Source organism: Microtus oregoni, unplaced genomic scaffold, assembly GCF_018167655.1.
Source record: "Microtus oregoni isolate MIOR12 unplaced genomic scaffold, Mior012 000112F_000, whole genome shotgun sequence".
Taxonomy (NCBI): Eukaryota; Metazoa; Chordata; class Mammalia; order Rodentia; family Cricetidae; genus Microtus; species Microtus oregoni.
Window position 1 is genome coordinate 267,607 of NW_024544730.1, and position 138,721 is coordinate 406,327.

The 138,721-nt window shown below is 38.4% G+C and overlaps 1 protein-coding gene across 1 annotated transcript; it reads right to left on the reverse strand.

Annotated features, from left to right (window-relative positions):
• Nucleotides 1-14,945: 14,945 nt before the first annotated feature.
• On the reverse strand, nucleotides 14,946-114,979 carry LOC121443688 (protein Jade-3). The gene is made up of 14 exons (XM_041645493.1): nucleotides 114,752-114,979; nucleotides 113,988-114,059; nucleotides 112,040-112,148; nucleotides 108,318-108,425; nucleotides 70,237-70,293; nucleotides 69,022-69,101; nucleotides 61,415-61,572; nucleotides 45,052-45,242; nucleotides 39,813-40,024; nucleotides 37,233-37,400; nucleotides 34,005-34,121; nucleotides 20,279-20,749; nucleotides 19,478-19,595; nucleotides 14,946-17,183 (listed from the first exon to the last, which is right to left on the reverse strand). Exons 5-14 carry the CDS (start codon nucleotides 70,283-70,285, stop codon nucleotides 16,273-16,275), a joined length of 2,475 nt encoding a protein of 824 aa, XP_041501427.1. The 5' UTR covers nucleotides 70,286-70,293; nucleotides 108,318-108,425; nucleotides 112,040-112,148; nucleotides 113,988-114,059; nucleotides 114,752-114,979; the 3' UTR covers nucleotides 14,946-16,272.
• Between the last annotated feature and the right edge of the window lie 23,742 nt (nucleotides 114,980-138,721).

Here is a 138,721-nt window from a genome sequence, read left to right on the forward strand (position 1 = left end):
CATCATATTCTTCTCAGAATTATGAGTTCCTGGAACTACAGGAATGTTAATCTGGGTATTCCATTGCTGTAGCAGGTCACGGCCCCACAAATTTATGGCAATATTGGCTATATATGGCCTTAGTCTTCCTATTTGCCCTTCGGGCCCTATGCATTCAACCCATCTTGTGCTTTGTTTTACACGAGATAGGGTTCTAATTCCCAGGAACTGAACATCTACCTCTTAAAGAGGCCAATTTGGATGCCAAGATTCTGGGGTAATGATACTTACATCCGCACCTGTGTCTAATAAGCCTTCAATAAAAGTGCCATTTATACAGACTCTAAGCTTTGGTCTTTGATCGTTAATAGAAGTCTGCCAAAATATATGTTTACTCTGTCCTACTGGGTTTTTTGACTCATCCTTCACACGTAATTCATCATTTAGACCAGTATTACTTTTTACAGCAGAAATTGGAGCTTTTAATTTTCTTGGTGAGGCACGTTCTCCACTGTGACTGGGAATGACTCGGCCACTGTTGGCTTGGGGGCCTGCGAGAGGCCCCCCAAGGAGTTTCCCGATGGTATCGGATTGCCCCGTCTGTCTGTTGTTGACCTACATTCGTTGGACCAATGCCGGCCTTTACCGCATCTCCTACACATACCTGAAGGCCGAGGTCTCCTATTTTTGTCATTCCCAGAAGAGATATTATTCCTAGAAATTCTGTGCCTGCAATCCCTTTGCAAATGTCCTAATTTACCACAATTAAAACACCTGGCAGTTTGATGTCTCCTCATTGCTTTGGAAATTGCTTCTCCTACCCAAGATTCATCGTTATAGCTAAACGTCTCAACATTCATCGTATGCTGAATCCATTCATCCATAGGTGCTGATCTAGACTTTAAAGGCCCAATTATCTTTTTGCATTCTATGTTTGCATTCTCAAAAGCAAGAGATTCAAGAAGTATTCGTCTAGCTTCTGGGTCTGTTACCCCTATGTCCAGAGCCTTAATTAATCTTTGCAAAAAGTCAATAAAGGGTTCTCTCTGTCCCTGCCTAATTCTGGTATATGATTCAACCCTTTTTGCTGGATCTTGTATCCTATTCCAAGCATTTAAAGCTGCTTGGTGACATAGACACAGTACTTCATCGTCATAAAGAGCTTGGACCTGTGGATCAGCATATTCTCCTGCACCAAGAATTTGATCTTGGGAAACCTCGAAACCTTTTGCTCTTCCTTGCTGTTCCATATGTTTGGATTCTTCTCTGAAATAAATTCCGAACATCAAGGAAGGTCCATTATCTAAAACTGCAGACACTAACTGATGGAAATCATGGGGGGTAGCTCTAGCATTAGAAGCCCAAGTCCTTATCATTTCCTTTACATATGCATTGTGCAAGCCAAAATTAACAACAGCTTGCTCAATTTCTTTCAGATCATTCATGGCTATTGGCATCCATCTAGCTTCTCTGACTCCCTTTGAGCCTTTAGAAGTTGACGCTTTGTCAGAATTAAGTATAGGGTATGTTGCTAGAACCCTGGGTAAGCCAGTTCTAATAGCTGGTGGGGAGGCATTGTATCCTGTCCTTGTGCCTCCTTCCTCTGTTCACCAGCTGCAATAATTTCTCCAATCTTTTCAAATCTTTTTATCATTGCCTCTCTTAAATCCTGAATCTCCTGACCTGTATATATTTCCAGTGATTTCACTGAGGCATCAATTTTTTGGTCCCCATTCTGCACCTGTGATTCCAAAGCTTTAATTTTTTCCTTCAAAGATAACATGTCCTCCTTAAACTTTTCTTGTATACCATGTAGATTCCCATCTTGGAGGTACATTCTGTCTGTTACCTTATCAAAACTTTGTGATAAAGTCTGAACGTCAAATTCAACAGCCTGAACCCTTTCAGGTAACTTTCTAGTACTCTTGGATATGGAGTCTATTTTGTCTGTCATAGTATCCACTTGTTCAAATAACCTCTGATTTTCAATAATTTTAATCCTGTCAATTAGTTGTTCATTATTAGTTCGTAAAGATTCTATCATTCTTAGGAGTGCCATATTCTTCCTTAATGATAGAATATGGAAAAGAAAACTGAAACCTAGTAACAAGCAAATTAAGGTATCCCCATAATCATATAAACCTTGTATGACATAATCCATTGTATTAGTAAATATAAATTTACTAATCCATTGTATTAGTGAAAACAAAGCAGTAAAATTTGTGTTAGAAATGAAAACTGCCATATTACCTATTATCTAGCAGGTGGCGCTGTTGCAGAGTCGCCGTGAAAACATGGTCCTGTTTCAGTGCCTTAGTAGATGTTAAAAACTGGAAAATGCGAGTTTCTCAACAAAGTAAATGTAATTAAATCAATTCCAGAGACGGAACCAGAAACCCAGAATCCAGGGGTAGAGAAGAGCAACCTGGAAGCCACTTATGCCTCCACGTGACAGAGTCACCCTGAGGGGTTGCAGCTTTCAGGAACCACGTGCTCTGGTTCATGCCACTTAAGAGCTGTGCTTGCAAGGGAGATTTAAAAACGACTCAGAAAAGAGCAAACCACACGGGCAGAGACTACACCGGGCCTGTGGAGTTTAGGCCTGTGGAGTTTAAATCCACGTGGGGAGGCCAAGGCCACTGCTGCAAGGCACAGGCAGCGGCTGAGGAAGGGAGGGCTCCCGCCAAGCCGAAATCGCGGCCGGCAGCCGAGCGGGGAAAGGAGAGGTTCTAAAACCAAACGTTGGGCGCCAACTGAAGGCGTAAGTCATAAACAATGCCACACCAGTTTGGAATTATGATTAATATGGTGGTATTTATTTAAAGGGGAAAAAACTTACAGGTCACTGTCCCAGACAACAGCCCTCTGCGCAACCAGGAAGGGAGTTTAGTCAACGGCGGAGCAGGAAGTGAAAAGAGAGAGGAGAGGGAAGTGGCCGCTTTTTTAAAGGGAGAGAGACCACGCCCCAATGGGCTGGTATCTCAGCAGCTATAGGCTGGAGGAGTGGGAGGACCTCCCGCAACACCAAAGTCTTTTTTTCTCTACATGATGATGTTTAATTAATTCTTTTTTCCCCTCCGTTTATTTATTTATTAAAGATTTCTGTCTCTTCCCCACTGTCACCTCCTATATCCCTCCCCCTCCCCCAATCAAGTTTCCCTCCCTCGTCAGCCCGAAGAGCAATCAGGGTTCCCTGCCCTGTGGGAAGTCCAAGGAACCCCCACCTCCATCCAGGTCTAGTAAGGTGAGCATCCAAACTGCCTAAGCTTCCACAAAGCCAGTACGTGTCGTAGGATCAGAAACCCATTGCCATTGTTCTTGAGTTCTCAGTAGTCCTCATTGTCCGCTATGTTCAGTGAGTCCGGTTTTATCCCAGGCTTTTTCAGACCCAAGCCAGCTGGCCTTGGTGAGTTCCCAATAGAACATCCCCATTGTCTCAGTGTGTGGGTGCACTGCACCCCTCGCGGTCCTGAGTTCCTTGCTTGTGCTCTCTCTCCTTCTGCTCCTGATTTGGACCTTGAGATTTCTGTCCGGTGCTCCAATGTGGGTTTTTGTCTCTGTCTCCTTTCATTGCCTGATGAAGGTTAATATTCAGGAGGATGCCTATATGTTTTTCTTTGGGTTCTCCTTATTTAGCTTCTTTAGAATCACTAATTATAGGCTCAATGTCCTTTGTTTATGGCTAGAAACCAAATATGAGTGAGTACATCCCATGTTCCTCTTTTTGGGTCTGGCTTACCTCACTCAGGATAGTGTTTTCTATTTCCATCCATTTGCATGCAAAATTCAAGAAGTCCTCGTTTTTTACTGCGGAGTAGTACTCTAATATGTATATATTCCACACTTTCTTCATCCATTCTTCCATTGAAGGGCATCTAGGTTGTTTCCAGGTTCTGGCTATTACAAACAATGCTGCTATGAACATAGTTGAACAAATGCTTTTGTCATACGATAGGGCATCTCTTGGGTATATTCCCAAGAGTGGTATTGCTGGGTCCAGGGGTAGGTTGATCCCGAATTTCCTGAGAAACCGAAACACTGCTTTCCAAAATGGTTGCACAAGATTGCATTCCCACCAGCAATGGATGAGGGTACCCCTTCCTCCACAGCCTCTCCAGCAAAGGCTATCATTGGTGTTTTTGATTTTAGCCATTCTGACAGGTGTAAGATGGTATCTCAAAGTTGTCTTGATTTGCATTTCCCTGATCGCTAAGGAAGTTGAGCATGACCTTAAGTGTCTTTTGGCCATTTGAAGTTCTTCTGTTTAGAATTCTCCGTTCAGCTCAGTGCCTCATTTTATAATTGGGTTGATTAGATTTTTACGGTCTAGTTTCTTGAGTTCTTTATATATTTTGGAGATCAGACCTTTGTCAGTTGTGGGGTTGGTGAAGATCTTCTCCCAGTCAGTGAGTTGCCTTTTTGTCTTAGTGACAGTGTCCTTTGCTTTACAGAAGCTTCTCAGTCTCAGGAGGTCCCATTTATTCAATGTTGCCCTTAATGTCTGTGCTGCTGGGGTTATAAGGAGGAAGTGGTCTCCTGTGCCCATGTGTTGTAGAGTACTTCCCACTTTCTCTTCTATCAGGTTCAGTGTGTTCGGACTGATATTGAGGTCTTTAATCCATGAGCCCGAAGTCTTGTACCTAATTTACTTTATAACAGAACTTGCTTTCTGTGTCAGGTACACAAGGAAAGCTATATCTATCTAGTCTTCAACTCCCTCAGAGACCCAAGAAGGAAATAATATTAACTGAGTAAGCAGGAAGTGCAAGCAAGTGACTCTCAAAAATTGTGAGAAATGGCAGAAACATCTGGCTGCCTGGATAGTGACCCAAAGTTCCTATGCAACATGAGGGCATCCATCTTTGGCCTACTGGCCTAGCATATAAAACAGACTTTTCCATGAAGCAGGATATTCTGTCCCTCCTTGTCTTGACAATGTTTGGCAGCCACATTCTTTTGTGTCCTGCTTGGCCAATAGGACAACTTTACTGTCAGCAGTGAAGGCAAGGGCATTTTCATGCCCAGTGGCTTACTTTTGTCACAAAGAAAGAAAACTACATGTGGAGTTTCTTCAATGCCCATTATCTACTCTAAAGTAGATTGGTGCTGCCAAGAACAGACATGTCTCACTGTCATAAAAAAGAAGAACCTAGGTTATTAAAACCTTTCATATACCATATTCTATAGATATTCGAAGTATTTGAAGAGGAACTGTCTAAAATATATCTTTGACCTTGAAAACATATCTAATGTGAATACAAGTTTGATTATCTTAGGTTATTAACTACTAACCTATATTTCCTTATTATTGTAAACAGCTGGTAATAATAATTTTCAAGAACTAGAAATTTGTTACATTGTTAAATGAGTTGTATAGGTGTGATACCTTCAGCAAGAGTAGAAATGTATGTGTAGTATGTTCTAAAAAAATTAATCTCAAATTTGTATCAACATACAAAATTTGTATACAATATACAAAAATCCAATCCACTGTAAAATATTTAAAACTAGTAATCACTTTTTAAAAGTAGACTCAATATTCTAACATTTTATATTATATCTATATCCGTTTTGCTTTTCAGAGTATATTCTACCCTTTTATCTACCTTTTATCTATCCTGTCATATCTATATCCCTATTTTTTCTTTTCAAAACAAGAACACTGGCTCTAATTTCCTTTCAACTTTCCTCCTGGCTGTAACCAATAACAACTTATAATCAATCCCCCTAAGCAATGACAAATATCCATAGTCCATTGAATGACCAAAACCCACCCCACCTCTTGGTAATGTGGGCATTGTATTCTTAAATTTACTTCCTGCTGTCTGGGAGGATTCTTGATGGAGGAAGGTCATTGGTTAAAAAAATAAAGAAACTGCTTGGCTGGCCCTCATAGTTTAGAACATAGGTGGGTGGAGTTAGCAGAACAGAATGCTGGGAGGAAGAGGAAGTGAGCTCATTCTCGACAGCTCTCCTCTCGGGAGCAGACATCTCAGAGAGACGCCATGCTCCCCTCTCCTGGGAGGACGCGAGAGCTCTGCTCTCTGAGGCAGACACGATTCAGCTCCGACCCAGGATGGACGTAGGCTAGAATCTTCCCAGTAAGCGCACCTTGGGGTGCAACACAGATGATTAGAAATGGGCTAAATTAATATGTGAGAATTAGCCTAGAAGAGGCTAGATAGAAATGGGCCAAGCAGTGTTTAAAAGAATACAGTTTCCGTGTAATTATTTCGGGGCATAAGCTAGAGCCAGCCAGGCAGCTGGGGTACTGGGGACACAGCCCCACCGCTCTAATTACAACAGATTCTGAAGAGAAAAATATGTGTTAATTGTCAAGTCCTGTGAGAGGTAGCTATATCATTTGTTGTCCAGTTTATGCATAATGGGAAAATGCAGGAGTTGTCTCAAATCCTGGCTAGAGTAGTCTGTGAGACTGGATCATCTCAGCTAGCCACCTTGAAATTATTCTGAGCAGTTTGTAGTTCAAAGCCAATCTTTAGGTGGTGTTTTTCAGCTTAGTGGTATTATCATAGTCCTGGAGCAGTAGGAGTTGTGGGGCTCCATCCTCCTTATGGAGACTTCAAAGGTTGCTGTTAGGTGTGCTCATGATTCACTGTAGAAAACTGACAGAGACTCAAACCCAAAATGGTGTACAGGAAGGTAGATGAAACCTTTTTCTAGAATTAGTTGGTACTCTATATGACCATTAATATCATAGCAAAGTTTAATATATATATTATATATGATTTATAAACCTAATATATATATATAATCTTATAAATCTTATACCTTAAGAAAAGCTGTTAAAGAATCAATATAAAACTAAAAGTTTATAAGATTAATGGCAATAAAGTAGTCCTTAAATATTTGTTTTTCTGCTGTCTGATATCAGGTGGCTCTTCTGACATGGGACAGAGATCTCAAGGTCCAAATCAGGAGCAGAAGGAGAGAGAGCACGAGCAAGGAACTCAGGACCACGAGGGATGCACCCACACACTGAGACAATGGGGATGTTCTATCGGGAACTCACCATGGCCAGCTGGCCTGGGTCTGAAAAAGCCTGGGATAAAACCGGACTAGCTGAACATAGCGGACAATGAGGACTACTGAGAACTCAAGGACAATGCAATGGGTTTTTGATCCTACTGCACGTACTGGCTTTGTGGGAGCCTAGGCAGTTTGGATGCTCACCTTACTAGACCTGGATGGAGGTGGGAGGACCTTGGACTTCCCACAGGACAGGGAACCCTGATTGCTTTTCGGGCTGGGGGGGGACTTAATTGGTGGAGGGGGAGGGAAATGGGAGGCGGTGGCGGGGAAGAGACAGAAATCTTTAATAAATAAATAATATAAAAATATGATAAAGCTAATAATGTTTACAATTTATATTACACAAATCCCATCTAAGTTAGATATTCTCATTTAATTGCTCCATTTTCAAACATTGTCCAGCATTTTATAATACAGAGATTCAAATTCCTCCAATGCAATGGTGTTTCCCATTTTATTAATGTGGGAAAAACTCTCTCTTTTAACTAATTCCTCCCTTTAATAATTCCATTTTCTTATTAAATCTACTGATGTTTATGAAGACGTGAGGTTTATTGCTGCTGCATAGAAATGTAAAAGCCTGACTGGATTTCAAGGCAGCCACCTAGTTTGGCAACAGCCCGAGAAGGGGGTTCAGGGAGAGCCTGCAACCCACAGTGGAGATAGATAGATAGATAGATAGATAGATAGATAGATAGATAGATAGATAGATAGATGATACATAGATAGATACATAGATAGATAGATAGATAGATAGATAGATAGATAGATAGATAGATAGATAGATAGATAGATGATAGAGACAGCTGTCTGAAAAACACACAGGGGATTGTTTGGAAAAAGTATGTGTGGCAGATGCTGTCTGTACACAGAAGCAGCCAGTCTAGGCTAGGGTGGGTAAGTTCTGTGGCATTTGGAGTCCAGGTGCTTCTGAAATTTGGATGGCAGCTAGAGGCCACAGCAGGAAAATCCCAAACTTGCTCAGAGGCTTGGGAGAAAAAAGAAAAGAAAGACTAACAGGGTGGGGTTGGAACTCCACATGCAGTTCCTGCCTATGCTGGTGGCTAAAAAGCCACAGGCAAATGTTTCTTTTTGTTTGTTTGTTTGTTTTTTTGTTTTTGAATCTGCACTTGAAATGTTGGGTGCCAAATGTTGCATGAATAATAAAAACCCAGAGACAGGATCAACCTGAAGATCAGAAAAGCAAAAGCGTCAAGCCAATAGAGAGCTCTCACCTCTATGAAATCTTCAGACTGAAAGCAAGTGAGTTCCTGTCTCATTCTGCCTTATATTCCTCTCTAGTGCTGGGATTAAAGATATGCACCACCACTGCCTGGCCTTTATGGCTAACTACTGTGGCTGCTGGGATTAAAGGTGTGTGCCACTACTGCCTGGCCTGTATAACTGACTAGTGTTGATGTTTTGTGTTTTGGTCTTCAGGCAAGTTTTATTTATTAAAATACAAATGAAATGTCACTACAGGGTGTAGTTGCAAATGAGACTTTGGGTGACTGCTCAGGTAGCTAATTGTCTCTGTCACATATTGCTTGCTTTGGAAGCTACTTGATTGTACTTCCTGCCTGCTCAAGTAATATTATCTTCCTTCTCAGGCCTTCAATGGGGTTGAAGATTAGATAGTTGTAGTTAGTTACCTTCCTCTTATGATCTAGCCAAGCCATTTTCTATGTAAGACTTAGACTCCAAAGGATATAATGTTTATTAAAATATTTAGCATATGTTCCTTGCTTAATATTATTTATGCTGGTTGTAATTCTAATTATACTTGATATCTGTTCCTAGTATAGTAGTTTTGTATTGGGTTTGGAACTCTCTTATTTAAACAAAAGGGGAAGGTGCTGTGGGAGCACATTCTGCTCCTTCAGCCAATAGCCTTTAAGATACCAGCCCATTTGGGCATGGTCTCTTATATTGTAAAAGCAGCAGTAAACGTGCATCCGCTCTCTTGCTTTCGGCTCCTGATTCCGGCTGCTAGACTGTTACTGTTTGCACAGGGGACTGTTGTCTAGAACAGTGATCTGTAAGTTTTCCCCTTAAATAAATAGCCCTTTTATTAATCTTAATTCTGAACTGGCGAGGGATTGTTTTGTGATTTACGACATCACTGAGTCATCTCACTGGTCCTGTTTAATGTATTTATAGCTGTGACAAGGTATATACACATTTAGGATTGTTTATGTTCTTTTGATGAGTCTGTCTTTGTAGGCTATTCATACAGTGAATCCAGTCTTCTTTCGGTATATTTCTTTCTATTCTTTTATTCTTTTTTAAAAGTTAGGGTTTTAATGTACATCTCAGGCTGGCTTTCCAAGTTGGTATCTTGCTTTAGCTTCCTGAATGTTGGGATTACACTGGTATGTCACTATACCCAACCTCTATTCTCCTAGTTTTTAAACTATTTGTGTCTTTATATTTTAAGATTTCTTATTGGCATCATAGTGTTATTTGATTCCCAAGGTCTGATCAGCTATTTGGGTTCTCCAAGAACTCCCTCTCAAGCTACTTTCTTTCTTGGAGGAGGCTTTGCTAACTAGAGCATCATTCCTCACAATGAACTAGTACTCCCTTCTTCCCTCTCCAATCTGGTTGAACACTCAAGGATTTATTTATACTTTCCAAAAACACTGCTTCAAACAGCATGGGTATACAAACTTATGCCAACCCAACAAGCAGTGTCAGATTGATCATAAGCAGGTTTGTGGATGATTACCCAAGGACAGTTGAGAAGTACTTAGGGCTACACTGGAAAAAGTTGGGAGGGCAAAAATGAAAAAAACTATTTCTACAGGAGATTTTACTGATAGAAAAAGATCATGTGTTTTCTACTTCAAGGAAGTATTTCAGATAAGAGAAAAAGTAAGGCCTGATGATATGTAACCCAGTGGTAGATAGCACTTTCCTATCACGAACAAGGTCCTAGCACTGCACAACCAAAGTGAAAGTACAGGACCAACTTCAGGGTATTTCAGCCCAAATAGGTCTGCTGGAAATGAGAACCTCTCTGAAAGGCTGGGGAGCACTTACTCTATGCTCAATTTATTAGTTTCCTACTTCTAACATAAAAAATTGTCACAAATTCAGTGCCTATTTTTATTCTTCAGAAGTCTAAAATGAGTGCGGGGGAAGGCTGAGTTCCTTCTGGAAACTTCAGGGGAGAATGTTACCTGGCTATACCTGGAACATAGCTCTTCCATTTTTTTTTTAGCTCTTCCATTTTTATATATCCTGCTAGGATATCCTTCCACCTTCCTACTTTGTATAAAATACAAACAGATCTCTGTGAGTTCAAGGTGTAGTAGCATACACCTTTAATCTCAATGTCTGGGAGGCAGAGACAGGCAATCTCTGAGAGTTCAAGGACAGCCTGGTCTACAGAGTTATTCCAGGTCAAAGATATACAGAGAACCTGACTCAAAGCAAAAAATAAAAATAAACAAAATAGAGTTTAAAATAAAACGCACAAAGATGGAAAATACACAGAGAATCTTGATACTGTATGCTATTATGCTCTGTTTGAATTGTTTGAATGCTGAGGAAGGAGCAACAGCTGCTAAAAGATATTTGTTTATAAATGCTGCTGAACTAATCCAACATAGATATTTTGAAAATGCCTTGACTTTGAAATTTGGATCTAAGGACATGATGCTTTGGAAAGGAGTTTCTTATTTTGTTTTCACAGAGGGTGAGAGTCTGTGGATTGCTTCTTGCTCAATGTGGTATGATGGACCACGCCCTCCTGAAGGGTTGGTGTGAACACCTTCAAAAAATTGCTTCACTCAACTGCCGACTGAGATGACCCTGGCACACAGGTCACCCCATGAAAGATATGATTAACAGCACCCCCATTCAGCAGGAAACAGTTTGGAGAGAAAAAACTGCGCCCATGTTCCCAAATATGGTTTATAAACCTTCTTTTACATTTAAAGGGGGATATGATATAGGTATGAATAATTTGCATTGACATGGATTTTGCTTTAGTGATATATTTTTAAGGTCAATATTGTTATATATATATATATGTTTCTGATCTTGATTAAGGTATTGTGATTGTGTAGTTCACTTAAAATGTAATATATATAGCTTGTTAATAGATAATCATAATAGTCAAGCTTGTAGTCATGTTAGTTAAGATTTTCTAGATGTACATAGATATATTTTAGATAGGCATTCTTCATATCTTTCAAAGATTACAGAATAGGACATTTAATGTTTTAATAACTTAGGACTTTTCATGACAATGAGACACTCTGCTCCTGGCAGCACCAATGTACTTCAAGAGGAAGATGGGCATCGAAGAGGCACCTTATGGAGTTTGATAGCCATTTGGGCAAGAAACTGCTCTTGCCTGGACGATTGCATAAACTGGACGCAGAGAACCCACAGAGAGAGGACTACTAAACTTGCCTAAGGTGAGATGATCTTTCGGGGTTCCTGATTCATGAGAGAGTCTGCAAGACATTCTGCAGGACACAACAGATAGTGACTGAACTGACTTTGAAATGTCCTGCTTCATGGAAATGTCTGCTGGATACTATGGGCCTGAAGGCTGAAGACTGATGCCCCAACGGTACAGAGGAACTTTGGGTGATTGTACAGGCAGTGAGATGTCTCTGTCATTTCTAGAGTTTTGAAAATTGCTTACTTTTTGTTTGCTTAGGTAGTATTGTATTCTTCTGGAGTCTTTGATGGAGTTGAAGAATAGATAGTTATAGTTTTCCATTGTTATGATAAAAGATAAAATAGATATAAATATTGTAACTGTAATTCTTGCTTGATAACTGTTTTGTTATATGTAATTTTGCTATGTTAAAGCCTTCCTTTTTCTGTTTAAACAGAAAAGGGGAAGTGATGTGGGAGTGTCATATAGCATTCTCATTGTTTTTAACCCCTCTAGATCCTGTTTGCAGACACAAGAGAAATGGGGAAGAATTTAACCAGAGCTTCTGTTTTCCAAAGTAGAAGAGGAAAAGCTCAGGCAAAAACCAAACAAAACAAAAACAAAAAAACCCAACAACAAAACCAAAAAACCAAAAACCAAACAAACAAAAACCACAAGGATAGGGCACAGGTCAGGCAGGCTTATCAAAGGAAGAAGCATTTAAGGCCCACACTCCCATGAAGCAGTAGAATGATCTAGAATGGGTACTATCCAGCTGTGCTCATTTACATTCATTCACTGTTTTAGGGCTGAAGGCATTATTTCTGTGTAATTTTAAGTTTTAAAGAGTTTAAGGTGATGCTGGGTGGTGGTGGCACACACCTTTAATCAGAGGCAGAGGCAGGCGGATCTCTGTGAGGTCGAAGCCAGCCTGGTCTACAAGAGCTAGTTCCAGGACAGGCTCCAAAGCTACAGAGAAAATGTTTCAAAAAACAAAACAAAAAAAAGTTTAAGTGAGAAATGACTTAAGTAACCCGTGATTTTCATATGTGCTTCAAGAAAGTAACTCCATTACAGCTCAACACTTCAGTAAAAGGTGATTCTGAAGATGCTCTTTTTGTTTTAGCTTTTGGATGTCAGCTTGAGCTGCTCAAGGTTCATCTTTCCAGATTATTTCTAAGCTACTTGCCACTTACTTTTTTATTTTTTTTGGATATTAATCTTTTATTTTTTTCATCTTTTTTTCACTCTTTTTTTAAAATTTATTTAATTATTAAAGATTTCTGTCACTTCCCCGCCACCGCCTCCACTTACTTAACCTAACTGAAACTGAAGGGAACTGAAGAAAACTGAAGGAAAAGTGAAGGGAAGGGAAGGGAAGGGAAGGGAAGGAGCCTGGTGGTCAGGCCTTGCAAAAACGCTCACACCCCAAATCCACCTCAACAAGGTGATGATGTGCTTATTCAGAAGCATAAGGTGGAGGAATTCAGCAGTAACTAGACGCAATGAGTTGTGTAATTACCTGCCCATTTTATTGTAAAGACAAAGTCTTTAGATTGTATAATCTCTACCATTCTGTGATGTAAAACCACTTGAACTCCCAGAAGCCTCCTTTAACAGTGCAAAATGAGTGTTAAAAGTTGGCTGCATAAGGGCCACTCCCAAGGTGGGATTTATTAACTAAACCTTCTTTTAAAACCATTATCACACAATTTCTGATTTTCACAAAACAATCCAACTGAGAAAATCAAGTGTTTATATAATACAGTTTTTGAAATAATACATCAAAGTTAATGGGCGCTAAATATGCTTTTGCTGCTGTGTAAAGGGGCTTGGCAGCTCAGTGTGAGAGTGTTTATTTAGCACGTTCAGTCTTGGTTTCCAGTCTCACTACAGTAAAACAGAAAAACAAAACAAAATATAAAACCCAAATAAACAACCAAACATATTGAGGATTTTGATTTGGCTTGCTCTCTACATTTAAACATTTCTTTAACACAAATATTCACCTACCACTGGATATGTATACATTCTTATAAACCCAACAACCTTTTTTGGATGTAACAGGATATACTTAATAGTTTAAAATCTTCAGAATGAATTACTAGAACAGTCATCTACTAACAAGCACATGAGGTAGGTAGAGGCAGAAACAATCATTTTCATCTGTTTCACTACTGATTTACTTAATGATCCTTGACAACTTGAAAATATTGACCCTCTCAAAGTCCTGCCCAATGAGACCATATAACCTTGATTCCATGACAGACTCCCAGAGTTCTGCATAAAATGAGTATTATAAACAATTGTCTTGTGTATCCTGTCACGTTATGTCACTGACCATTTTAAATGTTGATCCTAAGGTTTTTATCTTACTAGCCTGATGAAATCATGGTTTCTGGGCAAAGTACAAAGGGTTCTCTTTGACTTCTGATATTGACCTGAATTGGGAATATGTGTTTTCTTTCTTTCTTTTTCTTTGAGACAGGGTCTTGTATCCCAGGCTGTCCTAGAAGTTATCTTCATGCCTCAGCCTTAAATGCTGGGAGTCTAGGCGTGCATTGCCATGACCAGATGATTTTGTGCTTTTAAACATTCAATTCCTCATCCTTGAACCTCCCTTCTAACATAAGTAAATTCATAGATTTTTAAAAATCAGTATGTCAAAACAGAAAATTACCACACTAACAGTAGTTTATAGTTTTCATAATTTAATGAAAAAGTATTGATAAAAAGGTGACATTTGAAAAAAGATTGAGCTTATCTTCAAAACTTGAATTATATAAGACAAGACAAAAAACATTAACAAAGGTTAAGAGGTAATACTTCAGAACAAAATGTTGCAGATGCATTTTGGGGTATTTGGAATGTATACAAACTGAAGGCTCATTTGTTACCCAGGAAAATTCTGTAAAAAATATTACCATTTTATTTCCCTGACTTGAATGATTTTTCAGGCAATACTCTCCCAATGGCATTTCATATGGAATTTGGCTAAAGCACTGTTTTCATGTTTGGTCACCCCCCCCCCCCCCCAGAATTCAAAGGCATGAAAGCACACAGGCCAATTTACTGGCCTTTAATATAAGAAATTTAACACTCACCTCCATTATACTCTCATTACCATGAAAGTGTTAAATTTATATGTACCTAGAAGTATTCAAAAACAGAGGCCGAGGGTATTAAGAGGAAATTTTTTCCTCATTTTTCAACTAAAACAAAATTCAGAACACCTACTACACATGTTATAGTATGTTCACACATTTCATACATGTTCATAGGCACACAAACATTTTGAAGATGCAGCCAAAGGAAAGGCAAAATACAGGAGGGAGAGGGGGAGAGAGAGGGGGAGGGAGAGGGGGAGAGAGGGGGAGGGGGAGGGAGGGGGAGGGGGGGAGGGAGAGGGAGAGGGGGAGTGGGAGGGGGAGGGAGAGGGAGAGGGGGAGGGAGAGGGAGAACAAAACCCCAAAGATGCCTTTAACAAGGTTCTAAGAACAAAAGCAGGAGGGGCAAACTGCTCCACTGCATTGGCTAGAGGGCTACTGCCCTCACTGGCACCTACTGCTGCTTTCACCAGCATGAAACTTCAGAAATTGAAAATGGCCTCTTGTTTGAAAACTTTCTCCATATGTTCCCAAACTAGAAGAAAGAGAATATTATTTTAAGGCTAAGAAGAAAAGGGAGCTGAGAATTCCAGTCTGCCTCCCATTTTATAAACTGCTACTTTCCCCTTATCTTAAATGGGAAGCAGACCTATTTCATTCTCTAATTCAGAATTCTCTTCCTCTAGAAATGAATCAAGGCTGATTATTTGGTAATGTGGTATAATCAAGTTCTGAAAAATGGCTCTAACTTTTACACTTGGGAAATTGCCTTGGATTCAAAATTCATACAAAGCTAAATTATATCCATGTGTTAAACACATGCTTTCAAATTTGTCTGACAATAAAAATCTGTTTCAAAATTAAAGCAGGTAAGAATACTTAACCTTCTGCGCATTACACTATATTTTAATTATACCTCAATAAAAATTTTATAAACATTAAAGCAGGTATACAAAAACTGTCAGCCCAACTTTAGTCAAACTTATTTGAAAACAACACAAAAAACCCTGACCTGGTACAAATATCCCAGAAAAGGTCACACTTCAGGAAAGGCTCTGAAGTCTTTGCAAATGCCTTGAGAAGCAGAGCATTTCCTTGGAAGTAGTACTTTTGTAAACACTATCCACAAGTTAGCTTGTTAGCTGGATAAGAGAGTTATGAGTGTGTTCCCAACAAGCAGGTCTAGGAACAGGCACTGGACACTTAGGAGAATTGACTTTATACGATATGATACTGTGAAAGAAACTCAACCTTGCACGAAGCAAGGAAGACAATAGTGACAGTATCTGAGAATGCTGCTCTCCCGGTCTCTCCCTTAAAGAGGTTTATAGATACCAGTGGAATTAGAAACTTTCTACAGACATGAGCTCTAAGGAGTCACATGTTATAGTTTCAAAAGATAAGTAGCTTTAGTGTCTGTCATGTTCTCTCGCAAATCCATTGACAATACAATGATTCTTAATACGTAGTTTAATCAGTGTGTTAAGATAACTGAAAAGCGGTCCTGAAGTACTCACTGAGCAAATACTCTGGGCCCAACTGTTACCAGCAGCCTCCAACAAAGCAACCCCAGTCAATCTGCAACTCTTGTAATGTGCTTATAAAAACTAGACCTGAAACCTTTTCGAAACATCATACCATCATTTTCCCTGCAATTCCTCCTAATATACACTAGAATCCTTTGGGTGTTTAGATTTCCCCTAGAATGTGGGGCAAAGTCTGCTTAGGTATTTCTGATCACCTTTGCATTGAGCTGTGGGAATGAGGATGTGTCTCGCTTTTCCCATGGCATTCCCGAACAGAATCATGAGAAGGATTTTCTCGGTCAGAACTTTCTCTCTTTACCCTTGCTGTTTCTTTACTCCCTTCCCCTTCTGCTTCTGAATCGCTGGGCTCTAAATCAGGGCAATACCCATCAGTTTCCTGATATGGAGCTCTTCCTGCTGACCGCCTGAGAAGCTGTCTACCCCACAACTGCTCCTTAGAACTCACATTCTTAGTTGGTTTAACACAGTACTGGAGGTCCTCAGTGGGCCTCACCCATGTATTGGTGGCCTCCTTAAAGGATCTGCTAAAGTGTTCTATGCCAGATTTTCTAATGTTGCCCTGACTGGGCAAGTGGGGGCTGAGCATTGACTCCTGGTCACAGAAAATCTCATCTAAATTATCTTTCTGGGTGATGTTTCCAGACCAGTTGCCCTCCAGACCATTGGAACCGGCAAGCCTGGAGTTAGGCTGATTCTTCCCATTACCAATAGAAGCCTGTCCGTGGAGGGCAGCCTGAAGGGCCAGAGGCTTTCCTAATGATTGCCCATGATAGAGCTCGGCAGATGGAGCTCTCTGAGCAGGACTGGAACTCTTGGCTTCACTTCGAGAATGACTGCGACTAGCCAGCAAACAGTTACTCTTGATTTCTAGTGGATGTCGTGGATACATTTTCACATTCATGTCCAGCGCCTCCTCAGGCATTTGTGGGCTCCTTTTATTGTGACCAGGGGAGCTGCTGCCAGGCGAGGAGGGTTGGTGTTCTGTTTCTGTGGAGCTGTCTCTGCAGTCTTCTGAGGTTGATTTAGGCATTTTCAACTTTAAGGTGATACGTGGTGGTGGGTAAAACAATGAGTTCTCTAGTGCATTTGTCAAAGAAAGTCCTGAAATCAAAAAGGAAGATTTGCTTAACAACTGATTTAATTATTAAGCATATGTGTATCACAAAGAGAGTTCATGAACCTATTGTTCCAAATGTCTAATAAGCAACTGTCTCTGATGAGCATGTATACCATGGTGAGCAGGTAAAGTGAGCTGCAGTAGAGGATGAACCCAGAGTCCCACAGTATCCATGGCTCTCAACCTTTACACCTAAAAAACAATAGCAACAACTAGTGTGCTCTGTCTTCTGTCCCCATTTCCATGTCTTTCATTTCTTGTCTGTTTATGATTGGGCATATGGGTAATGAGTAGGACTGAAGATGTGCCTCAAACACAAGACATTTCAGATTTTATTGCTCATTCTCTTCAGGCATTCCCAAACAAGCCAAATAGAAAGCCACATAGGTATTTTATTTAATCTGGCATTAGAAGCAGTGGGTGGTTCCTGAATACTTTATGTCCTTACTTTATAATATCCTGATTACAAATTCCCATTGTGGGGTATAGAATAATTTAAAAAATATTATTGGACCCATATATGGGCACATGTGCGATAGCATGCACGTGAAGGTAGATGACAACATTATGGAGTCAGTTCTCTCCATCTTTACATGGGTTCTAAGGATCAAATTCAGGCCACCAGGCTTTTGAAGCAAATGCTGCTGAATCATCTTGCTGGCCCTGGGAGAGGTATAGGATGCCTATGCTAGGATGCATTAATTACCCGGATATATTACTATAAAATTGGTCTTTGCCCATTATCTTCTTATAATATATAGCTTCATAAAAATGAGAAAGGATAGCTTGGAAGTATCCTAAAGGATAGCATGCATTCCCCAAGGGACCATTTCGAACAACTACAGCCTCCATCTCTGCTAGGGCTTGCCACATGTTGATGCTGGAAGCTGCTATATTCTTGTTTTTATTTTCTTTTTTGTAAAAATTAATTTATTTATTATATAGACAGTGTTCTGTCTGTTTGTATGCTTGCTGGACATGAAGAGGGCACCAGATCTCATTACAGATGGTTGTGAGCCACCATGTGGTTGCTGGGAATTGAACTCAGGACCTCTGGAAGAGCAGTCAGTGCTCTTAACCTCTGAGCCATCTCTCCAGCCCAAGCTGCTATATTCTTATAATCAGAAGCCACTTGGCTGAGTCCAATCTTGTTATCACATAGAGGCTCCTCCCTGTTTTCCTTTACTTTTTATTGCTTTGACAGTCATGTTACGGGGTAACCTTGTGGCTGAGTATCCCTGCTACTTCCTGCTATACCAGTATCCTATAATGCAGCCACAAATACCCCAGGGGCTTTTGATGTCTACCTAACATCTTGTTTCTATGTTTTTTCTTATTTTATGGTTGGCTTTTAACAGGTGCTGATTTTATACATTTTGCCTAAGTTACCCTTAGTGATCAGGTTCTCCCACCTATTCTATATTAAAAGACAGATAGGGAAGTGTCCTGTACATGACTGTCATGATTCTAGCCAAGCATCTACTGTATCATCATGTATCTTTCTCATTAAGTGGGTAATGCAGGGATTTCTCTGTTTGACTGCTCTATCTTCTAGTTTAGTTCTTAGTTCCTAGTATAGTGGTATTCAACCTTCCTATTCTGTGACCCTTTAATACAGTTCCTCATGCTTAATGGTTCCCCAACCATCAAATTATTTCATTGCTACTTCATAAGTATAATTTTGCAACTGTTATGAATTGTAATGTAAATACCTATATTTTCTAATGGTCTTCCATGACCCCTGTGAAAAGGTTATTTGACCCCCAAGGGGTTGCAACCCACAGATTGAGAACCACTACCCTAGTAGGTTCTCAATAAATATTAGTGAATAAATGAAAAGATTAGAACTATATCTTTTAACTTCTAGCCAAAGATCTGTTTTAACAGATTACTTTTAAGATAAGGAACCCTGGAATTAAATGGTTTCTGGAAACTAGAATTTGGTGTTGGCTTCTTGATTTTAAATGAATTTGATAACTACAAAACACTTTCAGGGCTGTAATTAATAGATTATCTGGCTTAGATTTACAACTCTTCTAATCCTATCCTGGAATTTCTTTTCCTTCCTTTCATTTTTTTTTTCCTGGAAGGGAATTTCTACCCAGGAATTAATTTCTCATTGGAAGTTGACAGTGAAATAGGTCACATAATTATCAGAATTAGACTGAAGCATACAAAACAATTTTTAAGTGGCACAATAGATATAAAACCAAATTGTAAAAATGGATATAATCAGTCTCTATATTTGCTAGTACAATTTTAACACACAGGTTGTTACCTTCTGTAACTTCTTGGTTAATAAGCTGGACTTGCAAACCGAAGATCTGTTCTTGCACTTTGGTGTGTGAAAGTTTCAGCTTCTCTCGCCTGCTTATCATGTAGCATAGATTTCGAACCTGCAAGCCCAATCCCCAGTGAATAAAGATGTTTGTTATAATAAGCAAATTTACAGTTGAAATTGTTCAGTTACACTGAAGGTCACTGAGTTCCGGTGCCTGTGGGAGTGAGGAGTGAAGACAAGACCCAAGGGTCACAGACCATGACCCAAATCAAAGGAATTACTATAGCATGACAATCATCGGGACATGGTTCCCATGTCAATGGGCTTTAAGAGCAAGTGCTCCAAGATTCTCTCTGAAACCTATTCTCTAGTCTACAATTTAAGAGGATCAGTATTTATGTACACAGTCCAGCTGAGAAGATAATGGCATAATACGTTAGCCTCTCCTTTTTATCCCTGAGTATGAATGATAGCACTTGACATCTGTACCACCAAGCCTGGTTAATTTCCAGAATTAGACAATTATGAAATTTCCTAGGATAAACACAGTACCTAACTTTTCTCTCAATTCTTATAGCACTAAATTTACCTGGAAATCATAAATTAAAAAGTTCATAGAGCAAGTACTTATGAAGCCTTTCCAATCCCAGTCAAAGTTTAAACAGAACCCAATGTATGGGACCACAATGAACTCACATGATAAGGAAAGACACAGAAGCTCACACTATATAATGGGGTGGTCATTTTAAAAATATCTTCTATCTCTATGTAGACAATAGTAAGAGCTGGTCATCTTACCCTCTCTAGGTCCTGCCGCAGGTGCATAAACATTCTCATGCGAGTATGGATGTTTTCTTCTTTTGGCTGTACCAAGCCATTTTCTTCATCCTCTTTGGGAGGAATTAATGGTTTGTTGAAGTTGCTTTTGCGCTTCAGTTTCCAGTAGTTATAGATAAAGTCAACAGTTAATGCAGATAGCCCCAGCTCTTTGGCAACATCTTCCACCTGGACCAAGGTGTAGAATTCTTCCTCTAGTTCACGAAGTTTCTGTGTCCGCAGGCTGGTTTTCTCACTTTTTGCCTGGCTCTGCTCAGCAACTCTATGGTGGTGGTACTCGGCCTCCCCAATTTTTGGCTTGTTTTGGCCATGCTTGAGGCAAAATGACTTGAATTTTACTTCATCACCGTCATCTAGGATAGTCTTCATTTCCAAGCCGTGCTCAAAGGCACAGGTGACATGAAAGGCAGTGAGACAGCTTTTCACAGAGCACTGAAGGAGAAAAAAATGTGTTAAGGCAGTAGATGGGAAGAGGATAGGGAACACCTATGTCTCTGGCCCCAACTGTGAGCTTATAGAAAGCAAAAAAGACAGGGGAAGGCTTGACCATGACAAATATTTTACAAATAAAAAAAGGAGAAACATATTTTACAAGTAAGAATTTTTTAAAAAATTATTATATGCTTCCCCCCCCTTTTTTTAAAAAAAGATTTATTTATTTATTATGCATACAGTGTTCTGCCTGCATGTATGCCTGCAGACCAGAAGAGAGCACCAGATCTCGCTAGGGAGGTTGTGAGCCACCATGTGGTTGCTGGGAATTGAACTCAGGACCTCTGGAAGACCAGCCAGTGCTCTTAACCTCTGAGCCATCTCTCCAGCCCAAGAATTTTTTTATGTTACCCAGGAAACTTGGTCATATAGAAAAGAGCAAAAATATGAAATTCCCATTTTAAGGTTTCAATTTAAGCTGCAAGTATTGAGTTGCTTTTTTTGAGAAGTCTCTTAATTTATGTAAAGTTTTATATGGTTTCTTCTCTGCGTCTTCCACATTGCCTATATATGCTTTTATTGTAATACTTTTCACACACTACCTACTAATAGCTGAAAAATTCCTGGACATAAAGCTTAAGACAGAACCTACATCAGCTACCTATGTACCAGGATGTCATGAATTCAGGCAATACCATAAACTACTGAGAAAGCAGTTGCTCAGAATAAATGAAAGAAAAGACATAGTTAATATTATTGCTAGGACAGCCATGGCTCTAAAAGGTCACAATAAATCCAGTATCTAAGTAACCTTACTTCCTGAAATTGTTCTAATACACCTGAACTATGCATTAGACCACAGTCATGAATGGCTACTTAAATTTATACTAACTTAAATGGGGCCAAGATGTTGAGCCATGTTAGAACCCTTCTGTTGCATGTGTGAGGCCCTGGGTTTCATCTCCAAAATTACAAAAAAGGCTAATTAAAATTACATACTATGAGGAACAATGGCTCAGCAGATAAGGGGTTTTGCCACCAAAACTGATGATGAATTAGATCCCTAGGACCTACATGGTAGGAGAGAGCTGACTCTTGCAAGTTATTCCCTAATCTCCACGTGTGCGCTCCCTCAATAAATACGTGTTATTTTAAAAAATGACATACATTGAAAAATTTAACTCCTCAGTTCCAAGAACCACATTTCAGCCAAACTAGACAACACACACACACACACACACACACACACACACACACACACACACACACACACTCCATCACTGTAGTAAGTTACTGGAGGATTTTGTCACAGACATTTTAAAATAAGTTTGTACTACTCTGTCATTCACATTACCATGGAACACACTGACTATTCACAGGGAGAAAGAGCAGGAAGAATCTAGCCCATAAATTCCTGTGCCTAAGCTAAATTACCATTTGTTATGATTAAAATGTTATAGCTTTTGAGTTGGGTGGTGGTGCATGCCTTTAATCCTAGCACTCACAGAGATCTCCGTGAGTTCAAGGCCAGTCTGGTCTACAAGAGCAAGTTCCAGGACAGGCTCCAAAGCTACAAAGAAACCCTTTATCAAAAAACTAAAAAAAGTTGTTACAGATTTCCTTTTAAGAGATCTTAAAATACATTGGTACACATATATGCTAACATGAGATTTTTTTTCTAAGAAAATAGAATGAGACCACATATACTGTCAAAACCTTTATGAATTAAATCAAATGTCCTTAATTTTCTGAATGAAAAGTTAAGAGCAAATATTATTTATTTATTTTATTTACTTATATACTTTTTCAAGACAGAATTTCTCTGTGTAGTCCTGGTTGTCTTGGAACTCACTTTGTAGACCAGGTTGGCCTCAAACTTACAGAGACCCACCTGCCTCTACCTCCTGAGTGCTGAGATTAAAGGTATGAGCCACCATGCCTGGCAAGAGTAAATATTTTTTAAAAGTAAAAATAAAAAAGAAAGAAAAAAGAATATGGCAGGACTTTTCATAGTTCAAGATACCCAATAAAAATGAAAACAAAATAACAGCAGCATTATTTTCTAATAGCTGGCTTTCCTCTTTACCACCAAAATGTACAAACTTTTAATTATAATATCACATGACTTTAAAAATATTCATGTGAATGTGTATGCATGTTTACTATGTATATGGAAGTCAGAAGAGGTGTCAGATCACCTGGAACTGGAGTTACAGAGTTGTGAGCAGGTCTATGTGGGTGTTGGGAATTGAACTTGGGTCCTTTGCAAGAATATCGAACTCTTTTAACTACTGAGCCATTTTTTCAGTTCCCAGAATGATCTTTTCTAAAAACTAGATGGGTTTTATAGCAGTTTGCTTAAGAGACATTCCTAATTATCACTTATGTATTTTTTTTTATCTGGTGCAGTTTATATTTCTACATTCTATAACTTTGATCTGGGAGATGATCTGTTTTTAATACCCCACTGATAGTTGCTGAAGACTGTCTCATATTATTTGTTGTATAATTATTTCATTTTTCTTGAATACTCAATCCTCTTCTTCTAAGACAATACTGTCAACTAGTAAAGGAATTTTTCAAGACAGGTTTTCTCTGTGTATCCCTGGCTATCCTGGAACTCACTATGTAGACCAGGCTGGACTTGAACTCACAAAGATAGTCTGCCTCTGCCTCCCGAGTGCTAGGATCAAGGTGTGTAGCACCACTCCTGGCAGGAGGTTTATCTTTAAACAACTTCAAAGGATAAAAAAAAATCAGGAATGGGATATAACTCTAATATCATCTAATCCAGCCTTTACACTTACTGTTAATTAAACTTATCCTAAATTATGTGATTTAGACATGTCCATTTCCAATGAAGTGGTAATCTAGATACCTACTAGATTCTTTCACTGACAAAAGCACATTCTCACAAAACAGCCCTTCTTAGCTTTGGATAGTTCTTTTGGAAAATTTGGTTATATTACATAGAAATATGTATCCTTAAAATTTCCACATATTTGACAAACCTTATGAAAATGAGGATGATGTTAAGCTCAAGATGCATTTTTATCTGAGTATTTTTATTATCAATTGGCTTAAATCTATATACAGATACTTATAAACCAAATAGTAAAAGGCATATTTTAGCAACAACCAATAAAATGTTAAAAACGAATAAATGTCTTCCAGGATAAATTTATAGAATGTAGAGAGAGAAATTACACAAAAAAGACAAATACATGGATGATAATAAGGAATGTCTCTTAGCAAACTCTGCCGTAAAATCATCTAGTTTTATTTTTATTTTTTTTTTCTGATAGCAATAGAAGACCAATTAGGAGAGGAGTTGAGACGCTTCAGGTGGCTCTATATAACTAGGATGTGTCTTAAAGATGATGTGGTTAATTAGGTAGAAGAGAAATTATTTAATACATGCAGAGAATGGTAGAACAAAGTGAAGGTTATGTCTGGATTTTGAGTTGGACAATTACTTCAAGTTGTTTTTCATTATATTAGATGTTTTCTATTGCCATAGCTTCAATGTAATCTCCAGTTATGGTTTTTTTTCTTTTATTAATTTTTCTATTTATTTTTAATATTTTTTACAAATTTCCTCCTCCTCCCAGCCTCCCATTTCCCTCCCCCTCCTCCCACCCTTCTCCCCCTCCCCCCACTCCTCTCCCCCTCCCTCTCCAGCCCAAAGAGCAGTCAGATTTCCCTGCCCTGTGGTAAGTCCTAGGTCCTCCCCCCTCCGTGCATTTCTAGGAAGGTGAACATCCAAACTGGCTAGGCTCCCACAAAGCCAGCACATTAGGTAGGTTCAAAACCCCGTGCCATTAGAGTACTATGCTGCGTTAAAAAACAATGACTTCTCAAATTTTGCATGCAAATGGATGGAAATAGAAAACACTATCCTGAGTGAGGTGTCCCAGACCCAAAAAGATGAATATGGGATGTACTCACTCATAATTGGTTTCTAGCCATAAACAAGGGTCACGGAGTCTACACTTGGTGATCCCAAAGAAGCTAAGTAAGAAGAACCTTCATCTGGTGATGGATGGAGACAGAGACAGAGACCCACACTGGAGCACTGGACTGAGCTCCCAAGGTCCCGATGAGGAGCAGAAGGAGGGAGAACATGAGCAAAGAAGTCGGGACCACGAGGGGAGCACCCACCCACTGAGACAGTGGAGCTGATCTATTGGGAGCTCACCAAGGCCAGCTGAACTGTGACTGAAAAAGCATGGGATAAAACTGGACTCTCTGAGCATGGCGAACAATGAGGGCTGATGAGAACCCAAGGATCATCTAGTTTTAGAAAAGGTTATTCTGTGGTATTTATAATTGGAAGTCTGTGTACACTTTGGGGCTAAAAGAAGAAAGCACAGCCAACTTTTGGAGTCAAATATTTATTTATTGCTATTATAAAATAATGTTGCTATGAAAATTTATGCAGAAGTTTTTATTTATGTTTTCCTTTCTTTTGAATACCGTGTGGCAAAGGATTAACCTTGCCCAAAGAAGGGTTTGACCCTTTGCCTCTATTACCTGAGAAGTAGCAAGTAAGCCTTTGGAATGTTCTAATATGTAGTTTATGCTAACTGTGTGACTATGGTAGAGGCTTTGGGTTACATGATATCAACCTGACTTCCAGAAGGACCCAAGAACAAGGTGTCAGACAAATGGAATATTACCTCTGGCCTCCAAGGCTATGAGTGGAGAAATAAACACGGAATGCATGGTTTTGGGGGTGATATAGTGAGGAGCATAAGATATACACCTCCTTGGACAAGCTGTGGTATTTAGGCAGGGAATGGAGGGCATGGTGGTCACTGACCCTGACTACTCTAATGAGTCATAAACCCAGTTATCTTCAGGTTACTGTGGAGACTGAGAGCACAGAGTGGCCTTTGAGCTGATACTTTATAACTGGTACTTGGTCATTAGGTAGGCCTACTCTTGGGTTATCAATTTATTTCTGCAGCCTCCTTTGGGGTTATTAATTCCTGGGTAGGGTCTGGTAGGCAGAGTACTAGGTTTCCTTGATTCTTTCTGTCCAGTGCAGAACGTGGCATTTTTTTGCCTCCCCATTCTTTGATGCATTTGCAGAATACCCCTTAGCTTATGCATTAACTGGCCATGTAAGCCTTAAATCAAGTATGAGGATTTGGTGTGAATCTTGCCATATCCCCACTAGAGGGGGGAGAGGGAGGAAGAGAGGGAGGGAGGGAGGGAGGGAGTTAGAGACGGTAAGTGGCAACCTGCTTGGCTCCTATGGCCAGCACTGGCTTTTAGTAGCTAAACAGAGAAACTTCTAGAGCAATAACATAACGGATAACATATCCTGAGTAGGTCCAGCCCTATAGGAGCAGCAGCATGTAGCAGCAACTTGTACTGTGGGAAAAGAGAGGTATTAAGATAGATCCAGTTCTCTCCCTCTCCCAGACCTGGTACATTCTAGTATTTAAAGACTGGGAGCCAGGCGGTGGTGGCGTACGCCTTGAATCCCAGCACTCGGGAGGCAGAGGCAGGCGGATCTCTGTGAGTTCGAGACCAGCCTGGTCTACAAGAGCTAGTTCCAGGACAGGCTCCAAAGCCACAGAGAAACCCTGTCTCAAAAAACAAACAAACAAACAAACAAAAAGACTGGGAAAGGATGTTGTGTCAATTATATATTTAAAAAATTCAGCCTATTTATCTTTTTACTATAGTTTTAGGTTTTTCAAAATTTTGTTATTTATAGTTTTATTCATATTTTATTTATATCTATTCACTTTTACCTGACTTTATTTACATCTTCTATATCTGTATTTTAAAACAGCTTACTCTTTTCCTCAGCTTCATTTTTTGTTTATTTTTTTCCTTTTTCCTACACCATCTTTATTTCATTTATTACCTTTATTCATTTTTTAGTTTAGGCTTAGCCTTGAACTTCCAGTCCTCCTGCCTCCCTGTCCCATGTGCTGGGCTTACAGGTGTGTACCACCTTTACTAATTATTTGAGACACGGTCTCACTATGTAAAACCTGGCTGGTTTAGCGCTTGCTATGGTAGACCAGGTTGGTCTGAAACTCATAGAGATCCACCTGCCTCTGCCTCTTTAGTGCTGGGATTAAAGGTGTGCACCACCACCACCTGGTTCCATCTTAACTTTTAACTCCATAGTTTATTCCACATTTTTGCCACTTTCTTTTCTTTACAAAGATTAAATTTTAATTTCAACTCTGCAGATATGCATGCCTTTATGTGGTTATATGCATAATAGTGCAGTGTCTTGATGATAATGGACTAAACCTCTGAACTATAAACCAGCCCCAATTAAATGTTTTCCTTTACAAGAAAAAAAAATAGTGCAGTGTCTTGGAGCTGGAGTTATAGGCAGCAGCTGTAAGCAACCCAATTCACGCTGGGAACCAAACTTGGGTCTTCTAGAAGAGCATTATATATTACTAACTACTGATATGTCTCTATAGCCTATTTTCTTTTCTACAGCTACTGGTGGTATAGTCGTTTGACTTTTATGTTTCATACTTGCTTTGTTTTGGTGTTATGATGATTAATCACTAATGTCAACTGCCAGGGTTTAGCATCATCATGAAAACACTCTGTGGTGTCTTTGACACTATTTCTAGAAATATTTAGCTGAGTAAGGAAGGTTGACAATGTTGGTGGAACCATCATCATTGGTTAGTGAATTACAAAGGAGAAATTGAGTCGAACATTCATCTCACTTTCTATTTTCTGACTACAGACACAGTATGACTTGCTGACTCATTCTTCTGACACTGTGCTTTCCCTGCCAGGGTGGACTATACCTTCAAAGTGTGAGCCCAAATAAACCTTTCCTTCCTTAAGTTGCTGTTGTCAGGTATTTTGTCACAGGAATACATAAAATTAATTAATAGATATGTTGCTGTTACAGCATTTTCTTCCTGCCTAGCTATTGGCCATTCAGTTTTTTATTATACCAATCACAGCAACACATTTTCACATAGCATACAAATAACTCACAACAGTTTACAGAAACGATGCCATAAATGGTCTACTCTTATACTCTAACATCTACGGTAACGACCAGCTCTTATCTCTCAGCCCTACAATCTGAGAAGAGATGTCACTGAAGTGTTACCTAACTTTTCCCATTTTTTTTGGTTTTAAAATTGGATGGCTTGACTATATAGCCAAAGTTGGCTTTGAAGTCTTCTACCTCCCAAGTGTTGGCTTTACAGGCATGTATCACATCATGTCTAGCCCATGTTTACATTTATCTCCCCTTAAAATGTTTTGAGCTCCCAAAGGCAGAGATTATAACAGTCTTAGAACAAGAACAACTTCCATTAATGAATTGTGAAATATATGAAAAAAAAAAAAACAAAAAAACCAATGACATGCTTCTCTAGGTGGGTGGAGGAGTGCTCTTTTATGTGTGGAGACTAGAGGTTGATGTCCTTAGTTGCTCTCCACTTTATATTTGAAACAAAGTCTGCTTCTGAACGTGGAGCTCACCATTTCAGCTTACTGGCTAGCCAGTTAAGCGATTCCAGGATCTGCCTGCTTCTGCACATCACTCCCAGAGCTGGGATTACAGATGTATGATGCCAAACATTTAGTTTTAAATAGGTGCTGGGGATTCAAATTCAGGTTCTCATGCTTGTGCAGCAAGTACTTAACCACTGAGCTATCTCCTCCACCTTCCTTTTAATCTTAGTATTTCATTTTCCTTATTGTGTCACTTTTAATAGTCACTGGAAAAAAATGTACTTTCTTATTTACTAGTTCTCCACTTGAAGATTTTATCTTTTAGAAGTTAATTTCCATCACAATTGAACTCATATTGGCCTAACAGTAAACTCGTGCTAGTTTACCAATTTAAATTTTGTATACTTGTAAGTGACTTCAAACAGGCCCTTATCTCTCTACCATCAATCCAAACCACAAATGTTGGATGATTCTATTTAGTTTGGCTAGCCAAATACATGTTAGAGATTTTTATCAGATAATCAGATTTACTCTAGGGAATAATAATATGGGCATATACAATTACTAGCTGTCCCATTAACATGTATATTTATCTGTTAGGTACTATGCTATGTTCTCTGCCATCTTAAGTAATTACTATTATTGTCTCCAATTATAGTTGTGGAAACTGAAGCCCAGAGATGTTAGGTAACTTTTCTAAGCTTACATAACCAGCAAGAAGACCAGGTTTCAAATCCTGGGAGGCTGGCGCCAAAGAGTATATCCCTCCTCTTCTCTCCTCTCCCCTCTTTCCACTTTCCTCCATCTTTTTTTTCCCACCTTGTGTTTTAAGACAGGGTCTAACTATATGGCCTAGGCTGGCCCACAACTGGTGGTACTACTGCCCCAGCCTTCCAAATGTTAGGGCTTATAGGTGCATGCTATCATACCCAGCTTCAAAGCCATTTTTTTTTTTCTAGACACAGTCTCAGTTCATAGACTAGGTCAAGCCTCAGGATCTAGATAGAATAGGAACTCCAAAATAAGATACAGAATAGAGAAATTTGGGAAATCTGGCAATTAGAGCAAGTATGTCTAGAAAGCTGGGCAAAATCCAGACTAGTGTCTGCTAAAGGATTATCAGAAGCCTTCATGCTCAAAAAGGCTCTTATTTAAACACTGTCTATGGCCACATTGCAAAGTTGAGTGGCTGTGACAAGAAACTACATGGTCTACAAAGTCTAACATATTTACTATCTTGCTATTTACAGAAAAAATTTAACAGTCCTTCCTCTAACCATTAAAGACCCATATAATTTCTTTGATCTTCTTTCCCAAACATTCCATATTCATCTTGCTGGATTCTTTCTTTTTTATCAAATAGGCCAGGCACACTCCTATCTCATGGCTGTTTCCTCTGCCTGGAACACTTTCATCCTAAACATCTACATAGTTTTTTTGTCTTGCACTGAAGTCTTTGTTCAAATGTTACCTCCATAGTTAGTCCTACCCTAACCCTCAGCTTAAACTTGTAACTCACACTCCCTGCATCACACTTCCAAACTCCTTACTGACCTCCACAGTCTTTTCCACAGCAGGTATCACCTTCTAACATTTTATTTAACATCTATTGCTGTCTACTTTTACAAACTAAAATATAAACTCCACAGTTGTAGACCCAAAGTAAACCCTAGTATACAATTAGGCATATACAGTTGTTGAGCATATTAAATTTCCTTATACTAAAGTTTGTTATAAGGATGCAGTTCAGTGGTAAAGCATTTGCTCAGCATACTTGAGATCTTGAGATTAATCTCCAGCACCACACAAAAATAGAAGTGGGAGGACCTTGGACTTCCCACAGGGCAGAGAATCTGGACTGCTCTTCATTCTCGAGAGGAAGGGGGAATGGAGTGGGGGGGAGAGGGGGAGGGGGCAATGTGTGGGAGGAGGGGGAGGGAAATGGGGAGAAGGCAGAAATTTTATTTTTCAACAACTAAAAAAAAATAAACAAAAAAATAAAGAAAAAAATGCATAATAGCAGCATAGACACCAAGAGAAACAATAAATGGGACCTCCTGAAACTGAAAAACTTCTGTAAAGCAAAAGATGCAGTCAGCAAGACAAAATGGCAGCCTACAGAATGGGAAAAGATCTTCACCAACCTCACATCACACAGAAGACTGATCTCCAAAATATGCACATAAGTCAAGAAATTGGTCATCAAAATAACAAATAATCCTATAAAAAAATGGGACACAGACCTAAACAGATAACTTTCAACAAAGGAATCTAAAATGACTGAAAGACACTTAAGAAATGTTCAACATCCTTAGCCATCAGAGAAATGCAAATCAAAACAACTCTGAGATTCCATCTTACACCTGTAAGAATGGCCAAGATCAAAAACACTGATGACAACTTATGCTGGAGAGGTTGTGGGGAAAGGGAAACACTCCTGCATTGCTGGTGGGAATGCAAGCTGGTACAGTCCCTTTGGATGTCAGTGTGACGATTTCTCAGAAAATTAGGAAACAACCTTCCTCAAGACCCAGCAATATCACTTTTGGGTATATATCCAAAGGATGCTCAATCGTGCCACAAGGACATGTGCTCAACTATGTTCATAGCAGCATTGTTTGTCATAGCCAGAACCTGAAAATAAACTAAATGCCCCTCGACTGAAGAATGGATAAGCAAAATGTGGTACATTTAAAGCAATGGAGTACTGCACAGTAGAAAAAAATAATGACATCTTAAAAATCTGCAGGCAAATGGATGGAGCTAGAAACATCATATTGAGTGAGGCAACTTAGACCCAGAAAAACAATTATCATATGTACTCACTCATAAATGGTTTTTAAACATAAAGTAAAGCAAACCAGCCTGCAAATCACAATCCCAGAGAAACTAGACAACAAAGAGGACCCTAAGAGAGACATACATGGATTTAATCTATACGGGAAGTAGAAAAAGACAAGATCTCCTGAGTAAATTGGGAGCATTGGGACCTTGGGAAAGGGTTGAAGGGGAGGGGAGAGGAAGCAAGGGGAGCAGAGAAAAATGTATAGTTCAATAAAAATCAATAAAATGTGTAATCTTGCCGGGCGATGGTGGCGCACGCCTTTAATCCCAGCACTCGGGAGGCAGAGGCAGGCGGATCTCTGTTAGTTCGAGAGCAGCCTGGTCTACAGAGCTAGTTCCGGGACAGGCTCCAAAGCCAGAGAAACCCTGTCTCGAAAAACCAAAAAAAAAAAAAAGTGTAATCTTTTCTAAAAAAATGCATAATAGCCTCAATTTAGTCAGAGTTCTCTAAAATCAAGAATCTGAACTTTAAGAAATAAAATTAAAAACCGTTGGTCTACAGACAAAAAAACCTCTAGAATGTTCCATCTACTCATCTGTTTATCTATTAGCCACCCATTAATCTAGTATTTACTGTATGTCTAACCATGTCAAGGTGTGGGGAAAGCGTAGAACAAAACTAGGTAAGATAAAACTCATAGATGAACAATATAATAGAACACAGAATGTGTAGCCTAATGCTGCAATGCAAACTCAGATCTGCAAAGGATAAGGCCAATGTTTTTTTTCCTCACTATGTTATTAATTACTGATTGCATAAAAATAATCTTTAACAGCAAAATAGTGGGAAATGTGGGTGCCATAATGAGGAGAATAAGTAATTTTTTGAATACAAAGTCAATCTCCACTGTAAAATTATTAAATAATGCACATGGAAAATATTGTTTTGATGGAATATATGTATTATAAATTAATTTGATACAAGGAAACATATGCATTTATTTAATGAACCCTAAATGAATACTAATGGTGGAATGGTATCATCTTAGCCTTTAAGAGGCTCATATATGGAGAGCAAACAGGAAAGAACTTAAACAAACAGACAATGTGATAGGTTAGTGGCTCAGGGTTTCTACTGCTATGATAAAACACCAATACCAGGCCTGGCACAGTGGTCCATGAACTTAATCCCAGCACTTGGGAGGCAGAAATGTGTGGATCTCTGTGAGTTCGAGGCCAGATTGGTCTACAAAGCGAGTTCCAGGACAGTAAGGGCTGTTACACAGAGAGCGCCTGTCTCAAAAAACCCAAAACCAGGAAAAACAAAGTAACAAACATCCTCACAAAAAAACAAAAATCCACCATAATCAAAAGTATCTTAGGGAGAAAAGGGTTTATTTCATCTTACAATTTGCATAATCCAAGGAAGTCAGGACAGAAACGCAAGGTGGGAAATGATGCAGAGGCCGTGGAAGAGTCTACTGCCTTGCTCCTATGGCTTGTTCAAACTGCTTTCTTATAGTACCCAGGACTAGACTGGGAGTGGCACCCCCCCCCCCACACACACATGGTGGGCTGGAACCTCTCATATCAGTCATCAATCAAGAAAATGCATCACAGGCTTGTCTATTTATGGGCATTTTCTCAATTGAGTCATTTCCAAAATAACCCTAGCTTGTGTTGAATTGACATAATATTAGACAGCAAAGTCCATAAATATTAGGGGGACACTTTTCCTTTATAAATACTAAAATGTTATAGCTAAGATAAATAAAATCAGCCAAAAGAAATTTTTAAAAAACATGACAAGTGCTCATATTTGTTAGATAACAAGTCTGCAACCTGATATGCTAATCAGCAGTGAACACCTAGTGTCATTGTCTTAAGTTATGACATTACAGAGACTCCTTTCTCTGAAGGTGTACAGGAAAATCTAATTTCAACCGTCTGCAGCTTACATACAGTAAGACTATGGAATGGAAGGTCAGTCCTTCCTTCCCACTTACAAGCAGTACCACCTTAGTATGTTTGGAACAGAAAGTGAAGTGATACTGTACCTCAGATATTTTAGAAAACATTACTTGTACTGCCATGTGCAACATAGAAGCCTATGAGAATGATTTTCAAAACTAGTCACCAGACTATCTATTCAAATATACCTTTCCATACTCAAATGTTTATAGAGCCATCTATTCAATCATTCTGGATCTTAAATTGACAATTAATGAATTTACTGAACATGGACTTATAGCTTAGAGTTATAGGCTTATAGCTTTAGAGTTATAGCTTATTCCTACTAAGAATGAAATCACTCAGCTTCAGAGTTCAGTTAATTCATGAGCTCTGACACTAAAAGGTTAAATACCACTATGAGTATTATTTTGAGAAAGGATCTCACTATGTTTTTTCAGGTTGGCCTTGGACTCCTGAACTGAACTGATTCGTCTGTCCCAATTTCCCGAGTAGCTGGGCCTAAGGTGTATATCACTATGCCCACAACCAATATGAATGTTGAAAGGAATAGGCTTAGTAGTAAAACCATTTATTGTTTTTTCAGAGGATCCAAGTTCCCAGCTATGCTGGATGGTTCACAACAACCTGTAAATCCAGTTCCAGGAGATCCAACACCCTCTTCTAGCCTCTGGGGGTACCCACACACATACACATAAATAAAAATAAATCTTTAAAAAAAACCATGAGCCGGGCGGTGGTGGTGCATGCCTTTAACCCCAGCACTCGGGAGGCAGAGGCAGGCAGATCTCTGTGAGTTTGAGGCCAGCCTGGCCTACAAGAGCTAGTTCCAGGACAGGCTCCAAAGCTGCAGAGAAACCCTGTCTCGAAAAACCAATCCCCCCCCCCCCCAAAAAAAAACCAAAAACCAAGCTGAATAGCCTGGAAGCAACATCTGAAAAGATTTCCACACATGCTCTGTGGAATGACACCGTCCTGCACATGAGAGGGGAGACTCTTGGTTTTAGCTCATTCCACTACTTCTCAGGGCACTTACCTGAATACAAGCCCCTGTCTTCAACTTGCACAGGCTGCAAACTAAGGCCCACCGGCTAGGTGGAATATGGGAGATTTTTGTGATGGGTTCCATTCTCTCAGGACAAGCGATGCTGACCTACAAATAAAATATCATAAGGCAGAAGCACCAAGGCATCTCAGAAGTACTTTTCACAAACTATAAATGATGTTATATGAAGCTGAGAACATTAAAACAATGAGGTAAGCCGTATCTTCCAAGGTTAGTATGAAACTAAGAATAAACAAAACAGATCTCTTTTCATTGCTCAGTCCTTCAGTTACTTCTAGCAATGTAAACAATTCATATATGTGATGTGAGTGCACGAGGGTAGACTAGGTAGTCATGGTTACCTTAAAGAATCAAGATATATCCATCTTTACTTAGGAACCAAAGAAAGCTACTAAGGAAAGGAAAGAAAGTTTAGAAATTCTAGTATCTGTTTTATGTTAGAGATGGTACCACATGCCTTGCTATTTCATTTAATCAACTAAATATAAAGACAGGCGGTGACAGATCTTTATATTTGGTTCACAAAGCAGGATAATATTGTTGGAAAGTAGCAGCAAATTTATGTAATGAAGAGACTGCAGCATGTAATTAGAAAGAATGAGGATGATATCACTTCTAAACCCCAATCTTTAAAACTATGTAACTATTATTAGCTTACCCTACTCTCTCAGCCAAAGTAGCTTCAAAGTGAAATTAAGTCTTTGGGGATGCTGAAAGGAAAGGTATACTTTAAAAAAGATGAAAAAATTCTTTTCCATCTGGAAACAAAGGGTCAATCTAATTACTGCTAAAAATGTGTTCTTGTTTCTCTTTTATAACTTTATACATGCCTTTTAAAAGAAAGAAACTGTTTTCTAAATATTTATTCTATTTGTATGCATATTTTGCCTGCATGCATATATATGTGCACCACACGTATGCCTGGTGCCATGGATCCCCTGCAACTGGAGTTACAGATAGTTGTGAGCTGCCATATGCGTGCTGGGACTTGAACCTGGGTCTTCTACAGCCACAGCTAGTGCTCCTAATCACTGAGCCATTTTTCCAGACCCAAGAAATAAATATTTAAAATTATTATTTTTTGTTTTATTTTCTGTGTATGAGTGTTTAGCCTATATGCATGTCTGTACACCATATGCATGGACTGTCTACAAAGGTCTGAAAAAAAAGTATTGAATTCTCTGGGAATGGAGTTACAAATGGTTTTAAGCCACTATATGGGTGCTGGGATTTTGGTCTGGAAAAGTAGCCAATGCTCTTAATCCCTGGACCATCTCTCCAGCACCAGAAAGAAACAGGTTTTAAACAGTGAATAACTATCAAACTAAGATGATTCATCTAGTACAAGTTATATCCAGATCAGGAAAGAGAGATCTTTAATAATTCAAAATCTAGAAATCAAGAATTAGAAGCCCTAAGAGAAGTTTTTTGAAAGTTTTTTTTTTCTTTCAAAACAGGGTTTCTCTGTGTAACAATTCTGGTTGTCCTGGCACTCACTCTGTAGACCAGGCTGGCCTTGAACTCACAGAGATCCACCTGCCTCTGCCTCCCAAGTACTGGGATTAAAGGTGTAAGCCACCACTGCCTGGCTAAAAGTTTTAGTATTTTTATTTTTGAGATAGCATCTATGTAACTCAGGGTGGTCCTTAACTCATGACCTTCTTATTTCAGCCTTCTGAGTGTTAGGATTATAGATGATTTGTTTTACTTTTATGTGTGTGGTACTAGGGATCAAGTCCAGGCCATTGCACATGCTAAGCAAGTGCTCTACCTCTGAGCTATATTCCCTAGCTCTTGTTTTTTTCTCTGAGACAAGGTCTCACTATAGCTTAGGCTACTCTTGAGTTTACTATGCAGCCCAGGCTTTGAACTTTTGACTATCCTGCCTTTCCAACCAAAGATGCAGGTTTACAGGCATATGTACCAGGGCTGGCTTCAACCTTTTTAAATTTAATTTTTTGGTAATGGAGAGCTGCTTTGTTCATATTAGGCAAATACTCTACCACTAGCTACACCCTAGCCCAAATCTGTGGGTTTTGTTTGTAGGTTTACAGGGTCTAAGTATGTAGGTTGGCTTTTAGCTCACTAGACAGTTCCAAGCTGGTTTCTAGATCTTAATCTCCCAAGTATAGGGATTACAGGAATGTACTACTATGCTTAGTTTAGAAGCCATGTTTTAATTAAGTTAATGAACAATAGCAGGATGAATAAACAGTATATCCATAAAATGGCAAACTACTAAGCAATGTAAATTGGTGAACTACTGATACATATTACAACATGGAGTGCTAGCCAGACATAAAATAATACTTACTGTATGAATTCCTTTTACATGAAGCTCAAAAATATATAAAACTTATCTATAGCTGATCAAAATCAAAATGGTTATTATTCCCAGGAAATAAGGAAAGGAGGGGATATAAGGGAGCCTTCCAGGATGCTATTAGTATAGTTCTGTGGTATTTCATGTTTTAGACTAATTTGTGGCTACAGGTGTTTTTTTTTTTGAGACAGGGTTTCTCTGTAGCTTTGGTTCCTGTCCTGGAACTCACTCTGTAGACCAGGCTGGCCTCAAACTCACAGAGATCCGCCTGCCTCTGCCTCCTGAGTGCTGGGATTAAAGGCATGCACCACCACCGCCTGGCTGTGGCTACAGGTATTTTAAAGTAAGGTAAAGTTTACTTTTAAAATGTTTCTCACACTTTGTCTTTTTTTTAAAAAAGTAGTGTGTTTATTTTAAAAATAGTAAATAGTTTTAAAATATTTGTTTATAAAAATATTACTATATGTGTATATGTGTAGAGGTACTTCTGGAGACCAGAGGTCATCAATTCCCTGGGAAGCAGAATTAAAGGCAGTCAGTTGTGAGCTGCCTGACATGGTATTGGAACTGAACTCAGATCCTCTATAAGAGCACTGTGAGCTCCTAAGAGCTATGCCATCTCCATCTCCCACACTCTGGTCTTTTATGCCTCTTCTCTCAAACAAATTTATCAAACACCACTGAAAGTACCATTCACAAATACATAAGTTTGGGCTAAAATGCACACTTGTGTCCAAGAAGACCTGAGGTAGCACAGAAATCTCAGAAATATAGGTGAGCAGGAAGCATTTCCATGACAAGTATCTGTCTGTCTAAACATCATGGGAAGTAGGACACCCTGGAGTAAATGGTCCCAGATTCAGATGGTTTCTTACTTCTGGTATCCACAGGGCACAACTGACATGGGCCCATTTAGTCCCTGTCCTGGTGGTCTTCATAGCTCCACCTTTCTTAGGACACAAAACACACTGTGGATAAATGCCCAGGACACAGGAACGACACAGCCAGCTGCCTTCTGGAATCTTAAGGATGCCATAGCAAGCCTGTAGGCATGAGGAAGAGAGGGAAGAATGGTCAGTGTATCTGTATTAGCACTAACAACAATTTTGACATAGTTAAGAAAATATTCTCTGTTTTGGGGATAAAGACAAATCTAGCTGAAGAAGTTCTTATCTAGGATTTAGCAATTTTTAAACACTAAAAACGAATGTAGCAGCATTTGAACTAAGATTAGCATGCCTATCTAGATAGAAAAAGACAAGGTGGAGATTCATCCCAAAGTTAGCGAATTATTAACAGAGAGTTGGGTTACAGACATTTTTATTTTTAAAAAAATGGATTCTTTTTCCTGTTTTCCAAATTGTCTCCAATGTTTATATATTGTAACAGGTCATCAAATCAGTACTGGAGTAACTTCAACATGTCATGTACTATTGTGATCAAGAAAAAAGGTGATAGAAAATAGTGAACTATATGAATACAAATCAGCTAATGTTTATAAAGAGTCTAATACGACCTGGTACATGAAAAACATTCAGCAAATTGTAGAAATTATTTGTTTAGGTTGAACCAGGAGACTTGTGAATTGAATCACAATAATCCATAATGAGCTCTGAGAGCTTTTTTAATTCTTTATGTAATGATATTAGAAAATAATAAACTCAGGGAGGTGGAAGATACTTGAAATTATTCTAGATCCCCCATCTTCAATTCTGTCCAGTTCCCCTCTTAATTGCTCTAATGTATTTCTGAAAAAAAAAAAATGCTTCCAAAATATTTTGCCCACTTTGACTACTTGCCATGAACATATTCTCTTCTGACTGAAAAGACCTCTGTGGTTTGACATACATTTTGACATTCAGCATGAGTGCCACTTGTTGGAAGTTGTTTTTTAATTTTTATCTCTTCCATGCATTTCCACATGCATTTATAATCTATAAAATCAGCTGGTGGAGAGGTGGTGGTGGCACATGCCTTTACTCCCAGCTCTCAGGAGGCAGAGACAGGCAGATTTCTGTGAATCTGTGGCCAGCCTGGTCTACAGAGTGAGTTCCAGGACAGCCTTCAAAGCTACAGAGAAACCCTGTCTTGAAAAACAAAAACCAAAAAACCGAAACAAAAATCACCTGGCACTCTGGTAAACTGGTAGTTTCTTTTTAATCATTATACTGTGGTTTTCTTGGGGGAAGGGGCAGAAAGTATAAAGTTCTTCATCACTGTGTCACCATAATGCAGCATGGTCCTGGCTCATAGATGGTGCTTAGTGCATTTACAGTATTTGTTACATAAACTAATAATACGAATAAAATATACAATATGTTCAGAAGATTAAAAATTTAGTTAGGTAGAAGTCAAGAATTGAATTGAACTACATCTTGGAAGATATGTACACTTTGATAACCTAAGGTAGGAGACAAGACTGTGTATGGGTATCCTTGTGTGTGTGTGATTGAGTGAGTGTGTGTGCTTGTATGTGTGTAGGAAGATAAGACTGTGTATGGGTATCCTCTTGTGTGTGTGTGTCATAGGTTAAGCTGAATGTCTTCCTCAATTGCCCTCCATATTGTTTCTTGAACCAGGGTCTCTTAAGAATTTGATTCAGCTAGATTGGCTGGGCAGCAAGTACCAGGGATCCTAACGCTGCCTCTCCATGTGTGCCCCTGTAACTTAGTTCTTTATGTGTGTTTTGGAAACTCAGGTTCTCATGCTTTGGCATCAAGTACTTCACCAACTGAACCAACCACCTGTAGCTCTCTCTCAGAAGATATTTTTAAATTCAGACATGGCTGTAAAATGAAGACAGGATAGTGTTAGCAATATTCATCACTGTACCTCAAGTGACTTTGTTTTACCACAGAACAGAGCATAGGATATGGGTAAGAGTTGAAACAAGTGCTGATATCATTAAAGCTAACATTATTAATATGACAGTGTGACAGAACAAGTGTCAACTAACTTGTGTAAAGTCATTTAACCTTTCCTTACATTGTTTGTAATACTAAGATGAGAAAAATCTCCAATGTAGATGATGCAAGAAGCATAGGGACTTCCTGAGTGAATCAAATGAGAAAAATCTCAATGGTCTAGACATGAAATGACACAATAAAGGCCTAGGTTTAGCCTCTTGGGGGAATATTAGTAGGTAAAGCAGCTTAGGGACCACAAGCAATGTTTCTAGAAGTACTGAAGAACAGCAAAGCCTAATTTTGATTTTCACCTTTAAATATAAGACATTGTTCAGATATGAGTGTTAGAAATAATAATCACTGAGCTTCAAAAATGCTGACCATTGGAACAATGAGATATCAGATTAAGGACACTTGGACTAAGCCTGATGATTTTAGTTTAAACTTCTGAACTCCAATACTAGAAGAACCAAATCCCAAAAGTTGTCTTTTGACTTTAACACTAATATGTTGACCTTGTATGAGGGGGCAGTCTCCATTTCCACTAACCTGATGCACACAGACGTTACACTTATCACAGAATACCATATCATTCCCTTCTTCACTGTCTGGAGACCGGCACACGTCACAGATCACATCTTCATCATATTCTATTCCTAGCCCTTCTTCTGTCTCAATAGCATGGTTCATATTTTGATGGCAGTGGCGTTCTAGAACTTCTATTGTTTTTTCCATAAGCGTCTCATCAATTGGCCCATAACCTGCACAAAAATAAAACCAATAACTCTTCTGTCAGCTGTCATTCCCAAATCATCAACTGCAGGGGTAGGCAGGATGCTAAGGGACAAAGCCATCTTTTTTTTTTTTCCTGATCTAAAGCAACCAGATTTCAAGGATTTTTTTTACTAGAGAAATTCTAACATTGAGTAAAATAAAATTAGTGTTTAATACATTAATGAAGAAATACATCACAGCACATTTTCTTAAAAATTTACAGATGCTTACATTTTTTTTTTTTACTAAATCCTAGTCAGGGGGCTAGTGAGATGACTCAGTGGGTAAAGACACTTGCTGCTAAGTCTGATGACTTGATTTTAATTCCTGGAAACCTCATGGTGGCAACAAAGAATCAATTCTCAAAAATTCTCCTCAACACACATATACATAAATAAATATAAAATTAAAAAATAAATCCTAGCCGGGCGGTGGTGGCCCACGCCTGTAATCCCAGCACTCGGGAGGCGGAGACAGGCGGATCTCTGTGAGTTCGAGACCAGCCTGGTATACAAAGGGAGTTCCAGGACAGGCTCCAAAGCTACAGAGAAACCCTGTCTCGAAAAAAATAAAAATAAATCCTAGTCAATCTCCTGCTAAAACCTTAATTAATTTTCTCTTATTCCTACTAATAAGACTTGAACCAAAGGTGTAACTTTGAACACTTTAATTTGTAGCATTTAAATCTTTTACTTGTTTGAGCACAAATAATGTATTAGTAACTTAGCTTCACTAAAAATACTTAGTGGTCATACCAAGAAGTTTTCATTTGATAATGTATTAACCCATAAAAGAAAATCCTAGGTAATATGTATATATGGATATGGATATGAAATACTGTTTTTCAAAACTGATTTAAAAAAATCAAATACCATTTTTCAATAACAAGCAATAATAGAAACCTCTCAACATTCACAAAGATTTAAATGTAATTCTGAAATTACCCCTTTTCTTTCTGATTTGTTTTTCTTTTTATACTTTTATTTTTCTCCTCACCCTCCATATTTAACCCAACTGAAAGATTCATAGGGCTGATATTGGTAAAAACTAAGTATTTTTCTTCTTAAGAGGACCAATGATTTTTGGAACATTATTTAGTTACTTTTAGAAACTAAGGAATAATTTTCAAAATGATTCAAGATAAATTTATCCAACAATATTTTTAATGTAAGACATCTAAAGAATTTAAAAATATGTATGAATTACCTTTTAAAATTTTATCTACTTACAAAGCAAAGATTTTCTCTGGCTTATTTTCAGCCTAGACATACCATATACATATACATATACTTACATACACATATGTATATATCAAATACACATATAGATATGCAGGAACAAAGCATATAGTGTCTAGTCTGGATATATACTCAAAGAATTCTATATCCCATCACACAGATATTTGCATATCCATGTTTTTTACTGTTGCTCTATTGACAATAGCAAGAAAATGGAATCAGCCCAAACAAATGCTCAACTGATAAATGAATAATGCAAATATAGTATAATTTTATCAATTCATAAAGAAAAAATGAAGTTCACAAGAAAGCGGAAATAACTGGAAAATATATTGTGTGTGGTAACATGGTCTCAGAAAGATAAGCACCATGTTTTCACTCCTATGTGGAACCTATAGTCTAATTTTTAATATATTTATATTTGTGTAGGAATGATTATGTAGAGTTCAGGAAAATAGAAAGGGACCTATGACAGGAGAAAAAAAGAGGCCACAATTAACAAAGATGGGTGGGAAAGGTAATAGATTTGAAAACACAAGGGGGAATACCAAATATAAGGGTTTAAGCAGGGATGGGAAGTGGGGAGATGAGGGACTGAAGACTGGATAAACTAAATTTTAGTATGTATGAAAATTTAATAAACTTGCTACTTTATAAGCTAATTTTAAAAAGCAGAGTTATAGAGTCTAGTTATAAAAACTTGGATTCAAATTCCAACTTTATCTCATATTAGCTATGCAAACTTTGTTATCTTACTGTTCTTATCTATAAAATGATAATACTAAATTCATTAACTTGTGAGGATGGGATGTTTGCTCATTGGTTAGTATTGTACCCAGTATATAACCAGCATACACATTTTAAATTCTTTAACTTGAGCAAAAATGCTTAATTTAATATTTTTAAAAGTTTATTTTAAGCTCTAAAACGTGTGACTATAACATCATTCTTCCTAAGGAAAAATCCAACACAAGGCAATCCTCCTCAACAACTCTGGATCACTTGTTCTTCTAGAGGACTTAGGCTCAAGTACCAGTACCTACATGGTGAATTGCAACCATCTGTAACTCCAGTTTTGACGGAGGAAGGTCATTGGTTAATTATAATAAAGAAACTGCTTGGCCCTCATAGGTTAGAACATAGGTGGGTGGAGTAAACAGAACAGAGTGCTGGGAGGAAGAGGAAGTGAGGTAAGACGCCTCAGACAGACACCATGCAGCTCATCGCCAGGGCAGATGCGATGAAGCAAGCCGCCAGGTCAGACATGCTGAATCTTTCCTGGTAAGACTGGTGCTACACAGATTACTAAAAATGGGTTAGGCAAAATGTGAGAATTAGCCCATAAGAGGCTAGAGCTAGTGGGCCAAGCAGTGTTTAAATGAATACAGTTTGTGTGTTGTTATTTCGGGTAAAGCTAGCCGGTGGCGGGAGCTGGGTGGCGGAATGCAACCCACAGCTCTCTCAACACAGTTTCAAGGGATTTGATGCCGACTTCTGGCCTTTACAGATACCAGGCATGTATGTAGTGCATGTACACACATATAGGCAAAACTCTCATATAAATAAAATAAATACATCTAAAATATTTAAAAACTAAAGTTCAATCAAAAACCTATTTTTTATTTTGTTGAGATTATAATATATTCACATCATTTCTCTCTCCAAACCTTTTCATATACCTTTCTCATTTTCCTTTAAACACATGGCTTCTTTATTGCTCCATGAATATATGTCTATAAATATAGGTTCCTAAATATAACCTGGTCAATCTGTATAATGCTACATGTATGTATGTTTTCAGAGTTAAGCATTTGGTACTGGATAACTAGTCACTGTGATCTCTGTTTCTCTTGCTCTCAAACATTCATTGATTGCCCGTAGTTCTTTGTGTAGGGTTGAGTACTGCACAATAACACTAAGAATGCAATAGTGGTATTCACACCTTGCTGGTTAACCAATAGCTCTCTAATTGAACTTAAAACCCACTTAACTTACTTTCATTGGTCAAATAAAAAAAAAACAACCCACTTAACAGAGGGAAACCGTACTGGAAACCTAGCTAATTACTCAATGCAAGCAAAGTCATGGATATTGAAGGAGAACCTAAAAATCACTACTTTATTAAAATCACTACTTTATTAAGCCCATATAATCCCTAACTACATTCTAAACATTTGTCCTTATATCCACAGATAAGTGTAGTCTTCACCCCTCATCAAGGAAACTTGTCTTTGAAACAAATATAGACCACCACAGAAAACCACAACCAATCAAAATGTAGAGTTGTAGAGCCAAGTCTCAATTGATATATCTACAAAACATGTCTGCTCAAGCTAAGGGAACATTTCAGATGAGGGAGCAGTATGATTGTAAAAGCAAGAAGACCAGACCAGGGAGTTTGCTGTGAGATTGTGTCTCCTAGTGATGTCAGAAGCTACACACACAAAATCTCACCAACATGAATACCTATACATGATCTGAACAAGGATGACACAAATAGACATGCTAAAGTAGACAGGGGAAAAAGCCCATGAAGCCTCACCCCTATACACACAAAACATCTCTTCTAAGATTAAATGAAATATATTGTCCTGGATAGGATGGGATCCTAGACAAGAAAAAGATTAGTAGAGAAAAAATAAAAAGCCCAAAATTCTGGAACATTAGTTAATGGTGATGGTTTCTTCATCCTGACAAATGCATCATGGCAAAGAAATATGTTAATATTAGGACACAGAATATACTTTAGGTATACATTTGTATTTTCTGCACTGAATGTCCATTTTTTCTGCAAATCAAACTTTTCCATTATAAAAAAATATAATCCTCATCCAAAGAGAATTAGTTGTAAAACATTGAACTTATAGGGCAGTTTCTTATCAAAAGAAGCACTGTGATGGTTGTGTTATCATGAATTCCATTTGCATGCAAAACCACACACTGTGGTACTTGATTATGTCTTTGTCCTTCTTTTATTCCATTCTCTATGATTTACACTCTAAATTGGCCACACCCTTATTCCTCTTAGAGAACAAATAAAGAAGAAACAAAACATACTAAGATTATAAAACAAAAATTAAGAAGTAGTTGTTGGCAGAATAGCTTCCATCGCCATGCCAAAGAGGATTTAATATAATTTTAACTTTTTCCACATGTATTCATATACTAGCTTTAACATAGAGAACAAACTGAAGGTAGCTAAGAACTACTTTGGAGATATTTTTCCATAGGCCTACCATTCTGGGCAACAAAATTATAAGCCTTATATTAAAGGGCAATGGTCATAGTAACCTGTCACTTGTAGTAGGATAGTGGGTACTGTTAAATACTGATAAACCTTTTTTTCTAACACCTGAGAGACACACCTCTATGGACTTGTCCATTAATAAGAGTGATTTTCAGGACTGATCCACAAACAGGTCTCAGTATCCTTTCTAACTAGAAGTTCAATCAACCATCACTACACTAACATTTAGCATTATGAAGCAACTTCATGAAACTTATGTGCCATCTGTATCTATGCTATTATACTGAATAAATGAAGGATCACTTAAATTTTATTACTCTATCTTAATACTGATTAAAATTAATACTGATAAAATACTGCTATACTTTATACATTTGAATAAATAGCTCATTTCTTCAAAAATAAAAATAAGTGAAAGGGTAGGTAAGAAAGGAAAGCAGATGAAAAAAGTTTTACAGAGTTCTACCAATTTAAAAAAAAATCACTGGTGAAAGTCAAAGCACAATTTACTTTTAAGAAAACAGCTTACCCATTTCTCCAAGGTCTTCATTGAGTTCTTGAAGCCAGAAGGTGTCCATGTCATCTAGGTCATATCGGCATGTAGATGCTGCCAGCTCTAGGGTATTGATATAGCCAGGCTCTGCAGACTCTGGGCTAGAGCAACGGATATATTTCCGCGGCCGGACAAAGAGAACTTCCTTTACCCTTTCAGATATAATCCTAGAAAAGCAATAGAAAGACATCGGCAACTATCAACAAATGACAGATTTCAGGTACTGACAGGATAAGCCAAATGACTCTGGCTACACAAGGGCACATGTCTTGCTATTCCTTCTGGGAGATATGGCAGATCCCTTTCTAGAATCAAATGATTCTGAAAATTCAGTTTCATCATCTGCTGTGAACTTATTGACTGATAATGATATGCTTCATTCACCTACACAGATCTGGGACCCTACTACTATTTATTCTAATAAAATGTTGATGTATTGTGTGTTCTTGACCTAATGGTCACCAAGTATATTTAAAAGGGAAAAATCTGGGATTGAGTGTTAGCTGCACAAAGGTATCATGTTTAAACATACACCTCAGCAAAACCCGTGATTTTTTTCTTCCATGGACAGACTAGGTTTTAGACTTACACAAACCTGTTTCTTTTTCCTGTCATTCATTTGTAAAGTGGTTCTGAAAAATTACTTAATTTAGATAAGGTTCAGTTTTCTTTATGAAAAAGTAGGGACAAGAATAATAAATTATTAAATAACACCAAACTTGTAAGATTATTATGCTTACATGAAATAAAGTATTTGTTATGGCATATAATAAAAACATGTTTCAGTAACATTAGTGTTATATTTCTTACTACTTTCATTATGCAAATGAGTTAAAGTCAAGAGATCATAGAGTTGCATAAACTCAAGATATGAGAGCAGCCATAGGTCTGAGCCAGGGCTACATGATGGAAAAAAATTCCTATTATTCCATCAACTTTTGTAGTGAGCTTGAGCAAATCCATGGCCTTTCTGATACCTAAGAACTCAAGGCAAGAAAACCAATCAGGGAAAGAAATGTCTACAACTTAATCTATAATTGATGGTTTAAGTACCAGATGAGGCATCAGAAAATATAACCAAAAGGAAATCTGGATTATCTTTTCTTTTCTTGGCAATTTTAAAGAACAGTGTGGGTTATCTAAAAAGGGGGGGGGGGGAGAAATACTCGTATTATCATAAAATAATGAAAACCATTCCTCTGGAAGGATTTTAGAGCTAATTTAATTCTAGAGTCATTATATGTGTAGGATAATTAATAAAACAATATCAATACATGTAATATATATAATTGACCATGTAAGTGCAGAAAGTACATATTTTCTTCTAAGCATTCTTCCCAAAGCTTATGATTTCAAATAAAGTATCTTGAATAGTTAACAAATATATATATTTGTACATTAAAATTATTCTATTATATGGAAATCCAAAAGCAATAAATATTGGAAGAAAATGCAGAAATCTTAAGCATTAACTGCAGCTAAATTTTAAAACTTTATTCAGAGGCCTGCTTCTAACTGAAAAGGACAAAATACATGCTCTCCAGAGACTTCAAGATCAAATAAATATATAGTGTGCTTCTTTGGTGCATGGCCTTACAAGGAAATTATAGAATATTAACTAATGGTTTATCTCAAGTGCTTTAAACTGTACAAGAAAAAAAGTTGATTATAAATTTTCTGGAATGAAGCTTTTGTTTATAAGGCTTCTGGAAGAACACAGAGGAGAATACATTTATGACATCAGGATAGGCAAAGATATTTTACATGAAACACAAATGCCACCAAACACAATAGGAAAAGATTGAAGAAACATACACACTAAAACTTTGGTTACAAAAAGAGAGTGAAAAAGCAATTTTTGGGGTAGACGATATTTACAATTAAAGATATACAAAAAATTCAATTAAAAACTAGGCAAAAGATTTAGGCAGACACTTCATAAATAAGGCTACCTCTTGCAGCAGATAAACAAAAGGCTCTCAACCTAACTAGCTATCATAGATATTGAAATCATAATCACTGTTATCTACCAGAACGGCTAATATTTAAAAAATTGACCCCAAACTGGTCTTTGAAGGTCTAAGTGATGGTAAGAAACGGAAGCAAATAGACCTATTGTTACATTGCTGGCTTGGGCATGAATTGATATATGCCACTTTGGGAGCAAATACAGTTATAAGATATGTACAGGATATGAACAGATATATATGTTCTTTGACCTAGCAAATATATTTTTATTATATTTAAATTTTAAATATATTTTTAATAAAAATGTACAGACATTTTATTATTACAGAGGGTAAAAAGGTTCACTTTCTACAATAGCTGGAAACAACCTAAATGTCTTACTAAAGGTGAATGGGTAAATTGTGGCATATTCAAACAATGAGATATGATGCATGAGTGAAAAATGAACTACTACATGCAACAGCATAGATGGATCGCACAAGCATAATGATAAACAAAACAATCCACTCTCAAATGAATACATACTATAGGATTCTATTTATATGAAGTTCGAAAACTGGCAAAACTGTTACCTACGGTGAGGGAGGTCAGTTACTGGCAGGGAGCAGAAGAAAGGCTTCTGGGGTGTTGATAATGTTCTATTTCTTGATCTGAGTGGCAGTTAAATGAATACGTTTAATTCATAAAAATTCATTCAGCTATACAAAAACACATTCTATATTTTCTGGATGTACATAATACTTCAATGCAAAGTTTATCATAATGATAATTAAAATGGTGATGTTACCTTAGTCATTTTTCCATTAAGTATAAGTAACTAAAGTCTGAATCTAAGAACAGAAACAATAACACCAAAATGCAAGAAAACACATAGGTAAAAGGTTAAATTAATGTAAATTTACAAGAGAAGTTACTGAATTTATTACAGAAGAGAAGATCTGTGAAAATGTTATTTTGGGATTTTTATCTTACTTTTGGCTTCTTGAGACAGGATCTCACTATGTAGCCCTGGCTATCCTGGAATTCAACATGTAGTTCAGGCTAGTCTCCAACTCACAAAGAATCCACCTGCCTCTGTTTTCTGAGTACTGTGATTAAAGACATGTGTTACCATGCCTGGAGGATTTTATTTATTTATTTTTTTGAGACAGGCTCTTGCTATGTTCCCTGCTTCAGCCTCCCAGGTGCTGGGATTATAGGTGTGCTATCATTTCCAGCCTGGGACTTTTTAGAAAACAGCTTAAATCATCATCATTTACACATGCACACATGCAGGCTCATGCACGTGTGTACACACACAAACACTTCCAGTTATCAAAAGACATTTTGCTTCATGTGTGTGCCTGTGTGTATGATTGCTGTACCGGTGTAAAAGAATGCAGACAGATTGTAAAAATATATCTATAGCTTTAATGGAAAAAATAGACTTACAGAACCACGGTTCCTGCGGAGACCAGGAAAGCAGAAGTGAGCGGGCGAGCACACTCGCCAGATTTATAGGTAAACATTCGCCCGAGGTGAACTTATCCCTACAGATTGCTATTGCTTTAGAGCAGTGGTTCTCAAGTTTCTTAGTGCTGTGACCGTTTTATATAGTTCCTCATGTGGTTATAAAATTGTTTTCATTGTTACTTCATAACTAATTTTGTTACTGCTATGAAATGTAATATAAATATCTGACATGCAATTCCCAAAGGGGTTGAGACTCACAGGTTGAGAACCACTGCTTTATAGGAAATCCTAGAATACTATGGTTTTCTTTGCCAGTCACTATGGACTAGGTATAGAGACACTATGAATGGCATCAGATCACTGACCATATCAGCAAATGTTCACAAACACAAAGGTTTAAGTAATTTTGTTAGAACAACATAAGCATAGCTTTCAATTTAGATCCTTTAGTATAACAGAATGTCGTAGTAACTTTCTAGGTGACTGGCTTTTGGTAAAGTACCCATATCCACTTCTCTATAGAAAGGTTTATTCACCTGTTCTTCACTAGTAGGTTCGAGTGGCTGGAATATTATTAACTCTGGCCCAAGTAAACACTGCTGTGCCACTGAGGAGTCATTGAAAATGAAATTATTATTACTGTTGTTTGACCTAAAGCTTAACATAGTGTTTTTTTAAAAAATTCTTTTATTCTTTTTTTTTAAAAAAGAGAACTATCTTTTTTCATTTTACACACCAATCCCAGTTCCCACTCCCTCCACCTATCCCACCCCACCCTACCCCCTATCCACTCCTCAGAGAGGGTAAGGCATATGGCTTTGGAGAAGGTCCAATGCCCTCCCTACTATATCTAGGCTGAGCAAGGTATCCATCCAAAAAGAATAGGCTCCCATAAAGCCAGTACAAATAGAAGGGATAAATCCTGGTGTCACTGCCAGTGGCCCCTTAGTCTGCCCCAGTCTTGCAACTGTCACCCACATTCAGAGGGCCTAGTTTGGTCCTATGCTGGTTCCTTCCCTGTATGGAAGTTGGAGTTGGTGAGCTCCCAATAGCTCAGGTAGATTGTTTCAGTGGGTGTCCCCATCATGGTCTTGACCTCTTTGCTCATATTCTCACTCCTCCCACTCTTTAACCGGATTTTGGGAGCTTAGCCCAGTTCTCCACTGTGGGTCTCTGCCTCTGTTTCCATCAGTTGCTGGATGAAGGTTCTATGGTGATATTTAAGATACTCATTAATCTGACTGCAGGGCAAGGCCAGTTCAGGCACCCTCTCCTCTATTGTTTAGGGTCTTAACTGGGATCATCCTTGTGGATTCCTGGGAATTTCTCAAGAGTCAGGTTTCTTGCTAGCCCCATAATGGCTCCCTCAATCAAAATATCTCTTTCCTTGCTCTCACCTCTGTCCTTCCACTATCTCGACTATCCTGTTCCCTCAAGTTCTCCTCCCCCCTTCCCCTTCTTTTTTCCCCTTCCCCTTCCACTCTCCCTTCTCCTTCCATCCCCATGCTCCCAATTTTGTCAGGCAATCTTGTCTATTTCCCCTTTCCAGGTGGATCTATATATGTTTTTCTAAAGGTTCACCTTGTTACTTAGCTTCTCTTGGATCATGAACTATAGGCTCAATGTCCTTTGCTAGCATCCACTTATGAGTACATACCATGTTCATCTTTCATGCTCATCAGGATGTTTTTTCTAGTTCCATCCATTTTTATTGACAGTGACCTTTCAGGGACTTTTCAAATGACTTTCAAATGCTTTGAAAGATAGAGACTATGCTGTTTCCTAATGAGTGCCTAGAATTACTTTTGAATAATACAGAAACTATATAAAAATCACACTATAGATTTTTAAAGGTTTGAGATGAGTATTTTAAAATTAACTAGATAATAGTCTCAAAAATGCCTTTTTAAAAAAGATATGGTCTTAACTTTGTAAACTCACCACAAAATCCAGGCTGTCTTCAAACTCATGCTAACCCTTATGTCTTTGCTTTCCAAGTGCAGGATTTATAGAAGTAAACCACAACCCGTGACTTCATAAATATATGTTTAGGCATAGTCTCCTCCAAATGCCCGTTAATCTTGTTACTTTGTGATGACCTCTTCTTCCCAAATCTGTGACTTAGTGTATGAGACAGTTACCGTTTCTACGACATAATGGCATTTTCCAAATCCCACATATCTTTAACAATGTGACTCTGATATTCTTCCAGTTCTAAAGATTATTTCTCCTCTCTTTGAATAAGGGATGGCTTATGGTGGTTTTGACTAGCAGAAGTACTGCTATGAGCACCGTAAGACTGGGTCATAAAAAGGAATGCAGCCTTCACCTGGCTGTCCGGAAGGAATCATATGACTGTGCTGAGATTGTCAGACTACGAGAGAGCCAAGTTATATGTAATTCTCATGTAATGCCACTTTAAGAAAAAGGCCTTTATAGGTTTCTAAACTTGACCCCCAGCTACTGTGCAGCCTTCAAAATTCAAGTCTAGTTGCTCTGCGCTGCTAAGTTTGGGGTCAATTTACTATTAGCACTGAAACTTATAATGGGAACGAACAATATGGACAGCTTTAAACTTCAAACAACATAAAGATATATGAAATGCTTTATGTATTGTACACACTACTCAACTTTCATAAACAAAAATCAAGAGTGGTAGAATTCTGTAGCCTAAAATTGAATGGGAAAGATATGGGAAGACAGAAGGTAGAGGAAGTAGTTGAAGGTGCAAGAGGCCCAGATGCCCAGCAAAGTTAAAAGACAAGTTTGTGTACTCATGCATCATTAAGGGGTATTTTCCTTCCAACTTCATAAACTTTGCATGCATTTTGAAAGTAGTCAACAGGATCCTACATATGGAAACTGAATATGGGTCATAGGACAATAAACAATAAAGATGATCCCAATGATGTTTATCTCCAAAAAACCTTATCTCTTAGAATATTTACTATTAAAAGCATTCTCTCTCTCTCTCTCTCTCTCTCTCTCTCTCTCTCTCTCTCTCTCTCTCTCTTTCTCTGTCTCTCTCTCTCTCTTTCTATGTATGTGTGTGTATGCTGGGAGGTCCTACTGATTGGAGGCTGCAGTCTACCATGGCCTGGTAGCTCTCTCTGAGGTCAGCAACATGGACGCCTCCCCCATCCCCACTCCCGGCGAAAAGCATCCTGTTCTCTACCAGACCTTATTTGGAGACTGTCTTTAGGCCCTGATGCCTGTCTTATCTCTAGTATGACCCTTGACACAGTTTCCTGCAGAAGTTTTACCCTTGCTGCTGTCCATATGGTAACTAGACATTGTGCTAGGAGCATTACAATAGGACTGTGCTTCCACAGATGGTTCACTGACGTTATCTCCTGAAGAGCTATATCCATTGTGCTCACAGGCCATACAAAGCTCTCTACTGTCACTTCTGCCCCTTGTCCTTGTGGACTGGTGGTGAACAGGATGAGAGGAAAATGCCCCCCCCCCCCCGTGTGTGTGTGTGTGTGTGTGTGTGTGAGAGAGAGAGAGAGAGAGAGAGAGAGAGAGAGAGAGAGAGAGAGAGAGAGAGAGAGAGAGAGACAGACACTGAGGATCGAATTCAGTCTAGTAAGCATTCTAGCACAGAGCTACTCCCACGACCCCTTTTTGGAGTATTCTTGATAAGTCATTTCTTATTGGGAACTAGATATCTGGGGCATTAAAAACCTGGGGCCTTATTTAAACCTTTAGTTTTGGTGGGTTTCCAACCAAACTACTATGGTTGGTCATCAGAGTAGGAGTGGAAGTCATAGTTTACCACTTTTCCTATATGACAGGGATTTTCTGTTACTAATTGGGGTGAGTTCTGGCTCCCAAAAGGCCTTCAATGATACCTCCCTCATTGAGATTAGTAAAAATGACTGAATGGCCTTGACTGATACCACTAGGGAAGGAGGAATTCCCATTATTATCATGTAGAAATGAAAACTGTTTGTCCATTAAGTTTTTTGTCACAACCCTTAGATGGGTTGAATCATTACTGACTGTGGGGTTAAGTTAAAGTCTAGGCTTCTTACTGCATCTGTGCTGCAGGAGAGGGCAGAGTGACAGCCTAAAGTATTTTCATGGTGTTTGACTGGAGATGAACAAACATTATCTGAAAGATTTCTGTTTTGATAGGCTTTCCCTTTCCCAGTCACTAGGAAGAATAGGTTTTTCGTATTTTTTTTTTTTTAAGTTTTTCGAGACAGGGTTTCTTTGTAGCTTTGGAGCCTGTCCTGGAACTAGCTCTTGTCTCGAACTCATAGAGATCCGCCTGCCTCTGCCTCCCGAGTGCTGGGATTAAAGGCGTGTGCCACCACCGCCCGGCTTCTTATATGTTTTTTAAAATCATCACTGGCTGGTTGTTTCTCGGTTGCTACCTTTTCCAGTATTAAGTCTGAGAACAAAAAGAAAATTCAGGGAACACATGTCTGTGTTGTTTCAGAGGTTATGTCTCAAGAACCCTAGATCTTCTGCTATCTTCTTTTGAGCTTTTAAAAGACCAAGATTTGTGTTTTACAAGCTGCTCCGGACTTTTAGTTGTACTTAATGGGGGAGGGGAGTGGTCAAAGGGAAAATTCATCTATTCAATCTTTGTGGGAGTGAAATCTTGGCCAAGACTATCAAATTTAAATATGACAGCAATAGAAAGAACATATGAATATATGCATACACATAACTTTGACAACTTAGATCAAACAAACTAAGTAGTTAAGCACCCAAGTACTAAAAGTCATTCAATATGAACTAGGTAACTATGAAAGATTAAATTTATAGATAAAACACCAAAAAAGCAAATTCAGAGTATTTCACTGGAGAATTCTATCAAACATTTAAGTAAGAATTGGAGTTGGAGAGAGAGAGTTCACCAGTTAATGTCTCTTGCAAAGAACCTGAGTTTGGTTACTAACATCCATCTAGCAGCTTACTACCAGATACTATTCCTGGCTATGAGAAATCTGTAGGTAGCATTCCATGCTTAGCTTTAATGCAGGGGGGAAGGGCTTGTGAAGGCGTAAGTCATAAACAATGCCACACCAGTTTGGAATTATGATTAATAGGGTGGTATTTATTTAAAGGGGAAAAAACTTACAGATCACTGTCCCAGACAATAGCCCTCTACGCAACCAGGAAGGGAGTCTAGTCACCAGCGGAGCAGGAAGTGAGGAGAGAGAGGAGAGGGAAGTGGCCGCTTTTTTTAAAGGGAGAGAGACCACGCCCCAATGGGCTGGTATCTCAGCGATAGGCTGGAGGAGTGGGAGGACCTCCCGTAACAGGCTTGGTCCTGCCCCAACTTATTGTCCCAGACTTTGTTGACTTCCCAGGGGAGCCCTTACCCGCTGGGGGTTTGGACTGGGGGGATAGTGGAGACGGGAGGAGGGATGGGGGGAATTGTGTATAGAATGTAAAATGAAATAAAAAAATCTGATGCCTATGGCCTCTACATACATCTGCATATATGTATACATACCCACACTCCTCTCTAAATGACATAATTAAAAATAAAAATAAATTTACAAAGAATCAATACTAATTTTATACAGTATCTTCTGAAAACAAAAAGGCAGAATATCCCCCAATTAAATTGAAAATTTTAACATAATACTTTTATTAATTTGAAATTTTTAATATATTTCTGATTTATTTTATTACAGTCAGCCTTCACTCTCCTTGTGAATTCCTCCAAGATCCATCTCCTACCTCCCTCCTAACTTCATGCCCTTTATTTTTGTAGCCCACTGAGTTCAATTTGTGTTCCCCATATATTCATGGGTATGGGAGCATGATCAACCTGTCAAGGGACCATATCGTTAAAAAAAATGACTTTTCTCCAATGGCTACCAACTGCCATTAACTCCTCAAATAGAGGTGGAGGACTTAAGAATTCCCTCCTCCTTCCATATCAGGCTGACTGGACCTTGATCTTGTTCAGGCTTCATGTGGATATTTTCTGAATATGACAGACTGTGGCATTCACGAACTCACAGCAGCTTTGGAAGCCTGCACAAGGCCTCCCCAACTTTTTTATTAGGGGTGTATCACCTCCATAATATAACAATAAAAATACCATGAGAAAAGAAAACAGAGCTTTTTTCATGTCAGGAATACAGACAAGAAAATTCTTAACAAAATATCATCAAATTATATCAAGCATTATACCAAAAAAATTCTAAATCCAAATTAACTGGGTGTCATGGACTGAACTGTGCCATTCCAAGCCAAAAAAACCTAACCTCAATGTGACTGTGTTTGGAGACAGGGATAGTTAAAGTTAAATGAGTCTATATAGATAAAGCTCTAATCCAATAGGACTATTGCCCTTATCAAAGAAAGAATTGATTCTCTCTACATGTTCACTAAGAAAAGGTCATAATAGCAGGAAGGACTAACACCCTTATTAGGAGTTAAATCCTACTGGATCTTGATCCTTAGAAGTTCAGCCTTTAGAATTTTGAGAAATAAGTTTCTGCAGTTAAAGGCATCCAACCTATGAGATTTTATTATGCAACCCAAGCTATTATAGGAAGACTTATTTCAACAAAACAAGTCTAGTCAATATTCAAAAACTTCCGTCACAATCTATGATATTAACAGGCTAAAGGTGATAATCCCACGTTTCTATCATTTGATACAGAATGAGTATATGAGATGAAAAAACTTATAATAGATTAGGAGCAAAGGTGAGTTTCTTCAACTTGATAAACAACATCTATAAAAACCGTAAAAATTAATATTATGCTTAATACTGAAAGATTAAATGGTTTCTACCTAAGACTAGAGAGACAGTAAGAGTCTCTGTTCTCAATGTGATACTGGAAATTTTAGCCACTGCAATAGTCAAAGAAAATAAAAGATGAAGAGACTATGAAGGAAGAAGGAAAACAATTTTATTTTCAGGTGACGTGATAGTATATGTAGAAAAATCCCAAGGACCTGAGAATTTAGTGGCTCATGCCTATAATCATAACACTCAGGAAGCTCAGGTAGGAAGACTGCTCATGAGTTCAAGGCCAGGCTGGGCTGTAAGCAAGACCCTATCTCATAGTTTGCTTTTTTTTTAAAGGTTGCTGGAGAGATGGTTTAGGCATTAAGAGCACTGTCTGCTTTTGGAAGACCTTGTTCAATTTCCAGCACCTACATGGATGCCCACACTGTCTCAAACGCCAGTCTCATGGGATCCAAACGTTTTTCTGGCCTCTGTGGACACTGCACCAACATATATGCAGGTAAAACACCCATACATAAAACAAATAAATACAAATTAAAAATAGCTTTAAAAAGACATACAAAGAGGCAAACGCCTATATGCATAAGAAATAAAATAATTGAAAAAAATTTAAAAAGTGAAATTATGAAATTTGCTGAAAATGGATGGAACTGGAAAATATTGAGGTAACCTAGACACCCAAAGACAAATGTTCTGTGTTCTCTTTCATATGTGCATTCTAGCTTTGAAAATGTAGATGCTGTGTTAACCTAGAGTGTCTGTAAAGACCAGAAATCTAGAAAAGTGCCTTAAAGAAGAGGAAATAGTCGGACATAGTAATACAAAAGATAACTCAAACTTAGGAGATACGAAAAATCCATATAGAAACCTAACTACTAAAAGAGCTGGAGAATAGAGAGAAGTGCTGTAAAACTCTTGGACATGATATGGCTACTGCATTCATGAAACCACAGCAACTATGATTAACTTCAGAAGAGCTACAAAATATTTGGTTCTTCAATGTTCCATCATGGACAGGGAGCAGCTTAGGAAGCAGCACTCTTCCCTTGAGTAATGAGCTATTAGCAGTTAATGGCTACTGAGGAAGAAGATCCATTTTCTTCAGTGGTGTAGCCAGTAGATGTTGCCTATGCTCTAGTAAATAACCTTCTACTCATGCTTATATAAGCAACCCTAATTAAGTTTGAAAAATACACACTAAAGCAGGAGGGTTATTTGTTGGGAAGAAGTGCTTTAATAGGAATAGGAGGGGGATTAGAAAGAGAATTAGAAAGTTGTAAATAATCAAAGTATATATGCATAAAATTGACAAAGAGTAAACTTTAAAAATTAACTCAAAAGAGATCATACATTTAAATGTAAAGTATAATAACTATAAAATTGTTAAAAGAAACACATGTGAAACTCTTTGAAATGGATGGAAGGTAGGTGAAAATTCATAGATTTGACACTAAAAACATCCTAAAAGAAAAAAAAATGACCTGGAGTAAAAATACCTTTACTTTCTAAAAGACTATTAAAAGAATGAAAAGACAATTTGCATCCATAGTAAGCTGTAAGAAAGTAAATACAAACCACATTTTTTGAGGCAGAGGCTGTCTATCCTAGAACTAGATAGTAGACCAAGCTGGCCTTGAACTACCAGAGATCTGCCTGCACTGTCTCCCAAGAGATAGGATTAAAGATGTGCACTGTCACACTGGGAGCAAACTATATATCTGACAAATGATTCATACTGTAAATGTAAAAATAGTTCGAAGACTCAATAATATTACTAACTCAATATTAATAATGCTGTCAAGGTGGCTCCATAATTAAGGACACTTGCCACCAAGCCTAATAACCTGAGATTAATTTCTTGATCCTACATGGAGTTGGAGAGAATTGACTTCTGAAAGTTATTCCCTCACCTCCACATACAAGTGTGTGCGACTAAAAAATTAAAAAGCAAAAAAAAAAAAAACCCACAATGAATCAGAAAATTATCAAACATCATGAAGATACATTCCACTAAAGAGAATCAGGTCATATACAGAAGCCAGTCTTGCAGCCATTTGATGTTATGGGATCAAATAAGCCTGATACAATAATATAAAACTTAATTAATTTGATTTTATTTTTTGAGTTAGTGTCTCATTATGTCCAGGTTGGCTTAGAACTTTTGCTTCCTAAATATTGTACACACCAACCTGGTTAAATTTGTCTTTTTTTTTTAATTAAAACTTTCTACCTCCTTTAAATTTGTCTTTGAAAATATAGATGAAGGCATAAAAATGTATTTTTTCAATATTCTAATATCATGTCATAAAGACTTAATTTTTACTTTTTATTGATTTGTTTGTTTATATTTTTAATTTTTTTTGTTTTTCAAGATAGGGTGTCTCTGTAGTTTTGGAGCCTGTCCTGGAACTCGCTTGTAGACTAGCCTGGTCTCAAACTCACAGATATCTGACTGTCTCTGCCTCCTGAGTGCTGAGGTAAGAGACATGTGCTGCCACCATCAGGCAAGACTTAATTTTTGAAGGTGGCCTACAAAGGCCAAAGAAACCATAGAACAGTTTGGCTTCTGAAAAATATGGTTATTAAGAGTAGCAGGTGCAATAAGCAGTTATAACTGAGATCAGGTACTTCAAACATAAAGTTCCAATTCTGTAATTGAGCCTCTAAATATGGTTGATTACTACTTAAAGCCAAAGGGGAATATTCAAAGAATCTTACAAAAGTACAAACTCCAGGGGCTAGGAAGACATGAGGTGGTAAAGTGCATGCTTTACAAACACAAGAACCTGTGTTTGATATATAGGACCCTCATAAAATAAGCAAACAACAAAAAAAGAAGCCTGGCATAGTGGTGTGTTCTTGTAATCTCAACACTGGGAAAATGGAGACAGGCTGATTCCCTGGGGCTTACTGGGAATTCTCCAGTCATCATATTTGGAGAATTTCAGACCAAGGAGACACTGCCTTTAAAAAAGAAAAAAGAACCGGGAAATGGTGGCGCATGCCTTTAATCCCAGCACTCGGGAGGCAGAGGCAGATGAATCTCTGTGAGTTCGAGACCAGCCTGGTCTACAAGAGCTAGTTCCAGGACAGGCTCCAAAGCTACAGAGAAACCATGTCTCGGAAAAAAAAAAAAAAAAAAAAGATTAAGGCTTCTTCCTCTAAGCAGCTTGAGGTGACTTAATTAAATAGTTTACTATTTTCTTGGCCCAGAAAACTCTATAAAACCATACAAATAAAGAGGATCAAATCTTTGTGTTCCCTTGAAGCTGTCTAGGTCATCAAGGGCATGCATATCAGAAAAGATTAACTATGTCACTTTAAAAAAAAGTAATGTGTGCCTTTCTGGTAGTATATTGTGCCCAGGTCAAGCAGTGGGGCTGGACTGGGTCTGTGTTTCAAAAACAACGCTGAATTTTTGCTCCATATACTTAAAAATACACAGAATAATGCTGAACTTAAGGTTTTAGATGTAGAATCTGTAGTCATTGAACACATACAGGTTAACAAAGTATCTAAGAAGGGCTGTTGAACTTAGAGTTCATGGTCTGATTAACCCACACATGAATGGCCTCTGTCACACTGAGATGATCATCACTAAGAATGAACAAATTGTTTTTAAGTCAGAAGTTGCACAGAATGAAAAGGTATCCCTGAAGAAGTACGAACACTTATGGCTTGGGAATAAATTTAGCATAAAATAAATACAAATCAAAATTCATATAAAAAAGATGGATGTCACCTGAAGAATGACATCCAAGGCTGTTTTTGGAACTCCACATGCTTGTACTTAAATGTGCACGTGTGCATACACACACAGACATACACATGCTAAATTCAATTAAGTTCAGCAAATATGATTAACATATTCCATAAAAATTGTTCCCAAAGTGTCATACTCTAGACTATTGGTATAAACACTGTGCGAGAAACTGCTAGACATGTCTGTAATTCCAACACTTGGGAATCCCAGCACAGGAGGTGGCAAGGAGCTACACAGTGATACCCTATGTAGATCAACAAAACAAATCAAACTTAAGCCTCACACTTCAGAGTTACCAAATCAAAAACTCTGAGGATATGATTTAAAAGTCTTCTTTGAGACTAGGTTCACTATGTGTAGCCATGGCTAGTCTGGGAACTTGCTATGTAGTAATAGAGATAAGTTTGTCTGCCTCTGCTTCACAAATACAGGGATAAAAGGCATGTACCACCATGCCTCCAGCAAGAAATCTGCTTTAACAAATCTTTTAGGTACCTTTGCTAAGCAAAGGAAATATATATTACAAAATTACTGATACCTTCTAAGAAACTGAAAATACAATCTACCTATCAAGTTCTGAATTTCGTTAAGGAATTTATATGATCATTAATTAATTTAGTAGCTTACCTTGATCAATTAAAATTAAGGGCTTTATAAGATAGGCAAAGAACTATGGGAAACAGAGGGTATTTACTAAAAATTATAACATATAAAATGATAAATATCCTAAACTCTCAGAAGAAATATTAGAGCAGAGTGCTCATATGACTTAGGGAGTATATGTCTCGGTGAGAGGAAGCTAACTCTCAGTGTCTAAATTTACTCTTATTAAACCATCCTAATTTTGTTGTGCTACTTATCAGATAGATATAATTTTTAAAGTAGTACATTCTCCACTTAACTTGCAAAAATTAAACTCACCCCAATAAAGTATATTTGATATACTGACTTAATATCAAGGCCAAACATTGAGGTGTTTCAATAATCCTTGGAGTGTTAATGGAAAATACAGTACTAGGGCCATTATATTTATGTAAAAAACAGCAAAGGCATGAAAATATGCCCCTCGCTCTTCTTTTTCATTCCTGGTGTTACTCTGTTTAGGAAGTAGGAGACGGTATCAATGATAAACAAGTGAAGCTTGGAACGTGTGTTAAACTAGAAAGGGTTTGGGAGTTTTCCTTAACTGAGTGTGGGGTGCCTGGGCCTGCATTCCTAGAAGTGATTCAATAGGCACTTCTAGAGCATTAGCAGGACGTATAAACATGCTGACAAGAGTAGAGAAATTGGGGATGTTTATCTCTAGCCTTTAAGAACTAACATGTGCTAGGTGGTGGTGGCACACACCCTTAATGCCAGCACTCGGGAAGCAGAGACAGGTAGATCTCTGTGAGTTCAAAACTAGTCTGGTCTACAGAATGAGTTCTAGGACAGGCTCCAAAGCTACATAGAGAAATCCTGTCTTGAAAAACAAAACAAACAAACAAAACAAAATAGAAAGAAACTAACATGTATTAGGCATGATGACATACGCTTGGAATCCCAGTACTCAGAGGGCTAAGGCAGAAGAACAGTAGTTTGAGGCTATTCTGGGCTATACAGTAAGTTCAAGGCCTGCCTAGACTATATAGTGAGACACTACCTCAAATAAAGTACTTTATTAAGTAGTAGAAATAAATGTAGAATGAGATTTATACTTTCTTACAGTAACCAACACGTTCTACCATTCCTTCATCTGGAGCTGTGTGTTCTATTTATTAATTCTTGCATTCACTCAGAATTATACTGAACATTCTACTTCACGTCAGACTTGTGGAGAGCACTGGGAACACCAAAATCAGTAGGATAAAATGGTTTCTAAAACCAGCATTACTTTGAAGAGCTTACAAATTCCTTTGGAATAAAATCTCTTTTCCACAAAATCTGTCTTTCTATCTTAACTGTTTTCAAGTCTTTGAAGTGAAGGTTATGTGCTTACAGTCACCCCAATTATTCTATTACTCCCTTTTCATTTGAGTTCCTGTTTTAGAAGCTATATGCTTTGGTTACTTACTAGTAGTACCATCACTGATGAGACTCCACTTACATTGAAGCAATTTCCTATGAGAAAGTTATCTCTTCAATTAGTCTTCAAAAGAAGACTAATTAGTCTTCAAAAGACTAATAAATGCTACTGATGGCTGAGTCAGATATGTAAATCTTGGGGAAATCTTTTCCTAATTTTAGATTGGACTTCAGAGCATTTCATCTTATAAATTTCTTAGATAAATGAGCTGAAATTTATTGATCAATCACGACCTGGTTTAATAGTTAGGTTAACTTTGTACATTAGAAATGTGTAGCTACTCCTCAGTTTCGCCACAAGAAAACACACAAAAAACTAAAAGAGCTCTTTTCCTAAGTCAAAGTTGTAAACATGCCAATACCTGAGAGAAGGTGTTGGAACAGAGTCTGGACTGGCTGGCACTTGTACTCCCTTTTCCCACTCTTCTTTCCATGTGTCAGTAAAGAGGTAATAGCTGTCAGGACTAACATGGTGAGAGTCAGGGATTTTCATCGCACTGATGAGGTCCTTTCGGAATACCTGGGAAGACACATTGCACATACTTTAAAATCACTATGAAACTGATACTGTTTAATGTTCTTTTAAAAACAATTATCCTAGAGAAAAAAATAAAAATAATTATCCATGCTCAATATCTATTACTTTCTTTTTTTTTAATAAATATTTATTTATTTATTATGTATACAATATTCTGTCTGTGTGTATGTCTGCAGGCCAGAAGAGGACACCAGACCTCATTACAGATGGTTGTGAGCCACCATGTGGTTGCTGGGAATTGAACTCAGGACCTTTGGAAGAGCAGGCAGTGCTCTTAACCACTGAGCCATCTCTCCAGCCCTCAATATCTATTTCTATTAGGAGAAACATCTCCTGATTCCTAAATGGGCATGACAACTTCTGTTTGGGAAGATTTGGCATACTGACTGGATTTAATTTAATGAAGGGTAAAAGGAGTCCTTCCATCATTTTTTTGGCTCCTTGAATTTAAATAAACAATTGTAGGTTATTCCAAAGAAGCCTTTTTATTTTAATAAAAGACTGGATTTAATTTAATGAAGGGTAAAAGGAGTCCTTCCATCATTTTTTGGCTCCTTGAATTTAAAGAAACAATTGTAGGTTATTCCAAAGAAGCCTTTTTATTTTAATAAAAGAAACAATCATTAACTCTCTTAAAGTAACACATATCTCCTGATAATTTACAATTATTTAGGCATTATCTCATTTAAAATTTTACTTAGAAATAATTATACTGAGACCACCATGGCCTACAGTCTTAAATCCTGTACAAAAAATTATAAAAATGGCACAGCATTCTTATGTATTCTTCAGTTAGTTTTGCACAATATTAACATCTTAAATACAGGGTAAATTGCTCATTTTTTTTTGTTTTGCTTTGACACAGGGTCTCATTGCATAGCCCTGACTGACCTCGAACTTGCTAGGTAGACCACCAGTTTGGCCTCAAATTAAGTGATTCTTCTGCCTCTGGATCTTAATGTTGGGACTAAGGGCATATGCCAGGATACCTGGCCTTAGAATAAATTTATCTAAACCATAAATATTCTTATTTAATTTTGAAAAAAGATCACACTAGCTAAGGTTGATCTAGAACTTGCAGGAATCCTCCTACTTCAAGCCTTGTAATTGCTGGGATTACAGGCCCAAGTTGTTACACTGGCTCCTAAACTAATAAATTAACATTACAGTATACTATTGCCTAATCTATAGACTTCAATTTTCACCATTTTTCCTTAGCATCTTTTTGCTTTGGAGTTCAACCCAGGATTCTGCATTACAACATAGTTGTACCTTCCTAGAATCTTCTAATCTGTGACAATGTCTCAATCTTTTCCTGTCTTTCATGACACTTGAAGAGTATTTGTAAGATATTTTGGAGTGTGTTCTGCCAATTGGGATTTGTCTGTTAATATATCAGAGATGTTAAATGTCTTCTTTACTGAAATATGACTACTCAGTTCAGACAGTATCTTGTCAAATTCCTTCAGATGTTGTCTTACTGGTTTTCATTGCTGTTAGGTTAGCATATTTTCCTTTTGTAATGTAAATATCTTAGACTAGACACTTAGAAGCCTAAAAATACCTTGCTTCTCAAATTGCTTGTTTCCTATTTAAAGGAAATTATTGATTTTTTTTTTTTTGTTTTTTCGAGACAGGGTTTCTCTGTGGTTTTGGAGCCTGTCCTGGAACTAGCTCTTGTAGACCAGGCTGGTCTCGAACTCACAGAGATCCGCCTGCCTCTGCCTCCCGAGTGCTGGGATTAAAGGCGTGCGCCACCACCGCCCGGCTGAAATTATTGATGTTTTATAAAAATATTTTATCTTATTCTGGATATGTACTTTCAGGGTACCTGAGGAAGGTATATTCTTTTTTTTAAGATTTATTTATTTATTTATTTATTTATTTATTTATTTATTTATTTATTTATTTATTTATTTATTATTTATGTATACAACATTCCTTCTATGTATGCTTGCATGCCAGAAGAGGGCACCAGATTTCATTATAAATGGCTGTAAGCCACCATGCGGTTGCTGGAATTGAACTCAGGACCTCTGAAGAGCAGTCAGTGCTCTTAACCTCTGAGCCATCTCTCCAGCCCGGAAGGTATATTCTTTACTGTCTATTTTGGTAAAAATGCAATTTGATAGATATTAGTTAGATCTACTTTACTATGTATGTTCTTTAGAACTTCTATTTTCTGATTTGTTTTCATTTACTTAATCTTTACTTTAGTCTGATACTTTAAGATATATTCCGTTTAACTTTTCCGCCTGTGGTGCTGGACATAACCCTGGGCTTCACATCTACCACTGAGCTGCTTTATCTATTCTCCCATTTTGTTGTTTGTTTTTTTTGTAAAGCAGGACTTAATACTGTAGTCCAGGCTGGTCTCAAACTTGAGGCAATCCTCCTGCCTTAGCCTCCTATGTACTAGTATTATAGACATGAACCACCGTGCATAATTCTTCAACTGTATCATATTTTACAATTACATGCATTATAGTTTTCTGTTTCTTTCTTTCTCCATCAGATGCGCATTTTTTTTACTCACATGCAAACACAAGTGCATGTTTGCGCACCTAGAGATACATTACACTTCAGAAAGTTGATAGTTTTATTCTAGTTTTCTTTATACTCAAGACTTTATTTTAGCCAGCTTATCCATGTTTTTCACTATCAGTGAATTACTCAAGGGTAAGAAGGATATGAGTAAGTATGATGTGGCAGGTAAGAGACTCCTAGTGAAGGATTATTGGAGTCAGAGGGGTCAAGGACACCACAAGAAAACCTACAGAATCACTAACCTGGGCTCAGGGGCTCACAGAGTCTGAAACAACAACCAGGGAGTCTGCATGGGACTGACTTAGGCCCTTTGCATATATGTTACATTTGTATAGCTTGGTCTTCTTGTGGGATTCCTAACCGTGGGAGCAGAGGCTGTTTCTGACTTTTTGCTGGCGTTTGGGACCATCATCCTCATACTGGGCTGCCTTGTCCAGATTTCAACTTGATATGTCATATTTGGTTGGTATCTATGGGAGGCCTGCCCTCCTCTTAATAGAAATTGAGGAAGAGTGGATTGGGGGGGGCAGAGGGGATGTGGGAGGGGGACTAGGAGGAGAGGAAGGAGAAGAAAGAGTGACTTGGTTGTAAATAAAGAACTAAAAAATTATGTAGGATCTAAATATATAAATCCAAAATATAAAGTAGGGTGGAGATGTAGTTCAATAATACAGTACTTGTCTAGCATGCACAAGGCATAGGTTCAATATCTAATACTTATGAAAAACCTAAAATATAAAGCAAATACATATAAGCCCATATTAAAAATTATATAATTAAAATTTTTTTCATTTATTTATTGAGTACACATGGTGTGTGTGTGGATGTGCCATAACTCAAGTGTCACGGTCAGAGGACAACTTGCTGGAGTTGGTTCTCTCCTTCTACCATGTGACTTCTGGAGGTAGAATTAGGTTCTCAGACTTGGCACCAAGTGCCTTTACCCACTGAACCATCTTATCAGTCCTATATTTTTTTTTAAGTCAGTGAGAAGATATAAATTTCTACAGAATATCATCAAATGTATTTGTTAACTCCTTCAGCAAGTGAATCTTTGCCTAACATCATTCCTGTCCTGTATTTTAGTATACCAGTCTTAGTGAAAAGAACAAGATAAAGGGAGAAAAAAAGTAATGTTATACTGGAGAAACCTCATGTTAATCAAATAATAATCCTTGATATAATGTTACAAGAAGGGCTCTTCATCCCATTATATCATTCTCCCAAAACTTAATTATAGTCTAATCATAAGACAAATATGGGAAAACCCAAACTAAAGAAAATTCTATTGAACACTCAATATTGTTCTTAAAATGGTTTTTTAAGATTTATTCTCATATGTGTATGAGTGTTTTGTCTGCATATATGTATGTATAATACATGTGTGCCCAGTGCCTGAGAAGGTATCAGATCCCCTGGAAGTGGAATTACAGATGGTTGTGAGCTTTTGAAGAAAAGCCAGTGTTCTTAATTGTGAGAATGAGTGGAACCTATGATTTGCTTCTAACCATAGACTATTGCAAATGTTTTAGAAGATAAAACAATTAAAAAATACTGATGTCATATAAAATTTCAGTCTAGCATATGGGATAGAAAGATTCTCTTTGTTGCCTCTGAGAAAGTGGCCCTGTTGTGAGAGAAGGCCAAATTGCAAGAAACTATAAAATCTTTTAGGTACTGGGTGCTTTCTGTCAAAAGACTGCAAGAAAACAAGGATTTCAAGTCTTTCAGCTTCAAGGAAAGGAATTCTGCCTATAACTTGAAAGTGAATTCTTTTCGAATCTCCAGTGAGAACATCCCAGTGAACACAGAGTTTGCAGCCTTAAAAGACTCTGAACACAGAATCTAGCCACACTTAGTACAGACTACTTACTCACAGAAACTGAGATAATAAATGTATACTATTTTAAGCCATAAATCTTGTGATTATTGCCAATGCAGGAACAGATAACTAATGCACTCTTTTTTCCTTTCTAGCCAAAAATGTTTACTCCTACTAAAACTGAAGGAGCACAGGGTCAATTTTTCATAATTTAATTTCCACTGAGGAAAGTCTGTATGATCCACTAAATGCAAGTACAGTTCTGATAGTTTGATGATCTTGGGGCAGATGACCAGCATCAGAGAAGTGAGCTAGTAGTATTTGAAAAGCTGTCAGGACTCAGTCCTTCCCTCTCCAAATACAACCTCTTTACCTAGCCTCTTCTTGTACTATCTCCCATCCTCTAATGTAACTTTTTTCAACACTAGGCTATAAGAGTTTGAGATACTTCATAGATCTCCAAGTCTAGCTCTCTTTGATTTCCTGGTTCGGGGAGGACAGCTGTAGAGCTGGGAACTAATTCCTCAAATGAAATCAGTGTGAAGAGAGTGTCTGGGTCCCTGGCTAGAGGGCCCTATTCTCTAGGCCCTCGCCCTTGGAGGTACATCTGTGCCCCATCCCCACCCAGAAAAGTTCCAGAGGCCTGAGAGGAGACTCCCCACACCTGCAACCATCCCCTACTGCATCTGAGACCATCAGAGCCTTGGCCCCACTTACACTTTGAGAGGTGAGTGTCTGGATTCCCAGCTGGAAGGCCCTACCCTCTAAGCCCTAGACCTTAATATTAATCTACATATCTATAAATACCTGATGTTTGACAAAGAAGTCAAAAGTATACAATGGAAGAAAGAAAGCATCTTCAACAAATGGTGCTGGCATAACTGGATGTCAACATGTAGAAGAATGCAAATAGACCCATATCTATCTCCATGCACAAAACTCAAGTCCAAATGGATCAAAGACCTCAACATAAATCCAGTTACACTGAACCTAACAGAAGAGAAAGTGGAACGTACACTTAAACGCATTGGCACAAGAGACCACTTCTTAAATATAACCCCAGTAGCACAGACACGGAGAGTAACAATAGGTAAATCGGACCTTCTGAAACTAAGAAGTTTCTGTAAGGCAAAGGACATGGTCAACAAGACAAAACAGCAACTTATAGAATGGAAAAGAATCTTTACCAACTCCACATCTGATAAGAGGGTTGATCTCCAAAATATATATTAAAAAAACCTCCTAAAGAAACTAGATATCAAACTACAAAATAATCCAATTTTAAAAATGGGACACTGAACTGAACAGAGAATTTTCAACAGAGAAATCTCAAATGGCCAAAAGACACTTAAGCAAATGCTGAACATACTTAGCCATCAGGGAAATGCAAATCAAAATGACTCTAAAATACCATCTTACACCTGTCAGAATGGCCAAGATCAAAAACACTAATGAAAGCCTTTGCTGGAGAGGATGTGGAGTAAGGGGAACATTCCTTCATTGCTGGTGGCAGTGCAAACTTGCTCAGTCACTTTGGAAATCAGTATGGCAGTTTCTCAGAAAATTGGGAATCAATCTACCTCAAGACTCAGCAATACCACTTTTGGGTATATACCCAAAGGATGCTCAATCATACTACAAGGACATGTGCTCAATTATGTCCCTAGCATTATTTATAACAGCCAGAACCTGGAAACAACCTAGATGCCCCTCAACCGAAGAATAGATAAAGAAAGTATGATATATATTATAATACACACATACACACACACACACAATGGAGTACTACTCAGTGGTAAAAAACAATAACATCTTGAAATTTGCAGACAAATGGAGGGAATCAGAACAAAAACCATCCTGAGTGAGGTAACCCAGACTCAGAAAGACAAACATGGTATGCACTTACTCCTAAGTGGATATTAAACATAAAGCAAAGGATAATCAGTCTATAGTCCACAACCCCTGAGAAGATAGGAAACAAGGAGAACCCTAAGAGAGACATACACGGATTCCCCAGGAGAGAGGAAGTAGACAAGATCTCCTTCATAAACTGACAGCATGGGGGAGGGTATTACGGGAGTGGGTAGGAAAACATGAGGGTTCGGTAAGGTTGAGCTGGGTGAAGGACAGAGAGGGAGAGCAAGGAAAGAGATACCTTGAAAGAGGGAGCCATAATGGGGTTAGCGAGAAACAAGGCACTACGGAAATTCCCAGGAATCCACAAGGATGACCCCAGCTAAGAATCTAAGCAATAGTGGAGAAGCCACCTTATCTGTCCTTCCCCTGTAATCAGATTGATGACTATCTTAATTGTCATCATAAAACCTTTATCCAGTAACTGATGGAAGCAGATGCAGAGATCCACAGCTAAGCACTGGGCTGAACTCCTGGAGTCCAGTCATAGAGAGGGAGAAAATATTATGAGCAAAGGAGTCAAGACCATGATGGGGAAACCCACAGAAACAGCTGACTCAAGCTAGTGGGAGCTCACTGACTCCAGACTGACAGCTGGGGAACCTGCATAAGACTGTACTAGGCCCTCTGAATATGGGTGACAGTTGAGGGGCTTGAGCAGTCTGTGGGGCCACTAGCAGTGGAATCAGAATCTATCCCTAGTACATGAACTGGCTTTTTGGAGCTCATTCACCTTGTTCAGCCTAGATTGTTCGGCCTCAAGTGATGTGACAGAGTTTGTTGGCTCACCATGGGAGGCCTCACCCTCTCTGAGGAGTGGATAGGGGGTTGTGGGGTGGGGAGAAGGTAGGGGGAGTGAGAGGATGGGAGAGAGGAATTGGGATTGGTATGTAAAATAAAATTGTTTTAAAAATAAAAATAACTCCAGTCAAACAAAAAACAAAAAAAAGAAATCAGTGTAAAAATTACCATCTCATAAAAGAGAAATGAAATATTTCTTAGAAACTAAGTACAATTACCAGAAAATGAGCCTATCTATCCAGTGGTATATATTTTACTTTGCACATTTTCAAATTCTGGGTATTGTAAGTATGTTGGAAGAAGGTAGATATTGGCTTTTAAATGTGAAATTAAATATTTAATCTCACCTCAGCAGACTTCTTATGTTCCTTGGGATTTTTTGACATCTTCCTATACATTAAGCTAGAAGTAAAGGAAGTAGAAGGACCTGCAAAAGATAATTAGAAAAAAATACTGAAACATATTAACCACTACTTTAAATAAATGTTAACTAACTAGATATATGAAAGACAGGAGATCACATAGATATCATACTAATGAAGAAAAAATTCAATTGTGCCCAAGAGAGAGAATCTTAATGGAGTTAAACATTAGTGACTACCCAGACTATAAAAGCTTTAATAATGACTGTGAAGATTCAACTTGGTGTTAATCCTAATTCATGTTCTGCCAGGAGAAAACGATCTATCAACAAACAACCACCACCTCCCCAAAAAATTATAGAAAAAACTAAGAATGTGGTACAAATAATCTTTTAGAAGCATGGGATAAAACTGGACTCTCTGAACATGGCGAACAATGAGGGCTGATGAGACAGACGCAAAGGACAATGGCACGGGGTTTTGATCCTACGTAATGTGATGGCTTTGTGGGAGCCTAGCCAGTTTGGATGTTCACCTTCCTAGATATGGACGGAGGGGGGAGGACCTAGGTCTTACCACAGGGCAGGGAACCCTGACTGCTCTTTGGACTGGAGAGGGAGGGGGAAAGGAGTGGGGGGAGGGGGAGAAGGGTGGGAGGAGGGGGAGAAGGGTGGGAGGAGGGGGAGGGAAATGGGAGGCTGGGAGGAGGTGGAAACTTGTTGTTTTTTTTTCTCCTTTTTTCAATAAAAACAAACAAACAAACAAACAAAAAACAAATAATCTTTTAGCACTTACCTAAGGGTACTGTTAAGATTTTAAACAAATCAATGTTTGACCCACAACCAAATATTTAGCACCATAGTTATAATCAAAATCAGGATCTATAGTTTATATTCCCAATACTTTTTTCTTCCTTTCAGAAGTTCTATTAAAGCATTGGTAGATTTAGCTTTTGTTACACTCATATTTAATGTAAAAAGGTGTTATATTACATATAAACCAATTCTATTTATTTTTTTAATTTTTTTCTATTTAATTTATACATTTCTAATGAAATTAAATAAATAAAAAATGGATCTTGACCTTTCCTTTTCAGAAAGATTTAAATTGTTGAAGGAAGCACGCAACAGTTTATTCTCAAGTCAAAGAAGATATCCTCAGTTGGCAAAGATACACAGGTTACTAGCTAGTTCTACTCACACTCATCTGAACTCTCACTGCTGCTGAAAGGTCTCTGTCGTTTCATCATGGTGCATCCTAGGAAAGAGAACAACACTGAGTGAAATGATCAATATAGACTTGTACTAGATGTCAGCCCACACCGAGAAGCTGACATTAAAGAACTGCTATGAATTCAAAGCCAGCCTAAATTATAATAGTGAGACTATCCCAACAAATTAATTCAAAGAATTCCAAAGGTTGAGTGAGACCATAACATTAGTCCAAACTACAGATGCTGAGTGGTACACTGCTGGCCAGAATCAAATTAGGGGGTGTCAGCTGAGTTATCTCCAGTTAGAGACCCCAATAAGAACATGAAAAGAAAAAGCAGTCATGAAGGCGTAACTTTCAAAGGCCTAGGTTGAAAGGCATAAGAAAATGGCTGAAAGGAAACACACCTCATTTTTTAAGAGAATGACCACACAGTCTTTCTTCCTGCCTCCTTTCCTTTTTCCTTGTTCCTATTTTCCAAACAAGAAGCCTAATCTACGCCAGGCAGTGGTGACTCGTGCCTTTAATTCCAGCACTTGGGAGGCAGAGGCAGGTGGCCTCTGTGAGTTCGAGGCCAACCTGGTCTACAGAACAAGTGCCAGGACAGGAACCAAAGCTACAAAGAAAAACCATGTCTTGAAAAAAATTGGTGTGTTGAAAAAAAATCAAAGGGAAAAAAAGAAACCTATTCTAAAATATCTCTATGTACATAGTAAGTTTTCTTATAAAAAGTTCCAATATTGTGAAGCTTTGGACTACATCTTCCCTGAGTGTTGTTAATAACAGATTGAGTCTATCACCTTTCTGAAAACATACTTACACTAGAGTTAAGGAAGACACAAACACTTAAAATGAGAAAGTGTAACATCTGTCTTCAGGTCATAGTGTTAGTGGTGTTGAACAGCAAGGAACAAATTAAGAATGGGTGATGCTGAGGAAGCCAAAAAGATTTTTGTTCAAAAGTATGAGAGGAAGACAGGTCTGCTGGATTCTCTTCCACAGATGCCAACAAGAACAAAGGTATCACCCAGGGAAAAAATACACTAATGGAGTATTTGGAGAATCCCAAAAAGTACATACCTGAAACAAAAGTGATCTTTGCTGGGATTAAGAAGGGAGATAATAGCTTATCCTAAAAAAGGCTATTAATGAGTAACACCATATATTACAAAACAAACGTCTTGTGGCTTTTAATGTGTACCGTAATTTAATTCATACAACAGAATTTAGATCATGAACATCTAACAATGTTTTTATTGGACCATCGTGATTTAAATAAAATTGACTCGCAGTAAAGTGGATATGATGTTTCTAAAAACAACAATTTCAATTGGCATAAATACTGTTACTGCTTTCTCAAGATAGGGCTGGACAAAAAGAAATCAGCAACTTAGGCCCTTACTTTTAAATTCTTTATTATCTAAAACCAAGATGTAATTCAGAATTGCCTTAAACACCCATTCAGAAACACACAAAACTGGAACTACTATATATGTGATTGGTAGCATTCTTTGCCACTTTATTAAATGGAAATATTAAGAAAAAGGAGATAGTTTGTAAGTCGTCAACAGCAAGAAGTTAATTAAAACAATCACAGATCATGAATAAAAAAACAAACACTTAAAATCATAAAATATTAAAAACACAAAGTAGAATTGACTTTTGTCAGTTAAGGAATGACAGTCACAGAAAAAAAAATGATAGTACACACTACAAAGATACTGACTTCAAGCCACTCACAATCTACCAAGGTGGTAGAAGTTCAAGTCCATGGCCACTACTGTGTAACCATGGGCAACAAGAGACACAAGACTTTACGTTAAAAGGCTTGTCCAGTTCTACTTCTGGCATAATTGTATATGCAGTTCTGGGGACTCATTTCTTAATAAAACTGGTAAAGTTATTTCAATTAAAACCATAATAGCCAAACATCAGAAACCTCTAGAAATGGTCTTAAGGGCATATAGCAAAGGAAGGAACATCTGTTCAAGATAATCTACTAAAACTCAAGGTAAATAAATGTCAATCTATGGCATTTGACCTCAATTCATTCCCTGTCTCTTTAGCATAGACCTCATGCCAGACTGGTGCAGCTAAGAACATAGAGTTTCCTCTTCCTTAAATGCCAGTTGGAAGTCTTTCTTCCTGGGAGATCAGTACCATCAATACTGTTTATTCTGTCACCAGTTATTAAAAAGTTGTGTGGGGCAGACTCCTTTTTTATTAAAGATTTCTGCCTCCTCCCCGCCACCGCCTCCCATCCCCCCCTCCCCCAATCAAGTCTCCCTCCCTCGTCAGCCCGAAGAGCAATCAGGGTTCCCTGCCCTGTGGGAAGTCCAAGGACCACCCACCTCCATCCAGGTCTAGTAAGGTGAGCATCCAAACTGCCTAGGCTCCCACAAAGCCAGTACGTGCAGTAGGATCAGAAACCCATTGCCATTGTTCTTGAGTTCTCAGTAGTCCTCATTGTCCGCTATGTTCAGCGAGTCCGGTTTTATCCCATGCTTTTTCAGACCCAGGCCAGCTGGCCATGGTGAGTTCCCGATAGAACATCCCCATTGTCTCAGTGTGTGGGTGTACCCCTCGCAGTCCTGAGTTCCTTGCTCGTGCTCTCTCTCCTTCTGCTCCTGATTTGGACCTTGGGATTTCAGTCCGGTGCTCCAATGTGGGTCTCTGTCTCTGTCTCCTTTCATGAAGGTTAATATTCAGGAGGATGCCTATGTTTTTCTTTGGGTTCACCTTCTTAGACTCCTTTTTTTCTACCTAGTCCTCAATCATGGGATGGAGACAATGCCTTGGGTGTGGTGCCACTAAAAATACTGAGTCCTTGATTGTCTTAGTCCCAGCTTGAGGGGTTGAGATTCTATAGGAAGGCAAGCTCAAGAGACATGGAGCTACCATTCAGAAGGACATTGCTGTGATTATTCCCCAAAAAGGGAAGTCAGAATAGAGGGCTCTAATTCTTCCCCCAGTGGATATGACTTAATTTTCAAACAAGTTATGGCAAGTTCAAGGATAGGTTGTCAAATACACCAAAGCAAACAAGAAGAAAAGAGGGGAAGGAAGAGTCTCTTGGGAATCAGAAGAAACCTCTCTCTACAGTGTTGGGATTACATCAACGGCCCTGTATATGCTCTGCAAGTACTCTACTACCGAGGTATACTTATTCCACTCCAGAAGAAATCTCAAACACCAATTATCAGGAACTATATCTTCAAAGGAGTGCTAATTTGATCTTACTGGTCTGTGTAGCAATTTATACCCCAAGCAAGATGTATTGAAAATAGCAAAACGGGGGCTCCAGAGACGGATTGGTGGCTAAGAGCATTTCCTGCTCTTGCAGAGAACCTGGTTTCAGTTACCAGCATCCATATGACAGCTCACAAACATATGTAACTCCACTTAAAGGGGTTGTGATGCCTTCTTCTGGTCTCTGTGGGCATCAGGTATGCACATGATGTATATACATATATACAGGCAAACCAATACATCTAAAATAAAAATAAATAACCATTGTTTTAAAAAGCAGCAAAAAAAAAAATAGCTATCAATGAGTGGAGTTTAGAAGTGAAATGTGGGGCAGGGTGACACAAACCTTTAATCCCTGAATTCCAGAAACTGAGGCAGGTTGCTCTCTAGGACTTCGAGGCCAGCCAGGTCTACATAGTAAGTCCTAGGCCAGTCAAAGCTACTTAGTGAGACCCTGCTTCAAACAACAATCATAAAAATAAAAGAAAATGGAGTGTGGTTAGGGAAGGGAAGAGACAAAGGAACACTTCTCAAAAACACCATCTTCCTAGGGTGACTATGGGCATAAACCAAGTTCAAATGGCCAAAAGACACTTAAGATCGTGCTCAACTTCCTTAGCAATCAGGGAAATGCAAATCAAAACAACTTTGAGATATCATCTTACACCTGTCAGAATGGCTAAAGTCAAAAACACCAAGGATAGCCTTTGCTGGAGAGGCTGTGGAGGAAGGGGTACCCTCATCCATTGCTGGTGGGAATGCAATCTTGTGCAACCACTGTGGAAGTCAGTGTTTCGGTTTCTCAGGAAATTCGGGATCAACTTACCCCTGGACCCAGCAATACCACTCTTGGGAATATACCCAAGAGATGCTCTATCATATGACAAAAGCATTTGTTCAACTATGTTCATAGCAGTATTATTTGTAATAGCCAGAACCTGGAAACAACCTAGATGCCCTTCAATGGAAGAATGGATGAAGAAAGTATGGAATATATACACACTAGAGTACTACGCTGTGGTAAAAAACAATGACTTCTCGAATTTTGCATGCAAATGGATGGAAATAGAAAACACTATCCTGAGTGAGGTATCCCAGACCCAAAAAGATGAACATGGGATGTACTCACTCATAATTGGTTTCTAGCCATAAATAAGGGTCACGGAGTCTACAATAGGTGAACCTAAAGAAGCTAAGTAAGAAGGTGAACCCAAGGAAAAACATATAGTTATCCTCTTGGCTAAGAACCTTCATCTGGTGATGGATGGAGATAGAGACAGAGACCTACACTGGAGCACTGGACTGAGCTCCCAAGGTCCCAATGAGGAGCAGGAGGGAGAACATGAGCAAAGAAGTCGGGACCACGAGGGGTGCACCCACCCACTGAGACAGTGGGGCTGATCTATTGGGAGCTCACCAAGGCCAGCTGGACTATGACCGAAAAAGCATGGGATAAAACCGGACTCTTTGAACATGGCGAACAATGAGGGCTGATGAGAAGCCAAGGACAATGGCACGGGGGTTTTGATCCTACGCAATGTGCTGGCTTTGTGGGAGCCTAGCCAGTTTGGATGTTCACCTTCCTAGATATGGACGGAGGGGGGAGGACCTAGGACTTACCACAGGGCAGGGAACCCTGACTGCTCTTTGGACTGGAGAGGGAGGGGGAGAGGAGTGGGGGGAGGAGGAGAAGGGTGGGAGGAGGGGGAGGGAAATGGGAGGCTGGGAGGAGGTAGAAACTTGTTTTTTTTTTTCTTCTCCTTTTCTCAATAAAAAAAAAGAAGTTTGGTGGAGGAAATTTCAGGCCAATTTAACATCTAGGCAATGATATGGTTACTGCTCACTGATCTTAGCACTGTTAAGAGAGCAGTGATCTATGAAAAGCAAGCAATTTAGTGAGAAGCATGAACAAGTTTCAAGTCATAGAGAAGATGTGTTTAGAGAAATGAACCTTTAAAAAGAAACCTCACACTTTCGTATCAGGACTATAGAATAGGTACTCTGAAGTCTTAGGACTCCACCCACCAAATGCTCCAACATGTAGAAATGCAAATTCAATGGAATGAGAGAGGTGAGTTGAAAATGCCACTGAGGTGGGTTCTTGGTTCAAAAACAACTTCCTGTGAAGTGCTTGCCCTATTTCAGCAGCCAAGATTTTGTACAGAGTCCATTACAACTATTGTAGGTAGGGGCCAGACTATATCATGATCTGGCAACAGAATTTGGCAGCATAAACCACATGATACTGATTTTTGCAGTCATACAAAATACAAGAGTGCAGAGGTCATGGAAGTTTCCAAAGCTGATGAGGCTAGGCTGCATGTGAAAGAGATTCCAATCAAGGAGACCCTGAGAAGTCACTGTAGAAAAATACTGAGGCCCAAATTGCAATGCAGACCATAGAATGCTAGAGATGCAAAGATCATGAAACATGCACCAAGGATAGCTGCAGGCAAAAAGTGGAGTTATCCCAATAGATAAATTACATGTGCTACAGGGAGAAGAACTGGAGGGGCAGGGCTTCCCAAGCCCATTGGAGCCCACATGATCACAAGTTCCAGATGTTAGATATGGAGTTACAGGATCTGATGTTGTCCTGATGAGTTTCAGTCTTGCTTTTGGCCAATTTTTCCTTGTTATATCTCAAGTTCTCCCATTTGGAATGGGAGTGGTTTACACATATGCAAAATATAAGATGGAAGGGGCATCGAGGCTTGCACTAAGGTTGTGTCATTGTACACTGAAAGTGATTTGTTTTGCTTGTTTTAGTTAAAACTCTGTACTTATTTGTCTCAACAATGTTTTGTTAAGACTTTTAAGAGGACTTTTGAAGATGGATTAGATATATTTTGCCATATGAGATGAGCCTGAGGCTTTAAGGGCCAAAAGTGAAATATTAGTATTTAAAGTGATAGTTTGGTATCAAGTTGACAAGGAGAGGACTTGTTAATCTTTAATCTTAATGGTTATTAGAATTACCTTAGAACATATACCTCTGGATACATTAGTGAGGGCATTTCCAGGTAAAGATGGAAAGATCACCTTGAACATGAGCCACACCATCCTGTAAACTGGTGTGATTTATCTCTCTCTGTTTCCAGACTGCATATGATCTATTGTTTTATGCTTCTGCTGCTTCAGTCAACAGCTGCTACTGCCACTGCTTCCATGTATTCTTCACTATGACACGAATAAAGTAACTAATACAAATATTTGTATCTGTCTATAGTTCGTTTTTCTATAAATAATACTCAATTGCTTTCTTTCCCTTCACTTGAAAATGTTTGAAAAATAGTCTACAACCTGTCTCTTCTTTTTCACTTATAGTCTGTCTTTGCTTGGCTTCTATGACAGACATCTTAAACAGGTCACCTATTTGCATGTTTCCCAACCCTTGTCTGTGTGTTACATCCCTCTTGAAACAACTCCTTTGGCTTCTAAAAGCTTTGTTCTGGTTTCCTATATTATCATCTAACAATCTGACTATTTTATAAATGATGGTAGTTTCCTGGAGTGCCTTACATTCTTGAGGCTTTAGAAACAGCATCTTTTCTCTCCTTCCACTCTGGAGCATTTTGTAAAGTTTGAGATTTGGGAGAAAGGAAGAACAGTAGAAAAGAAAAATAAGGGTTAAGAATCGAAAAGCATGCATGAAAATGCCACAATGAAACCCTTTATTTTATACAATATATATATATATATTCTTTTATATATATAAAAGAAAAACATTAGGAAAAAATTAAATAATAGAAGAAAATAAAATCTGAAAATAAAAAAGTCCTGCCAACCAAATATATTAATATAAAAGATGACCAACCTTGATGTGACTATCTTCTCTACTGTCTCTCTTTTCCTGTAGTCTCAGTAACATTCTCTTTAGTTAAAAAAAAAATTAGAAAAGTTTGTTTTTTTCTTTACCTCACTCTGTAACATCTTATCAATCATTAAATCTTAGCATGTCAACTGCTAAAATAATCTTCTAAATGAACATTCCTTCAAACCTAGAATACAACAGTAGCTTCCTAACTGACTTTAATTGTCTTCAAATTTATCCCCTTCCTAACTGCTATAGAGACTTATCTAAAATAAAAATTGGATCGCATTACTTTGTTCTAAGACTTTAATAGGTGCCCTTTGTTCCTAAGGCCTTTACTAATATCCTTGTCAAGGCCAACATGACCTGCCACAATTAAGCAGCATCTATTTCTAGTGTGATCCCTCTCCATACTCTGCCCCAGTTTTATGTCAAACAATGCTAAACCTGTGTCTTACTCCCATGATTTACATGCTCAAACTATCTTTTCAAGATCCTTCATCAAAAATACTTTTTAATTTTTCAAACCTCCTAAGATATAGAAAAAGATGGTCAGTGATAGGTTACACAAGCAAAAAAACATTTGCTGCTAAGCCTGACAATCTGAATTTGACCTTTGAGACCCATACAGAGATGGAAGGAGAGAACTGAGCACCTCAAGCTTTCCTCTGACCTCTACAACTCTGTGGTGCGCGCGCGCGCACACACACACACACACACACACACACACACACACACACACACACACATGGATTAAGTTACTTTATTAACAGGAAAATGAATGCAACCAAAAAGCCTATTTCAGGGAGGCAAATATCACATGGTGCACACACACAGACTCAAAATACACGAATGAATAAACCAATAAACAAATACATCTTTTAAAAAGAGTAAAAAGAGAAAATTGTGAGTTTTCTTGGCATACATACTTGAGTTAACGTTTGTTTTTGTGTGGGAGATGGCCTAACCATTTTAAAGATTTATATTTTTGTATGTATGAGTGTTTTATTTGTATGTATGTATCAAAAAGTAAGCAGCATAAATGAATGGGCATGAGTGTATTCCAATACAAAATATTATGGACCCTGAAAAGGCAATTGAACAAAATTTTATGTGTTACAAATTATTCTTACTTCATTTTTTAACCATCTAACTCTAATCCAGAGGTGACAAGAAATGAATGAGCCTAAAAACTTGTCAATCTAATGCCTCTACCTCCCTAGTATTGAGATTATATGTATATGACACCATATTCAGCTTTTACATTTTTATTTTCCTGGCTCATTCATGCCCATTCATTTATGCTGCTTACTTTTTGATTATTGTATAAAAAAAAACACTGTAAAATTTAGAGTTCACCACTTTCTCACCCCTTAAATCCTGTGGGAGAGGAAATCCGAAGAAACTAAGGATTGCTTTTTCTATGTGTAAAACTTCACAATGCATCTCTCAGCTGAGGAGATTCAAACAGATGGAATCATCTAAGGGTTTTTCACTCATCCGGAACCTCTGACCAAGATAGCTGTACTCAGACTGAAACCATCATCAGGGCATTTATATTATATATTATATTTATGGTCTCAGTAGTATATCAGTCATTTTCTCATTGCTGTGAGCAAAAGATGAGCGAAAAGATTTATTTTGGTTCTTGGTATCAGTCATGACAAAGAGTTTGGAAGGACAGAGAAATTAAATTCAAGGCATCCAAAAAAAGGGGCTGAGGAGTAGGAGTAGGAAAATGCCAAGGGCAGGCCAGTAACAAACCTAAAAGGAGAGAGACAAAGACAGAGAGACACACAAACACACAGACACACATGTGTGTGTGTGTGAGTTGCTAACAAGCTTTTTCCTTTCCCCTATAGTCTATCAGAGCACTCAGCCCATGGGATTGTACTAATTATATTCAGAGTAGGTCTTTCCACCTTATTCTTTCCTAGTTCCTTGAAAATCGGATCAAATAAATTATTAATATTAACTACCATGGGGGGGCCATGGGTCAAAACATTTGGTGGTACCAGGAATTAAATGTAGAACCAAGTGCTCTATCATTGAACTACAGCTCCAGCTCTAGGTAGACTTCTCACATGACAGTTCAAAACTGTTCAACTTAACAAGGCAATAGCTGTATCACCTTTTATGACTTAGCCTCATAAGTAAACTTACTCTATTGTACTTAAGGGATCACAAACTCATTCAGATTTAAGTCAGGGATATAAGCCCTATGTCTTGATGACATGAGTACCAAGAATTTGCAGCTATATTTATACCTCCAATTAAGTTTTTCACATCATCTATAGTAAGGACCCACAATTATTACTCTGACCTAAACAGAGGAACATATAGGTATGTAACCATGCAAGTTTTACAAAGGACTGTAATCGAGGTCCTGACCATAAAAAAATTGAATACCTTCCTGTTTATTTCTGATGAAAATACAGATGATGTACCTTAGTGCATGTGCAATGTCTGAGGTTTTATTTTCCCAGAACTACAAAAAGATAAAATATCTCATAGGAGTAACTTTTAAGAATATAGAGAGGCCAGGTGGTGGTGGTGCAAGTCTTCAATCCCAGCACTCAGGAGGCAGAGGCAGGTGGATCTCTATGAGTGTGAGGCCAGTCTGGTCTGCAGACCGAGTATCAGGACAGGTTCCAAAGCTACAGAGAAACCCTGTCTCGACCCCCATACACATCAAAAAAAGCATCTAGAAATATTGGGGTGTAGTAACATTCACTTATAACATCAGCACTTAGGCAGCTGAGGAGGATCATAATAAAGCTAACCTGCCTTTTCTTCTTCTTTCCCTCTTATTTTTTTTTGAAGGAGGGCGTGAGACAGGGTCTCATATAGCCAAATCTGGCCTTGAATTCCTGATCAACTGCACAAGTGGTATGTATGATCATAGTATTATATCATCATATCCAGCTCTACATTTTCTTTTATTGGTGTCTTTTCAAGGTGACTTTACAGCACTTTGATTCTAGATTACCTTCTGACTTGGTTAGAGAGAATATATCAGAGGTACAGTGTAAGTTCTAAGTCAAGAAGCCTTTCTGCTTCTCATACTTATAAACTTTCTTAGACACTATAAACAAGTCAGGGCTAGTTGCTGTTAGATGAATGAATAACAGATAGCCTAGAGTTCCTATCCTTTATCTCTGTCCCAATTGTCAGATACCCTACCTTTGAAGCAGCTCCCTGCTTTACTGTAGTTGATCATAGGCATAATGGGGATTAGCTGAGAATAGCAAAACTGCTCAACTGAATCCAACTTACTTAATAAAACCACAGGTACCAACTACTTTTCTAACTAGTGATATAACATAGTTAACTGGTAGAACTCAGAAGACAATTATTGATTATCTGTGCTTACTATTAGTGAGTTAATTTAGATACAAGCTAAACTTACAAAGTAGAGACCTTTACTAGGATCAAATAAGGAAGGTGATAACTAATGCTATGATCATGGAATGGTAAAACACTTGGTCAAAGATGAGACCACAAATGTGAAGTGGTCTCATATTATCTAAGGCCAAGGCAATCATAAGATTTTTCCCAGACCAGAGATTGTTGCACCTGCAACAATCAGCTAACTAGAACATCAATGCTAACATTATAATTTCTTATCTCAAGAGTTTTAAGCTCCATCCTGAGAACTCAGCATTGTTATTAGAATCCTTCTCTTTTTTAGTTATAATCACCTTCTTATTTCCATCAGTGTTACCCTTCAATACATTCCAGTAAAGACAGATACCAACTCAAAAAGATTAATTATACACATGTAACTATAACATAATTTTTGTTTTCAAAACAAATATACCAAAACACACACATCCAATTACAAGCTTGTTTCTGAAAAAGCCTCTAGAGTAGCAAATGTTTGTTGCAGCAATATAGTCTCTCTAAATACACAGGACATTTTTTTTTTTTTGGTTTGGATTTGCCTTCTGTTCCTTTGGCACAGTATTTCTTCAAATAAAGGTCAACAGAGACATTTTTCTCTTTGAGAATGAATTTACATTTTGGAAGCAATCAAATGTTATTCTAAGTACATTCAAGCAAAGATGCCATTGAGGTGTGTGAAACCAGTTTTAATTAGAAACAAGGCAGGAAAACATATTTCAAGGCTAATTTATAATTTCAATTGTATGACCCAACTGTCTTAGTTATCAGGCTAAAATTCAAATGAGTACACACATACACAAAACAAGTAAGCAAGCAAAACCAAACCTTAAATTCTCTATAGCTCAAAAATGCAAACTTTAAGTTTCTAGACTATGGATTTGAGGAACTTTACAATGTGGCCAGAGCTAGCTTTTCATCTCACTTTCCTTATACAGTCTCCTCTTCTGTGACATTAAGCCTTCACTTAAGTGCCCCATTTTCATGTTTTGGTGCTATTTTAAAATTAATTTTATTTCATGTGTATGAGTGTTTGCCTGCATACAAGTGTGTGTGCCATTGCCATGTGTGCGTGCAAGCATGTGTGTGGGTGAATGTGTATGTGTATTTACTACATGAGTGACTGGTGCCTGCTGGAATCAGAAGGGGGTATTGAGTTCCCTGAAATTGTAGTTACAAACGGTTGTGAGCCACTATGTGGATCCTGGGAACAGAACCCAAGTCCTCTGCAAGGGCAAGTGCTCTTAACCTCTTAATTCATCTTTCTTGAATGGATGCATTTGTGCATATTCCTCTCCTGGACCACTCTCTATGTCCACATCATCTCTATTCCTGCCCCATATAGTGCCCAAAACTCTGATACTTACTAAATGAAGTAAATAATTCCTTTGGTAGTTTAGTGGCTTTGAAAGTAACTTAAAAAAGTATACTTCCAAAAATATTCTGAGTGGTAAATAGCTAATTTCTAACACACATTTAAAGGATGAAATTATGGAATGCCATGAAGCAACTGCTTTGCAGTCATACCTAAGGATTGATACTCAAATATTGAACAGAAACAAAAAGTTCCAGCAATATTCCATTCTACGTCGATGATAGATCACACTGTGTATAAAATATGATGGATGTCACTGTATTTTAGACATCAGGGTTCTGTGTTTTAAAAATTCTCCCCCAAATAATACCTAAGAGCAAATGCTACTTTGATAGGATATGGGCATATAACAAATTATTTCAAAGAATAAAGATTCTAGAGCTAGGCGTGTTTCTTGGTTACTTTTCTATTGCTACTTAGGGAGGGAAGGGTCTATTTCAGCTTACACTTCCAGGAAACATCAATGAGAGAAGTCAGGGCAGGATCTCAAGGCAAGGACCTGGAGGCAGGACTTGATGCAGAGTTCATGGAAGAATGCTGTTTACTGGTTTGCTTTCCTCAAGGCTTTCTCAGTCTGCTTTGTTGTACACTCTAGGACTACATGCCCAGTGTTGGTATCACCAGTAATATGCTGAACCCTACATTAATCCCTAATTAATAAATTGTACCATAGGCTGGCTCACAGGACAATCCGGTAGGTGTATTTTTTCAGTTGAGAAACCTTCTTGTCGAGTTGGCATAACTAACCCGTTTTTCATTTGAGGTACCTTTTGTCGAGTTGACATAAAACTAACCCGTATAGCACAGTAGCTGTGAATTTGTAATCCCAGAATTTGGGAGGCTAATAGGTTCATAAGTTTGAGGTCAGCCTGAGCTATACAATGATAAATACACAATAATAAATTGAGAATATTTTCAGAACACTGGTATGATGAAATGTAAAAATTGCTATTTCTATAAGTCAAAATGTTTAAGCATCAGCAATTCTATATGGTTCAATATATTTCAGGATTTTGTTCACATACAAAAACAAGCAAACAAAAAATTCCTTCCTTTGGTTTTCTTCTTTCATCTCCAAAGTCGATACTCACTTTAGAGAGCTTAAATTCCAGTGAGGTATCCAATCTTTCAATATACACCTCAAACTTCTAGGTCAGATCTGAGTACCAAATTTCTAATCCACTAGCAAACCATTTTATTATAGTGGCTTTGTTTCAGGTCTTAATCTTATAAAACAAAGTCCCTTAACAAGATTTCCTGATTCACGGGCATTTATTCTTTCCAAATGTTATTCTAATTATAAGACTTGGTGTAACACAGTTTGGGCACAATAAGCTACCTTTATTAATTCTAGGAATGAATGGCAGAACACTCCTGAAAATCAAGTTCCCAGATGAAAGTACAGGGTCAATCCTGTAAACATGCTCTTTCAAAATAAAGCCTACTATGATAACACATTTTTTCTTTTGCAAAGATGCCAATCATTAGCATAGCTGGGTACCCAGATTTTCTTCTCAGACTTAAAAACAGGTATACAAAACTCTGACAGTACTGATCAGGAGATTAAAGGAACAAGAATGGAGAAACACCTACCCTCCCCAAGCATGGTAGCACAAGCTCCAAATCCTCAAGTTGGGAGGCAGAGGCATAAGGATTACTCTAAGTTCAAGGTAAGCCTGAGTTGCATAAGACCCTGGGACTTGGGGGCAAGGAAAGAAAAGAGAGAGAAATTCCTATCCCCCTTCCTAATAACCAGAAATGGAATAGCTTACTTCTCAAGATAAAGGTTTGTTTGGTTAACTAGCCAAATTCACACACTTGGGATTTAAACCTAGGCACCACACAGGATCTATTCCATGGGCTGTGGCCATCCATCACTTATATTCCTTGATTAAACTCTGTATGGCTTCCAAACCTCTCAGGATTACACAGCTGTCAGAGGTGGTGCCAACCTTTTTTAACTCCACCTGTGTCCCTGCAGTCTCTGTTACCCAACAATTGGTTTCTCTTTCCAGTGCCTGCAGCATGGTCTTTTCTTCTCCCATGGCTTTGTATATACTATCCTATCCTCTTTACTCTGAACTGCTCATCATTACTCTACCTTACTAAATAGATCACTCTTACTCACATCAGGTTTCAAGTCCATCAACATTTCCTTCTCTCACTTGCCTCAGAGTGGCTAAGAACCTTTGTTATTTGCTTTTCAGTGCCAGTAATTTGTCCTTTTTAAAAATCAATGTGAGCACTGATAACATGCCCACTATACTTTATGAAAGTAAGACTCATCTGTGTCATTCATGTTGATAACTCTAGAGCCTAATACAGCATTCATTACATAATGAATACTCAGTAATTGTATAAATGAAAGATTAATGAGGACCTACTTAAAGGCCATGTGATTGGAATCTGAATAACTTCCCTTTCCCCCAAATGCATATAAATATACCTCCTGAGTCTAAAACATAGGACCCAAGATAGACCAGCAAGTTATAATGTTTAATTTTTTCTTTTTGGCAGTACTGGAAGTAGAGCCCAGCGCCTTATGCATGGTAGGCAGGTAGCATACCAGTGAGTTACACCTCCAGCCACAGCCTAGTGTTTGAAAGAGGCACTGTATTTGACAGATATTCTGATTTGAAGAAAACTTAAAATCAACAGTAGAAAATTCAGGGCTGCTCCGGGTACTGGATATAGCCATTCCCAAAAGCAACAGCAATCTGTGGCCTATTCATATACCAGAAAAATCTTTGTTTCTTAGGCTAACTTAAGTTAGATCTGACATGTGTTCTTAAAAGTCCAGCTATAAAATCAGCTAGAACTAGACATAGAGTTGGTACAAAGAACAAAAGAAAGCCTATCAACAAATCTAATTTGTGGTGACTACTAGTCCACAGAGTCCTTAATAGCTCCTCAGATGAACAGGCTTGGTCATGCTATATGACAAAAAGATGAGCTAGGTGTGATGGCACATACCTAAAATCCCAGGATTTGGTAAGTGGGTATGGAGGATCAGAAGTGCAACCCAGGCATGGGGTAATGAGCTCTAGACTACCCTGAATACAATGATACCTTTCACAAAATGAGGAGAATAAAAGACAGGAAAACAAACTGCCCTAGCTGGGAAGCACAGCAAATATCCAGGCTGGTTATTATCTTAAAAACTAATGTATTAGTAGAAACTAAAACAGAAACTAGATACCTAATAAGCTAGTGAAAGAAATAGTAGTCGTTAGTCGCAAGTACAGGGTTCTCTGAAAATATGAGTCTCTGAACTTACTTGCAGACTTATTTTTGTTCTAGTCATTCAATTTATTTATTGAGAAAATTACAGATATATTATATGAAGAAGCAGCTAATATGTCTCATAGGATTTTTTTAAAAAGAAAATCTAGTAACTGCTTAAGTTTCTGTCAACAGGAAAATAGCTACACAGAATAAGATCTATTCAGACTCTGGAATACTTGCAGAAGTTAACAACAATGAAATATGTCTACATATTAATTACAATGGGGTAAGAAACCCAAGTGGTATCATACAACCAAAGTCTTCTGCTACATGTTTCTCAAGAAACTTGAGAATGTGGGGGTTGAAAAAAAAACTCAGTGGTTAAGAGCATTAGCTGTTCTTTCAGATAAAACAAGTTAAATTCCATAAACCACATGGTGGTTCCCAATCATCCAAAACTCCAGTTCTAGAGGATTGGATCTTTATCTTCACAACACCAAGCATGCATATGGTATAATACATATATGCAGGCAAAACACTCACATGTAAAATGAAATGAATAAATTCTAAATGAAATTTAAAAATTAAAATAAAGTGTGTTGGACAAAGAAGTTATTACAATTATTCTTGACCCAGGCTGTCAGAGGCTCCACCTTCATCACTAGAAGAACAGAATGTAACAAAGCTCATACTGGCTCTTGAACTTCCATTTGGAAATACACCCATTAGTTTTACTGGCACTTTACTGACCAAAACAAGTTGCATGGTCACATCTAATTTCAAACAGGAATGAACTGTTGCTTATGTATGCCTAAATAACACACAGGCCAAATTAAATGCTCCCTCACTAGCACTCTCATGTGTAATAATTAGTACAATATGTACTATGGAGATATTAATAGACACATGAAAAGAGAGAGCTAAGCTACATGCTTTGCAATGTAGAAAATATTCACTCATAATACCTCTATTTGTGTAAATGAAAATGCCTATATGAAACAAATCTATATACTTACACACACACACACAAAACTGAGAATGGACTAAGAACACCAGAAATAACCAAAAGGAAAGTAACTATTTGTATGTTTTAATTTTAGTTAAGAAAATATAACAAAATATTAATTACTGGTAAATTTACTGATGGAGAGGACGTTCATCATATCACTCTTCTTCAAAGTTTTTCACTGCGTTACAATCCTTGAAAACAAGTGTTCAAAGAACCAGAAATGTTTCAGTCTAAAAAGACCACGGGTGAGAGACAGGGAAATAGGAAGTAAAAACATTTAAATAATGTGAATAAATTTGATTTTCTCTCTGGCAACTAAAGGGAAGAACATTCCTTTGTAGCATAAAAGTATTAAGGATAATGAGTGAGTTTTCTTTTGAACTAGTTGCTTTGGCTACTGTCAAAAGAAAAAAAATAAAGTTTTACTAATAGAAAAGAAGTACCAAAGCTAATAAGGTCATAACTCAGACAGCTCCACAATGTTAACTTGCTCACAGGCAAGAAGACAATAGATTTCAATTGTTTTAAATGAATAGGGCAATGTGCTATGCCTGAGACTCTTCTTTGTGAAAGATATCAGTTTTTAATTCAAGTTTGTTTTTTCTGTACATAGTTTATACATGCCTTTGCATGCCTAGAACCCAGTGATCCTTAATAGACAATGTGGAAGCTTACTGTGGTTTTTAAAGCACATGTGTTTCCACCATAAAGATAGTAATAAAAACACATGCAATACCTATGCATTTTGGTGCATTTAGGTTCTCCTTTCTTCAATGATTCTGTATCATATAACTAAGAAAAGAAAAATTATTTTATAATTTTTCCTATAAAAACAAAAAATATGGACAAAACAGATGGATCAGTGGTTAAAAGCATGTACAGTTCTTCCAGAGAACCTGAGTTCAGGATCCAGCATTCACATTGCTCAGTTTACTCCAGCTCCTATAACTCTGGAGTTATACTCCAGAGGATCCAACAACCTCTTCTGGCCTCTGCACATGTCCCCACCCAAACACATACATAAATCTTTGGGGGAAAAAAACTGTCCATAAAGCTTTTAGGTGTTCTCAAGTTAATGAAATTTGAATATACTGGAGTTTCATGTGTCCCGGCCCTACTATCCTCCATGAAAAAAAAAAAAAAGCCCTTCAACTGAGGAGAGTTGGGAGGAGAGGTATCCTTCCCCACAGAAGAGCACACCAATTGGTTATCCAGTGCCCTGAAGACATTGTGTGTGTGTGTGTGTGTGTGTGTGTGTGTGTGTGTGTGTGTGTGTAACATTATATAGACTGAGCAGATTACATTTAGGAATATATATGTATATAGATATACATACACACATGCAATAACAATTAATGAAAGAAGAGGCCATGAATTTGAAAGATAGTGATGAGTATATAGAAGAGTTTGGAGGAAAAAAATGGAAGTGAGAAATGTTGTAATTATATTATAATCTCAAAAAATTACAAAGACCTAATATTCTGGGAAAATAGCTTGCCACCAAATAATAGCTACTAAAATGCCTGCAGGAAAAAAAAATCAGTACTAATCAATGAGCTACAACTAATTATCTAATACCATTAAGGCTTTCTAAGTCTACTACCATAAATCCTTAAAATGCAAGCATTTATATCCTAAAATTTAACAAAGCAGTGCATTTATCTTTGGAAGACAGAATTGGGTGACAAAATGAAAAGATGCAACATTGGGAAGAAAAAAGTATGGGGAAACAAGAGATGAACATGAGAGCTATGAATGAACGTCCAGAAGTCAGAGGTGGCAAAAAGATAGCTGTGCAGAACAGCAAATGTCAGAGAGGAATCTAAGAAAACCACACACAGTTGGTGGTATAGCAGATAAGAACAAAGAACATACATTTTTTTTTGTTTTTTATTTTTTTTTAAAGACAAGAGAAATTTATTTGGAATTTTTATGCATAGAAAATTCAACTATAGTCTTTTGTTCAATCATTTGGTACGTTTTAATATTAACATATAGTAAGCAGTGTTTGTTTTGTGGATTGTATTATAATCTAATGTTATTTTTTTTCTGAGTTTTCTTTGCATTTATGTTGTTTATCAACATAGCACACACATGAGCACATATTCTTACATGCACCATTTTTTTTGCACAATTTGAAAGCAGTAATTGAAATGCAAGAATGCAAGTACAATTCCAATAACTAAACAAATACAAATAAATTCAATAACTTAAAACTATTTAAAAAAATCAGCAAATGTTCATGTAAAAGTAATTCCTATTTGTGGTGGGTATTTATTTGTTTCAGTAAAAGTATAGGGCACTTGAAATCCCTCTTAAAGACAGAAGAACATACATTTTTGAATGAGGATGAGATTATTAAAATGTCTTCAGGCCCGGCAGTGGTGGTGCGCGCCTTTAATCCCAGCACTTGGGAGGCAGAGGCAGGTGGATCTCTGTGAGTTCGAGGCCAGCCTGGTCTACAAGAGCTAGTTCCAGGACAGGAACCAAAAAAAGCTACGGAGAAACCCTGTCTCGAAAATAAAAAAATAAAAATAAATAAATAAATAAATAAATGTCTTCAGAAAAGTGACTCTGCTTGTCAGTGGATATTTAATATATCCAGTCAATAATACAGCTCTCCTTGCAAAAACTAATGCAGCTCCCCTGTTTAGCAACTTTTGGCTGGGAATGGTGGTGCAGACCTTTAATCCCAGCACTTTAGGAGACAGAGGCAGGTATGCTTTGAGTTTGATGCCAGTCTGGTGCCAGAGCTATACAGTGAGACCCTGTCTCAAAAAACAAACAGAAATTTGAGCCAATTTGTCTACCCAATTATGCCAAACACTCTGAAAGAGAGCAATCAACCCAAAAACATCCAATAAAATACCACTTAAGACTTCTGGTTACAAACAAACAAAAACAAGTGTTTTTTTCCTAATAAAATGGGATACATACACAATCACCTTTTTTATCCACTGGATTCAACTATAAAACCTGCAAAGAATGAAAAGGCTGTGTGGTGGTTTGCATGTAAATGGCCACTATAAAGTCACAGGGAGTGACACTATTAGGAGGTGTGGCTTTGTTGAAGTACACGTGGCTTTGTTAGAATAGGTGTGGCCTTGTTTGAGGAACATGGGATGGGCTTTGAGGTCTATCCTTAAGTTATGTCCAATGACACATTTCACTTCTTCTTGACTGCTGATCAAGATGTAGAACTCTCATGTCACACCATGATAATAACTGAAAAAAACCTCTGAAACTATAAGTCACCCCAATTAAATGTTTTCCTTTATAAGAGCTGCCATGATCATGGTGTCTCTTTACAGCAATAGAAACCCTAAAACATTCAGGCTGGCCCAGAATTTAATATGTAGCCCAGACAAGCCTCAAACTAGTGGCAATCCTTTTATATCTCTTCAATGCTGGAATTATACCTAGCCTAGAACTCTTAAAAGTCTAACAATAGAGGATCAGGAAAGAGTATCAGAATGTAAAGGTACAACTGAATTTTTCTCTCCTTTTTCTCCTCTCTCATGATGGGGGCTATGGCAGCAATGATAGACTAAAGGAACTAAAATTCCAAAGGAGAGTAAACTTTCATTCCATATGATGGAATCATCAATGGCTGGAAAGAGTAAAATTATATTTTGTTTAGCTTTTGAGATAGTTCTGAGTTTGTAGCCCAAGATGACCTGGAATTCACTTTGTAGTCAGTCCATCACCTGTACCTGCTGAAGGGTAGCTTTTATCCTAATAGGGACAGGTCCGTACAGTACTTCAAAGACACTGACTGATGAAGCAAACTGGAACTTGTAGTTTGAATCTAACTAGGTTAACCAATGCTAAAACAAATGTATCAATAGCCTTCATTGGTAGTTTGAATGTAATTGGCCCTCATAAGCTTATAGGGAATAGCACTATAAGGAGGTGTGGCTTTGTTCGAGTGAGTATGGCCTTGTTAGAGGAAGTGTGTCCCTGTGGAGGTGGGCTTTGAGGTCTCATATATGCTCAATCCATTCCCAGTGTTTCAGATTACTTCCTGTTGCCAGCAGGTCAAGATGTAGGACTCTTAGTTCCTTCTCCAGCACTAGGCCTGCCTACACACCACTCTGTCACACATATGGACTAAACCTCTCAAGCTGTAAGTCACCCAATTAAATGTTTTTCCTTTATAAGAGTTGCCATGTTAAAAAAAAAAAAAGAAAAGAAGAGTTGCCATGTTTTGTTGATACTCACTGGAGATCTGCCCTTTCCTAAACAGAAAGAGAAGAGGGGTGGATTGAGGGGTGAAAACAGTGTGTGTGGTGGGGTATAGGGACTGAGAAGAGGGAAGGAGGGGAAACTGCAACTGGGATGGAAGATAAATAAACAAATATTATTAAAAAAAAGAGTTGCCATAGTCATGGGGTCTCTTCTCAGCAGTTGAAACCCTAAGACAAATATGCAAAATTTCCAGGGTAAAAATCTAAAATTATTTGTTATATAAAAAGAATCATAAAAATGCCAAGTTACACACTGGAAAAGACAACAAGACAAACACTGAAATTATTTTTCCCCTAGGACAAAAATTTTAATAAGAATGAAAGAGGTGGGAAAAGGGGGACTAGCATTGTTTATGAGAGATTCAGGTGGCCCAAATGTTGAGATGATCTAATAACCTTCAATCAGCTGTTATAAAAATTCTCAAATAAACAACATCAAATGTGAAACCATTCAAAAAAATGCCAAAATAAGATGAATACAGTGGCACACGTTTATAATCCCAATAATTGGAAGGTGGGGGCTGGAGAATTAGAAGTTCAAATTCAGTCTGGATTATATGAGATCATTTCTCAAATGAAAGCTAAAATAATAAATACCAGTAAAAAGTCCACAAAAATATAAACAAGGCTTGGGGAGATGGCTCAGAGGTTAAGAGCACTGGCTACTCTTCCAGAGGTCCTGAGTTCAATTCCCAGCAACCACATGGTGGCTCACAACCATCTGTAATGAGATCTGGTGCCCTCTTCCTGACTGTAGGCATCCAAGCAGACAGAATACTGTATACATAATAAATAAATAAATCTTTAAGAAAAATATAAACAAATTGAAACGTCAGTAAAGGATATTGAAATAACCAAAATTAAAATGGAAGACAAAATAGACTTAAAGATAAATAAATCATTCAATCTAAATGACAGGAAAATGGAATAAAGAATAAACATCAGGAATATATGGGATAACAAAGGATCTAACATTTCTGTTCAGATACAATACAAAGAAACAAAGTATAACACCAAAAAATTTGAAAGAAAAACAAATTAAAATTTGCTGAAAAGTGGAGAGAATACCAAACAAAATAACTCAAACTGAGACACAAAAACTACAGAAACTAAAGACCAAGAACTGAAGAAACAATTCAACTTCACTCTTGATAATAGAACTAGAAAACCAGTAAGAACACAGAAAATTTAATTTTTCATGTACCCAAGGCAAGTATCAAACTTTCTATGTAGCTAAGGCTGACCTTGGGTCTCCACCTCCCATGAGCTATAAATGTGCATTGCCACATCCAGCAGTAGTTTCTTTTAAAAGCTAAATAAACATTTATCACATAGCCCAGCAATTCTACTTCTATGAATTTACCCAAGAGAAATAAATATAGCTATGTCCATACAAAGGCATGATGGAGGTAGGTCTTGTATTTATCTGTTGCTTTCATTGGTTAATTAATAAAGAAAAGTGCTTGGTCCTGATAGGGCAGCAAATTAGGTAGGCAGAGTAAACAGAAAAGAATGCTGGGAGAAAGAAGCCGAGTCACTGAGTCTCCATGATTCTCCCACTCCAGATAGACGCAGGTTAAGATCTTTCCTGGTAAGCCAGCTCGTGGTGTTACACAGAATATTAGAAATGGGTTAGATCAATATGTAAGAGCTAGCCAATAAGAGCTTATAACTAATGGGCCAGGCAGTGATTAAAAGAATACAGTTTCCGTGTAATTATTTCGGGGCATAAGCTAGCCATGTGGGCGGCTGGGTGCCAGGGACGAAGCCCCGCCGCTCCTATTACTACAAAGGCATGTACCTGAATGTTCATGACATCATTATTCATGAGAACAAAAAACTCAACATTCCAAATATTTATCTATGGCAAATACATAACCATATATATTATATCTATATAACAGAAATTATTTCCCATTTTATTATAAACTACTAATACATGGTAACAATCATTGATAAACTTCAAATTAGTATGTTACATAACAGAACTATACAGAAAAGTCCATATATTATATGTTGTTACTTATGACATTTTCACAAATCTACAGAAGCATATAATGAGTGCAACTATGGCAAGGCTAGTTGACAATAACAGGCTAAAGAATTTTATTAAGTGATGGAAATGATCTCAAATTGGATTTTAGATCGTGCAACTTAGTAAATTTGTTTTAAAAAGTATTAAACTATACATTTAAATGTAAATTTTGTGGCAAATTATACTTTGAAAGTTGTAATTTTAAGACGTCTACAAATAAAACTATATAGTATGTAAAATTCTGAGATTGGTTTTTCTTTTCATTCAACATTAATAGTGTTGAGATCCATTCAAGTTGTCAAGTTGTTTCATATAGTAATAATTACTTTTATCCTGTATGGATGAACCATAGCTTACTCATTCACCTATTAGTATTTAGGAGTCTCTAGTTTATGTTTATTACAAATAAAGCTGCTATAGACATCCCTTCATGGTTTTTATGTATATCTGTGCACATGTAAAAAGTATTTTTTTTTTTGTGAAAGGGTTTCACTATGCATTCCTGGCTGACCCAGAATTGGCTACAGAGACCAAGCACAGATGTACTTGCCTCTGCTTCTCAAATGCTAGGATTAAAAATATTTACCTTTAATGTTCATTTTATTTTATATGTGCTGGTGTTTTGCCTGCATATTATGTGCAGGTATCACATGTGTGCCTGGCACACTGTGGAGGTTTAGATTAGGACATAGATTTCCTGGAACTGGAGTTAAGAGTTGGTTTTGAGCTGCCACGAGGGTGAGGGAAATTGAACCCAGGTCCTCCGGAAGAGCAATTAGTGTATTTAACCACAGAGTCATCTCTCCAGCTCACAGATGTTCTTAGGACAATGAAAGTTTGGCATTAGACTAGAATGGATCAATATTCAGTCTATATAAAGAGCTAACACTTGAGCAGGTTCTTTATTACATATCAGCTAGCCATCAGGGAACTACATACTAAAGCTACAATAAGGCTTCAAAAGAAGAAAATATTCATTAGTAAGAGAATAATAAATTGTGTTACCTTTATACAATGAAATACAAGCAATAAAACAGGGTATCATAGATGAATCTCAAAAACATTGCAGTAGCTCCTCCTTACCCACAAAGGAGATATTCCAAATCCATAGCAGATGCCTAATACTGTGTATAGTATTGAATACAGTCATGTTCTACATAATGAAGTTATAATACAGTCAACAATAAACCACAATGATATAGTGGTATTCCCATAAGATTGGGTGACATCATGATTATTTCAGTTTGAGTAAGTACATACTATAATATTTTCACAACAAAATTATCTAGCAACTCATTTCTTAGAACATATCCCAATTTTTAGACAATATATATTTATATATACACATACATACATATATACATATGAGTTTAATCTAGAAATTAGGCATAGAAAAATATTAACAACAACAAATATAACAATATAGTGTAATAGTGCTGGGTGTGCTGGCATATGGCTTTAATCCCACCACTCAGGAGACAGAGGCAGGTATATTTCTGAGTTAGAGGCCAGACTGATCTATAGAGAGAGTTCAAGGATAGCCAGCGCTACATAGAGAAACCCTGTCCTAAAAACAATTAACAAAAACAAAAAATGGCCAAAGTAGTGTAATAAAAGTTTTGTGAATATGACCTTTCTAAATAACTTTTGTAGATCTTAGCTATTTCAGCATGTGATTTCATTGTCATAAATTCAAGAACTTTCGCCTTTCTACTTAAAGGAAGAATTTTACAGCTTCCCTTTGGCATATTTAAATTGCTAGTATCACTACTCTTAAACGTCGAGCCATTAAGTAATATGAGGGTTACTTAAATATAAGCATAGCAATACCTTGACAATTATTCTGATAACAGGGACAGCTTAGCACTCAGTGAATACGGTGGCTAGTGTATATAATGTGGATAACCTCTATTTAACATGGATAACCTGTATAAAGTGCTGATTCACATGCTGGGCAGTACAATGCTCATCAAATCATTCAAAACAGTATTCAATTTAAAACATAAATTGTTTATTTCTGAAATTTTATATTTAGAATTTTTCAGGTTGTGGTTCTAGTGGTTAACTGATGTGCAAAGAGAATCTGAAGATAAGGGAAATAACCTAAATCAATCCAGACACAAAAATATATATGGTATAATTTCATTCATATAAGTGTATTAACAGGAAACACTATAGTCTACAGTGAAATAAGTTAGAAAAATGATTTACCCTGCTTGCAAGGAACTGACTGGAAAGATATGGAAGTACTTTTCACATATGCACTTGTCAGAACTAAGAAAAAGCTACCCAGGAATTAACTCTCATTGTAAAATCTGAATTTAGATAGTGTACTAGTTTGCTGCTGTGTGTGTCGGGGAGAGACTGACCAAACTAACTCCGAAAAGGAAAGGGTTTATTTGGCTTATACGTCTACATTACAGTCCATCATTGAGGAAAGTCAGGGCTAGAACTCAAGGGAGAGACCATGAAAGAACTTTGCTTTTTAGTTTGCTCAACCTGTTTTCTTATAAAAACTAATTGCCCAGGAGTGACACACACAGTGGGTTAAACTTAAATCAAGAAAATGCCCTAATAGACATGACAAAAGGACAATCTGACAGAGATAAGCAACTGAGGTTTCCTCTTCCCAGGTGACTCTAGCTTGTATCAAGTTGACAAAAACCATCAGAGAGGGAAATTTTAGTCTTAAAAAAAACTCCACATGCTAGCTTAGCTTACTTTTAATTTCACAGGCTTTTATTCATTATTTCATTCACACTAAAATTTCTTTAGGGGACTGACACCAGCACTGATTCTATAAATAAAAGGAACACATAATTGCAAGGTCTGCAATCTCAAGTTCAAAAGGAGGGATTAACAGAAGGAAACTAATTACCAATATCCAGGATAACAGGGTTATAACAGAAAGCATGGCTCTAAATTTCCTTAGCAGCATAGAGGGCTAACATGTTAGTCCTCCTCCCACTCATTCTGACATAATACCTCTGCAAAATAACTGAAAAAGAAAGATTATTTCAGACCATTCAGTCAATCATAGTGAGGAAGGTGTGGTGGAGCAGAAGAACTCTGTGGCACAATCTCAAACAAACAAACACCAAAAAAGATAAAAAGAAAAACAAAGAAGTAGCTGGCAAAATAACTCAATAGATTAAAAAAAGTACCTGCTGCATACTCAAGTTTGATACCCGGAATACCAATAAAAAAGACTAATGATGGTTCTCATCTATAATCCCTGCCCTAACCTGCCTATGGAAAGATGGGAGACTAAGACAAGAGAATTGGCCAAAAGCTCATACACGAAGTGCAGTGGCAGAATAACAAGAGAGACTCTGCTCAAAACCAAGGTGGAAGGAGAGAACTCCTGAAAAGTTCTTTACTGGCCTCTACACATGTGCCAAGGCACAAGCATGAATGCACGAACACACACACACACACACACACACACACACACACACACACACACACACACACACACACACACACTTTAAAAACCAAAAAGAAACTTGACAAAATGATAAAAATGAAGTATAAGTTTGATAATCATTTGAAGCCTATGATTTTGCCCAAGTCACACTACCTAAGTATACAGTATATAAATGATTTGCAAGGAAACAGAAATATAACCATGATATTGATTTATGAAGAAGTTAATTATAAGCTATCTATGATAACTTATAAACCTAACCAGGAAAACTTTGCTGGAGGCTGAACACTTAGTTGGAGCTAGCAGAATGAAGAACCATCAGATTTGAGTACAAATAGATCCAAAGGTACCAAGGCCTGAGGGCATTTACATCACATAGTGCTTGTGTCCTTGGGACAGGGATCAATGTTTCTTGATTGGAATGTTAACTTCTTAAATATAAGAAAAGTAAAATTCATAAATATTTGATTTTTTCTGCCGTTTTCTTTATTTGGTCTAATTCTACTGCTTTTTGTTTAAAACACAGCCATTATATTTTGTTGGAAGCCTTGCTTAAATTCTCCCTTCCACTCTCAACCTTTTGTCTTTAATATTTACCCTCACAGTGATCTGATTATCTGACCATGTCTTCCAGTGTACTTTAAATTCCTGGAAGGTAAAGAGTATGTCAAACCTTACCTTTGTGTCTATTAACTAGCCTTAGACTTGATAGCCAGTTGGATCTTTGTGTAGGGGGGAATGTGCATGTGTGTGTAGATACTTAAGAGGTCAGTGTCAGATGCCTTTCTCAACAACTCTTGTTGATCTTTTTCTTTCAGATTAGAGCCCTTACCACGGATGATAGAAGAAAGCACCGGAGTCCTCGTAGTTGGAGTTATAGGCAGTTGCACATTGTCTGACATGGATGCTGAAACCAAACTCAGCTCCTTTCAAAGAGCAGCAAGAGTTCTTAACTGCTGGGCCATGTCCCAATTGCCCTCCACTGTCTACAGTATTTTTTGATAGAGTCTATTACTGAAAATGGAGCTTACAGATTCACTTAGGTTGGTTGGCCAATGAGCTCCAGGTGTCTGCCTATCTCCCTCCTCCTCTTCCCACCTCACTGCTGGAGTTACAGATGCACACCACCACAACAGGCTTTGAGTATTGGGAACCCAAATTCAGGCTTCAGGATTATGTGGCATTTAACAACCGAGTCATCTCCCTAGGCCTCAGTGAGTGTTTTTAATCAAACTTGGGTGATATCATTTGAACAAGGTCGAAGAACTACTTACATGGCAAAAGAAGAACTAGAGCTCAGACTCTTAATTCTTCATATCTAAGTAAGCTTTCAGTTATATCATATACTAAGAAATCATTTAAACCGGGCAGTGGTGGCACACACCTTTAATCCCAGCACTCAGGAGGCAGAGACGGGCAGATCTCTGTGAGTTCGAGGCCAGCCTGGTCTACAGGAGCTAGTTCCAGGACAGGCTCCAAAGCTACAGAGAAATCCTGTCTCGAAAAACCAATAAAAAAAGAAAAAGGAAATAATTTAAACTGAGTGTGGCGGCACATGCCTTTAATCCCAGAACTCTGGAGGCAGAGGCATGTTGATCTCTGTGAGTTGGAAGCTACCCTAAATCTACATAGAGTTCCAAGCCACTTAGGGACACACCATGAGACCCCATCTCTTAAAAAAAAAGTCACATAAACCTAGTACAAATCTAGTAAATGTATTCTAGAAGTAGATACTGAATTGATCTCTGAGGGCTAGAATATATGAATGTTCTAAATAAATCAATGAAGTGATTGGCAGAATGCATTAAAAACATGTCCTATTTTATATACTATATACAAAAAACTTACTTTGAGTCAAAAAATGAAGGAATAAAATGCAAACATTATTCAAAAGAAATCAAAGTGGTGCTGGGTGGTGGCACAAGCCTTTAATCCTAGCCCTTGGGAGGAAGAGGCAGGAGGATCTCTGTGAATTTGAGTTCAGCCTGGTCTATAGAGTGAGTTCCAGAACAGCCAGGGCTACACAGTTACCCTGTCTCAAAAAAACAAGAGAGAGACAGAGACAGAGAAAGACACAGGAAGACAGAGAGAGAGAGGGGGGGGGAGGGAGAGGGGGCAGGCGCATATTTACATATACCTGCAAAGAATAATAAGAAACTGAACTTTTGTTTCTAATTAACATCATTACTGTCAAAGAAACCAAACACTTGTGTATAAATCTAACAATAATTTATGAGATTTTATGCTGAAAACTACAAAACAATAAAGAAAATCTAAACAAATGGAGAAACGTACCATATTTAAGACTCAATATTAAAGATTTTGATTCTGTTTAAATTTATTAAATTTTAGTTCCAACAAAAGCATTCTAACAGGAGTTCTGTAGATTTATAAATAAGCTGTTTATAAAATTTATTAAGAATAAGAACTAAAACAGTCATAAAAAGAATCAGAAGAATCAGCTGATTGTGAGTGGCACAAAGTTTAACTCAGCATTCAGGAGGCAGAGGCAGGTGGATCTCTTATCGATTAAAGGCCAGCCTGGTTTACACAGCTAGTTCCAGGATAGCAAGGACCACATAGTTTCAAAGAACAAACTATAACAAAAATGAATGGGCTAGTTCTGGGACAGGCACCAAAGCTACAGAGAAACCCTGTCTCGAAAAACCAAAGAAAAAAAAATAAAATGAATGGGAAGAATCACATTAACTAAGTTTATGACAGCTACCATAATCAATATAGGGGTACTAGCGAAGTGATAAAAAAAACATAGACCAGTGGACCACAAATGAAAATACAGAGACTGACCTACATAAACAGAGGGCACTCATTTTCCACAAAGAGAAAAATAGCAATTCAAAGACATCTACATGTACAAAATAGACTTTCACCTAAACCTAACATTGCATAAAACACAAGATAGATATTTATAAATGGAAAGCTAAAATTTCAGAATACAGTACAGAATCCTCACAACTAGAGTTTAAAAGGTGTCTAACATTTGAGTGCAAAACAAAGCCTTTTTAAAGTGATAAATGACAAACTGGACTTTGTTAAAATTAGAAATCTTAGCCAAGTGTGGGAAAGTGTGATTATAACTCCAGACTAGGAGGGAGAGGCAGGATTATGACTATGAGATCAACCTAGGATGTATAACAAGATACTGTTTCACCCCCATCCCTACCACTAAATTAAGATTTTGTTTAATAGACATTGTTAAATCAATGAAAAACGATGCTACCAACAAGAGGAGAGGTGGAGTAACTCAAAACATTGTAGTAATTTGGATTTTTAAACTGGATTTTGAATACAGAGCTTCCACATACATGATAGGTATTTTTTAATATTACTTTTATTTAAATACATTTTTTTCATTTATTTTACATACCAACTAATTTCTCTTCCCTCCTGTCCTCCCATTCCCTTACCTTTCCCTTTTACCCCATCTACTCCTCCTCCATCTCTATTCATAAATGGACAGACTTCCCATGGGCTTGCACAAAGCATGGCCCATCAAGCTGAGGCAAGACTGAGCTCCTCCCCTTCCGTGGAAGCGGGGCCAGGTAGTCCAGCATGGGGGAACAGGTTAACAAAAGCCAGTTAAGCACCAAGGAGAGATCCTGATTTTACTGTTAAAAGCCTAAGAGACCAATTACATTGGTCTCACACCATGCAGTGGGCCTAAGTGGGTCCCATTTAGGCTCCCTGAATGTTAGTCTCAGTCCATGAGCTCCGTTCAGTTGTCTGTTGGTTCCCCCATCATGAACCCCCTGGCTGGTACAATCCCTCCTCCCTTTCTTCCACAAGACGCAGAGCTCAGAGTAGTGCTTATCTGTGGCTATCTGTTTCTAATTAGTTACTGTATAGAGTATCTATGATGACACTCAGGGAAGTCACCAATCTGCTTATAGTAGATGGCCAGTTAGGCACCCTCTCTCTATAATTGCTAGGAGTCTTAGTTGATCTTTGGGGGATCCTGAGTTTTCTCCTGGCACCAGGTCTCTCCCTAACCCTGAAATGCCCCCTATCAAGATGTCTCTTTTGTTACTCTCCCCCTCCATCTTGCCTCCAACCCAACTCCCACACCAGCTTGCCCAACCCACTCCCTTTAGTTCTCATCCCTCCATCCTCCACCCTACCCCACCCTGGCCCCCAGTTTACCCAAGAGATCTTTTCTACTTCTCCTTCCCAGGGAAATTCATACATCCCTCTTTGGGCCCTCCTTGTTATCTAGCATCCATGATAGACAAGTATTTTGTCACTGAGCTACTTCCCTAGCAAACCCCAAAACTCAATGGAAAAAGAATAAGTAACTCCCATTTTAAAATAGGCAAAATATTTGAACAAGTATTTCTAATATATTTGAGTAAAATTCCCTGGTGACAAAAGTAACAAATTTAAAATTAGCCCAATTTTTTATAAACTGGAAAGATTGGAGTAACACTCTTCATAGCTCTCTACATCCTGAGGCAGAAGTTGGCCCAAGTGATTAGTTTTTTTCAAAATCACTTGGGAGGCAGAGGCAGGAGGTTCTCTGTGAGTTCAGGGCCAGCCTGGTCTACATAGTGAGTTCCAGGATAGCCAGAGATACACAGAGAAACCCTGTCTTGAAATACTTAAGAAAGTGCTCAACATCCTTAGTCATCAGAGAAATGCAAATCAAAACAACTCTGAGATTCCATCTTACACCTGTAAGAATGGCCAAGATCAAAAACACTGATGACAACTTATGCTGGAGAGGTTGTGGAGAAAAGGGAACACTTGTGCATTGCTGGTGGGAATGCAAGCTGGTACAGCCTCTTTGGATGTCAGTGTGGCAATTTCTCAGAAAATTAGAAAACAACCTTCCTCAAGACCCAGTAATACCACTTTTGGGTATATATCCAAAGGATGCTCAATCGTGCCACAAGGACATGTGCTCAACTATGTTCATAGCAGCTTTGTTTGTCATAGCCAGAACCTGGAAACAACCTAAATGCCCCCCCGACCAAAGAATGGATAAGGAAAATGTGATACATTTACACAGTGGAGTACGCCACAGCAGAAAAAAACTAACGACATCTTGAATGCTGGTATTAAAGGCATGTGCTATCATATTCATATAAGAGGTAAGTTTCATGTGAAACAAGTAGGATACAGATGTTTACTATATCTATTTATATTTTAAAGCTAGCCAAATAAACATTAAAAAAGATAGCCCAAATATTACATAATGGACAAGAATTCCAGCACTAATTTTAATACTTGGAAGGCAGAGGCACGTGAATCTCTGTGACTCTGAGGCCAGGTTGGTCTATATAATGAGGTCTAGGAAAGTCAGAGTTACATAGTGAGACCCTGTTTCAACCATGCCCACACACACAAAAAACAAGTGCTGGAGAGAAGGCTCTTGCAGAGGACCTGGATTCAGTTCCCAGCATCCACAGGGAAAGTTCGCAACCACCTATAACTCCAGTTCCAGGGGACTCAATGCCCTCTTCTGGCGTGTGTGTGTGTGTGTGTGTGTGTGTGTGTGTGTGTGTGTGTGTGTGTATGTATGTACGTGTGTATGTATTCAGTTTAGCTGTTAATTGAATAAAAAGCAGCAATTCTCCTCCATACATTTTTGAGGAATAAAATGTAGAACACTTCAAGTGTCCTATACTCTGCAAATAGCAATTTAGTTGTATGCCTGCAAACAATACATATGTAAATTGGTTACAGGATAAGGAGGTATGACATTTAGGTGCCATAATGAGTAGAAAAAAAAAACAAAATTTAATGGAAGTTTGAAGATGGATTAAGGGATGATATCCAACAGAGTAGAATGAATCTGAGGCAGTATGTAGTGGGAGGTCCTTTGCTGACACAATATTTGGAAGGCACTGTCCCAGATAAGATTGACAGGGCAACAAAAGAACGGTGTTTCAGCTGTGAGCAAAGGTTCAAGGTATGTGAATATGAAAATGACAGTTAAGGGGGCTGGAGAGATGGCTCAGTGGTTAAGTGTACTGACTGCTCTTCTGAAGGTCCTGAGTTCAATTCCCAGCAACCACATGGTGGCTCACAACCATCTGTAATGAGACCTGGTGCCCTCTTCTGGCCTGCAGGCATGGAGGCTGAACACTGTGTATATAATAAATAAATAAATATCTTTAAAAAAAAGGAAAGAAAATGACAGTTAAATTACTGGTAATGCATAATGCACAGGAGGGGAGACAGCAAGAAAACAGCTCAGAGGTAACACCTGAAACGGACTACTTGAGAGTTATTTCACCTAGTTCTCCTGAAATCTGAAGAAGAAAAGAAGTATTTGCATTTGAAGATATTACAAAACTGAACTAACAGACAATAAAAAATGAACATTTATGTTCCTTTTTCCATATAGTGAATTATAGCCACTGCTTGGTGAATTAACAGGTGGAGAAAATTCTCCAGGAGAGATACATCTTCTTTGCCCTTGGTGCTATTCAGACTGAGCCACCATACTACACAGAAACCATAGGGGGAAAGTAAAATTCTGTTGCATATTCTAATGATAAAATATTATAGGGAGATATTTGAGTGGGTATGCAAAATTTTAAAATTTCATCCTCAATATGCTTCTCAAAATTGAAGAGGTTTCCTGTAAAAATGCTTTTTAATGTAACACTTGAGAAATTATAGAATAGGTCTCAGGTTTAATCTCTAGCATTAAAAAGATAAAGTTATAAATGGCTTACTTTTGGGGGAGGTACTCAAGTTAATACACTCGATAAATGCTTTACCTAGAATTTCCTGTATAGAAAACACAATTCAATGAATGTTAGTTAATTCTGAGCTATTTTCATAGCTTCTTGTATAAAATATGGCAATACACTCAATTTTTATGAACATGATTCTTCCATGTTGAGAACACAAATAAAACCACCAAAACTTGCCATTTGATTCAACCTCTGAATGTTACACAGATCTCTCATACATTCATATTTACTATGGAAGAGTTTTAAATTTTTTTTACACATTTTGAAGATAAAACTACCAAGAACACCATAGATTATTTACTCTTGCTTTAATTAATCAAATGTTTCTGACAAGAAACAATTCTATTAAGCATAATAATGTAATGAGTGTACTAAACATTGTTCAGTCTTTTATCTTTAATATACAATAATCCTAGATATTATTTGTTTTACAAATAAGAGACACAAATAAATTAAATTCATTCAAGGTTGCACAGCTAACAGTGAAAAAAAGCAGGATCCAAACATGGGTTTCTGCCATTCTATTCCATCATTCAAATTCTAGTTAACTAGCTATTGTGAATTATAGTATAATTCTAACAATCTCATTCCCAGGAATTACTCTAGAAAAATACAAACTTACATGCACACAAATACTTACATGTATTTGTGTACATGATTACTACACATAATCACCAAAACTCAAAAATAATTCATCTGCCCTTCCATGTTGAACAACTAAACAAATTGTGATATATCTATACCATGGTCTATTCTATGCAGCAATACAAAGGAAACAAAATATTAATATAACAATTTTTATGTGAGTTCTCAAAAGCACTACGTTGTGTACAAAACCAAGATTCATAAGATGGCATCCATTTTATATATTAAAACAAAAAAATTATAATGGAATACGAATTAATGGCATCCAGATATTAAAGTAGGAAGATTCTGTGATTAAGCTAGTATAAAAGAATTTTCTGGGGTAAAGGAACCCTTCTGTACTTAGATTGAGGTGGTGGTTACATGAAAGTATACAAGTTAAAATCCATAGGAATTCAATACAACCCTCAGAATTTCCATTTAGCTTTATAATTTTTAAAGACACGTCATCTTTTTGGTTAGTACTAATTGCTGTACTCCTATCTTCTATATACATTTACTAGAATTCTACCTACCACTACAATAGGATTTATTATTAAAATAGATTAGAATGTAGACATTTTAGAAATTATAATATCCTTCCTATGATGGAATTTTTATTGCCCTTGGGGACCCTTTACTTTACTTACCAGGATGGGCCTGTATTGTATTAGACTCAAAATTTACTGTCTTGTTCATAACACAAGGTGCAACCAACCAGTGTTTACTAAACTGGCTCTGGCAATGTGGACGAAGTGACAAACACATGGTCATTAATAAAATCTCTACTAGATAGACTAAATCTAGCTCTAATTTCTAATGAAACAATTACATCTAGATAGGCTAAATCTTGCTCTAATTTCTAATGAAACAGTTACTAAATTGTTAAAGATTTGCTCAGGAACTAAAAGGCATAGAATTTAGAAAGGAAGCAGACAGCACACTGCCAGTGGTACAGAGGTTTTTAAAGCCTAAAATAGGCAGAATCTAAACAACAATTACTCCATGCTCCCTAATCATAAATTTCAATGGGCTAAGTAAAAGATATATAAAGAAAGAGGTATGTACTGACTTTCTAGATATGTGATGTCTTGTAGTAGGCAACTTATTTTAAGGGATCACATGTCTGCTCATATATGTAAATCTTTCAGAGGCCATCATCCTACTCTTAAAATAAAAAAGATTGCCAAGCTGAAGGGAAATCTGGCAGGGAAGTGAAGTTGCAGAACAAATTACCACTCTCATATCCAAAGAGACCAGGAACCTACAGAGATACAGGTTTGGGCACATAAGCCTGTAAGAATTTTGAATCAACAATTCTATGATTAGCCATAGTGTGAAACTCCTGTGTTCCACAGAGTAGTTTCTACCCCTTTAAAAAGCTTTTCCTACAGGAATCTCACCAGACTTTCATGGTGAAGACAAGGGAAAATCTAAGAGAAAGCTCCTGTAGTGGTACTTGGCTGGCTGACTGCAACAGTCCACCGTGAAACTCACCCAGACCATGCTCTCTAATATTTAATACAGAGGAAAGGGATAAATCCTCAGGGAGGAGAACATTAGTTACCAAATGGGGTGTGGTAAGGGGTAGGAGCAAAGAGAAGGAAGCCCTACACAAGAAGAATGAACAGGTAACCTTGCTAGAAACACACTCAAGACCCAGGTTCACTAGAACCTGACCAATCAGATAATTAGAGAACACCTTCTCCTCAAACAGTCACACCTGACATACCATCTAACTAGTAACAGTGGGATACAATTAGAAAAACTATAAAAACCTACTTTTGGAAAGCATCACAATGACAACCCAAATCAAGTACTGTAAAAATGAAGTTATCATGGTGGTTAGAAAGATGGCTCAGCAGTTAAGAGCACTGGCTGCTCTTACAAAGGACCCAGGTTCAGTTCCCAGGAACCACATGGTGGTTCACAAACATGTTCAACTCCAGTTTGAGGGAAATCCAACCTCTACAAGCACCAAGCACATAAGATAGCACACACACTTTTAGGCAAAACACTCATCCACATAAAGTAAACACTAAAAATAATATCACTAGAGGAATAGGAACTCTCTGGTGTCCTTACCCTGCCTTCCACCTACACAACCCAGGCCAACAAAAAACACGGAACAGGCCAACTCCTCACTAAAGACCTAGAAAAAGAATCAGAGCTTTCCAACTACTAAAAATTTATCAGAATCTCTTGCCCATGTGTAGTTTTCAGGATGTTCAAAAGGTAAGAAAATACCCCAAGTTACAAAGGAGTCACTGGCTCCAAACATAGTAGTACAGATGTTGGGACTATAAAAAACTGAAACATAAAATAATTATGATTTGTTAAAACGTCTAATGAATAAAGTAGATAATATGGAAGCCCAGATAGACAACTTCAGCAAAGAAATAGAGAAAAAGTACGAGAAAAAGTATATTTACTAGAAATACTAAGTATAATATATACTAAGTAAATATACTAAAGTATATTTACTAGAAATACTAAAGTTTAAACAACAACAACCCAGTGGGCTCAACAGTAGATTTGATGCAGCCAAGAAAATTATCAATGATCTCGAAGGTCATGTTTATTGATCAGGCCATTAAAAATTAAAACAAAAGAGGACAAAGGAGAAAAAAAGAACTAGCACACAAGGGCTGGAGTAATGACTCAGTGGTTCAAAGACCACAAAAATTAAACAAAAGGGTAAAAAGGAAGAAAAAAACCAGCATGAAGGGGTTGGAGTGATGGCTCAGTGGTTTAACCCATTTGCTGCTCTTGCAAAGGACAGAGAACCAACATGCTGGCTCACAACCATCTGTAATTCCAATTCCAGGGGACCTGACACCCTCTTCTGGCCTTCACAGATACTGCAGACATGTGGTGCAGACATACATGCAGGCAAAAATAAACATAAAAAAGAAAAACAGCATACAATATTCAAGAACTGTGAGCCACCAACAGTACAACAAACTTGGAATTGGAATCCTAGACAAACAAAAAAAGCAAAATACATAGACTTATTTTAAAAAATAATGGCTGAAAGCCAGGCGCAGTGGTGGCACACACCTTTAATCCCAGCACTGGGCGCAGGGGTAGAGGCAGGCTGATCTCTGTGAGTTCAAGGCCAGCCTGGTCTACAGCGTGAGTTTCAGGACAGGCTCCAAATTTACAGAGAAACCCTGTCTCGAAAAATAAAAAAAAAATGGCTGAGAAATTACATACATAAAGCACAGAAAAATTGCTTTCTACACAAAAAGACATAATTATAAAACAAAACCAAAATTCTACAGCTAGTGTTATTATTGATGAGAGATGGGGACAAGTTAAGTGTTCCCTTTTCACTACAATTCTTTGGAGAAGAAAAATGTCAGAATACTAATATTACTTATTTCAATACTCACTACAAAACTATAGTACTCAAGAAAGTGTGTTAACATAGTGTATCATGGCTGGGGATGAGGCTCAGCAGTAGAGCACTTGCCCAGCATACTTTAGGTAATGATATCTGCCCTCAGCACTGCAAAAAAAGGTAGTATAATTAATGGAAAAATGGTTAAGACACACAGATTCGTGGAGCACAGCAGTTCAGGAACAGATGCACAGATGCAAAGGCAATTTAATAAATAAATGGTGTAATAAAATATCACATATGTGGGAAAATGAACTTCAACACATATTTCACTTTCATGGCTTACTGGAATACAAATTGGTAGAACCACTTTAGAGGACAGTTGGTCCACTTCTGTCAGAGAAAGATCAGCAATTCCATTTCCATGTATTTATCCAAAAGGAACTGAAAACTTATACTCACACAAAAGACCTATAAGCTAATATTTGCCACACCTGTTGTCCTCTAGTTTACACACATGCAATTCAAAACTAGAGGTATAGTTCAGTATGTATCTTGTACAAGGAAAGCCCCAGACAGACTCAATACCCAGCACCACAAGAAAAAGCCAGAAGTATACCAAGAAGCATTTCTAGGGGAAAAATTTTACCAGAGTCACCATATGCACCATATTTGTTTGTCTGTTTTTTTTAAAGGACACATGTTTGTTTGTTTTAAGACAAGGTCTCATATAGTCCAAGCTGTTCTTGAACTTGTTATGTAGACCAGGTTGGCCTTGATTTCTTGATCCTCATGCCTATTATGTTCCATTCCCTTAAGAGCTAGATATATATATTGGTACAAGAATAGATGTGATCAAGTCAAGTTGGGAAGGAAACCATGAGAGTTCCCATTACTATATATAAGGTCTCTTTTTAAAAACACATTTAATTTTTGAAATAGGAAAATAAACAATACATCTTGAAATTCAAAAAGTACACATTAGAGCTTATGCAATGAAAAGTCTCATTTTCAACCACTAGCCCAGGCCACCAAACTGTCAGTACTTAATAAGCCCTTCAGAAATTCTGTGTCTATGTAAGCAAATATATATATATGTATTTTCTTGCCCTCAACTCATTATCTATTTTACATGAATGGCAACACCTCCTCTACTGTTTTTTGGTTTTTCTAATTCTATATACTATAGATTACAAAATATATAGTGTAATACTCTTGTAAAACTAAGCCCTGACTGATACTCAATATATCACCGATCTTCTGCTACTATAGGCAATATTCCAAGTAACTTCTAAGTATTTGTTGAATAAATTCTTGGGTAAAGTGCTAAGTCAAATGTTATGTTTATAAATATGGACAGCTCTTTTCAAGTTACTGAGTTAAATATCAGGAATTCTAAAATTTTGTCTAAGGAGGACATAAAATCTAAGATTATGTCATTGCACAATTTTCAGGAGAAATACATAACCCCTACAATACACAAAATGAGTATTTTACTCAGTTCCCCATGTTTCTAAAGACCATTATATTTCTATATAATGAATTTCATCCTGCAAGTTGTTGAAAAAAAAAATCTATGTTATGTAAAGAATGTTACCTTTGAGATCGTCTTCCAGAACAAAGGTCAAAGCCTGATGCTTCACACTGGTGGATCTTGACCACTCCACAATATGATACTGGATTCTTCACTGCAATCACAGGGATACTTCAAAATTTGAATAAATAAAACATAATTACAAAGAATCCTTTGCCCTTATTATAATGCCCAAATAAGCATTTCTTCTTTTAGGTAAAAATTATTTTGAAAAGGGCGAGGAGCTAATGACAAAATTGCCAATGTTCCTCTCATTGCATGGTGGTGGATTCCCTAGTATTTCTTCATAACTACAAAACATAATACACAAGAATTTTGTGATAAAACTTGAATGGGTGTTGAGGAAACCCAGGAGTTCCTTTGATAATAGTTGTTTAAGATGAGAGAGCGGTTGACCCATTTGTGTGCATATGTCCTTCCAAAACCACACTACCTCCCTCTAGCTTTTCACTCATTACCAATTATGTATAATTGCTGTAAAGGTTCCCAATTTGTTCACAGTTCCTTATATCCACTTTTTGAATGGTCTCCCACAATGTATCTGGACTTGGTCACGAAAGCACTCTTGTGATTTACCAATGTAATAACAGCAAATGTGACAGGAGCAGACACTTGAAAAAAGTACTTGTGTACTGGCTGGTGCTTGCTTTTACTTGCTTCTCTCTTTTGAGACTTGGAGACTACTACACTAATAAGTCCAGACTAGCCACTTAGAAGAGACTACCACATGGAGTGATGAGCCATCCAAGCTTAGGGCCTCCTACCAAAGCAACTAGTCTACCAAACACTAGTTGTCTATGCAAGGCCACCCTAAATCATCAAGCCACTAACTAAGCACTTTCTCTTATTCCTAAAATCTAACTAGAACAGGCTACATAAAAGTATGTGATCCAACACATACAGCAAGAGGAAGAGGTTTACACTATACATAAAGTTTCAAATATAAAAACTTCCACCAGCTGAATGAAAATATGAAAAAATATTATAGAAAAAAATGTTTCAGTCTTCCAAAGTCTCACAAATGTGCTGTCTGCCATCACAGATGGCACACACACAAAATTAAAAAAATGACAAATTTCCATTTAGTCACAGAAGTATCTTAATTATGATATATTTAAAACAAAGCCTTACACTCAACAGTTCTACTTGTAATGATAAATCCAGAATTCCAGAAATTACTTTTCCTCTTAATTCCAACTGTTTATCTATTTTGCAGGCTTAATGAAAACTGAACAATTTCCCTTAATGAAGCCTAAAATGCAAGAGATATGAACCTAATTAAACCTTTTTCTGGGGCTGGAGAGATGGCTCAGTGGTTAAGAGCACTGTCTGCTCTTCTAGAGGTCCTGAGTTCAATTCCCAGCAACCACATGGTGGCTCCAAACCATCTGTAAAGAGATCTGGCGCCCTCCTCTGGCGTGTGGGTATACATGGAGGCAGAAAGTTGTATACAGAATAAATAAATCTAAAAAAAAAAAAACAAAAAACAAAAAAAACCTTTTCTACCAGCATTCTTAAGTGGCATCTTCTAGCATCATGGCATCTCTTACCAATACTCACAGAAGATAGTAAAAGTCATCTATCAACATTTTGGTGGAAGTTTATATAGAAATATCACCTCTGTTGGAATGAAAGGTGGAACACTGAGGAAATGACTTAAAGTTCTTTTAAGCACCATTGGATACTTTTCTGAAGTACACACACATGCCATTTAGGAAAAGTTTAATACCTTTAAGAAGCATCTGCCTGTCTTTGAAATAAAGCACAAGCTCTTTAATGAAATTCCACAAAGCCTGTCAATTTTCTGCTTACCTTTTTTCCCAGATCCAACCAAACCTGTGTGAACCCTTTATTCCTCTTTCCCACTTCAACGCTGTCACAACAACTGCTATTTCCTCTGCCTGGCAATCTCTTCTCTCTACCTTATTTATTCATTCTCGAGGCTCCAAGGGCACTCCACTGGTTTCAGTCACAGAAAAATTAATTCTATCTTTTTCTCGCTGTGTGACCTTTTGCAAGTTGGCTCTGTTTCACCATTTTAAGATTCACATGTCTGAGATATGCTCTGCTCAGAGAGCTATCCAGTGCTCAACATAAAGAAAATTGTTACCAAATCTCTGTTGCTATTATTTTTATTATTCCATAAGGTAATCGCCATTGTCTTTCCTAGAACTAGTAGTCAGATATTATCTGTTGAAAAAAAATAGTTCCTTGGATCCTACCTTAATACCTAACACTTTAAATGTTATTTCCAACAAACAGCATTTTAGGGAGTAAGGGAAGATGAAATAAGAGGTTACAGAGCAAATATTACTTCAACTAAATTCTCACCACCATCCTCAAAGATATGATTTGGCACATGAAGAAACTGAAGCACAGAGAAGTAAACTAGCCAAGATCAAGTGGAAGAGCAGAATATGAGTCCAAGTTTGCCTGATTCCATTGCCTGTAGTGGATATATGACATCAAAGGATTCCCTAACTCATGGACTTTGTCATCTAAGAGCAGAAGGCCTTAAAGATGGATATGTACAGTTAACATACTGTTAAGTGACTCCCAGATATCTATTATCTACTCTTCAGATCCTTAACCAGGCCTCTGTTCCCATCAGCAGAACATTCCTCCTCCTAACTGCTGAAAAGATTCCTCAAATTCTTTCCACTGGACATTAAGCTCTTACTTAAGGGGATGAGTATATTTCTCCCTTTTTAGCTCTAGCAAATAGAAAAAACTATGTTTGCTGAATGAATTAAGTGGAAATTATATTAATGACCACAAAGTTGAGAGTTTTCATAGTACTAAAATTTGACATAGGGAAACACACAACAAGAACAGTGAAAGGGAGAGGATATCTTAAATACTTTTACCATTGGTTATGATTTCTCTATCTAGTATCAGAGATTAAACTTGGTTTACAAACATATGATTGGTAGCTACAGTGAGACTTTACCTCTGGGGCCCTGCCCCACCACCAATGTTCTGCTATACCAATGGTTGCCTCTGAGACACTCTTCACGACAGGATGGCCTTGACAAGTACCACTCTTTCAGTGGTTACCTCAAATGATTTGTAAAAAGAAACAGAAAGAGCAAATGAAGGCAAACAGCTGATAACTAGTGACCTTGGATAAAGGGAATACAGTGAGTTTTTGTACCAATCTTGCAACATTTTTAAAATTATAATATTTTATCAAAAATTAAGTTTTCAAAATCTAATACCAGCAAGTTTCCCAGGAGATTTCAGCACAAAGGGTTCAGTGTATAAGTCAAGCTGATATCACATTTTCTTGTTAGCTAGTCCAAAAACAACATTCTAGCCAACCATAGTAGCCCATACTTTATAATCTCAGCACTCAGGAGGCTGAGGCAGGAGGATCATGAGTAGGAAAGCCAGTCTGGGCTACACAGTAAGCCCTGTCTCAAACTAACAAAAAAGCGACACTAGCTTAGGTTTGTGGGCTTTTTTTTTTGTTGCCTATCAGCAGGTATCAGAAGAAAATGACCTTTATGGGTAGTGGGGCATAGCCGTGGCTTATGAGTTGGAGTGGAAAAATTATTTGTAGCTTGAAGGGTACTTATGATATCATAGATGCCTTCTATTTGCCAAAGTCCCAGTATAACTAACTCTCCCTTGACAGATCTTTTTTCTTCAGGGCATATCAGAACCACCCAGTACCCACAAGGACATGCCCTCATGTTCAGAAAAACAGCATTTTGAGTTCTTACCTTTCCTTTCCCAAGTCTGGAAAATTAGATCATGTAAGTTTTTTCCAAAGACTAAGCACAGAAGCCCTTTTGATTGTAGGATCCTTGCTTCTGTTGTCTATGGATAGCCCTACAGAAAGGAGAAAACAATAACCATGGGGGAGTCACAAAACCAGAAAATTTAAAGCAGTAGTTACTTGGTCTATAATGATCACCTGCTAGCATCTTCTTATTCATTCAGCACTTCTAAACCACCCATCCTAGATTCTCCCCACCCTGAAAACCTTTATAAAGCTGAGAATGCTTTAGCTTTCTCATCCACAGTAACCAGAACAATATAACTTATGAATGAGCCAAATGTCCCCACTTTATAAGGGTATCAAGGTAAGGGGTAGGTAGCTCAGTAGTAGAATGTTTGCTGAGTATGTGCAAGACTCTGGTTTCAATTTTCAACACCAAAAATTATGGTTAGGATAGTGCCAGATGGGTATCACCCAACACCCACCTCTCACCTAAAAAAGTGAGGCAAGCAAAGATCACAGTAAATTATCCCAATGAGAGATTTTCTTAATATAAGTCAGACTATCAATTCTATCTTCTTCAGTTCCTACTTTTTATAAGCTCCATGGAGAGGTAGGTACATTATGTCCCATAATAATATTCAACCTCATTTTAGCCTCTCTCTCTGCATTCCTATCAAAGCTTCTAAGAGCTCTCTAATGTCACATCTACACAAACACCTGATGTCTTCTGATTTCCTCACCAGCACCAAAATATGTGATTAGTTTCATTTAGACCTCAAAGTAAAAAAAGAAGAGATGGCTTTGTATAGCTTAGAGGACAAACATTTGCTATGGTTGGTAGAACACAACAGAGAGGAAAGGCAAGCATTACTAAAGTAGATGGCCATACTAAATCTGACATTCTTGTACTTTAGCTTTCACTAACTCATATGTCTTGGGTGTAATAACTGCCCCAGAATCATCAGTTGTGATGGTCCTGGGACTCTCCCCTATAAGCCAGAAAGTGGTTTACAAGTGCCTTGAAAGCTATTTCCAAGTCATTCCTGGCTCCTTCACTTTGGACAAGAATCATATACCACACTGCCATGGTCTGATTCAATAAAGAGAAAACTAAGTATGGATTCTGGAATTAGAACACTGTAACCTATATTATTCCAGAACTAACTGGCTAAAAAATGTGAGAAACTCTTTTAAGGTGACAGTATTGGAATAAGAGCTCTTCTCTAGTGAACAGAAGTGAAAGAAAGGTGGCAATGATGGTTCCCAATGTTGGGAATTGAATATGAACTGTGCACTCCCCAACTTAATATGATCAGCATTCCTCCAACTTCTGTAATCCTTGAGTGAGAATTTATCCTCTAATAATTCAAGTATTTAAACTCAGAGCTCACCTTAAATCGAAAAGAAAATGATAATTATGGAAGTAGGACACTCTTAATGTTAAACAGAAAAATATGCTCTTTTCCCCACCCCCATTCTCCAACCCCCAGGGCAGACAAGAAGTGGCTGCAGGCAAGGTATTTAAGAAGTACGCTGGGAAAGTGGATTCTGGTTAGCACGAACTAGGCAACGATGTGGTGTAACCAGTTTTTACCTATTTTTTTTTTTTTCATTACTTTTCCGAGTTTAGAGAGTAGCAGCTATCTTTATCTGACTGAATGCAGGGAATGAGGTCTCTTTTCCCTCTAGGTCACTGGAATTACTGTCACTAAGGTTTTGATTTCTTATACCATCTGTGGAGGACAGAGGGTGGGGGTCTCATCCTCAACTTCACAAGGTGGGTGAGGGTCGACACACATCTCAGGACATGTATGTCCTTGTACCTTAGGCCAATGGAGCAGCCAAACAAGTTTCTTGCCAAATCCCTACAAGTGACAAGTCCTAGGGCTGCACAGAGATGAACTGTTAAGCACGTCTTCACAAGGTGGGTGAGGGTCGACACTCACTTGAGATGCCACTCCACTTTCTTCCTGACAAATAATGAACGCAGGGTGCCAGTCTCCACCAAAGCCAAGGCTCTGCTCCGAAACGCAGGGGAAAAGATGGGAAGATTAAACAAACAAACAAACAAACAAACATATAAATGTGGCCCCTTCAGAGGAGGTCATAAAAAACGAATTCGAGAGCTGGAAAAAAGTTAACAACTGTACCATGCCCGGTGGCAGAAAAACCTCCCCGTAATGGGCGATTTTCCCACCTCCAGGACCGCAGGGCGCTAGGCTGCTGCGAACACTCACAGGGTCCTAACAATGACGGCAGAAAGGAAAGTTCGCCGTCCGCCAGCCCGCAGGGCGCCCGCGCTCCCGCTAGCTTGGCATTTGGGCTCTCGGGGTGCCTGGTTGCTCCCTGCACTGCCGGGCTTCCCCGCTCCAGACACTCGGTGTCTTCCCGCTCGGCAAGGCTCAACCAGCCAGGGTGCGCCCTCTCGCTGCTAGGACTGGCCAGCCGCAGGCGGCAGAAAGAGCATGCCCTCTAGCCCCGAGGTCTGGTCCCCACGAGTCCCGAGAGCACAGAACAGGCACGGCAAGGGGCGCCGGGAGGGGAGTCTGAAGGCAACGGCCGCCACAGTTATGGCGCTCAACGCCTTCCGAGGTGGCCCGGAGGCTGCAGCCGAGCTCGCGTGTCCGTGTCCGCCCCCCCCCGCCCCCCCCCCCAGCTCGGGCCACCAGGCACAGCGCGCCACCAGCAGAGGGGCGACTGGGCACTTTACCTCAGCCCACACAAGCTCTCCGCTCCACGGCTCTCGGGGGACACCGGAGGCAACCGCTTCGTGGAACTGGAGCTCCCCCCAGCGCGGCGAGGCCGGGACCCCTAGCTCCACGCCGCCCTCGTCCCACTCCTCGAGGCCACCTCTCCCGCCGCCAAAGCCGCACTACGCCCACAACCTCGCTGCCGCTGCCGCGGTGACCCTCGGGAGCGCCTACCTTCGGCGCCGCTTCGGGCTCCGCTCCTTTCCTGCCGCACTCAGGGGCCCCTCAACGTGCCGGGCGAGTCCGGCTAGGGTGGTAACCGCCCCCTAGCCGCCCGCTTTCTTCTCTTCCCTCCCTCGCACCTGCCCCCTAATCTCCTCCTCACCCCGCCCTCCCGCCCGGACCTCCCAGCCGCCACGGGGGCCGCCCCCTAGCGCTGTGCTCCCGCCCTCCGCCCGGGCCGCCTGGCCCGTCAGGCCTCAGCCCTGGGCAGGCTGCTGGGCGGCGGCGGCCGAGGAGGCGCGGAGCACTATTGTATTCCTGACACTGTGCGCTCCCACGCTCCGCCTCTTCCCTTTCCTTCCTCACCACCGCCACTCCCCCCCCCCCCCCCCCCCCGCCACCGCCGGCTGCGCTCGCCCTACCCGACCGACTCCCCGCCGTCTGCTCGGCGCGCGCTCTTCTGGCGGGCTGGGCGCCGTCGCCAACGCCACCGGCTTCGAGGCTCCGCCCACTTTGGGCTCCCGCACGCGCGGCGCGGTGCTTCAGGTGGGTTCTCCTCCCCTCCTGCTGCGCGCGCTGCTGCCCTGAGGAGTCCCAGCCCCGCTAGGCGCTAGAAAGGGCGAGGTGCACTGGCTCTATCACCGGCCAGACTTAGCTTTTCAAGTCCCCGCTTCAACTTCAAGTTCTGTGTATAAACTCGGTGACCACCATTGATTTGTGTCATTTCTGCTTGAAATATGGAAAAATAATAAAGGCAAGGAGACAATTGACAACACATTTATCCAGTTGCAAGCAAACATGTTTTATGAAGGTGTCGGCTGCTTTTCTTTTTTTTTAACTTCTGATGTCTATGTAGCTAGCCTACAGCTCCCAGTTATTCAAACCTCCATACAGGTGTTGCTGTGGAGGTATTTTGAAATATAATTAAAGGCCGGTTGACTTAAAAGTGGGGATTATTTTCTCGTATAGTGTAGGTGGCCTGTCAGAATTCTTTAGAAAAATCCTTTAAACCAGGGCTGAGTTTTTCCTGAGACAGAGAGGATTGGACGGAGAGTTTAAAAAGTTCACCCAGGGACGCCTGCTTTAGTCTGTGCCCCTGGGTTCCAGCTTCCTGATCTTATCTTCCTGGTTGCCTGCCCTACAGCTTTTGTTTTATTAACCAGTATTACAATTAAAGAAGACAATAGCTTCTAATGAATAAGTGGGAAATGACATATATTATTAATATATAAAATAAGTGTATATAATTTACTAATGATTCTGACCCTTTGAATTCTGATAAATACAGAAGTTTGCAAGCAACTTACTATTTACCTTTCTAGAATTGAAAATACATCATGATTATGATAAACTCATAGTCATTTTCACTTATATTTCTAAGATAAACAATGTAGATGTTTGTATTTTGTCTACTTTGCATACTGTAGATTTAATTCTTCATTATATGCAAATGTCTGGAAAAATATTCATAATCCTTCACATTTACTGTTATACTTGATTTATTTTAAAATAAAATTCCACAGGGAGATGTAAACATGTTAGAAGGGTCTCATGAAACCCTGTAAGTACCTCTCAGACTTTTCTCCCAATAGTAGTCTAACATAACTATATCAAAAGCAAGATAGGGACACTAGTCCAATCCATAAAGCTCATTCGGATCTCATCAACTTAGCAAGCATCCATTTCTCAATCTGAAAATTTAAGTTCTCCACAATTTTTCCACCTATGTGGATTCCTGTGACCAAGACAACCATCTCAAAGCAAAGAGTCTCCCTGATATGCCTTATCATCAATCACCTCCTTTTCTTAACATAATTCCTGGCAACTCCTAATATGTTCACCACGCCATCCCTCTAAATTTGTTACTTCAAACATATTATATAAATAGAATCATACATTTTGAAATCTGTGGGTTTTTTTTCCCTCAGCACAATTTCTTTAACATTCATCACTGTTTTTATTGCTGAGTGATAATCTACAGTGTGGCTATACCACAGTTCATGCATTCAAGGACATTGGGACTGCTTCCAACTTTGCCCGTTAAGAATACAACTGCTGGGCTGGAGAGATGGCTCAGCGGTTAAGAGCATTGCCTGCTCTTCCAGAGGTCCTGAGTTCAATTCCCAGCAACCACATGGTGGCTCACAACCATCTGTAATGAGGTCTGGTGCCCTCTTCTGGCCTGCAGACATACACACAGACAGAATATTGTATACATAATAAATAAATAAATATTTCTAAAATTAAAAAAAAAAAGAATACAACTGCTGGGCCATGGGGACGGCTCAGTAGGTAAAAGCATAGCCACCAAGCCTGATGACTTTTTTTTTTTACCCCTGGGATCCAAAAGTTGAAAAGAAAGAACGCCCTGAGTCCTGAAAATTATCCTCTGATGTTCACACATAGGACACACACACAAATAGGTGTAATAAAATTTTTCAAAAAAAGAATAGCAGTGCCGTAAACAGTCTTATAGAGATTTTTGTGAGAACAGTTTCATTTTCTTACATCAAGTAACTATAAGTGCAGCTGGGCGGTGGTGGCGCACGCCTTTAATCTCAGCACTGGGGAGGCAGAGGCAGGTGGATCTCTGTGAGTTCGAGGCCAGCCTGGTCTACAGAGTGAGTTCCAGGACAGGCTCCAAAGCTACACAGAGAAACCCTGTCTAGAAAAACAAAAACTAACAAATAATAATAATAATAACTGTAAGTGCAGTTGATGGTCAGATGCTAAGTGTGTCCTGAGTGTTGTAAGAAATGGCCACATTTCCAGACCAGTTGGCCCATCTTGTTTTCCTAATTGCCGTACAGAGGAGATCAGTTTCTTCTTTACTCTTCCTTAGTATTTGTTTGAAATAGTCACTATTTCTGTTTTCGCCTTCCTATGCTGATAGCTCATTTTAAATTGGCTTTCCCTAGTGGCCAACAATGTTGAACTCCCTTGCATGTCTTTAGTTGCCATCTCTTTGGTGATGTGTCTGCTTATGCCTTTTGGATATTTTCTAATTTGATTATTACTTACTAGTAAATTTGGAGAGTTATTATATATTCTAAATATAAGTCCTCTGTCAGATATGTATATGATCAGAAAATAATTTTCCCATTCTGCAGCTCATCTTTTCATTTGTTTAACATGAGATTTTGCAAACTCTTTTTGGAGGGCTTCAGCTTATCCAGTTTTGCGGTTACATATAGTGCTTTTGGTGTCATACCTAAGAAATCTTCACCTCATCCCATTTGCCTTCTCTCGTGTTTCCTCTAAGAAGTAGTATAGTTTTATGTTTTAAGTCAGTAGTTCCCTTTGAATTAATTTTTTGTTAAAAACTTGGACCTAAGACAGAGATTTTTAATTTTGCCATAAACAGTCGATGACTCGAATAAAATGACTGTCTTTGCTTCATTAAATTGCTTTCGTATCTCTGTCAAAGTCAATTGGGCCATCTGTATGGGGCCATTTCTTGGCTCTATTAATCTATGTGTCTCTCCTGGGAATACTAGTTTAATTGTGATAGAATAAGTAGATAGAGCAATCCCTCCCACTTTATTCTTTTTCAAAATTATTCTTGCTATCCAAGTTATTTTGTCTTTGTTGTTTTTTGTTTGTTTGTGGGTTTTAAGACATGTAGCACTGACTGTCCTGGAACTCCCTTTGTAGACCAGCTGGCCTCAAACTCAATAGAAATCTGCCTGCCTCTGCCTCCCAAGTGCTGGGATTAAAGGCCTGCGGCACCACACTTGGCTGGTAATTTGACTTTTCCTATAAATTCTGTAATGAACTTACTTTGCATTTATAAAAACCTTGATGGAATTGTAAGAGAAATGGCATCAAACCTATATATCTTTTTGGGAAGAACTGACATCTTCCCAACATTCTCTTCTAACCCTTTAGCATGATGATCTCCATCTTTCCATTTAGTTATACTCCTCATTGGCATTTTGTTGATTGTTCACTGTCAGTATAACATAGAAATGCAATTGATGTTTGTGTGTTGATCTTAATATCCTGTGACCTACCGAACTCAATTATTGGTTCTATGAGTCTTTTGGCAGGTACTTTGGAAATTTCTCTATAAAAAATTATGTTATTGGACTTGTAAAATGGCTCAGTGAGTAAGGCACTTGCTAACAATAAATGTAATTGTAAAAAAAAGAAAGAAACTTGTGTTGTTTGGAAATGGAAATTGTTTTATCTCCTTTCCAATCATATGATTTTTATTCCTTTTCCTGCTTGATTGGCAGCATTTGAGTTATATTGACTGAAAGTGATAAGAGTAGACACCTTTGTTGGGATAGATCTTAGGGGGAAACATTTCATCTTTCACCAGTAAATGTGATGCTAGCAAGGTTTGGGGAGATATTCTGTATCAAGGTGAGAAAGTACCCATCTATCTATTCATAGTTTGCTTAATTTTTTAACCATAACTGAGTGCTGAATTTTTTTAAGTATACGATTATATCATTTTTCTTCATTAGCTTAATAGATATGCTAGATTACATTGATTGAATATTGGGCTTTTAATTTTTGTTGTTTGGGCTTTTTATCATTTGTGGTTTTGTTTTTTGTTTTTTTGTTTTTGTTTTTGAGATAGAGTCTCAATGTGTAGCCCAGGGTGACCTCAAACCTGTGATCTTCCTGCCCATGAGTAAGGTATGTCTGGCATTTTTGTCTGATAGTTTTTAAACTATTTTGCATATGTGTATGTGTGGGGGTGTGTACATAGGGAGTGAACATGCACATGTACACATATGTGGACCAGAGATTGATACTGGCTATCTTACTTGATTGTTCTCTACTTTATTGACTGAGGCTTGCTTTGGCGAGGACATCACAGTGTGGGATGTCTTCTCTGTGATGGGCTCACAGCTAGGCCACTGACCTGCCGAGCTCTTTCCATGGGCCCTGGGGATCTGAACTGTGCTTCCCATACTTACACAGTAAGTGCTTTCCCCACAGAGCCATCGTCCTAGCCCTACTATTTTTTTTTATTAATTCAAAGCTTTGCATGGTGATGCATGCCTTTAAGCCTAACACTCAGGAGGCAGAAGCAGGCAGATCCCTGTGAATCAGGTCTATATAGAGTTCTAGGATAATCAAAGCTACATAGGCCCTTGCCTAAAAAAGCAAAAAAAAGCAAACAAGAAAAAAAAAAATCCAAGCTGGGTAGTAGTGGTGCACGCCTTTAATCCCGGCACTCAGGAGGCAGAGGTGGATCTCTGTGAGTCTGAGGTCAACCTGGCCTACAAAGTGAGTTCTAGGTCAGCCACGACAGTTTGACGAAGAAATCCTGCCTCAAAAAAAATATCAAACAAACAAACAAAAACAAGGAAAAAAAACCTCAAAATTATGAATTTTATTTTATGTGTGTGGAGGTTTTGTCTGACTGTCTATCTGTGTATCACATGCATGCCTGGTACCTGTGGAGGTCAAAATAAAGAGATGGATTGCCTGGAGTTATGGATGGTTGTGAGTGTTGAAATATGAGCGGCGGGGCTGCGTCTCCAGCACCTGGCTGCCCACATGGCTAGCTCTATGCCCCGAAATAATTACACGGAAACTGTATTCTTTTAAACACTGCTTGGCCCCTTAGTTTCAGCCTCTTAACCCATTTCTATTAATCTATGTAGCACCACGAGGTGCGCTTACCAGGGAGATTCTAGCCTACGTCTGTATGGAGTGGAAGAATCAAGGCGACTCCTTGACTCAGCTTCTTCCTCCCAGCATTCTGCTCTGTTTACTCCTCCCACTATGTTTTAACCTATGAGGGCCAAGCAGTTTTTTTATTGCTTAACCAATGAAATCAACAGATTGATATATGACACTCTGAAGTCAAAGGACAATTTGCAGCGGTCAGTTTTCTACTTCTAGTCATTTAGGATCTAGGGATAAAACCCAGGTCCTCAGGTTTGGTAATAAACAACTTTATCTGCTGAGTCATCTCCCCAGTCCCTAGTAGGTTTGGGTTGTTGTTTAAGCTTTTGGTTGCACCAGCCTTATATCATTGGAAAAGAACCCTCCTGGCTGTAGTAAGATTATTTGTATACATTTCTGGATTCTAGATTCTATATTAGTAATATTTTGCTGCAGGTTTTTGTGTCCAAGTTCTTGTCAGGTTAGGCTTTGTCTTGGAGGGAGTTGGGTACTGCCTTTGTCCAGTTTTCGTATTAGGAAAATGTTGGTCTCATAAAATAGTAACAGGGATTTAGTAGAAATCTAGGAACTTTGGTTTTAGGAATGTCCTTACATTTTCAGAACTGATATTTGTGACTTACAGTGCATAGTCTCTTTGCACAAATGTGTGTCCTAGGACAAACACTCAAGTCTCCCGATTTACAGCAAGCCTGACTACTACTGTCTTTGCAAGGCTCAGTTGCAAGGTGAATCCTTGCATGGCATTTGGAACATAGGTTGGGGAAGGTTCCTACAATTTCCAGACTAAATAAGACACTCACTGTACCTAAACTGTTTGTCTAAACAATATGCTTTATGGTGAACACCTATCTGCTTTCCTATGGGGAATCTAGAATTTTAAGTAAGTGCTAGGCAGGAAGTGCCTACATGAGCAACCCCCAATATTGCCTCAGGAACTAAGTTTCTAACAAACTTCCCTTGTAGACAACATTTCACACATGTCACAACTTGTTCCTGCAGGAATTAGCATATCCCTTGGATCTCTCTACTGGGGGAGGGAAGTACTGGAAGCTTACTGTAGTTTCCTCTGAACTTCACCCTTTGCTAGTTTTGGTCTATATTCTTTTGCCCTAATGAATCATCGCCAGGAGCATGACTCTCTGCTACATTATGTGAGTCCCTATGCTGAATCATCAAGCCTGGGAATGACTTGGAGGACCCTTGACACAAATGTGTTCCTTTTTCTTTGTTATTCTAGAGTAGAAGGGATTGCACACCCCTTTAATCCCAGGAGTCGCAGTCGGGCAGAAACAGGCCATCTGAGTTCAAGGCCATCCTGGTCTACAACAGAGTGAGTTCCAGGATAGCCAGGGCTACACAGAGAAACCCTGTCTCAAAAAACCAAAGACCCAAACCAAGCAAAACAGAAACCTTTCAAATACATTTTTAATAGCTATTGGGCTAGATAGGTAGTAAATGCTCATATCTGTTGAGATTTGGTAGTTTGTGGCTTTAAAAGATCTATTTCATCTGAGATGTCACATTTATATGAGTAACATGCCTCTATTTCCCTTACAAGAACTATATAGTAAGACCTCTTGTCCAATTTGTGATGTTAGCGACTGTGTCTTATCTCTCTATCTTAGTCAAATTTGAAAAATTTTTGAGATTATAATTACATCATTTCTCCCTTCCTTTCCTTCCTCAAGACCTTATTATATTCCCCACTCCCTTGCTCTCTTTCAAATTCATGGTATCTTTTAACTTAATGGTTGTAATTTTGAAAAATATTTTCTTGTAGATAACATATAGTAATATTTAAAACTTATTTTGTGCATATTTCTTAATTTACTTAGAAAATTCAAGTTGACCACTGTTATTGATACCTAGCATTTTATAAGCTGCTTAAATTTTTTCCTCGGATTCTCATTTCCTTTTCTTGGCCAAATAATTTTTAGAACTCCATTTTGTATAGTTTTCTTAATATTTGTTCTAGATATTAAAATATATATGTAATGTGTCACGGGCTACCATTCTCAACATTTTACCACTTCTAATATAGTGTAGAAAATTGATTTTTCTATTCTTTGAGGCTAGTCTCACTTTGTAGTCATGGCTGGCACTGCTCCTGCCTGCCTCTGCCTTCCAAGTGCTGGGATTACAGGTGGGAGCCACCACACTTGGCTAGAAAATCTTGATTTGCTAGCTCTTTTTACCATTCTGCTTTTAAAATACAAGTTTCTTATTTGCCTTCTGTATATAAAATAGACTTTTCTTATTATGTCTTTTAGATTAGCCCTACTGTCAGGTTGTAAAATTTTGCTTGATTTTTGTATAGAAAAACATACAAGGAAAAAGGTAGTATATTATATTTATTCTGAGTGTTAGGTAAGTCATTGTTTTCCTTCCTTTCTAAAGTTCCAAGACTCTTTCTGGTATCATTTCTTTTTGTTTGGAGAGCTTCCTTTAGCCACTCATTTATGATACATCTGCTAGTGAAACGTCTATAAATTTCCTCTGTCATCTGAGACTGTCTTTATTTCCCTTTCATTCCTGTAGGATATTTTCCCTGAACATGGAATTAAGAGTTGACAGTTCTTTTCTTTCATTATTTGAAAAATGTACCACTTCCTTCTGGCCTTTCTGGTTTTGGATGAAAAATCTGCTATCATTTAAATCAGCATTCCCTTATAGGTAATGTATAGTTTTCTCACTAACTGCTTTCAAGAGGTTTCTCCTGACACTTTGTCTTTTGTTTTAAAAGGTTCTTTATGCTGTGTTTTGGTATGGGTATTTTTGTTGTTTCCTGGTCTAAATTTGTGGGCTGCGGTACCAATGACAATTTAATTTTTAGGGCCCTACCAGTGCCATTGTGGTCTGCTTGTGTGTTAATCAGAAACCATCTTGAAAACCTGAATCCCAGTGTGCCACACTGCTAGTTCAGTTCCAGATCTGCAGGTGTGGTGAGCTAGGCAAGTATCACATTTGGGCCAGGCAGGGTGCCTTCCAGGCACTTCCCCTACAGATTTAAAGAATCCCTTTCTCAGTCTCCTACTTTACTCTAATTGAGAGGGTGTGGGGCACCAGCTGCTGCTGGCAGACAGGGTGAAAGTCCAGACTTCTCACTCAGCTTCCACTGGCATGGAAACAGCCGCGGGGAGGGGGAGCACCTGTCTGCATCCTCCGCTGGTGCCGGATGGTGGGAGGGGAGCGGCAGATGTCCTGACTCCCCCCCCCCCCCCCCCCCGTGAGCTCTCTGCTGATGCCACAAGCGATAGGGAGGAAAGTGTCTCCCCAGCAGCCTGCCTTGTGGTGGGGTTAAGGGATCTGATTTTCACTTGGTCCCCTGAAGTGCCAGTGGACATTGGGGGTTGGAGAGTGTCTGCTAGGGCCGTCCACTACCACTGCTTGGGTTCAGACTCAGTATGTTAACTCTGGTTTCCCTGCGGCTGTGGTGCAGTGGGGTGGAGGTCTTTGCTACTGGGTAGGTATCCACCAAAGCTGCCAGTTGGGCAGAGCACGCCTCTGCCAGCTGCCGTGTGTGTTTGGAGGACTGGAGCCCCTGCTGACTCTTGGCTGATGCTGCCAGCCAGCAGCAGGGAGGAAAGTACTTCCCCAAGCTCCCTGGTGCCTTTGGGACTCCTGCTTAATCTCAGCTGGTGTTCTCTTAAGGGAGGAGTGCTTTTCCTCCAGCTGTCTAGGGCCACCAAAGCAAGTTGACAAGCTGTAGGCCCCACTGACACCAGGGCACTGCTGGTGTTGTCAATTAAAGTTTTTCTTCACTAGGCTACCTTTTTCTCCTTTCCCAGTGATTTGGCCACAAAGGACAGGTTTTTCTTTGGTTTGCTTTGCTTTAATTGACGCTCTTGGTTACAGGTCTCTTTAGTACCTTTTCTAAACTATGTGGAAGATAAAAGGAAAAGTCAAGGAGCATACCCAAAGCCATCCCTAGAACCCTAAGGTCCCTGTCAAGTTGGCTTTCTGCTTTCCACCCTGCAGAGTCCCTTCTGACGAACCTTTGCATAGTTTTTCAGGGATTTTAGTTGTGTATAGAAGGGAACGGCAAGGAGAATTGAGTATCTACTGTCTTATAAATCAAGCTTTGTAGTGCTAGGGATTAAACCTAGGGCTTTGCATACACTGGGCAAATGTTGTACTATTTATCTATATCCCCTGCTCTCTTTTTTGTTGTTTTATTGAAAGATTTTCACACTGTAGCCTAGAATATCATGAAATTCAGTATGTAACCCACACTGACCTCAAATTCACAGCAATCCTCCTGCCTTAGCCTCCTGAGTGCCGGCATTTATAGAAATGAGTGCCACCTAGCTCAATCTCATATTTTAAAACAAGTAAATGAAGAGCTTTTCAGTGTATATTGGAAGATGAAATTTGACAATTGAGGGTAATGACTTCAGTTTGCACTTTAGGGAATTATTTTTCTTTCTTTTTTTAAAATTTATTTATTTATTGTGTATACAACATTCTGCCTCCATGTATGCCCACACACTAGAAGAGGGCACCAGACCTCATTACAGATGGTTGTGAGCCACCATGTGGTTGCTGGGAATTGAACTCAGGACCTCTGGAAGAGCAGCCGGTGCTCTTAACCACTGAGCCATCTCTCCAGCCCCGGGAATGATTTTTCTTAGTGGAGATACTTTCAGTTGCATAAGGAATTGTTTCTCTATACTTCTTGAACCACTAGTACTAGTGACTAGTTGATGAAACAGAGTGCAAGATCTTGAAATCGCTTAGGCTGTGCTACACACATATGGTGGTGCCACTCGCCATAAATAAGCTCAGGGGACCCAAAGTAAAAAGACCAAAGAAATCCAGAGGATCGCTCTTGGCAAGATCTCCTGTTCTTTTTCTTACTATTGTTTTTCTTGACCATCACACCACAAATCTGCCATGATAAGAATCAGCAGTAGGCAGCATTTTCCTTAGACAAGTAAATACCTGCTTTCCACATGGGTTCCTCTGCCTGCGCACTGCACTGTGCGTGTAAATGTGTACATAAAGCCAAAGAGATAATGGTGGTTACCAGTGGCGAGTGGGGAGTGGAGAGCTCTGTAGACTTAGCTCTTGTTTTTCTCCAGGGAAAATCAACCTCTATTTATAGTTAACAATTACTAAAGCAAAGCAATTGTGTGTGTGGCAAGCCACATGAGTCTGATTCTGAAAAGCCCGTAAGTTATGCTACCTTTCTGTTGGGTAAAATGTTATTTCACACTTGTGAAAGCCAGTGACACCTTATATTTGCCCAGAGCATCACTACCGTGACTTGCAAGAACATTTTTAATATTTATTTATTTATTATGTATACAATATTCTTTCTGCGTGTATGCCTGCAGGCCAGAAGAGGGCACCAGACCTTATCACAGATGGTTGTGAGCCACCATGTGGTTGCTGGGAATTGAACTCAGGACCTTTGGAAGAGCAGGCAATGCTCTTAACCACTGAGCCATCTCTCCAGCCCCGCAAGAACATTTTTAGATAAAAATAGGAAAATAGCTGACACTTCAAATAAAGAAACAATTCTAAACACATAAGTTTATCTTCACTCGGGTTGAAATGATAATGCGTACAAAGACCTTTGTGTGTTGTGGTTTCAAAATGAAATGCCCCATGGGTTCATGTTTTGAAAGCTTGGTCTCTATTTGCTGGTACTGTTTTGGGAGGTGCTAGAAACTTCAGGAGGTAAGACCTAGCTCAGGGAAGTCGGTTACTAGGAGTGAATATTTCATTCCTTACGTGACCGTCACTGTATGTACAGAAGGAAAAACAAAAGAACAGCAGTAAGAAGATTTTTCTGGTGATGGTGGTAACATTTTGCTTTCTTTCATTTTTATTTTAAAAATTTAGGAGGCTGGGGGTATGGCTTAGTGCTGACAAGCACCTGCTACCAAGCCTGATGACCTGAATGAGTTCAATCCCTAGAACTAGCATGGTGGAAGGAGAGAAACCAAGTCTAACCTCAGCATGTGCATCATGTTTAATAAACCTCAGAAAATGTTTATTTCAGTTTTTATTACGCTTCAAAGTAATGAGTTTCATTATGATATTTTCATACACATATTACTGTATCTTATTCATTTCATGCCTGTACTACCTGCCCTGTCCATCTCCTAAACTGGCCTCCTTTCTTCTCTCCCATAGTTCTGCTTCTGCTATCATATATTACACACAGACACACACAGATTCCCTTCCCTTCCTTCCTTCCCACCTCCTTCTTTCTCACTTTCTCCTCGTTCTTGATTGTTCTCTTGATTATGTATGAGAGAAAATATGCAATACTTTCATTTTATTTTTCTACTACCCTCTTGCTCTGCACTTCTCCTTCCCACCCTTTAGACTTTTTCCTTTCCCCTAGTAGTCTCCCCTCTCTTTCTTACAAACACACACACATACACACACACTCACAAGACTTCATATGAAAGCTGTATGATGTATCTTTAGAAAGAAATATAAGTTAAATAAGTATATACTGTACAAAAAACCCACTTTGGTCACTTTTCACAAATACAGCTTTCGTATGAAGTCTTGTGAGTTAAAAGTTCTCTAAAGCACCCTGGAGAAAGAGGCAGGAAGATTAGGAGTTGAAAGTCATGAGGGCTACATAGGGAGACCCTGTCTCCAAAACTAATGGTTGGGCTGTAGTCAGTGGTACAGCACATTTCTGGTACCTGTAGAACTGAGTTTGTTTTCACCAGCACACACACACACACACACACACACACACACACACACACACACACACCCCAAGTGAGATTTCTAGTGCTCATTAAGTTTTCACATTGACTATAAAACCAGTTTATCATCCAGACTCAGAAAGACAAATTTTTTTTATCATAAGCAGAATTTAAGATAGAGACTGTGAGTACTGTAAAATATGCAAACCTACATGCAAGTTGAAAGCACTTTTATTTTGAAGTGTACCTATTGCCCACTAATGATGTTGGGTAAGTTGTTTTCTCTTTAGGCTCATTTATTTACCTGTAAAATATAAATAATTATTACTATCATGAGATAGGGTTTCTCTGTGTATCTCTGACTGTCCTGGAACTCACTCTGGATTCTAACTCACAGAAATCCACCTGCCAACTTCCATAATGTCTTCCAAACCCACACTGTCTCTCTGTGTATGTGAGTGTATAAGTGAGTCTCTTTAGTGGAGTTTTGACTGATAGAGTCACTCACTTTACATTTGTTTTGCAAAGCAAGATCTATATGCATTTTAAAAACTATTTTCCCCCAAACTTTCATGTTCTTTCTTTAGACTATTTTTATAAACCAAAAGTTTCCAAAAAGAGTCCAGAGCATGTTCAACTTTAGAGATGAACCATCCTTGTTCATATTTAAAACAGTCCACTTGTCCACAGTAAACTGTGCTCTGTGTGCCTTAGGAAAGACTTATTCCTCTTGGGAACTATTATCTAAGTGAATTCTCAGAAGGCTCTATAGTCAGCTTTCTGAAGATAGAAGCACCAAGGCCTTATGGGACAGAAGCCCATGAAAAATGTTCTAGGCCTCCTCTATGTCTGCATTCTCTAAGTCCGTCCAGAAATGCTGTCTACTGGATGTGATAAACAACAACAACAAATAGTCCTGAAAAAATCCTTATGTTCTCCAGAAATTTCTTGGAGATTTTCCACTTTTCTGGGATATAGTATCCAAGTGTTTTTATTCCACTGCTTCCTTGAAGGAAATTCTGGGTTAATTTCAGAAATTTTCTTAAATCTTTTCCTTCCTACTTTTAACAGATTTTTTTTTAAAAAAAATCCATGTTACAAAAAGCTGATCCTTTTCAGAAATTACTTAATATGAATGACAAATATGCCTTAAATAAAGCAAAACATAAATAAAAATTGGTAGAAGAAAGAGAAATAGCAAAGAAGAGAAAGAAAGGAGAATAAAAGGGAGCCAGAGATCAGAAAAAAGAGCATAATTATCTATAAAATTTTATGCTTTAAATTTTTTAGCAAAAGTTTGGGCGAGAGGAGGCCACCAGTGGGATGGGGGATGAGAAGCAAGAGGGGGTAGTGGGAGTAAAGATCCTGCTATGCATGTGCAAACATGCCAGAAGGAGGTCCATTATTTTGTTCATTTGCTTAAAAACTTCTCTAGTAGACTGGAAGTATACACTTCAAAAGGTTCAAGAGAGGAAACCAAACCAACTTTTAAAGAGAATTACAAGTATTTTTAATGTAAAGGAAGGCATTGCCCCCAGGGATATGCTATTGTATATTTAACCTTTTGCTTTCTTTAAAAAACACACAAAGCAATACCTCTAACCCCAAGCACCATGAGAATGGTTTTAAAAAGTATTTTCAAGTAACAACATTTTCTAATTTTGTGTTTTATTTTATCACCCTAATTTGGGAAGAACTTAGCTGTAACTGCACAAAAAGTAATGAATTCTTTGTATTTTTTACTTAATGTTTCACCAAGGACCTCCTTTGTCTTGTGGAGGCAGCTAGGCGGAGGGTCAGAGACCAAAAATCCTCCTAAAGTATTTGTTGACCTGGTGTGGATGTCAAAGAGCAAACATAAGAGCTTGCTTCCCGTCCTGGGGCCTTGGTGGTTGACATTCAACTGTCTGATGTGTTCTAAAAAGTTTTCCAGATTAATGTGACAAATAGTGATATTTGCTTTTTTTTGTTAGAATCTCAGTTTTCAAGACAACAGTGGACCTAGTGTAATTATCTCCTTGGCTTCCTTGAAGCTAGGATAGCTGTGTAACCCAGCTCTGGGTTACAGTGAGATCCAAGTCTACTGAGAGACTTTTGGCAAAGTTAATGTCTTCTTGATGAAAGCGGACAGCACTCACTCACTCACTGCTCTAGTCTTTCGCTTAGAATTCAGGTACAGGATTTAGAGGTATGAGAGCCACTCTATCTGCAGAAAGCAAAGCCACGTTTAAGACAGCAGAGCAGAGAGATGGAAAGAAAGGGTTAGTACTTTAAAGATACTGTGGAGATTCTGGGTTGCTGACCTCAGAGTTTTGAGCTGTTTAATTCCTAGTGTGGTTACTGTCCCCCGTACACCTTGGAACCTTGCTTAATCGTTTCCCCCACTTTTCTAGTTCACTTCTGACTGGTAGCTCATGTGAGGTATTCAATGAGTTACTGATTCAGTGGTATTATTGTCCCAGAGTCTCCTCAAACAAGTCCATATTTGCATTCATCTGGCTTCAGGCAGTTTCAGGCTGCCTGAGCCTGGAGGAGATGTGTACAGAGGTCTTCGAATAGGTCCACAGAGAGCTTGTGTCATTTCAGAAAAACAACACAAAAGAAAAAATATGTTTAGAGAGGGAAACTAAGACCAAAGGCTAGAATTTTGACCTTATTTTGTAGAATGCCCCCAACTAACTGTCAAACTGGTCAGAATTCTTGTTTTGCAGATGAAGAAATTAAAGGTATTGTTTAGGTGACAGGGATTTTCACAGTAGTATGTAGCAGGAAGTATGTCACTCTCAGATCTGAGGGTTTGCCACTCCACCTGACTTGTTTGGTTTCCTGAAGCAAAGAGAGCTCAGGCCTGTGCTGAATGCTGGGCAGAATTTGAATATCTCCGATGCCAGGGAGAAAAGGGATTCTGATACAGAAAGGAACATAAGCAAACAAGAGTTTTCATTGATTGCCTCTGATCCAATAGTGACTATTGGCTAATGGCTAAAGCAGAGAATTGATTTCTTGAAGCCATTATCTGTTAACATCATGATAGTCACTGTCCACTTTGAGAGGGGGCACATGGGATATAATTGCTGTTGTGTTTTCTTTCTTTTCCGTCTTCCATTCCCTTCTCTCTGCTGAAGTTTGAACTGGAAAGCAATGGGCCCCCTTCTGAGTTTCATACTTGAGGTTTCTCTTCCATTTTGGATGGTTTTGGTCTTTAAAATATTGTTACCTATCTGGGAAGAGGAATTATTTAAGAGTTTCAAAGTAGAAAATGTCACAAATTGATCCAAGACTACAGATTACAATCCCCAGAGCTATGCTTTTTTTTCTGCTGTGATTTTACTCTCAGTGGAGGGAGGCAACAAGCAAGGAGACGAGCTCTCAAGTAAGGAGTCTAGTTAGGAGACTGATGAAACCATTGCAGGGTCAGTAGCACCCATCAGAATTTTGAGGTTGAGCACAAAAAGGAAAACATGACCAAAAGAAACATTGTCCAAACCATCTTAGTTAAGAGCTACTTAACAAGATGCAAATCCACTCTGACCTAATCCTAAAATGTGAGCAGCAGAACTGGGAAAACTGCAGGCTACCAATGGAAAGAGATGCGAGGATGGCGAGACTGTCTGGAAGGACAGAAGTGATACTTTCAGTTTATTACATGTAAGACCAGGAGGTCTACTATTTTGTTATTATTTAAATGCACATATTGGGTAGAAAGTTGGAACTGAGAAAATGGAATCAGATGAACAGCCAGCCATGCTTGGTAGGGTCCTTGTAGCTGTGAGAAAGGTTTGTGTATCTCAAGGAAAAGAATGGAAGCACCACAGCCATCCTTCACACACCTCAACCTTCCATCAATATCATGCCCCATTTACTACTTGGATATGCTTTGACAATGTTGCTAGAATGTTTTTTGTCTGGAACTTACTAAACCTGACGAAAAAAGCGTTGTGTAAATTTTAAAGGAATTGAATTCTAACATGAAGTCAACTCCAGCATGGCTTTCTGGATATACTGATTTTGCTAGTTTTGAAAGCCTCCTTTACAACTGGAACCAGGATCTCTAGATTTAATCCCCAGCCTCAGGAATTTTCTCCTTTGCTACATCTTGCATTGATTTCAAACAAAAAATGTGATCACAAATGAGAAACTACCTTTGCTTTTTCAAACAGTTTCATCTCTTCCTACCCTTCCATCCACCTAGGAGGTTCTAATATGGCACTTTTGGTGCTGTATGAGAAAATATGATGCTTAATAATTGTCTCCCTACTTGTTTCTATTTCTAACATCTTTTTTTTTTCTTTTCTTTTTTTGGATTTTTCGAGACAGGGTTTCTCCGTAGCTTTTTAGTTCCTGTCCTGGAACTAGCTCTTGTAGACCAGGCTGGCCTCAAACTCACAGAGATCCGCCTGCCTCTGCCTCCCGAGTGCTGGGATTAAAGGCGTGCGTCACCACCGCCTGGCTCTAACATCTTTTATTGAAAGGAAAATTGAATTTTGTATAGGTGGTTAGATACAAATACTGCCCATTTCCCAATTTAGATATTATAATGAGTTCTTGTTAAACATTTGGTATTAAATTATGTTGTCTCAAAATAGTATCTAGATTAGCCAGGCATGATGGTGCACACCTTTAACCTCAGTAGGTTGATCTCTGTGAGTGTATAGCCAGCGTGATCTACATAGTAAATTGCAGGCCTGCTAGGACTACATAGTGAGATCCTGTCTCAAATATCTAGAAGACAAAAATAGAGATAAAAGTAGAGGACTTTAGACTCTTTTGCTGTTCATTTGTTGGTTTGTAGGGTCTCATTTTATAGTCCACAGTAACCTTAAACTCATGGTCATCCATCTTGCTCAAAAGTATCAGAAGTAGACAAACACTGCACACCTGAGCATGATCGAATCTTCTACCTTGATGACAAATGAGGTAGAGAGGGTAAAGGCAAGAGGATCTAGATAAAGAGACTAAGTTCCAGGGCTGGCGAGATGGCTCAGAGGTTAAGAGCACTGGCTGCTCTCCCACAGGTCCTGAGTTCAATTCCCAGCAACCACAGGGTGGCTCACAACCATCTATAATGAGATCTGGTGCCCTCTTCTGGCCTGAAGGGATATACATGCAGACATAACACTGTATATATAATAAATAAATAAATCTTAAATAAAAAGAGACCAAGTCCCCAAATTGGAAAATTCAATTCTATCAAAGTACTTGGCAAAAGCAACTGTTATCCATGGAAGGAATCAATCTAGGGAGACATTTTAAACAGTAAGGGAGAAGGACCTGGTGAGAATAGCCCAGTGGTTAAGAGCGCTAGTTCTTCTAGAAGACCTGGATTCAGTTCCTAATGTCCATATTGTGACTAACAAACGTCTGTAATTCCAGCTCAGGGGATCCAGTGCCCTCTTCTGACCTCTGCAGGCACCCAGCATGAATGAAGGTGCATGCAGGCAAAACACCCATATGCATAAATTTTTAAAAAATGATTTTAAAATTAAAAAACAGAATAAGGGACTGTTATACAGTGAAAATTGATACAGGGAGGGTGTGAATAAAGAAATACCTGGGACTGTGACAAGATTAAAAGCATCCTTGTGAAGTATACGTGGCATGAACAGCGGTAACTGTCATTCTTATGAGGTATAGAGGAGCAACAATAAAAGTTCTGTTAGGTGAGTTGCTATGTAGCTGGTCACTTCTTATCTATTGATCAAGTTAGAAGTTCTTCTTCAACTCCATTGCTCCATTGGTCATGAAGCAACAAAATTCCTCTCTGGGCCCCAGGGCCAGTCTTTGGTATGGAGCCAAAGGTCACCTCTTTCCAGCTGTCTCTGAGCACTAATCCTTGCCGTCCCTCAGTTCCATTTCAGAAATTCAAAACAGAAACCTTGCCTAACTGGTTTTGGAAGAAGCAGTTCCACTTGCTCTTTCTTTTTATCTTTTGTTTTCCAACACTTTTATTTTTAAATTCAACTTTTATTTTGAAGTAGATAATCCATTTACAAAGTTTAAAGATCTAAACTGTAAGAGGTATAAAGTTCCATTCCATTTTTTTGATGTTGGAGGGTTCCGTTGTTGTCAGTCATACTTCTGGCCCCCATCACTTTCAGGTCTTGGTTTTCTAACCTAGCAGTGAGATTTCTTCTCAGTAAAAAGAGATCTTTTTTTTTTTTTGAGATGGGATCACCCTATCTTTGATCCACACTTTCACCTTTAATGTTTTGCACACTCAACATGTGTATAGGCTTTATAAGTGGAGGGCCATATATACTTTATAAGTGGAGGGTCATATATACTTTATAAGTGGAGGGCCATATATACTTTATAAGTGGAGGGTCATATATACTTTATAAGTGGAGGGCCATATATACTTTGAAAAATACTCTTAAGTTATTTTGGCACATGCCTCTCTCTGGAATAGGGGCAAAGAGACACACATTGGTTTATACCCCAGCACAAACAAATATTTATTTCCTCTGGTAATGCCGGTCTTTAGAGGAAAAGTAGCTCAGGATTTGTCTTCTCTTTGCCCCAGGCTCTCTGCCTAATGGCGATGTTCCACTGGATTGGAGGGGGCTTCTTTGGCAGCAGGCTAAATAGTCACAGAGTGGAATTTCCAAAGGATTAAAGTTAGGTGGTCATTTTCATCTGTCTGGATGTACCCTTTTGCTCAGGCCTCCCTTTGAAGTAGCTATGCCTAGAATCAGAGGCTCTCAGCTTCAAGACAATGTTCTTTCCCTTTTTTCCCTCTAGCACTCATCGGATAAGACTTTGCTACATCAGTGTAAGACCCAAACATAGAATATGGGCTTTGACCTTACATCTTAATAGACCCCTATTATCCAATTTCAAATATGTGAAACTAAACAAAGAGGGTATTTGACCTAAGTTTCAATTTCTCCATTTGTCAAAATGGAACCAATCATACAGACTTTACCCAGTTGATGTAAAGGTTAAGTGACAATGTGTGCAAAACACTAACACAGTGCCTAGCTACCACAGGTACTCAATAAAAAGGTTATGTTACCGCTATTGCTGAGTACAGGATAATGTTTGAAAGTAGAGGCTTTGGAGTTAGACTGTTCCCTCTCTGACCTTGGTCCAGAATTGTTTGCCCATTTTTGTTTTGCCACAGGTAAGTTAACTAACCCCAATTTCCTTAATCATAAATACATGTTTAAGTAGAACATCTCTTATTTATGCAGATTTCATTTGTAAGGTGCTTACCACTAAGCCTAATGTCCTGTGCCTTAAATGCACTTTAAAACCCAAACCCAACTACACTTAGATGATTTCTGCTCCTTCAGTTAAAGTAGGTGGTACCTCTTCGAAAATTTTCTTATAACAATTTACCTATAAAAGTGCATGTACAATATGGTACATTTGAAATGTGTTGAGAGTACATCTCATGTTGTATTTTTTCCTCAAAATTTAAAATATGTACTCATGGAAGAGTTCTTAATAAGGTATCATTCTGAGCATGACATGTCCTGAGGCTTATATTTTTACTTGTCTTTAACATTAACATACAAATCAGAACAGCACCTATACATAGTGCTGTCTACCAGATGCAGTGTGAGCAATACCATATTGGACTCAAATGCTGCCCTATCGAGACAGCACTGCTCTAACCTTTGATCATGTATTTCCTCTATGAATACATGTGAACACCAAAAGATTTACTATGCCTGACCAAAGACGTGTAAAGGATGGTAAGCATTTTTTCCTTTTGAACAGCTGAGCCCTGGCTCAAGTCAGAAACATCTGACTCCAGATATAACCACTGCATTTATGCACATGGTTCTTTCTGTATTATGCTGTTTTTAAAATAGTAACCAGAAAAGGGTGATCATATGCCTTGTGGATTCTGGTCTGTTACCACTGACTAAATGTAAGCACTTTAAAATAAAGTCCAAGACTCAGATAAAGACATAAATGTATTTATACTAAGTAATGGGAAGAAAAACTATCAAAATAAAAGTAAATATAAATTTGGGATTTTAGTTTTCTTCTAATGTTTAGACTTACAGCTAAACCTTCACTCTAAGAAAAAAAATAAGGCCACAAATCTGGAAACATTGAGCTTTCCTGGACAATCATACATATTTTACAAATGCCTAAGTTCCTATCTGAACATCTGAAGTGGAAAGATGTCAAAAGATACAGAGGGTGACAGAGCTGAGGGTACCAAGTAATTAACTTCTCCCTTAAGTCCAAAGGCAATAGCTGTTCTTTAATTCGGCCCAGCATCAAGAAATCACCTCAGCTTCAACATAGAAACACATCAGATAAAAATTTAAGTGACGGAAATGTCCGTGATCTTGTTTCTAGTGAACATCACTGATATTCTTAAAGCTTCCCAGGAACCTCTGTGGGCAGAGATGGTAGTTACTACTTCAACACAAAACAAACAAAACAAGTTTAATATTGAAAAGTGTTTTTAATTTCCAAGCCAAGGAGAGTATGTGAAGAGAAGAGTTAATTACACAATAAACTAAAAATTGCATAATAGATGGTGGATAATCTAATCAAAAACACTTATTAAGCACAGATCACATTATTGGATACTAATGTACTCCCTATGAACATAATGACTTCTGAGCTTTGATTCTAGAGCTTGGGGTCAAATAATACAGAATTAGTTTCTCATATATTAGTATAAATGCACATAAACACCTGAATTGCCTGAATAAGATATTCATAGATGTTTAGTCAACAGATCTAGAGTGGGGCTTATTTTAACCAGTTCCTAGGTGATGGAGATGCTAGACTAGAAATACAAACAGCCAGACAGGCATAGAAATGGGTTTTTGGAAATCTGAATGGAGCATTATATGAGTATCAAGCAGGGACCAGGCCTGTGTGTGATTGTTGGAAAAGGCTTCACATAGGAGGTTGGAGAGAGTCTTGTTTCTCAAGTAACCACAAGAGGACAGTTCAGTGATTGAGCTGGTATGAGCTGGATAGGCCATCCAAACTTTCTGACCCTGTTTCCTTTTTCACGTGTAAAATAAAAAATTGAGAACATTAGATTCTTCACAGCCCTGAAAGAAGGATGGCATGTAGCTCAGTGATAGAGCACTTGCCTAACATATGCAAGGTCCTGGGCTTCATCCTCAATACTTAAAACTATCTGTAAATCACTATCTGCTTATAAGTTAAAAAATAGTATAAAATGTTCTATTAATGAGCCTAACAAAGCAGACTACACTTTCCAATTGAAAGTGTGACATGCTATAACAAAACAGCACTTAAGTCCTGAGTGCCACTTTTGTTCCCTACTCAACTGCCTAGCTATGGCGAGGTGTATGGCCCTTACCACTAAACTATTTTAAAAAGCATCACATCCACTTTGTTCAGCACAATGATACTTAACATTTATAAATTACTTTTCACGACACAACAAGCATCACACAACTGAAGTTATTTTCCATGAGTCTAATTACAAGTGGACCAGATTAAACTGAAGCAGCAAAGGCAGGTGGCAGGAGGAGCAGAGCCCGGCTGAGAATGCTGAGGGCTCTACCAATTATGTTCACCATTTGTAGGTAAAAACGAACCTTCACCAAAGTACAAAATCACGAAAAAAGGAAAAAAATTCAGTTTCTGAACATCTTCCTACTAAGAGCCACAGTGTCATGTAAGGAAAGGGATGAACTCCAATGGCTTATCTCTGCTCCTCCCCAACGTTCTGTATATACCAAGTAACAGAAACAAGCCAATAAATAGTGAAGTCAATACTTCACTTATCAAAAAGCTTTTCACTACTAAGATTTATGGTGCTCTTCCAAATACCTGAGAAAAACCAACGTTTAAGAAGGAAACTTTATTTCAGTCCGTGTTCTCAAAGGTTTCAGTACATGGTCAACAGATTCATTGCTTCCAGGCCTGTGGCGAGACATCTTGGCACGGAATTGGAAATATAGCAAAGCTGTTTACCTAATAGTGCTTGGGAAGCATAAAGAGAGGGGGAAGTGTTGCTGCTCCAAATATCCCTTTGAAGGGCATACCACTAGACCCTGTTTCCTCAAAGTTCCACCATCTCCTGGCAGCACCACGGGCTGGTGACCAAACACATGGACTTTAAAAAATTATGTATAGCTGGGCGGTGGTGGTGTACACCTTTAATCCTAGCACTCAGCAGGCAGACTGGTGGATCTCTGAGAGTTCGAGGCCAGCCTGGTCTACAAAGTGAGCTCTCGGACAGCCAGGGCTGTCACACAGAGAAACCCTGTCTCAGAAAACAAACAAACAAAATATTCTTTTGTAATTGTATTAATACAATATATTTAGATCACATTCACCTCCCAATTCCTCCCAGGTCTTCCACCATATTCCCCTTTCAACAGTTAGGGGTAGAGTCTGATAAGCCTTACCTTTATCTATGTTGGAGTGTTGACCGACTTGGCTGATCTTGTGCAAGTATCAGGGAGGCAATCACAGGGCTGGAGAGTTGATTGGCTTGATCTTGTGCAAATGCTGGGCAGGCAACTACAGTTGCTCAGTTTAGGAGTGTAAGGACTCTGTTAAGTTCAGAAGACACTACTTCATAGTAGTCCTCCCTGACTTCTGGTTCTTATAATCTTTCTGCCCCCTTCCTCAATGTTCCCTAAGCCTTGGGGGAAAAATATAATACAGATGTTCCAAATATGGACCTTCTAAAACTTTTATTATTGTGAGAGGCCTCACATGTCATGGCACATGTGTGGAGGTTATAGGACTATGTGTAACTGATTCTTTCCTTCTACCTTTATGTGGGTTCAAACATAGGTTGCCAGTCTTGTACAGCAAAGCCCTTTATCTGCTGAGCCTAACACATGGACCTTTGAAAGATACTTCAGAGTGAAGTTATAATACATGACCACCACTCACACGACGGCTGGCTTTTTCAGTGGTGTACTTTAAACAAAACTGTTTTAAGGATCTTGTGCTGTGTTTGAAGTAGTACAGTATTTATGGACACAACACAGAAATCAGAAGATTGCAGGAAACCCAATACCAATTCATCCATCTACATCATACCTCCTGCATCTATCTTTTAAACATTCATTCTCTGGGAATCTCATGTGACACATTTTGAACATATTTACCTTTTCACCCAACTCCTCCCATAACTCCCTTCACTATCTTCTCATTCCTTCTCATGAGATTTGTTTTTCTTCCATCAAGTACAGTTTGTGTTGCTAGCTAGTTTGGAAGTATGGCCTGTCAGAGCCTATGGTCAACCTACCAAGGGTCATGTCATTAAAGAATCCTGATTCTCTCTCAGCTGTCATTAAATGCCAGTAGCGTCTTAGCTAGTGGTGGGATTTTTGTGCCCCCTTTCCCCTTCTGTGCTGTGATTTGTTTTTTTTTTTTTTTTGTTTTTTTTTTTTTGTTTTTTTTTTTTTTGGATTTTTCGAGACAGGGTTTCTCCGTAGTTTTTGGTTCCTGTCCTGGAACTAGCTCTTATAGACC

Bases quoted from the DNA above. Each gene is read 5' to 3' on its own strand.
- LOC121443688 (XM_041645493.1), bottom strand. From the start codon at position 70,285: ATGATGAAACGACAGAGACCTTTCAGCAGCAGTGAGAGTTCAGATGAG. The intron at 61,573-69,021 runs GTGAGATTAAAT...GTGTCTTCCCAG, and splicing joins AACATAAGAAGTCTGCTGAG to GTATTCCGAAAGGACCTCAT. The intron at 34,122-37,232 runs GTAAGAAACCAT...TTTTATTTGTAG, and splicing joins GTGCCCTGTGGATACCAGAA to GTCAGCATCGCTTGTCCTGA.